The 131,526-nt window shown below is 46.7% G+C and overlaps 5 protein-coding genes and 1 long non-coding RNA gene across 10 annotated transcripts; 2 read left to right on the top strand and 4 right to left on the bottom strand.

Moving 5' to 3' along the window:
- Positions 1–1,525: 1,525 nt before the first annotated feature.
- On the bottom strand, positions 1,526–7,956 carry LOC103891643 (uncharacterized). The gene is made up of 5 exons (XR_655893.4): positions 7,758–7,956; positions 7,398–7,584; positions 7,134–7,203; positions 4,050–4,784; positions 1,526–2,933 (listed from the first exon to the last, which is right to left on the bottom strand). It is a non-coding gene; the product is annotated as an uncharacterized LOC103891643 (long non-coding RNA).
- A 17,957-nt stretch (positions 7,957–25,913) lies between these two features.
- Positions 25,914–58,455, top strand: LRIT1 (leucine rich repeat, Ig-like and transmembrane domains 1). 2 transcript variants are annotated; one of them, XM_054522342.2, is made up of 5 exons: positions 25,914–25,946; positions 41,999–42,103; positions 52,277–52,746; positions 55,604–55,909; positions 57,075–58,382. In XM_054522342.2, exons 3-5 carry the CDS (start codon positions 52,305–52,307, stop codon positions 58,049–58,051), a joined length of 1,725 nt encoding a protein of 574 aa, XP_054378317.1. In that variant the 5' UTR covers positions 25,914–25,946; positions 41,999–42,103; positions 52,277–52,304; the 3' UTR covers positions 58,052–58,382. The 2 variants fall into 2 exon arrangements, with proteins under 2 accessions (XP_054378317.1, XP_002820790.4); XM_002820744.6 differs by lacking the exons at positions 25,914–25,946; positions 41,999–42,103 and adding an exon at positions 48,495–48,631 and having other exon boundaries at positions 52,280–52,746; positions 57,075–58,455.
- Positions 30,935–44,972, bottom strand: RGR (retinal G protein coupled receptor). The gene is made up of 7 exons (XM_002820742.5): positions 44,783–44,972; positions 42,202–42,358; positions 41,003–41,124; positions 37,053–37,206; positions 35,621–35,738; positions 32,116–32,229; positions 30,935–31,614 (listed from the first exon to the last, which is right to left on the bottom strand). Exons 1-7 carry the CDS (start codon positions 44,859–44,861, stop codon positions 31,483–31,485), a joined length of 876 nt encoding a protein of 291 aa, XP_002820788.1. The 5' UTR covers positions 44,862–44,972; the 3' UTR covers positions 30,935–31,482.
- Positions 58,456–64,446: 5,991 nt separating the features above from the next.
- LRIT2 (leucine rich repeat, Ig-like and transmembrane domains 2) lies at positions 64,447–68,078 on the top strand. 2 transcript variants are annotated; one of them, XM_009245404.4, is made up of 4 exons: positions 64,471–64,580; positions 64,877–65,658; positions 67,143–67,172; positions 67,318–68,078. In XM_009245404.4, the coding sequence occupies exons 1-4, from the start codon at positions 64,471–64,473 to the stop codon at positions 68,076–68,078; spliced, it is 1,683 nt and encodes a 560-aa protein (XP_009243679.4). The 2 variants fall into 2 exon arrangements, with proteins under 2 accessions (XP_002820791.4, XP_009243679.4); XM_002820745.5 differs by lacking the exon at positions 67,143–67,172 and having other exon boundaries at positions 64,447–64,580.
- Positions 68,079–72,589: 4,511 nt separating this feature from the next.
- CDHR1 (cadherin related family member 1) lies at positions 72,590–95,444 on the bottom strand. 2 transcript variants are annotated; one of them, XM_002820741.5, is made up of 17 exons: positions 95,166–95,444; positions 94,421–94,516; positions 93,364–93,509; positions 92,185–92,235; positions 90,901–90,990; positions 89,333–89,419; positions 88,101–88,214; positions 86,899–87,042; positions 85,420–85,498; positions 84,089–84,189; positions 81,653–81,856; positions 81,149–81,301; positions 78,869–79,033; positions 78,320–78,387; positions 77,628–77,856; positions 76,688–76,945; positions 72,590–75,958 (listed from the first exon to the last, which is right to left on the bottom strand). In XM_002820741.5, exons 1-17 carry the CDS (start codon positions 95,218–95,220, stop codon positions 75,419–75,421), a joined length of 2,580 nt encoding a protein of 859 aa, XP_002820787.4. In that variant the 5' UTR covers positions 95,221–95,444; the 3' UTR covers positions 72,590–75,418. The 2 variants fall into 2 exon arrangements, with proteins under 2 accessions (XP_002820787.4, XP_063583660.1); XM_063727590.1 differs by lacking the exon at positions 95,166–95,444 and having other exon boundaries at positions 94,421–95,157.
- Positions 95,445–104,627: 9,183 nt separating this feature from the next.
- On the bottom strand, positions 104,628–114,526 carry GPR15LG (G protein-coupled receptor 15 ligand). 2 transcript variants are annotated; one of them, XM_024253932.2, is made up of 3 exons: positions 114,406–114,526; positions 111,785–111,874; positions 104,628–105,241 (listed from the first exon to the last, which is right to left on the bottom strand). In XM_024253932.2, the coding sequence occupies exons 1-3, from the start codon at positions 114,473–114,475 to the stop codon at positions 105,156–105,158; spliced, it is 246 nt and encodes an 81-aa protein (XP_024109700.1). In that variant the 5' UTR covers positions 114,476–114,526; the 3' UTR covers positions 104,628–105,155. The 2 variants fall into 2 exon arrangements, 1 of the variants encoding a protein (XP_024109700.1); XR_008510895.2 differs by lacking the exons at positions 111,785–111,874; positions 114,406–114,526 and adding an exon at positions 107,680–107,805 and having other exon boundaries at positions 104,638–105,241.
- Positions 114,527–131,526: the final 17,000 nt, after the last annotated feature.

The raw sequence follows: 131,526 nt of genomic DNA on the forward strand, positions 1-131,526 counted from the left end.
TGAGTATGAGGTCTGGGGGCTAATCCTTTCTTGTTCACATGTACAGATTAACAATGCAATGCCCGTATCGGTGTTCACAGCATTTTTGCCAAACCCCCAGCATCTCTGGGACAGAGACCTTCCTATTTGGTTCAGGTGACTACTTTCTTCACTCCTCGGTGATGTACCTGCATGAAATGTCCCCAGTCATCATTGCTCGGCAGTCAGAAACTGAGGAAGGTGGATGTTCTCAGTCCAGTGGGACATCAGTTGTCCACTTGAGGTACAGGAACAAATCTTTTTTTTGTTTGTTTTAATTTTTTGTTTTTTGTTGCTCTTGTTGCCCAGGCTGGAGCGCAGAGACACAATCTTGGCTCACTGCAACCTCCGCCTCCCGGGTTCAAGCGATTCTCCTGCCTCAGCCTCCTGAGTAGCTGGGATTACAGGTGCCAGCCACCACACCTGGCTAATTTTTGTGTTATTAGTAGAGATGGGGTTTTGCCATGTTGGCCAGGCTGGTCTCGAGCTTCTGACCTGGTGATCCACCCACCTCGGCCTCCCAAAGTGCTAGGATTACAGGTGCGAGCCACCACACCCAGCCCAGGAACAAATCTTTCTTACCTCATTTTTATCTCTAGGTTATGGAAAGGGGTGATGGGGGTCGAGGAGGATCCTCTGCATTGTCTTCCCTAAAAAATAGGATCAACTGGGGAGACTTGTGAGCATCCCTTGGAAGTGAAGGTAGACTGAACATACCTGTCTGGGTGTCTACATACTCTCTTCAGACCCTGTGATGGCTAATTTTTCTTGTCAACTTGGCTAGGCGATTGGGGCCAGTTGTTTGGTCAACTAGTCTGGATGTTGTTAGGAAGGTATTTTGTAGATGTGATTAATATTTACAACTGGCAGACTTTAAGTAAAGCAGATTACCCTCCATGATGTGGGTGGGCCTCATCCAATCAGATGAAGGCCTTAGGAGCAAAAGCTAAGGTGTCTGGGGAAGAAGGCATTCTGCCTCAAAACTGACATAGAAATCCTGTCTAAATTTCCAGCCCACTGGTCTGCCCTGCAGACTTTGGGTCCAAGATTACAATTTCAACTCTTGTCTGAATTTCTATCCAAAGGGCCTGCCCTAGATTTCAGCATCCACAATTGCATGACTCAATCCCTTAAAATAAATCTCAATCTTTCTCTTTCTTATTGTTTCTGTTTCTCTGAAGAACCCTGACTGAAACTGACAAAGCCTTTCTCATTGACCACGCTCTGAACCTTCTTCTCAATTAGGCCTCCTCCATGGCCTGCTGAGCCCAGTTTTAGCAAAAAATTCTGCTGAGGCAGTTTATTGGGAATCCCCCCTGCCCTTGATATCTAATTAGGTCTCTCTCCCCTACCCCAAGTTCCCCATAGTAATTCTCTGTCCTCTCCCTCAGGGGGCCCACTGGCTATAAATCTCCACTTGTCCCTGTTTGTATTTGAAGTTGAGTTCCATCTCTCTCCCTGTTTCTGTCTGTTTGGGCTGCTGTAACAAAATATCATCAACCGGAAGGCTTATAAACAACAGAAATTTATCTCTCACAGTTCAGAAGGCTCAGAAGTCCATGGTCAGGACATCAGCAGATTCAGTGTCTGGTAAGGGCCAATTTTCTGGTTCACGGATGATGCTTCCTGGCTGTGTCCTCATATGATGGAAAGGGTGAGGGGTCTCTCCCAATGCCTCTTTTAGAAGGGCACTGATCTCGTTCATGAGGGCTGTGGCCTATGACATAATCATCCCTTAAAGTGCCCACCTCCTAATTCCTTCATCTTGGAAGTGAAGTTACAACTTATGAATTTGAGGGAGACACAAACATTGAGACCATAGCACTTACCTATTGCAATACTCTTAAATAAACGTCTTGCCATTTTTAACAAGTGTTTGGTGAATAATTTCTCTTTAATAATACAGACCCTATACCTAAGGCCAGTAACTATAAGGACTTTATAATACTCCAGAGTCAAACTCAGTTTCTCATCTGGCTGCTGCCTCCTGTGTTCCTACAGCAATCTGAAGTACTGAAGTCAAAAACAGCACACGGGCCTTGCAGCATCTGGGGTGCAGCAAGCAGGGTGAAGGGGGAGACTGCCTTAGGATGGAGGGTGGCAGCTCCAAGGAATGGGAAAGCTTCTCAATCCCTTTGGTCTAAGTGGGAAAACAAAAGAGCTGGCAGCAATCTGGGGTGAGTTAGGGCCCAGGAGCTAAAGAGCAGGCCGGTTTCATGATAACGAGCTTCTTTTTTGTGTAGGATGACTGTAGCAAGTTTATCTGCAAGACCCACAGGGACCTCAGCAATGACACATTGTGGGGTAGATTGGGAAGCCAGATTAGGTAATCACAGAGCTGGAGCACCTCTCTAAGAACCAGCTGGGGCTCTGCAGGGGTGTGACAAGTGCTCATCCGGATGAGGGACTCACAGAGACAACTGGCACATTAAACAGATTGCACCGTCATCTTCCTGACAGCACGCCCACAAAGGACCATGCTCAGCTGTCATCTTCAAGTGTGGGAGCAGCTTCCCTCCAAGCCCTGGGCAAGAGGCCACAAGATCCAGGTGGGGACCCAGCCTCAGACAAGTGCCCAGTAGTGGAAACTAGTAGGAAACCAGGACAGATGGGCAGGGACAACAGGGCAGAGAAGGTGAGGCCTGAGGCTTGGTGGGTACCCCAAAAGAGGTTTGGCTTGGTACAGATCATGAGTTGAGGCCACGATATCCTCCTGTCTGGTAAGGAATGGTTCCAGACATGGCTGGGGCTGCTGCTTCTGAGGAGTGAAGACTGCTACAGGGAAGGCTTGGGGCTGTGAGGCCAAGTCCGTCATGTCATTCCAGCTCCCCTTCAGGGAATATGGAGATACACTAAAGGAATGTCTCTCTTTTATTGTTGAAAATGTGCACCTTTTCCTTCAGTGGCCTGCATCACTGCACAGCAATAATAATGATAATAATAAAACTACCTGAAGTTTATTGAATAATTTCCTTAGGGAAAGCACATGACATACATAATTGCATGTAAACAACCTCATAGTTCCCATTTTAAAGCTACAAAACCTGCTGGGCACAGTGGCTCATGCCTGTAATCCCAGCACTTTAGGAGGCCGAGGCAGGTATATCATGAGGTCAGGAGTTCAAGACCAGCCTGGCCAACATGGTGAAACCCCATCTCTACTAAAAATACAAAAATTAGACAGGCATGGTGGTGGGCGCCTGTAATCCCAGCTACTCGGGAGGCTGAGGCAGAGAATTGCTTGAACCTGGGAGGCCGAGTTTGCAGTGAGCCGAGATCGCGCCACTGCACTCCAGCCTGGGCAACAGAGCGAGACTCCATCTCAAAACAAAAACAAAAACAAAAACAGAAACAAAAACCTGAGGCTTATGGAGTCAGTGCCCCCAAATAACACAGCTGAAAACTTAAGTTTAGCACAGTGAAAACTTAATGCGAATGTAGACAACCTGAGTCAATACTTCACCACCATGTTATTATCTTAGCATAAAAGTTCATTCTAAAGTATGCTGACCTGACTACATCTCAGGCATACTGAGATTACTGACAATAGCTTTAGGACCAAATGACCAGGAGCCTAAATTTGCCTCTGCTATTTCCTGGCTGAGTGACCTCAACATGCACTGCTTATTGGCAATAAGAGTCAGATTCTTCATCTATAAAATGAGGATGGCAATATATGTAGTATGTAGTAATCATACAATATGATTACCTTCTGGTTTGAAACCCATCTTGAAGCCAGGCCTGAGATGTGGTCAGGTGAGGGCCCCATTCTTTTCACTGGGGACCTTACCACACACAAGGGGATCTCTAGGTTGGCATAGTCATTTCCTCAGGACATTACCAGCCTAAGTCCTCATCTTCTGGAACAGTCTCACTTTCTCCCACTGAGTAGGAATGTAGCTCTTTGTATTCTCTTTCTAGAAGCAAGAGGACCTCCTCTGAAGGGTGAAGAGGAGGTATGAAGACATCAGTATCACCTGGATTCAAAGAAGAGAACCGATCATAATAAACTAGAAAACAATTTGTATTACCTGCTTCAAATACTCTTTAGTTTTTAGACAGGTTGATAGTCCAAAGTGTTGTTGACTTTTTGGAAATAGTAGCATCCAAAGTGTAAGGAGCTGGGCTTTAGAATGAAAGATCTAGAATTAAATTCTTTTCCCACTGCTGATTACCTGGGCGGCTTTCAGCGAGTTGCTTAAATTCTCCATGCCTCAGGTTCTTTGTCAGTAAGGAAAATGCTGCATGGGGTTGTGACTAAAAACAAAATGATGTTTATAAAGCAACTATCCTGGTGATGAACACAGAATGCAAGTTCTATCAACGTCCATTCTTTTCTTCTTCATTGTTAAAAAGGTATATGTGTGTAAAGACAACTCACATCAGGCTAGAAAGCCTTGGTTGATTGAAATTTCATTTCATTTTAAGAGAGTTCTTGTTCCTGGGGATCTCTAACTCTGCTAGAAAGCTTATGAGTCCACATGCTGCTGGTGGGCTGAAGTCAGAGCCCTTCTGAGGACACCAGTGGGATCATTCAGCACCAAGACTAGGACAGCACTGGCTCTCTGGGTTTCCCTGTTCCAATTCTGTGGCACAACTTCTGGCCATGGTGCTGAAAGACACTTTCTTGATTTTCTAACTACTTTCCCTTCTCTCCACTTCATTCAGTCACAGGGTGGCTCATGGTCTTGTGGGCAGCCTGGGCTGGCCCCTGGTGAGTCCCCATAGATAAGCTTCACAGCTCTTCACTGGAGCCTTTTGCCCAACTTAGGAAGACGAAGAATTGAGGTTGGAAAATAGGAGACAGGTCAGTTCCAACAATTTCTGATTCAGTGTTCATTCTAATGAACAGCTCGCTGCTCAGAAATGTAATAACAACGCTGATAATTAGCATTCATTTAGTCCCTACTGCTTTGCCTGTATTATTAAATTAAGTAATGATATCTTATAAGCAACTCTGGCCTGATATATAGTAAGTACTTATAACTGTTGTTTTTGCTATTGTTATTTTCATTTAATTCTCTCAAACCTCTGATGAGCAGAAATTGCCATCCTCATTTTACAGACGAAGAATCTGACACTTATTGCCAATAAGCAGTACCTATTGAGGTCACTCAGCCAGAAAACAGCAGAGGCAAAATTAGGCTCCTGGTCATTTGGTCCTAAAGCTATTGTCAAAACATTACACTACCTCTGAAGATCCTTCTGGTCAAATAGGCAGAGGTCAGTATGATTACTTGACCCAGTCTATTTCTTCTGAGTTCAATTCAGTGGTGCTTTGGGGCTCATATGAGCTTGCAAGAACCAATTGTGTGCATTTCTTCCCAACTCTGTGTTGGTAGCATGATGTCAACCAGTGGGAATATTTGCACCACACAACTAGGTAAACACTGCAAATTAGGGCTTTCTAAATTTTTCTAGAGATATGGATTAGCAGTACTTAACTAGCCAGGATTACTAAAATAAGACATGGGTAATGTCAAGGACTATCATATATGCCTGTGGATTTTAGTCTATGGTTTTCTGACTACATATATACCATGAGAGAGAAATGGGATTCAACACAATTGGTGTTACTTATTTCTGCATAACAAATTACTCTGAAATTCAGTGGCTTAAATAACAATAAATATGTATTATCTCTCAGAGTTTCTTCGGGCCAGGAATTTGGAAGAGACTTAGTTGGCTCTGTTGGATGGTTCTGGCCTGGAGTCTCTTATGAAATAGCAGGCAAAATGCCAGCTGGGCCTCCAGTCACCTGAACGAAGTTGTGCCACTCACATGTTGGCAAATTCATGGTGGCTATTGTCAGGAAGCCTCAAGTCCTGATCACATGGACTTCACAGAGGGCCACTTAAATGTTTTCACAATGTGCCAGCAGCCTTCTCCAGGGTGAACAATCTGAGAGAGAAGGTAAAAGCTGCAATGTCTTTTATGAACATCAAATTCTGCCATTTCCACAATATACTACTGGTCACACATCAGCCCTATTCTGTGCAAGAGATAACTACACAAGGGCATGAATATCAGGAGATGAGAATCACTGGAGGAAACTTGAAAGCTGACTACCATGATTGTACAGAGAAATTGTGATTCCTTCATCCTTCAGGGCTGACAGCAAATAATTTTCTCCTAAATCCCATGCCACTTGCCTGACAGCTGTAGCACAAAGTTTTTTTCTAAGCAATGAAGAATGATGGCTATTGGATAAGAAAACAAATGACAGTGTCTACCCCAACATTATACACTCTCCAGATAAGAAACTCTTCTTATACTCACGATACAATTAGCCTCTACATGTTTGCTCTCAGCTTATTAACCAGAATAAATTCCTCTTGTGTCTTTTTTGCTTGGTTTGCACAAGCCATCTTTGTGTCTCTCTGATTGAATAGACATCCTTTTCATGGGGTGGGGCTGAAACCAAGAATTAATCTCTGGGCATTGAGTAAAGGGGAAAATGAAGCTGATACAGAAAATGAAGTTAGTTTCTTTGGCTCTGAGAAGATAAGGGCAGATGATGCCTCTATCCCAACTGGCCTGATCATAGGTGCATTATTCTGAAGCCGCTGCTTGCTGAGTTAGTGTCCAGGCTGAAGGAGAAAGTGTATGACTGGTCTAAAGGCAGTTGTCTTTGGAAGTATTTGAAACGTTTTAGTACAGTGTACAGTGAAGGAAAGAGAGGGGAAAGCAGTTTTACAACACAAAGTGTTTATGATTATTAACATTTGATTTCTTCATAATTTAAATGGTGCAGTAAGTTCAAAAAAAGAAAAATATTGTTGCCTTGACTTAGCAGATTGTGTTTTTCACTCAAAACTTTAGTATGAAGAGCTCAAAATAGTAACTAGTTAACACATTTTCACCTTGTAAAAAGGTTTGGATAAAGCAGACACTACGAACTCTCATCCTTATTCCTTTTAACCTCCAAATTGAATGTGCATAAATCCAAGGGTTCTCAAATAGAAAACATATTTTTCTTATAACTGAGATAGCTGAGTCTGGGATAAAATGCTTTGAATGTAGCATTTCTTATTAATTAGATTAATTGTCAGGTCCACCTATAATCTGTGTTTTGTGTAGAAAATCACACCAAGCCCAAGGCATGCCGGACTTACCTGAACCATTTGTGATGGAATCACCAAATAAGCAGATAAAAGAGCTACTCAGACTGCGGTATCTGGACTTCTGAAAGATACACGATGAATGCCTTATTACCACTAGGACAATAGTGAGGAATGGGGGCTGGATAGCAATATTTTAGAGAGAGTCATATAATTGGTTGCCTTGAAGGGGTCCCAAATGACAATCTCTATTGACCTGAAGTGAGTTTCCCTTTCTTCCTCCTAGAAGAATTAATATATTCTTGTCAAAATTCTTACCTGTAGTAGTCAGGGTTCAATTAGAGAAGCAAACCACTGGGATATTACATATACTAGTGATTTGTTAGTAGGATTCGACCTTACATAGGCTGGTAAGATATTTAACCACCTTAGAAGCTGGTTAAATAGACCCTATAGGGCTGTCATCTTCATATCTGATGCTGAACCATGAAGTCCTCAGGGCAGGCTGGGAAGGGAAGGGAAGATGATTGCAAAATGGTAGAGAGCAAGGACAAGCTGGAGATGACAAGCATGAGCTGAAATGAACACAGAAGGACTGGAACTCATGTTAGTATTGCACTGCCTCCAATTTTAAATATACGGTGTCTTGTAAGAAAAGCAGATAAACACATATCTTACCCATGAGTGGAGAAGCTGAAGTACAAATTCAGGGGAGGATGGAGCAGCTTCAAGCCTGGCTGGCATCCCATGCCAACAAGGTGACCCAGTAGATAAGTGGCAAGGTGCATGAGCTGCCTGGTGCTCTTGCATAGACTTTTCAAGTGTTAGAAAAATGTCTCCATGCCTTGCAATTTGTCTCTTGTGGCCAAGCCTAACTGGAAACAAACAGGAAAGGGATTCTAGGAAAACTGCTTCCACCTAGCCAAGCTGACATGTTACTAAGCCACCACACCACTTCACAGGCTAAAGCATTAGGTTCCTGGTGCAAGGTCCTGCTCTTCACTCTATCAGCTGTCCATAAATCTGATGACTTCAGCATCCAATACCTGCGACTCTTGTTTCCTTGACCTCCTTATTACCAGTGAACTCCTTGTCCACTCCACCTCACCCATGACTTGCATAGTCATCCTTGATCTTGTGTCCCCTCCAAGATGGTCCATCTTCATAGTCTAATTAAAATTTCATTCTCTCTGACTGCTCCTTTCCAACCAGCTTGCATGCTCACTTACCCCACTCTGTGTTTTTACTTCATTAGGATTTCTAGTCTGTTGACTCTTTTGCTTTCATCCAAAGCATCACCTCTTTCTCTTCATTATCCTCCTCAGTCCGACTAGATTCTCAAAACTGTCACTTTAATGGCCCTAAACCTTATTTTTCTTTTTTTTTTTCTCATGGTCATCAACAAAACCCCACCTCTGGATGACCCCAAATAATTTCCTCTCAAGGCCTTACCTGAGCAGCCAAGATGTGCTAGAGGAACTTAAACAACAGGACTATAATCACTTATCTCAAATGGTCGTGGTTACTGTCCCGAGCTTCTCCTACTACACTCTCCAGTCAACTTATATTTTTATATGAAAAAATATATAATTTTATTAATTTATATGTGGAAAAACAATTATAGATTCAAATGCAGCTGTAAGAAGTAACACAGAGATCCAGGTAGGGCGCAGTGGCTCATGTCTGTAATCCCAGCACTTTGGGAGGCTGAGGTGGGCGAATCACTTGAAGTCAGGAGTTCGAGACCAGCCTGGCCAACGTGGTGAAACCCCATGTGCACTAAAAATACAAAAATTAGCTGAATGTGGTGGTGCATGCCTGTAGTCCCAGCTACTTGGGAGGCTGAGGCAGGAGAATGGCCTGAATCCAGGAGGCGGAGGTTGCAGTGGGCCGAGATCGCACCATTGAACTCCAGCCTGGGTGACAGAGCAAATCTGTGTCTCAAAAAAAAAAAAAGAAAGAAAAATAATACAGAGATCCTTTCATAGTTTTCCCAGTTTCCTCTAATATTTTCTGTAATATTTTGCAGAATTATAGCATAATATGACAACAAGAATACTAACATGGATATAACTCACTGATCTTATGCAGATTTCCATTTTACTTGTCCTCATTTGTGTGTGTGTGTGTGTGTGTGTAAATTCTATACAATTTTATCACCTGTGTAGGTTCATGTATTCGTTATCATAACAAAGACACTAAACAACTGTAACAGCACAAGGATTCATTATGTATTCTTTTACAGTCATCCCCACCTTCCTCCCACCCCTACTCCATCCCTAACTCCAGAAAAATCCTTATCTGTCTTCCATTTCTAAAATTTTATCATTTCACAAATGTTATATAAATGGACTCATTCAGTATGTAACCTTTTGTTACAGGGATTTTTTTCTCAGTATAAGTTTCTGGAGATTCATCCAGGTTGCTGTGTATATCAATAGTTCATTCTTTTTGATTACTGAATAGTATTTCAGGTACGTACATACTACAGTTTGTTTAATCATTTACCTTTTGAAGGACAGCTATGTTTATTCCACTGTGGGGCAAAAAGGCTGTTATCAGCATTTGTGTATAGGTCTTTTTGTGTGAACAGAAGGCTTCATTTCTCTGGAATAAATGCCCGGAGGTATACTAGGTGGTATGGTAGTTGCACTTTCATTTTTAAGAAAACTATCAAGCTATCTTTCAGAGTGGCTGTACCATTTTACATGCCCACCAGCAACGTGTCAGTGGTGAATTTTCCGCATGTTCTCGCTGGCATTAGATGTTGCCTCTGTTTGTATTTAATTAATTAATTAATTAATTAATTAATAATGACTGGGTCTTACTATGTTTCCCAGGCTGGTCTCAAACTCTTGTGCTCAAACCATCCTCCTGCCTCAGCCTCCTAAAATTTTGGGATTACAGGCATAAGCCAACATGTGTGGCCTGTTTTTAATTCCAGTCATTTTGATAGCTATGTGAGGTTATCTCACTCTGGTTTTAATTTGCATTTTCTTGGTGGCTAATAAGATTGAACATCTTTTCATGTGCTTATTTGCCATCTGTATATTCTCTTCAGTACAATATCTCTGCATATATTTGCCCATTTTTAGTTGCATTATTTTTTAACTGTTGAGCCTTGAGGTTCTTTATATACTCTAGACACTAGCACTTTGTCAGACATATTGTTTCCAAATATTTTCTTCCATTCTGAAGCTTTTCTTTTCGTCCTCATAACAGAGTCCTTTTGCAGATCAAACGTTTTTAATTTGATGAAGAGCAATTTATCAGGTTTTCCTTTTATGACTTACCCTGTTGGTATCAATTCTAAGAACACTCTTCCTGGCCCTCTATTCTGTAGATTTTCTCCCAAGTTTTTTACTAAAAGTTGTATAGTTTTACATTTTATATCTATATCCATGATCTATTTTGAGTTAATTTTTGTATAAGATGTAGGACATAGGTCAAGGTTTATTTTTGTTTGTTGTTTATTTATTTTTGCCTGTGGATGTCCAGTTGCACCATTTGTTGGAAAGATTACCCTTCCATTGAATCGCTTCTGCACCATTGTCAAAAACAGTTGGGCATGTTGGTATGTGTTTGTTTCTGGGTTCTCTGTGCTGTTCCACCGACCTGTGTGACTATCCTTCTGCCAAATTACACAGTCTTGGTTACTGTAGCTCTGTGTCTTAAAATCGAATACACAGATTTCTCCTTCTTTATTTTTCTTTTCCAAAAACTTTAAAGTAATCTTGCTTTTTTGCCTTTCTTATGAATTTGAAAATAATCTATAGCTACAAACATTTTGCTAGGATTTTAATAGTCATTGCTTTCTACCTGTATATCAATTTGGGGAGAATTAATATTTAACAGTGTTGAATAATCCAGTTCATGAACATGATGTGTCTTTCTGTATTCGGATCTTCTTTGATTTCTTTCATTGGCATTGCATAGTTTTCAGTATACAAATCCTGCATATGCTATTTTATATTTGCACCTGAGTATTTAATTTTCTTTGAGCAATTATAAGTGATATTGTATTCTAATTTCAGTTTCCATGTGTTGCTAGTATACAGAAAAAATTTGCTTTTTATATGTTTATCCTGCAGCCTGCATTGATGGTGACTCAATTCTGGGAGCTTATTTGTAAGATGCTTTGGGATTTTCTATGCAGACAATCATGACATCTGCAAAGTGAGGCAGTTCAATTTCTTCCTTTCTAACCTGTATGCATTTTATTTCCTTTTCTTGCCTTAATTGCACTAGCTAGAAATTCTAGCACTATGTTGAATAAGATTGGTGAGAGCAGACAGCTTGCTTTGCTCCTGATCTCAGGAGGAAAGAATTCAGTTTTTCACCATTAAGTATGTTAGCTATAAGTTTTTGTAGATTGTGTATCAAGTTAAAGAAGCTCTCCTCTATTCTTATATTTCTGAGTTTTTGCTATGAACAGGTGTTGAATTTTGTCAAGTACCTTTTCTATATCTATTGATATGATCATGGGATTTTAAATTCTTTAGTATGTTAGTATGATCGGTTATAATGATTAATTTTCCCATATGAAAATTAGCTGTGTATCCCTTGGAATAAACCCTGTTTGATCATGGTATATAATCCTTTTTGTATGTTGTTAATTTCTATTTGATAATATTCTGTTAAGGGTTTTTGCATCTATATTCATGAGAGGTATTGTTCGGTAGTTTTATTTTCTTGTCATATCTGGTTTGGGTATCAGGTTAATACTAACTTCATAAAATGAATTGAGAAGTGTTTCCTCCGCTTCCATTTTCTAGACAATATTGCATAGAATGGGTATTCGTTCTTCTTTAAACATTTGATGGAATTCACTAATAAAATCATCTGGGTGGAATTTCTTTTTTAAGAGTTTTGAAATTATAAATTCAATTTACTTAATAGTTGTTGGGTTAGTTACTTTGTTTTTATTTTTTGTTTTTTTGAGATGGAATCTCGCTCTGTCACCCATGCTGGAGTGTAGTGGCATGATCTCAGCTCACTGCAACCTCCGCCTCCCAAGTTCAAACAATTCTTATGCCTCAACCTCCCTAGTAGTTGGGATTACAGGCAAGCGCCATCACACTGGGCTAAAGGGCTATTTAAATTATCTATTTCATATTGGGTGAACTGTAGTAGTTTGTGCTTTTTTGAGGGATTGATCCATTTCATCTAGGCTTGGATATTTATGAGTGTAGATTGTAGTATTTCCGTATTATCCTTTTGCTGTCTGCAGGATCTGTAGAGATAGCCCAGTTTTATTCTTGATATTTGAGATTTTTGTCTTCTCTCTTTTATTCTTTGTTGTCTTACAAGAGTTTTGTGAATTTACCTTTTCCCAAAAAAAAGGTCTTTGTTTTGTTGATTTTCTGTAGATTTGTGTTTTTGATTTTAGTGATTTTGCTGTTATTTATTTATTTATTTTTGAGATGCAGTTTCACTCTTGTTGCCCAGGCTGGAGTGCAATGGCACAATCTTGGTTCACTGCAACCTCCGCCTCCTGGGTTCAAGTGATTCTCCTGCCTTAGCCTCTGGAGTAGCTGAGATTACAGGTGTGCGCCACCACGCCTGGCTAAATTTTCTTGTATTATTATTTGAGATGGGGTTTCACCATGTTGGCCAGGCTGGTCTCGAACTCCTATCCTCAGGTCATTCACCCGCCTTGGTCTCCCAAAGTGCTGGGATTACAGGCGTGAGCCACCGTGTCCAGCCAGTTTCGTTGTTATCTTTATTATTTGCTTTATTCTGCTTGCTTTGGGTTTATTTTGCTCTTCTTTTATAGATTCTTGAAGTGGGAGCTTAGATAATTGAGTTGAAATCTTTTCTCTTTTCTAATGAATGTATTTAGTGCTATTAATTTCCCTCTCAGCACTAATGCAGCTGTGTCTCATGCATTTTCATATGTTTTATTTTTTAATTTTCATTCAGTTAAATGCATTTTTAAAATTTCCCTTGATGCTTTCCCTTTCACTTATGAATCATTTAAAAGCATTTTGTTTAGTTTGCAAATGTTGGAAGATTTTCCTGTTATCTTTCTGTTGTTGATTTCTATTTTGGTTCATTATGATTAGAGAACATACTCTATATCATTACAGTTATTTTAAATTTGTTGGCCAGGTGTGGTGGCTCACACCTGTAATCCCAACACTTTGGAAGGCCAAGACCAGCCTGGCCAACCTGCTGAAACCCTGCCTCTACTAAAAATACAAAAATTAGCTGGGCGTGGTGGCACATGCCTGTAATTCCAGCTACTAGGGAGGCGGAGGCATGAGATTTGCTTGAACTTGGGAGGCAGAGGTTGCAGTGAGCTGAGGTCATGCCACTATACTCCGTGACACAAAATATTACCTATCATGATATATGTTCTATGGGCATTTGAAAAGTATGTGTATTTTGCTGCTGGTGAGTGGAACATTCTATAAATGTTGATTAGATACCATTCCTTGATGGTGTGTTCAGTTCTTGTACATCCTGGCTTATTTTCTGCCTAGTTGTTCTTACAATTATTGAGAAGGAGTTGTTGAAGTTTCCATTGCTTAATTCTGCTTTCAATTCCATCAGTTTTTGCTTCACATATTTTTCAGCTCTGGCATTTGGTGCATACACTTTCAGAATTATTAAGTCTTCTTGGAAGATTTACACTTTATCATATACAGGGTTCTTCTCTCTCTTTGGCAATTTTCTTTGCTCTGACATCTACTTTATCTGACATTAGTGTAGCTGCTCCTGCTTTATTTTGTTTAATATTTCTTCTCTCCCCTCCATTCTGCTGTTGAGCCCATTCAGAGTTTTTTCTTTATATAATCTGTTTCCTAGATGAGTTTTTCTAATTCTTTTCACTTGTTTCATGCATGTTCCAAATTGTTTGTTAAAATATTGGCCGGGTGCGCTGGCTTACGCCTGTAATCCCAACACTTTGGGAGGCTGAGGCAGGCAAACTGCTTGAGGCCAGGAGTTTGAGACCAGCCTGGCCAACATGGTGAAACCCCATCTCTACTAAAATACAAAAAACTATCCCAGCATGGTGGTGCATGCCTGTAATCACAGCTACTCAGAAGGCTGAGGCTTGAGAATTGCCTGAACCCAGGAGGTAGAGGCTGCAGTGAGCCGAGATTGGGCCAATGTACTCCAGCCTGGGCAACAGAGCGAGACTCTGTCTCAAAACACACACACAAACACACACACACACACACACACACACACACACACTATATACATATATATATGAGCTACTTTAAAGTCTTTGTCAGATAATCCTAATCATCTCTTTCTCATCTTAGTGTTGGCATCTGTAATTGTTTGTTTTTCATCTAGTCTGAGATCTTCCTGGTTCTGTATGATGAGTAATTTTCACTTGCAATCTGGATATTTTCCTATAATATGAGCCTGTGGATCTTATTTAAACTTTCTGTTTGAGCTGGGATTCCCTGGCAATTTTCTGGCAAGGGAAGGAGGGGTCGCCTCTTTGTTACTTCCAGGTAGAAGTCGAAGTCCAGGTTCTCCACCTGGCCTCTGTTGACATCTGAGGTTGGGGGAGGGCCCCTCATTACTGCCAGATAGAAGTGGAAGTCCAGGCGGATCATGTGGTCTCCACTGACAATTTGGGGTGGGCTCATTACTGATTGTTGAGCGTAAAAGTCCCAGTTCCCTACTTGGACTTACCTGACACCATCTCAAAAGGGGTCTTTGTTGCCTTTTTACAGCTCTGACAGAGTAGAAGTCTAGGCTCCCCATTCAACATTTGCTGGGCTGGTGGGGATGGGGGCCACGGTCTTTTCCATGGAATTTTGCTGGAGTGGGACAGCTATTGCCTAAAGGCTGCCCTTTTCCCATTTATTTGGCTAAACACATCAGGCCTTTATTGGGGCTGTATTTTTTATTATTTATTTATTTTTTGCTGCATTAATTATCTTGACTGAGCTACTGGTTGACTGAGCTACTGGTTTCTTCTTTAGTTTCAAATGTGGGATAAATGAGGCAAAAAGAAAACCCAGAGAACTCACCACCGTGTCATTCTTCCATCTTGAGATCTCTAGGCAGCTTTTCCTTCTCTGCGTCTTTCAGTCTCCTGTGTTTGTTTTATACATAAAACGTCAAGAGTGTTTAGTGGCACTTAGCAGGAGGAATAGGGAAGGGTTCCTCTATTTCGTTTTCCTGGAAGCAGTTCTCTCATTGTGGTTTTAGTTTGCATTTCTCTAATGCCAAATGATGTTGAACATCTCTTCTTGTGCTTATGTGGCATCTGCAATTCTCTTCCGTGAAATTCAACTATTATCTTAAGCTCTTATTCTCTCAACCTTCTGACCATCTTATTTCTTGCTTTGTTAACAGCAGATTTTCTTCTTCTCAAAGAAAACTGAAGTCATCAAATGGGAATTTCCTCAAATTTCTAACACCGGTCCCACAAATGAATCAAAATTTGCCCCCTTCAGCCTTTCTCTCCCGCTGCCTGGGGTCCTACCCCCTTCCTCTTTTCAGAACCCTATGCCATTAATTATTGCTTATCTTTCCCATATATTCAATTACTTCTCAATCAACCTTTCCCAAGAACATTTAAACCTGCTCAAGCTTCACTTTGTTACACAAAAGCACACAGGACCTCCCCTCCCTTGTGTTATTTTGCTTCTCTCTTCTATCTCAGTCAAAATTTCTCAAAACGAACACTTCATTTCTATGAAATTTTTTTTTTTTAAATACAGGCAGTGTCTTACTATGTTGCTTAGGCTGGTCTCAAACTCCTGGCCTCCAATGACCCTCCCGCCTCAGCCCAAAGTGCTGGAATTACAGGTGTGTGCCTCCATGCCTGGCAAAACAAGCACTTTCTGGCTTCTATTCTCTTCCCCTTACTGAAAGCTCTTGCTCAGGTCAATGAAGGCCACCAAGTCACCAAATCCAGTGGGCATTCATCCACCGTTACTTTACTTGACCATTTTTTTTTCTTGAAATGCCCTCTTCCTTATACTTTGGGAAACTCTCACTCCAGGCTTTCTTCCTGGTGCTCTGGATACTCATTCTGGTCCCCCTTGCAGACTCTTCCTCCCCACCAGGCTATTCAGTATAGTGGATTCCTCAAGGCTCAGTCAGGCTCTTTTCTCTCTTCCATTTAAAACCTCTCCCTGGGAAACCTCATCCACCACCAACGCTTCAGTTACCAACTCCATAGCAAAGACTTGCACATCTATATCCCCACCCAGACTTCTCTGAGCTGCAAACTCTCATATTCAATCGCCTTCTCTAAATCTCCACTTGGCTGTCACAAAGACACATCACCATAACAATGCCAGACAGAACTCATGGCCTTCACCCATAAGCCCAGTCACCTTCTGTTGCTCTTTTCTCCATTTCCACTGCCACCACTACTGTCCAAGCTATCACCATCTTTCACCTGGATGTCCATAAATAGCCTCAACTGGACTCCCTGCATCCCCTCCACCTGGATGGATGGATGGTTCTTTGTACCACAATGCCAAAATATAAATTGGATTATATCAGCTTCTGCTTAAACCCTTTTAATACCTCCAATTACACTGAGCATCAAGCCCCAAATCCTTTTTATCAAGCCCCAAATCCTTTTTTTTTTCTGAGACAAGCTCTCCCTCCATCACTCAGGCTGGAGTGCAGTGGCACAATAACAGCTTACTACGGCCTGGAACTCCTGGGCTTAAGCAATCCATCTGCCTTGGCCTCTTAAAGTGCTGACGCTACAGGTGTGCACCACCATGCCCAGCTAATTTTTAAAATTTTTTATTTGTAGATACAGAGTCTTGCTATGTTTCCCAAGCTAGTCTCGAACTCCTGGGCTCAAGGGATCCTCCTGCCTTGCCCTCCCAAAGTGCTGGGATTACAGGCTCATGTCACTGCACCCGGTCAGCCCCAAATCCTCAACCTGGCCTGTAAGGGTTTCTGTGTTCTGGACCCTGTCTCTTGTCTAGTCTCATGTCATATCATTCCTTCCCTTTCATTTATCACTTAAGCTCCAATGGCCTTCAATCAGTGCCTTTACCCTCATCTCAAAAACACCCCAACTAAAAGGGTATTATTTTCTCAAACCTCAGCAATATGAAGGTCCAGAAAGCCAGAGGGGAAGCCACCTCCTGTTCTAAATGTGAACATTCTCTGCTTCAGGACCTCGAGTTACGACTCCGTTCCTCCCAGCACTGCCCATTTCCAAATCTGTCATTTATCCATCCACCTGGAGGCTTCCACCACTGCCTGTGGATTGTTTCTGTCTTCTGCCTCCTATTCAGATCAATACACTCCTAATGGATCCTGGCATTGGGACATGACATCCTTACCAGCATTGCTTCTGTGGCTCTGTTATGCTGAAGCATAGTGCTTCGTCACTATGCTTCCACGCTACAAGTCACGGAATAATGCCCTTTACACCTTGACATTCAGCCTCTAGTAGCCCCCTTCCCTTACATCCCCATAAGCGACCTTTCCCACCCAGCTCTGAACTTGAACATGGGGAAAATATGAGAATTTTTGTGCAAGAAGTCTGTTAGAAATTGATTTAAAAATGACAATAAAAATGTATTTAGGTGTAGAAGAAGCTTCTACTGAAAATAGGTGAACAGATGGGGCTGGGGGATTTTGTGATTATTATGTAAAGCCTGTATAGAGGAGAGGAAGGCACTGGGAAGGAGTATCAGGATGTGAAGTAGGACCTTTCTGCTCTGCTGAGGCATTAGTTTTGACAATAATTGTGCATGTACTATGCTTCAGGGCCTTGAGAATTAAGAAGGGGAGAACTTGTGTCACTTCCTCAGGGAAGCCTTTCTGGATCCCTCCTGTTACTTTTGAGTTTCATCTTTTCTGAGTTCCCATTGCACTTTCCATTAATTCATTAAATTAATTAATTATCATTTTTTATTAAGATATAATTTATATACCATAAAATTCATTCTTTTAAAATGTATAATTTAGTGGTTTTCAGTACATTCAAAAAGTAATAAAATCATCACCACTATTTAATTTCAGAACGTTTTCAATATCCCCAAAATAAGCCTCATACCTAGTAGCAATCACCTCTCAAACTCCTGTCCTCCCAGCCCCTGGCAACCACTAACTTACTTTCTGTCTCTATAAATTTTCCTATTCTGGACAGTTCGTATAAATGAAACAATTCGACGTGTGATCTTTTGTGTCTGGCTTGTTTCAATGTTTGTTCGTATTGCAGCATGCATCAATACTTCATTTTTATGGCTGAATATTTCCTTGTATGGATAAATTACATTTTACTTATCCATTCATCAGTTGACTGACATTTGGGTTGTTTCCACATTTTGTCTATTGCAAATAATGTTGCTATGAATACTGGTATACAAGATTTTGTGTAGAAGTATGTTTTCAATTATCTTGGGCATGTACCTAGAAGTAGAATTGCTGAGCACATGATAACTGTATTTTTAACTTTTTGAGGAACTTCCAAATTGTTTTCCAAAATGCTGTACCATTTAACATTCTTACTAGCAATGTATAAAGTCTCCAGTGCCTTCACATCCTTGCCAACACTTGTTATTATTGACCTTTTTGATTTCAGCCATTCTAATAGATATGAAATGACATCTCATTATGGTTTTGATTTGCATTTCTCTAATAACTAATGAAGTTGAGCATTTTTCATGGGCTTATTGGCCACTTGTGTAACTCTTTGGAGAAATATCTATACAAATGCTTTGGCCATTAAAAAATTGGTTATTTGTCCTTTTACTGTTGAACTATAAGAGTTTTAAAATATATTCTGAATATTTGTGACTTATAAGATATATAATTTGCAAATGTTTTCCCCAGTCTATGGGCTGTATTTTCATGTTCTTGTGCATTTTTTGAAGCACAAATGTTCTTAATTTTGGAAAAGTACAGTTTAACCATTTTTATTATTGTTTGGCTTGTGCTTTTGCTACTGTATGTAAGCAACCACTACCTAATCTAAGCCTGTTAATATTTATGCCTGTGTTTTCTTCTAGAGTTTCATAAATTTAGCCTCAGTTTTCTCACATAGGCAAGATAATAAAACTTAAGATCATAATATTGTAATCTTAGTATTGTTCAGAGGCTTGGATATGTTGACACATGGAAAGCCCATAATAAAGGGTTAGACTCTGCTGTTTCATAATTACGAGTATTTATTCTTCTTACCTTCCTAACTTCAAGGAGTCCTTCAATCACTTCCTGTTTAACTTGAGAAGAGTTGGCAAATACACCTGCTAACAGCAACTGATAAACAATGTTATCTGTAGCTTTCTAATGCCTGAGCTTCTACAAAGGCCTTCTTTAAACCCAGGTAGGCTGAACAACAAGGTACTCTATCCATTGGGCTCATGCACTAACATCACCGTGAACAGAGAACAACACCTTCTGTCTGTGGCACTGGCCAGGTGTGAAGAGAGGGACTATGAGGCCATTTTCCTGGAGTAGCTGGGGCATTAGAACTGGGGGAATGCAGGCAATCTCCGAACTTACCTAAAAAGAGATGCAACCCACAGACTCCTAGAAAGCAAAGCAGAGTGGACTGCAGATTTCTAAGGTGGTAGTCATGGGGGAGGAGGCTTATCCCCATTCACCATCTTAAACATTTGATAGGAGCAGTTATGCTGGGATTTCTTTAATTTATTTATATTTCCTGGTGTGTGTGTTTTTTTGTCTCAAAGAAAATGCTTCAGTTTTTTTTTTTGTGTGTGGGGGCAGTGGTGGGGGGAGATGAAGTCTTGCTCTGTCATCCAGGCTGTAGTGCAGTGGCACAATCTCGGCTCACTGCAACCTTCACCTCCCAGGTTCAAGCGATTCTCCTGCCTCAGCCTCCCAAGTAACTGGGATTACAGGCACACGCCACCATTCCTGGCTAATTTTTGTATTTTTAATGGATATGGTTTTTATCATGTTGGCTAGGTTGGTCTTGAACTCCTAACCTCAAGTGATCCACCTGCCTCGGCTTCCCAAAGTGCTGGGATTACAGGCGTGAGCCACCATGCCCAGCCAAAGTGTAAGTCACCTACTTCCAGCAGGAATTGAACCAGTGACCTAAGGATTGCTTTAGTTTTTTTAAAAAAGTTTGAAAACAACTGATGTAATCCAACCCATCATAAATGAAAATGCAGCCCACAAAAATTCAGTGACTCACCCAAAGTCACACAGGAAGGCAGTAGCAAAGCTGGAACTCCAAAGTAGGTGTCTGTTCTGACCAGGAGACCAAGATTCTTTCTATGTCACCTGCTGCCTCCCTGTTAAGTCACCTCCCACAGCATCTGAAAAATTCTTAGCATGTGCTGACTTGAGTCATAGAATATCTTTGGTCATAGATATATTGTCCCCAAGAATAAATTTATCCGATCATAGATGTTTGGATCTGCAGGGCATGGGGACTAGATTTGGGATCAAGAGGATGGATTCCAAACTCAGGTTCTGGTGGATTTGGGGTGCCATTTAACCTGTGCACATCTCAGCTTTTTCATCTGAAAAATGGGATTCTAAATTCTCTTCCTGCTACCTTTCTTTCATTGTTCTGAGGATCGCTCAAACAAAAGACATGAAAAAGATGTGTAATTGTAATGTATTCATTTAGATCTTCATTTATTCCTTTAGTAGCAGAATATTGATGCTCATGGCTTTATTTGGTTTAGAGAATCACTAGTTCTAACCTTCTCATCACAGGGTTTTTCTTCTGATTCCCGAGCTGTCAGGGAGAGGCTGTGCTAAGCGGCTGAAAGTTTGTCACTCTGTCCCACACCTAGAGGATGCCATGTGATGTGGGTGACTCCACCCAGGACAACTCCCTTCAGCTCTTGCTCATATTTCCAGATGCTCACTAGACCCAAATACCTGAGTATCTAAGAGGCATCTGTATTTACTCTCCCCCAAGCTTGGTTTGTCTTCCTCATCTTGGTATATGGCACCTCCAAAACCCTAGGTACCATCCTTATGTACTCCCATGTCCTCGATTCTCACCTCATTTACAAATGGAAATGGAAATTTTATCTTCAGCATCCATTCTGCCCTCTCCCACTACTCAGCAACTATGTCATTTGTGTAGGTCTGACTACACCCGTACCTTTATTGGTCCAAGAAAATTAAAATAATTTCACCCCCTTACCTATGGTGATGGTTTCCAGTAAATCCCATCTAAGCTAAGCTAATCAGTCCATTGGCAGCTGGGGATTAATGGGAGTATTAAGCCAACTATCATGTTAATTCTCCTGGAAACAGGGATTTGTTTAGAAGTGGTCCAATCAAGCCCCAACTCAAGATTTTTGTTTTATGGTTATTGGGAATGATGCTTGCTTCCTCCTATATGTGAACAGAACTAACTCACAATCATGTACGTATATTGTTCTCGGAGCCATTTTGGAGTTATTAATACAGTTAGCATAAGAATAAATGGACACATAGAGAGTGGGAGAGAGAAAGGGCAGGCCTGAGAATCACAGAAAAATAAACCTGGAGACCTGATCAAACCTTGCCTGAAGCCTCCACTCTTCCACTTTTCATTTGTGTGAATCTGTAAGTTGCACTTCGTTTTCAGACTGTTAATATTTACATTTTCTGTTACCTGAAATCAAAAGCACCCAAACTGATTAACTTACTTAAACTACTAGCAAGTCATGTAATATCTGTTTCCAAAACTGTGAACCAAATCTGTCCATATCTCACTGTTATCGTCACCACCACCTAGTTCAAGGCAGCAGCATCTTTGGTCTGGACTATTGTAACAATCCCTACTTCAATTTTCAGCCTCTACTGTTCAATGTAGCCCCCAAACAGCAGCCAGAGAGATCAGTTAAAAATGGAAACCAGACCTGGTTACTTTCTTGATGAAAACCTTTCAAAGATTTTCATTTGCTCTTAAAATAAAACTCACTGTTCCCCTTCCCCATCCCAGCCAGCCCTACTGGACGGACATGGCCCCTGCGTCTCCTGTTGCTTCTCTTTGGGCTTTCTGCCCCAGCCTCATGCCTCTCCTCGAACAGCCACTCCCTTTCCCACTTGCTGTTTCCTCTGCCTGAAATATTTTCCTTTTGCTCTCACCTGACAGCCTTATTATTATCCTTTAAGTCACAGCTCGAATATCACCTCTTCAGAGAGGTCTTTCCCAACCACCTCTCCCAGCTTCCCCATCTGTTCCCTAGTTTATGTCTTCCAAAGTGCTTATCAAAATTTGTAACGATTTCTTTTATACATTTACTTGTTTATTGTCAGTACAATGTAAGCCCCTCATGAGGACCTTGTCTGTCTTGTTTAAACTTTGTCCTTGACTTACAGTTAGGCTCAATAAATATTTGTTGAATTGTTGTTGAATGGTGAACACCCAACAGCTGCGCTGCAACAGGAAATGCCATAGGGAGGTGCATCAGAGCGCCATCTAGTGGCATTTTAGGCCTGGCATGGAGGTTTTCAGAGATCAGTCCAATGACACAACTGGAAACATTGATCTGAATCATCTGGCAGGTGAGAGACAATGAACACCCAGTCGGAGGCTGGGAAGTGATGGAGGGGCAGCTAGGATCATAATCGGTTGCTTTGGCTGAACACACTGCAACTTCAGTAACATTGGTTTACTTGGGAGTTTGTTAAAAATGCACCCTTGGTCCCTACCCAGGCCTACTGAATCAGAGTCTGCATTTAACAAGATCCCAGGTGATTTGTGTGCACCGAAGAGTTTGAGAAGTGCTGCTCCACAGCACCTTGGATGTGCACTGCCTGCACTGATATCCAAAAATCCCTGTGCCAGGAGGCACAAAGCAAGCTTTCTCATTTACTGTACGACCTTAAGTAGTATTATTAACCTCTTATTCTTTAGTGCGTCCGCTAAAAGCCCTGGCCCTGTTATCTTGTGGATGATATCATGATAATAAAATAAAAAGCCTTGGGCTGAGGCTCTCCCGTTGGCCTATGGTCTTTGGAATGTGGGGGAATCAGTAAGAGAAAGATGACAGCAAGCCATAGAACAAGAGCAAGTGAAGAAGAATGAACACCTAGAGAGAAATATATATTAACAGCAAACAATGGCCTCAGAGATAACTCAGAGTAAATCTCAGTTAAATCACTCTTCATGAAACAGAACTGTTCATACCACTCCCCAAAAGTGGTGGTTCTCACTTATGGCTGCATATTAGAATCACCTGGGAGCTTAAAAAGCCCAAGCCAGTCAGCCCTTTAAACCCACCACATCAGAATCTGTGCCAGGGACCTAGACAGCTATAATCTGTAAGGCTCTCTGGTGCTTCTCAAGTTTTAAGGTGCACACAAACCAACTCTGGGGGGTTGTTAAAATGAAGATTTGGATTAAGGAGTTCTGAGCTGGGCCCTGAGACTTGAGGGCCTGAGACATTTCTTTTTAAAAAATTTTTATTTTATGTATGTATGTATGTATGTATGTATGTATGTATGTATGTGTGTATGTATGTATTTACAGAGACAAGGTCCCGCTATGTTGCCCTGGCTGGTGTCCAGCTCTTGGACTCAAGTGATCCTCCCATCTCAGCCTCCCAAAGTGCTGGGATTACAGGCATGAGCCACCACGCCCAACCCTGAGACATTTCGAACAAGCTCCCAAATGAGGTTGGGGCTTCCGGTGTAGGGATAACACGTTGAGTCACCAGGCCCCAGGTGATTCAAATGTGCAAACAAAGTTGAGAACTGTGCTTGTGAGGATGTTGTGGGGATTAAATGAGGGAGTAGTTGGGACACCTGTGGTGTGTAATCGCCAGTCAATTATCATAATTCTTCTACACACCCTTTTCTTGAGTGACAGCAAAGAGTAGATGATTGAAGTCCCTGATGGAACATACCTAATATCTATTGAGCACCTACTATGTACCATGTGCTTTAAAGTATGTCACCCAAATGAGTCCATTTTTGTGGATGTGGAACAAACTCAGAGATAAAAGATTTGCTCGAACTTGTTTAAACATTTGTTAAAAAATACTATTCAGTGACACTTGTGAAAGCATTGTAAAGACTTTATTCAGGACCATCGCTATAGGTGTAGGGACAGCTGCAGTGGAATGTTGCGATGGGTGAGAGAGATGGACAAGTGGGAAATGATAGCTCAGGAGCAGGGTGTGGTTTGCTGGATGGAAAATTACTAAGATGAAACATCAAGAATAAAGGGGATTCTGGCTAAACCTATCGAACAAGATTCTTGCTGAAGACAGGCCAGGGTGATCAGAAATCACCTGGGGGATGGTGCAGGCTGAGGAACCTGATCAGATATCGAGGGCTGATGGTTCTTGCTAAACTAACTTAATAGGGTTCTTTGCTAGAACTGGGTGTTACAAGGAAGTTCAGAGATGGGCCTAGAAGAAGGTTCAAGAGCCTGACTCAAGTTTGGTGAAGCAGAGAATCTTTGTCACATTGAATAAATGGTAAATCCTGGATTCATGCCCAGGGATTTCCAACACCCAAAGCTGAGCCCTTTCCAATCTGCCAAGCTGGCTGTGATCTAGAAGGCGAAGGCAGTGCATGTGTTGGACAGCTGCAGAGGGCAGGGCAGCTGAGCTGAGGATGCTGTGCAGGGGACAATGGAGGCCATTGTGAGAGCTGCCAGGTGGACGGAGGGAAGAGCAGGTGTGTGATGTTGGGGCCAAGGAGCAGCTTAAGAGGGGAGCAGCAAGTTACCTCAACCGAGAACAGAGGGAAGACTTAAGGATTATATCTCTGGCCTTCACCCAGGGCTTTCCCAGCCCTCGTTACCTTAGAAACATTGCCCGCATTTGCCAAATGTCATTTATTGTGCCTCTGCCTGAGGTGTGGGGTGCTTCTCTGAACCCTCCTGCCCCACACCCCATAGTTTGCAGTGTGCTTCCACCTATGATCACAGCATGAGGGGTAATCACCACTACTTTTCAGATGAACAATCCCAGGTCAGAGAAATCCAGGGACTGCCCTGACTTATCAGTCAGACAAAGACAAAACCCAGGCCCAGACCTCTTATCAAAATGCTGTGGTGTGCGGGGCTTTGGAGGCCTCCATTTGGCTAGACATTCAATGGCTGTTCTATAGGCAGAGAAAAGGGACTGATTCCATGGGGCCATCAAAGACTCTTCTGGCCAATGTGCATGACACTGTGTTTCCTTTAAGAAAGAGAGAGATGTGGAATCATGTCATCATTTGAGGTAGAAACAGCTAAGCGTCAGGCTTCTTCTGTACCACGAGCAGGCAAAGGAAAACGTGTTGGAAATCCTGCAGGAATCAATAACCCACCCACGCGGCCTCGCCAGGAGACCCCCAGGCTCTGCGGAGAGGCACTACCATCAGTGCTGGCAGCTCAGGATGCACTGATCATTGAGAGGGCACTGCCACCTTGTGGTGTCTACTGAGCACTGAGCCACCGTCACATTCTGCCCAGTGCGAGTATTTATGCATGTCGGATCTCTGCTTTTCCCTTCTTCTCTCTTCATTTACCTTAGATGATGGGACATATAATAGTGATATTTACATACACAGGGAACACAAGAAGGGAGACAGTTGTTGTGGGAAGCAGAGTGAGCTTGTATTTGAGAGAATTGGACCAGGAGTATCTCTGACAGGGAGAATAGCAGAAATTCTATTAATTATGTGGCGAAAAGAAAGATATGAATAAATTAGGCCAACTTCTTTGCCAATGAATTTATTTATCTATATAGAAAATTTGCAGGATCCCTTTTCCCTTTAACAGGGAATATAGATACTGTATAGTTCAGGCAGTATCTAGTTGGTATCTACTTTCTTGCTAGACAATCAAATGCACAGCCCTTTCCCTCCCCAGGAAAATTGTGCCAGTGAAGGTCTCCGGAAGGGGCCAATCCTTTACCTTGGTTACAACTTTCTACTTTATTTGTGATGTCACGTCCATTTGGCAATAGGCAGAGCCATCTTTCCCAGCAAGAGGATGAGGTGGGTGATAATATTCTACTGTACTTACATTTCTTCATGAAAGAACTCAAATACATTCTACAATCAATGGATCTTAGAGTGGGAGGGGATCTTAGAAGGCAAATTTTATAACTTTTAAATGGGATTTTTACAATCCCTGGGTTATGCAGAATTGGCACTGGGTATTCCGGGGCTGGGGGCACCAGCTGGGCTGTTGGTCCCCTCCATTATCATCTGTTTCAATGATGAGCTTTGATGTAACATTGTATTAGTTTGTTAAAGCTGCTGTAACAAAATACATAGACTGGGTGGCTCAAGCAACACAAATTTATTTTGCACATTTCTGGAGGCTGGAAGTCGGAGATCAAGGTGCCGGCAGTGTTGGTGTCTGCTAAGGGCTCTCTCCTTGGGCTGGGCCAACTTTTCACAGTGAACTCACATGGTCTTTCCTGGACATATGCGTGGAGTAGGAGAAGAGGGAGCCCCGGCTCTCCGGTGTCTCTTCTCATAAGGACACAATCCTATGGGATCAGGGCTCCACTCTTACGACCTCATTTAACTGTACTGGGTTTCAACATAGGTATTTCAGGGGACACAAACATTCAGTCCACCACAAACATCTAGTTTGGAGAAAAAAAATTCGACAGTGTTTGAGAATCTTCTGCCTGTGTCAGAGCCCCGGGGGACTGAGATGATGGAGGGGATGGGCCAGAGGGGGTCTTGACTCCCAAGGTTACCCAGCAAGGGGATGGCAAAGCCTGGTCACACTACAGGAGTGCATGTTATGGGGTCTTCCTCTGTGGATGCCAATTTAGGGAAAACTGTTCTTAGAAATAATGGTGGTTTTCTTACATAGGACTATGTGGTTTTAAAAAAATAGAGAGAGAAAGAAAGAAAACAAAAAAATGGGGATTTCCAAGTCAAACAGAAAACTTTAAAAATCCAGAATGGGGCTAAAATCGGCTACACATTGAAATTCAGTGGGTGATAATTCTCTTGAAATACAATCAAACCAAGTACACAATGAAGCATAGAGTGCACGCTTAATTTATCTAGAGCCAGGGATAACTGTTTAGTTTTGTGATAAGGACTTGCGGAGATTCTGAAGGAAATTTCTGGGCTATCTTGATAACCCTACTATTATACCTGATTTCACTTACTTGGACATGGGCTGTACCGTAATTTCTATCTTTGATTTCCTAGCTATTGTTAACACCTGTATTTTACTCACAAATGTAACGAAGAGACAAAGAGAAGTGGACATTTTCTGGCAGTATCTGGAAAGGATCTTGGTATTGCGTCGTCACATCGAGCACGTGTCTGACACATAGCAGCTGTTCAGTAGATATGTATTGGATGGATAGGTGAATATGTCAGAACTAAGTGACACAGACAGGGATTCAGGGGGTCAAATGCGTGCTGGCTTAAAAATGAGGAAGTGATTGCTGAAGGTGGCATTTTCTGGTGCTTGGTGCTTGCTGGTTCTGGACGTCCACCTCCTGGTGGCCTCTTCCAAGTCCAGTCTGTGTGTCTGCGTATCAGTGTGGTCTTTGGTGTAGAGTGTGGCTAGACGCCAGGGCAGGGGAAGTTAGGCTGGTTCCCTGGGCCTCCAGTGAAGATGCCCTGAGCCCTCGAGCTCTGCAGATGAGGCTCTAGCACAGTCTCTGCTATTTTCACCCTTCTTTCTTCCTTCCTGACTTCTCCAGACTCGGTCTTCTCATCTTGCTCTTGTTCCCCTTTCCACAATGTGGCCCCAGTTCTCCAGGGCTGCACGGAACTTGGAGAGAGCACTGTGGTGCTAGTGATGACTAACACGGGTGGGGGGACCCTGTTGGTGTGTCCCCCTAAAATTCATTGTGTCTGCAGGGGGTGGCATTAAGGGGACACAAGTGAATGGAGAAAAAAGACCTAGGGGTGCCCAGGAAAGGGTGAGCAGTTGCTCCAGAGGAGCCTAGCAGGGAGGCAGGAGAGGAAGACTGGTGGGGAATGACGTTCAGCAAACTCAGACTGATGGGGTTTATCTATTCCTCCTCTCCGCTCTGTGGGACGGAGCTTGCTTTCTCCCGCCTCCACGGTCCTGGGTCAGCTGCGCCTTCATCATCAGACTTCCTCAGTCACCTTGCCCACCATCTCCATTTCCCTGCAGGGCCCCGGGTCTCACCAGATATACAGATATACATTCAGGGATGGGGACTCCTACATTAGTGTCACAAACCCGGAGGCCCACAGGCTTTGCAGGGAACATACAACTACAGCCAGGGATAAAACACTTGAAGGAGGTAGAAGTAATATTTTTCTTTACATGTTTTTGTGATTGCAAAAGTGGTACATATTCATTGTAGAAAATCAGCAGAGAGCTTGAGGACAGTGAATCCATCACCCTAGGGGTTGGACAAAGCAAAGTGAGCCTGAGAAGGATTTAGGCCTTTGAGAGCTGTGGTCTAACTTCTACCAGGCCAAGTGCCAGGGATGGGCGGATTTTGATTCCTATCCCAGCTCAGGGACTGTGCCAAGGGCCCACAGGGAGGTGGACTTCAGACAGGATTCAGCCACTTCCTTTGTCCTCTTCCCCCAGAGGCAGTTGAGCTGCTTAAAAGAAGGCAGGGGTGCAGGGGAGGTTGTGGGGCCAGTGGGAAGGAGTGCAGAGGAGAAGCCCTGCATGCAGTGTCACAGGGGACAAAGATCCTAAAAGTGCTTGGGAACATGGACAGGAGGGCCCGAAGGTGATGAGTCTCCCCAAGCCCACTCCATGAGTGGGAATTGGGGGGTGTGGGCCGACATGGGGCTTCTGAAGTGAGTAGCTTCAGGCGAGACTGTGGTCATTCCTCACCAGGTGCTGCTTCAGCCCTTCCCATCTCCTGCCAACCCAGGCCAGGGTGGCCATTCCCAAGCCCTCCTTTGCCTCCTGCAGGAAGCCTTGGGGATGCAGGGCTTAAGCTTAAGCCATCCCTGAAAGCAGCCTGACCAAACCACCTTCCTCCCTGCCTCTCCTCTGAGCACGGATGAGGACACTGACGTGTTTGGCCTTGTCTCCTTCTCTTGGGGACCCGGGATGGCTCTTGTCACAAACCCAGAGGCCCACAGGATCCACAGGGGACACAGGCACTGTGGTTGACAGAAGGGCATGTGTCCTGGGCAAAGGGCTGAGCTGCCCTGAGCTCTACAAACTGTAACCATGTAGGAAGGCAGCCTGGTAAAGCCTCATCTTCTGACATCTGGATTTAAATAAATTGTCCTGATTTTTAAATGTTGGCAACGAACCTCAAAACATTTTAAAGCAATGTGCAGGCCAAGCCCCGTATTACCAGAGGCTGTCTTTGACTGGCATGTACTGGTGGCTGATACTCCATGAGCACTTACCATGCCAGGGAATGTTCTGGTCCTTTCTGTGCAGTCAAGTTGCCACTTCCATCATCTCACCTCCCAACTTGGGAAACGATGCACAGGCAGAGGAAGTGACAGGCAGCAGATCATGATTTAATACGCAGTGTTTGAATGCTGGCAGCCTGGCTTGAGCTCCCATAAGCAAACCCCGGGGCTTTTACCCCTTTCTATGTAAGACTGAGTCCCTGCAGGGCATGGCCAAGACTTAACGAACAGCTCTGTTTTAATGAGTATTTCCTATGTGCTTAGTGAGTACATGTTATCTTCAAGCCTCACAACAACCCTGTGATGTCCATATTAACATCCTTATGTTAAGGGTTAGAAGATTTAGAAGGAGTGATGTCAGGACACCCTTTTCAATAAATGGTGCTGGGAAAATTAAATTGCCATATGCAGAAGAATGAAACTGGACCCATATCTCTTACTATATATAAAAATCAACTCAAGGATAGACACAGTGGCTCATGCCTGTAATCCCAGCACTTTGGGAGGCCGAGGTGGGTGGATCACCCGAGATCAGGAATTTGAGAACAGCCTGTTCAACATGGTGAAACCCTGTCTCTACTAAAAACCCAAAAAATTAGCCAGACATAGTGGCGCATGCCTGTAATCCCAGCTACTCAGGAGGTTGAGGCATGAGAACTGGTTGAACCTGGGAGGCAAAGGTTGCAGTGAGCTATGATGGCGCTACTGTACTTCAGCCTGGGCGACAGAGCAGGACTCCGTCTTAAAAAAAAAAAAAATCAACTCAAGATGGATTAAAGACTTAAGTGTAAGAACTGACACTATAAAAATCTTAGAAGAAAATCTAGGAAAAACTCTTCTGGGCATTGGTCTAAGCAAAGAATTCATGACAGAAACCTCAAAAGCACAAGCAACAAAACCAAAAATAGACAAATGGGACTTAATTAAACTAAAAAAGTTTCTGCACAGCAAAATAAACCATCAACAGAATGAACAACCTGCAGAACAGGAGAAAATATTTGCAAACTATGTATCCAATAGGGGACTATTATCCAGAATATATAAGAAACTCAAACAACACACACAAAAAAATCCAAATAATGCCATTAAAAAGTCGGCAAAAGACATGAATAGACATTTTTTCAAAAAGAATACATACAGGTGGCTAAGAAGCATATGAAAAAATGCTGAATATCAAAAGTCATCAGAGAAATGGAAACTAAAACCACAATGAGATCTTATCCCACACAAGTGAGAATGGCTATCATTAAAAAGTCAAAAAATAACAGATATTGGTAGGGATGCAGAGAAAAGGGAACACCTATACACTGTTGGTGGGACTGTAAATTAGTACAACCCCTGTGGAAAACAGTATGGTGATTTCTCCATACTGTCTTAAAAATAGAGCTACCATTTGATCCAGCAGTCCTACTACTGGTATCTACCCAAAGGAAAAGAAATCAGTATATCAAAAAGAAACCTGCACTTCTATGCTTATCACAGCTCTGTTTACAGTAGCAAAGATATGGAATCAATCTATCAACAGATGATTGGATAAACAAAACGTTATATATATATATATATATATATATATATATATATATGGAATGGAATACTACACTGCCATAAAAAAGAATGAGATCATATCTTTTGCAGCAACATGGATGAAACTGGAGGTCATTATTTTAAGTGAAATAACTCAAAAACAGAAAGTCAAATACCACGTGTTCTCACTTGTAAGTGGGAGCTAAATAATGTGTACACCTGGACATGGAGTGTGGAATAATAGACATTGGAGACTCAAAAGGGTGACAAGGTGGGAGGGGGTGAGGGATGAGAAATAACTTAATGGGTACAATGTATATTATTAGGGTGACGGTTACACTAAAAGCCCAGACTTCACCACTAGGCAGTCTATCCATGTAACAAAACTGCACTGTACCCCCTTACATTTATTATTATTTTTAAAAAGGAGTGACTTTCCTGAGGCCTCTCAGCCTTGAGTGTAGAGGGCTATAACCGACACTCAGGTCCATATGGCTCTTTCTGTGCAGCCTGGTGTCTTTCTGAATCCTTGTGTCCAGTCTAGGGCCAGGCTCCACGGGGCCACTGGGGAAGGTGGGTGAGTATCTGGGCTTGGCCGCTGAGGCTGCTGGGCAGGACTCCTGGAACAGCCTCCTGGCCTGGGGCTCAGTCCAGGGTGGCAGGCTTACTTGGTTCGGTCCTTCTCGCTCTTCTGCGGTGAGAGGCACTGCCAGATTCCCCTGCAGACCATCTCATTGCCCAGGGCATAGTTGATGGCATTGATCGTGGGCACCATTTTGGCAATGAGAGCAGGCACCTGTTGTGGCAGAAAAGTCCAGAAAAGAAGCTTCAAAGCCACTGATCCTCTCTCTGGTCCCACCTGGCGACCCCAGTCACCCTCCACCTACAACTGCCAATCATTTAGTTCTGCAGTCTTGGGGCCTTCCCTGACTAGTTGGTGGAGATGCATGGCTCACGGAGTCCATGGAGCCATACTCTTGTCCAGACCCACCTGCTCCCAGCCTGGGGACTAATCTCAACCCCTAGTCACAGAGTCTTTATCTGCACCATCTGGCTGGCTGTCCCTGTCATCTCACATGAGGTTTGGGCAATGTCAAGCAGCAGCCTGGTATGACTCAAGGACGAGGTGAGGGATTAGGGGGGCAAACTAATGCTCTATGCATTGTGAGTATCCAAAGGAAGAAACAAACAGAGGAAGAGACTGACACAGAGGCCATAAATCCAGAAAGTGAGATGAGGTGAGACAGAGAACAAAGATGGAGAGGGGTCTAGTTTTAGGTACTAGAAGTATCTGTACCATCTGCAGTTTGGGGGAGATGGAAGTCACGTCTGCGATGACTGCGTATAGATACAGGACGGCATAGGGGCCCCAGCCGAGCAGCAGCGTCCTTGCTGGCAGAGTGGTGTTTACCTGCGGAGAAATTGTCACAGGAGATGTCAGCTTGCTCCAGGTGGCCCACAGCCCTATGTGGCCAAGAAGACCAGGTCAGCACTCAGCAGGGCTGGGCAGCATGGACCAGGCTTCAGGAGGGGTCTGAGTCTGCAGGGGAACTTGGGACCAGATGGGCCTCTCTGTTGTTTAAGACTGTGTGACCTTAAGCCTTTTATTTAAACTTGCCTGACCTCAGCTGCTGTGTTTGTAAAATGGCCTGACAATACCTGACGTGGCTGGAGGCCGAGACTGGGTGGATAATGAGCTTCCTCCTGGGTCTGTACTCTTTGTTTGTCAAATACAGAAGGGGTCTCACTATGTTTCCTAGGCTGGTGTCGAACTCCTGGGCTCAAGGGATCCTCCTGCCTCGGCCTCCCAACGTGCTGGGATTACAGGCATGAGCCACTGTGCCTGGCCCCGGTCTGTGCTCTTTAAGAGGAATCCTGGGCTCTGTGACTGCGTGCTTAAGGGGCCCCAGGTTGAGCTGCCCTCAGGCCTCAGTCCTAGAGCCAACTCGTCATCCACAGCTACAGCCACCTGGAGAGACCACCCTGTCTGGGCTCTCAATGTGAAATACAATCAGCGGGGAAGGGGCTTGTCCGGAGCCCGGGAGATGCTGGGGTGACGCCTGGGGCCATGAGGGGGCGCAAGACTCGCGCTTTAATTTCAGCGGGAGCTGCCAGGTTCCAGCCCCGCACAGACACGCGGACGTGCAAATTCTGACGCTAAAGTTCTTGCCTGTTTTCTCCCTGACCTGACTTTCTTTAACAAAGAGGGTGATTAAGCTGGAAGAGAACATATTTTCTTCCATCTTGGATTATTAAAATATGTTGACCAAGAGACTTTTTTTTCCTTTTAATTGTCCCTTATTTGGGGGAAAAAAACCACACAAACAACGGAGCTCAGCACTACGCGGCCCTCCCGGGAGCCCAGGCCTTAAGACGTGGAATCCCCTTGGGAGGCTGCGCGGTCTCGGGAAGCCGCTCAGTTTGGGATGAGGTCCCTGGACCCCTGCGTTGTGACCTTGGCGATGCCCACCAGAAACAATGGTTTAAAGTCAACCCAGAAAAATGAGGAGATCACGGTGGCAGCCTTGTCTCCCGGCTGCCTGAGCTTCCAATAAATGTGAACTTTGCGCCTCCAGACAGGGCTTGGGACCGGCATCGCGGAGGACAGCCTAGAGGCGGCGCCTATGCCAACGGCCAGCTGGGAGCCCCGGGACTGGATTCTGGTCCCAGCAAAGCCCTTTCTTTCCTTCTGACCTCGAGGGAGCATCGGGGCTCTAGCTAAAATAGATTTGCACAGTCCTTTTCCAATTTACAATAAATAAATAACGTGGCAGATGAAGTGACTTAAAAAAAAGTTTCTTTCATGCACTGTGATTGACCACATGGGTGCTGGAGTCCCAGACCTAGGTTTGAATCCAGGTGTGTGGTTTTTGGTGAGTTGCTTAGTTTAACCCCCATCTCAGCCTCAATTTTTTAGTCCGCGACACAGGGAAAAGAAAACCTCCTTCTGGCCGGCGCGATGGCTCAAACCTGTAATCCCAGCACTTTGGGAGGCTGAGGTGGGTGGATCACCTGAGGTCAGGAGTTCAAGACCAGCCTGGCCAACAGATACAAAAGATACAAAAATCAGCCAGGCGTGGTGGCAGGTGCCTATAATCCCAGCTACTAGGGACGCTGAGGCAGGAGAATCGCTTGAACCCGGGAGTCGGAGGTTGCAGTGAGTCGCGATTGCCATTGCAATCTTTTTTTTTTGTCTCAAAAAAAAAAGAAAGAAAGAAAAAAAAAGGCTGGGCATGGCGGCTCACGCCTATAATCCCAACAATTTAGGAGGCGGAGTCGGGCGGATCACCTGACATCAGGAGTTCGAAACCAGCCTGACCAACATGGAGAAACCCCGTCTCTACCAAAAATACAAAATTAGCTTGGTGTGGTGGTGCATGCCTATAATCCCAGGTACTCGGGAAGCTGAGTCAGGAGAATCGCTTGAACCCGGGAGGCGGAGGTTGCGGTGAGCCGAGATCGAGCCATTGCGCTCCAGCCTGGGCAACAAGAGTGAAACTCTGTCTCAAAAAAAAAAAGAAAAAAAAAAGAAAACCTCTTTCCTCATAGAGTGGTTGCAAAGATGAGATAATATTAAGATCTGAATTTGTTCTAATCTTTGTTGCTTGTTACGACTCCTTTGCTAGAGGTCATCCAGGTGACCAAGTTAAAATAAAACAGTGGCAAGGGAATAGTAATGCAGAAACTAAAAAATGGCCAGGACGGCTTATTTTGAAGTATTGTATTTCTTGGACAAATGTGCCTATAGGTTTGATTTTTATCTTTTGGGCACCACCCTGTGACTGTGATTAAATTAAACATCTCAAAGCAGTTTAAAAGTAGCATTTAAAAAGCCTGTAACTTTGTGCCAAACCTCAGATCCTTGGCAAGAGTTAAGTGGAACAGCACGGATGTGTCCAGTAGGGAGCCCTGGTCCCCAGAGTTACGAGGTCTGGGTGAGTCTGAGCAGTCCTGATCCTTGCTCCCCAGGCCTTGGCGATCTGAGCAAAGGGAGGGTGGTTTCCAGTTCTAACATCCTATGCTGTGCACAAGCTGGATTTTCTCTTGATCATTGAAAACACAGAAAACCCCTGGTTGCTGTCTGTCACATTGTTCATATTCCCTGGTGTCCCTGAGAGGAACCAAGAAATTTCTGCTGCTCTTGAGGCAGGAGAATAGCAGAGGGAATTGGAGGTTAAAGGGCGGAATGAGTAGAAGCAGAAGCAAGGTGAAGAGGCGGTGAGCAAGAAGCAAGATAAGAAACAGAAGTTGAGCAACCAAAACACAAATAAGATTAAAAAGTGAGTAAGAAGCTCCCATGGCCAACTAGATCTGGACCAAACCTGTCAGGGGCAGCTCCTCAGAGATGGGCATGTGCATTAGAGAGAAAAATTATCCTTAAAATGACCCCGTATGATAATAAGCTTATTAAAGCTGATGCATATGAACTGCATATCATGCATGTACTTAAGATTATGGGATGGAGGTGACAGGCAAGCACACAAGGGCCAAAGTAACTAAGCAACCCACCTATCAATCAAAAGGCAGATGCTGGCTAGAGATTAGGCAGCCTTGGGAAGAGAAGAAAAATAAACATATAAAGAACCCACAATACACCAAATTGGTGCTGATCTCACTTCGCAGAGATCGGTCCACCCTCCCCTCTCTGAGAGTGTAATACTGTGCTGAATAAGCTTTTGCTGCAAAAGCAATGACTATTTGCTTTGCTATTTGTTTGTGTCACATCCAATTCTTCGTTCGGGACACCAAGAGCCTGGAGCTGCGCTGCACCATCAGATAACACTCCGGGAGGGGGTCCTTACCTGGAGATGGCCACTCTTCCCCAGTTTCTGCTCCATGAGACTGTAGGACGTGATCGTGATGAAGAGGGGCATGGCGAAGTTGAAGAAGGACATGGTGAAGAGGAAGCTGGTGAAGTTTCTACATGGAGAGTGGGTGGAGGATTGGGGTTAGCTCTCAGGGATGGCCAGCTGCCCTCAAGGACCCACCAGCTCTGCTCTAGATGATCGGATGTGGGGAAATGCCCCATTCAGACAATCACTCAGTGTGGTTGCTCCCGGGTCCCAAGTGAACTCCCTTTAGGAGCCAGGGAGCTACGAGGAGGAAGAGGCCTCTTTCTTGTTCAAGTGCTCAGCCCTGCTTTCCTGTTTGTCCCCCAAGCATGAAGAATGGGAAATTTTAGTTTGGGAAACATGTTCACCCAATGGTGGGGATGTCAGTGGACCAAGAGGAAGGTACATTCAAGGAGCATTCTAGGCCCAAAGGTTTTAAAAGGAGACTAGATAACAAGAAGATTGGATACTGTGTCACCGAAGAAATGGCTGAAGAGACCACAGAAGAACCTGGGTTCCCAGGTAGTGGTCATGGGGAGGTGAAGGGAATAGTGGGAGTCCCAGGGAGACAGATTCCCATTTTCTGAAGGGAAGACTATGTCACCTTGGAGCTGTCCACCAGGGAAGGGCAGCTGGAAGGACTGGACCCTGGCTGGGGAGTGCCATGGAGGGACACTTGGACCGGGCCTGGCGTTCTCAAGAATGTATCACCTGGAAAGCCTGTCATCCAGGGCAGATGCCTCATGATTAAACACCATGGGTAAAGCAGATGAATGCAACTTGGCTCTGGTGGAAGCAAGAGGGGCTGGAGCCCATGTGACCATGCCTCAAGGCAGTTCCTAAAGGATCCCCCTAAGCCCTTGTCTCCCTAGAGCCTCCTGATGGGGCAGTACCAGAACACGAGCCCCATGAGGGTGGGGACCCTTATGCATTCAGTCCTATTTCTCCCGGGATTGCCTCATAGCGTACGCTCAGGGCATTCCTTCCCAATGCAAGGACCTTAATGTTCTTTGAATCTGTTGTACAAGGGCATGGCTCCCTCTAGAAACTGATGAGGTCAGAGCCATGATGGCCAACTGTGCTGAAGATGGCAAAGAGGTGGTGCGGCTTGGTGACTGTTATCACTGGCACAAGCCAATGGCTCCCTGTATGATGTCTCTTTTTGGGTTCAACTCTGGGTCCCAATTTTCACAGCATTCCCATCACCTGGCCAGTTTTCGGAGCAGGCTTTTTCCAGTCCCACTGTCCACCTGCAGGTGGGTATCATGACTAAGGAGATGAGATTGTCTGGCAAACGTTGACATTTCCCCATTTGGATTTTCAGCTGGGGCACCCTTGTCATAGCAGTTCAAAGCCAAGATTCCCATGGGTAGGAGCCTCGAAGCTGCTCCTCTCGCCTCACCTGTCCCCCTTGGAGTAGTCCAAGGTGCAGCATGTCCCAAGTGGCTCATAGTCATAGTGGCCCCAACCCAGGAGGGGCAGGGCTGCCCAGAATGCAGAAGACAGCCACACGAAGAGCACCAGAGAGATGGCTGAGTTCCAGGCCAGCTGGCTGCCTGCACAGGACAGAGGAAGAAGAGGAGGTTGTAAGGAGGAGATGGCCTGATAGAGTGAGAAAGAATGGACTTCCCGATCTGAAGAGTGTCCCTTCGACTGATCCACCCGCCTCAGTCTCCCAAAGTGCTGGGATTACAGGATTGAGCCACTACATCCTGCCAGAAGGAGGTTTTCTTATCCCTGTGTCACAGTCTAAAAAATTGAGGCTGAGAGAGGGGTTAACTAAGCAACTCACCAAAATGAGAACCCCAGCTCTGATGCTTAATAACTTAGGGCCTCAGGAAAGTGAAGAGCTTCTCTGAGCCCCAGTATTCTCGCCCACAATGGGAATGATAATCCTTGCCTCAGAGGTTTGTTATGAAGAATGAAATAGACAATGGATGGTGAAGATCTCCAAATAGACACACTATACCATCTTCTTCAGAGGACAGAGACAAGGAGGGAGTGGCAAAGAGACAGATATGTTTTCAGAGACAAAGTTCAGGAAGAAGCATAGGCAGGGGTTCAGGTGAGGGTCATAGGGGATGGAGGCAGAAGTCTGGACTTACCACCATCCTCAGCACTTGCCCAGAATCAGGCCACTGCCCCTGTTTCCAGGACACCCTCTGAGAATGCTTGACTCGGGGGTTGGGGCTCAATCTCAGTGCCAATGGCAGAGGTTGGGTACCAGCAGCATCTTTTGATGTGAACCAGCCATGCTGATTTGACCTCCTCTAGTCCCTTCCCTGAAGCCCCCCTCTCTGCTGCAGTGTCATTGGGTCCTTCCCATCCAGTGGTTCCTCCTGGATCTGGCTTCAGGATGCACTTCCCAGGTGCCCTCCTCTGTCTACTGTTTATTTGTCATACTCCTTTGTATATAAGATACCAGGGCAGAGGGCAATTCTCCAGATGGGTTTTGATTGGGAGAGAAGAGCATGTCTACAACCTCCCTCATCTGACACTTTGCTTCTACTGATACGGCTCCAGATGGAATTTGCTTGGATGTGACCTTCTGATATGAACTGAATCTTTGTGTCCCCTCAAATTTATATGTTGAAGCCCTAATCCCCAATGTGATGACATTTGGAGGTGGGGCCTTTGGGAGATAACTAGGCCGTAAGGTTGGAGCCCCCATAATGTGATTACTGCCCTTATAAGAAGGGACACAATTAGCTGGACGTGCTGCATGTGCCAGTAGTCCCAGCTACTCAGGAGGCTGAGGTAGAGAATTGCTTGAACCCAGAAGGCAGAGGCTGCAGTGTACTGAGATGGTGCCACTACATTCTAGCCTGGGCAACAGAGTGAGACTCTGTTTCAAAAAAATGAAAGAAGGAACACAAGAGTGACAATCTCTCTCTTTTTATGTGAGGACATGGCAAGAAGGTGAACATCTATAAACCAAGAAGCAAGCCCTCACTGAACCTGACCATGCTGACACCTTGCATTTGGACTTCCCAGCCTGAATAACTGAGAAATAAATTTCCATTTTTCAAGCCACCCAGTCAATGTCATTCTATTATAGGAGCCTGGGCAGACTAAGACACCTCCCATCCCAACTGTGGGCATGATAATTATGTGCATGGATAGGAAGACTCAATATAGTTAAGATGTCAGTTCTTCCTATCTTTTTTTTAAAAAAATTTTGAGACAGAGTCTTGCTGTGTCACTCAGGCTGGAGTGCAGTGGCGTGATCTCGGCTCACTGCAACTTCTGCCTCCCAGGTTCAAGCGATTCTCCTTCCTCAGCCTCTCAAGTAGCTGGGATTACAAGCTCATGCCACCATGCCCAGCTAATTTTTGTATTTTTAGTAGAGATGGGGTTTCACCATGTTGGCCAGGCTGGTCTTGAACTCCTGACCGCAAGTGATCTGCCCACCTCAGCCTCCCAAAGTGTTGGGATTACAGGCATGAGCCACCGTGCCTGGCCTTTTCTTTTCTTCCTCTTCTTCTTCTTTTTTTTTTTATTCAGGCGGAGTCTCATTCTGTTGCCCAGGCTGGAGTGCAGTGGTGCCATCTCGGCTCACTGCAACCTTTGCCTTCCAGGTTCAAGCAATTCTCTGTGAGCACAATAATTAATACCTACCTGGACCCTTGTGCTGCCTCAGACTTTCAGCTTTAGAAACGGCCAAGGTGGCATGCCTACAACCACCCAGGGATGGAGTAGATGAATTCAGACCTCCTCATTCCCCTTTGCCTGCCTTCACACTGCTCTGCCATGCTCTCAGTATAGAAGAGGCTTTGATCTAAGGCCTCTGGCACAGGGATTAACTGTCCTATATTGAGGCAGAGAAGCCTGTTGCTGTCTGAGAAGGTGGTGTGTGTGTGTGTGTGTGTGTGTGTGTGTGTGTGTGTATGTAAGATGGTCCAAGGGAGCATTAGGGGCGGGGGCTGGGATATAAGTAGTGGGAGAAGCGCTCCGAGGCCAGGTGGACAGGAGGGCTAACCTATCGCCACTCAAAATGATGAGACCGATGGCAGCATTTTGGCCTGGAGAGAGGCATATGACAGGAGAGACCCATGAGGGGCAGTGACTTTGCAGGGAAGGGGGCTGTACATGTGACTATGGCAAGGGAAGTTCTGTGGATTCCAAAGAGGTCATGCCATGGTTTGAGGCTGTGCTGGCCATAGACCTCACAGCAGCCTCTGTGCTGGGCAAATTCATAGCTCAGGACTTGGAGGTACCAGGTAATGCCCAGTGCTGGCTCTGCCCTTAGTAGCGAGGCAAGCTGCTTAACTTCTCTGTGCCTCCGCTTCCGAGGCTGTGAACTGAAGGTTTGCTAGGAGGGTTAGCTGAGCCACAGCTCCCCGAAACATGTTTATGTACCCCGGTGGTAAACAGGGTTCTAGATGGTCTCTGGTGAACAGGTTTTTATTTTAATTGTATTAAAATTGTAAGAACATTAAACCTGTGATTTCCCAGATGTTGTTTAGAATGAGCTTGTAGCACGTGTTTACATTTTAAAAAATGAGTCACTTTTAAGAAAAAAAAGTCAAGGAAAAATGGAGCAGTTCGTACACTGATATGGTCAATTATGAAGATGGTATTTGACAGTGCAGCTTGGGAAATCTAGAGCTGGACAGTTTTCATGAAGCCTCATGGAAGTGTGGGGTGCCAGGGCACATGCCCAGCTACACACACATACACACAGCCTCTCTGCGCCTCAGTAGTGCCTGTCTGCAAGGGCATTTTCTGTATCCCTGATCTCATTTGATTTTCAGAATAAAACTGAGATTGGTTATTAAAATCATCTCAGCCGGGTGCGGTGGCTCACGCCTGTAATCCCAGCACTTTGGGAGGAAGAGGTGGGTAGATCACGAGGTCAGGAGTTCGAGACCAGCGTGGCCAATATGGTGAAACCCCATCTCTACTAAAAATACAAAAATTAGCCAGGCGTGGTGGCACGTGCCTGTAGTCCCAGCTACTCAGGAGGCTGAGGCAAAAGAATCGCTTGAAACCAGGAGGCCGAGGTTGCAGTGAGCCGAGATCGTACCACTGCACTCCAGCCTGGGCAATAGAGCGATTACGTCTCAAAAAGAAAAAAAATCATTTCGCAGAGGAGGAGACTCAGGTTCAGAGAGGATCTCTGACTTGCCCAAGGTTGCAGCAATGGCAAGAGAGGCCCAACAGCTCTCCTGCACACTCTCCCACCCTCCCTCCTTTCCTGAAATGAGTGCCTATGCATGCACACTCATACCTACCCACACTTCCCTGTACTGGGAAACATGGAGCAGTAGCTAGTTCTGACTGCCCCTCCCTGCCTCTTATCCTCTCCACACTCCATCGGTGTCCCTCCACTCGAGGAGCCCAGATACATACGGGTGCAGTAGTGGTGATAGCGCCCCCACGCGATGGCTGCACTGCTGCAGATGCTGGCCAACGCTGTCACAAAGCCCTGGAAACCGTGAGCCTGGCAGCCGTCCGAGCCGTAGGGCCAGCGCCTGTGGGAGACACTGGGCACCAGTGACCTCTCTCCTCCGACCCTTTCCACCTCCCACACCTGCCAAGTGCAGGTTGGAGTGTGTGTTCCTGAATGCTGCCCTGCTTCTCCGAAGAGGGGCTTAATATCGGTGTCTTTCCTATGAAGCGTTAGAGCTCAAGTAACTGGGCTGAAGGGGTGGAGCCCAATGCACACTCTCCAGGCTGGGTGACTTTGACAGCACCACAGTTGGGCCATAGGCTCTCTCTGCGTGATCAGATCCCTCTGTCACAGGAGAGCTCATGCCTGTATTTGATAGGTGGGGAAACTGACATTCAAAGAGGCAAAGATACTGAAGCCAAGGTCACACAGAAGATGAAGGCAAAGTCAGAGGGGAGATCCCAGGCCTCCCCAGCCTAAAAGGGCAAGCAAAGGTGGAAACTTCAATTCTCTGTGGGAGGAAGAATCCTCACTGATGCAGACTCCCCAGGCTGGTCAGCACTGAGCATGCACATCCAGGGGGGCTCCAGCCTCCGTCTGCAGTGTCCAAAACCAGAATGCGAATGTCCAGTCTGCTTCAGAAAACAATTTTATAAACACCTTCTGAAGCTGTGATGGAAGACCCTGGTTTGTGTATAAGGAGGTATTAGACACTAGCCAAAACCCTGTTTGCGTTCACAAACACTTATGTAGAGTCCTAGGTATCAAGCATTATTTTAAGTTATTTACACATAATAGAAGTAAATACTTCCAACCACCTATATGAGTTAGGAAATAATATCCGATTTATGGAAGAAGCCCAGAACTAGAAATGCTGAAGCCAGAATGCAAACCCAGGTTGCTTGGTTCCAGAACCCACACCATTGATCTCTACAGCCTACCATCTCTTTCATCAGGTTTCAGCAATCCCTGTCTTCCAGAAATCAGCTGTCGTTCTTCAGAATCAATCTGGAATTCAGCCCATTTTAGCCTGCCCACCCTCTGCCCTTGGCCAATTTTCTGTAAGTAGTAAAAATGCCCTTGGCCTGACTGCCCAGGGCCCAGAGGTCAGGCCCCAGGCAGGACTCCAGAGCCTGTGGACTGGGGAGGGGGCTGGTACCGGAGAAGGCTGGATGTGGCTGCAACGAGGGCATTCAGGCTGATCCCACTGTCCGCAAGAGCCAAGCTCAGCACCAGCAGGTGGCAGGGAGTCCGCAGCTCCGGGGTCTTGCAGAAAGAGAAGATGGTCAGGGTATTGAGGCTGAGACCGGAGAGAGCTGAAAGGAAGGGTGGGGGCTGGCATTGGGGCTGCTGAGGCCCAGCTGGGGTCAGAACAGGGTGCGTGGGGTGGATGGAGCATCAGCAACCTCCCGGACAGACAAGGAACACAGTCAATATAGGGTAGCATGCTTCATGGTATAACAATCATAGTCACTGACACCTGCCAGGCACTTAGCACACACCAGACACCAGGATAAGCACTTTATATGAGTCATCTCATTCAATCTTTACTTGGATACTCTCTTCTCCATTTATAGCTGGAAACTGAGGCTCAGAGACACTAGCTAACTTGCCGTAAGTACACAGCTAGTAAGCGGTGGAGCTGGAACTTGAATTCAGGCCTTTTGGATTTCAAAATGCCTTCTCCAAGGACTGTAGAGCAAAGTCAGAGAGGCTCCAAGGAGAAGAGTCAATGTTAGAACTGGGAGCTGCCCAGGACACCAGGCATGGAAGTGAACATGAACGGGGCGTACTCTGGCAGCAGAGAGACCCGACCTTGAATTCTGGCTTGGTTGCCTCACTTGCTGCTCCTTAAACTCTCTGAACCTCAGCTTCCCCTGTCTAAAGTGAGGAACAGGAAAAAATCCTGCCTTCAAAACTATGAGAAGCACTTACCTGCGGGACAGTGCATGGAAGAGCATTCCAGGAGGGAATAGCATGTGCAAAGACATGCTATGGTACAATGAGATACCACCTTACTCCTACAAGAATGACCATCATTAAAAAGTCAAAAAACAATAGATCAATGACATGGATGTGGTAAAAAGGGAATGCTTATACACTGCTGGTGGAAATGTAAATTAATACAACCTCTGTGGAAAACAGTATAGAGATTCCTTAAATAACTAAAAGTAGATCTGCCATTTAATCCAGCCAAAAACACACATGCACATCTATGTTTATTGTGGCACAATTCACAATTGCAAAGATACGAAATCAATGTAAGTGCCCACTGACCAATGAATGGACAAAGAAAATGTGGTATATATACATCATGGAATAATACTCAGCCATAAAAAGGAATGAAATAATGTCTTATTACAGCAAGTTGGATGGAGCTGGAGGCCATTATTCTAAGTGAAGTAACTCAGGAATGGAAAACCAAATAGTGTTTGTTCTCAGTTACAAGTGGGAGCTAAACTGTTAGTAAGCAAAGGCATTCAGAGGATATAATGGACTCTGGAGAGTCAGAAGGGGAAGGGTGGGAGAGGGGGTGGGATTAAAAAAGCCTACATATTAGGTACAATGTACACTACTCGGGTGACGGGTGCACTAAAATCCCAGAATTTGAGACGATGTAATTCATCTATGTAAACAAAAATCACTTGTACCCCCAAAGCTACTGAAATTTTAAAAATATTTTAAAAATAAAATAAAAACCAAAGCATTGTATATATAATGACATTTGTAATCATCAAACATGAAATAAAAATGTAAATTTAAACCCCTTCCAAAAAATAAAGTGGTAAAATTTTATGGCATGTTTGAGGACCTGGAAGGATGCTAGATTGTAGGGTTCTCAGGAAAGGGAGACACGGGCTGGGGCCACCAGACAGTCATGTCCAGAGCCTTCAGGACCAATCTAATGACTGTCACTTCCTCTCCATTGTCAGTTCTCATTAGGTGAGAAAACGTGCTGATGATTTTTCTGGGTCTGCTTTGAACCAAAGCTGCATTCTCCATCAACTTAGCTTAGGCTGGCCCAGATTCAGGATTGACACTGTCTCTAGCTCTGGCCTCAGCAAGCATCTTAGGGATTCTAGGTTGAGGTAGGTACCTCACGGACCCAGGTTGCCTCCAGAGGGGAAGTGCTTAGGCTCATAGGAGTAGACCCAGTGAAAACAGTGGTGGGGCTGGAGAGGATGGGAGTGAATGAACTTATATACCCTAGAGTCTATTTAGGCTAGCACTTTATACCCATAATCCCACTCAATCTTTACAATCACCCATTTGGAATGTCAAGGCATTGAGGGCAGAGAGCTGAAGGGACTTGGTTCCAGCCACACAAGAGCAGGTGGCAGAGCTGTCTGTCCGCAGAGCCTTTTGGGGGACTGATCTTATGTGGGATTCTTAGCAGGATTTCCAAGGAGTGGATTAAATTTTCTCCCAGCTGGGGGGACATGAAAAGTCCTAAAGCCTGGCTCTTGATCATCTCCTGAGCAGATGTCCCCTCTCAAAGTCCCTCCCTCCCTGACCCTTGCCTGGCTTCCTCTCTGCTCCCAGCGAGCAGTGTGCTGCACCTCACAGGTTCAACTGTCAGAACACCCCCCGAGTCCAGGCACAGAGGGGAAGGCAGCCAAGGGGACCCGACACCCAGCTGGGTTTGGGGACCTCTCCTCTCCTTGCCAGCTCCATACTGGTGGCCTGGGTCCTCAGAACCCACTGGGCCCCCGCTGCACCCCAGGTTCTGCCTGGCTCACCTTCCACCAGCAGCACCATCCCCACAGCCAGCACCTCGAGCTCCCCGAAGCCGGTGGGCAGGGCACTGGTCTCTGCCATCCTCACTCTCCCTCACTGCCAGTGGCCCAGCTGTCTCTGGCTTCCCACAGCCAGGCCCTCCCTTTTAAAGGGCCATCCCATGTGCATGGAGGCACATGCAGGTTATTATGCTGGACCTTGGGCTGTTTCTGGATGCCTCCCCGCTGCAAATGGTCCTCTTGGCCCAAGCAGAAGGAACCCATTCACGAGTTGGACAATGCAGCCTTTGTGAAGCCAGAATGGAGCCCTGTCTCATTCATTTCAGCCCCATTGCACAGGATTAAGGTCGGGGAATCCAAATGGTGTGTGGCTGAGAGCCTAATTGGAAAAGAGTTGCATAACCAAGGGAGGGGAGCAGGAGGAGGGATTTGAGCTGCAGCTGTTCCCGACAAGCCCGGTGCCTGTGTGTGTGTGTCCTCAGGCTCACATGAGTATACTCCAAAGCGCTGGGGAAAGGATGAGGCTTGGGAAGTCGCCTGCTGTCAGAGGAAGAACCCCAACTGGGACCAGAAAATGGGGTTCTGGTTCTGAATCTGCCACTAACTAATTATATGCCTTGGAGTGGGACCACTGGACTCTTCCGTTTACTTTTCTGCAATGTCAGTGTCTTTTGTCTGTGGCCTTTGTATAAGTCCTGGTTAGATATCGTGAATATAAACCTCGGGCCTCATTTCCTGTCTCCCATAGAGCACTTGAGCATAAAAAATGTCCTAGGACACTGTCTTAGAACAGAGGGGCTGCCATCTTGTCAGTCTCCGACCCCGAACCCGCCCAGCCTTGCCGGCCCCACTAAGAGCTTTGGCTGCTACAAACGACTTGTTGGTACACTGGCTCTTTATGCACTGTTATGCTCTGGCTCATGATAAAATTTACACCAGGAAACACTGATCTTAGGACAACTTAATTCATTTTCAGATAAAGAAACCAAGCTCCAGAGCACTATCAGCAACATAGCTAATATTGAGTGAGGTCAGGCACTGTGCTAGGGGATCTTCTGATGAGTCCTACAAACAACTCCATGAATTAGATACCATAATCCTTTCCATTTCAGATGAGAAACTGTGCCTAAAAGCAATTAAGAATCTGCCTGAGGCCATGCAGTAATTTATGTATGGAGCTGGAACAAAAGCTGATCTCCTATTCCTCAGGCTCAGGCACTTTTCAATGGCATCTTCTGACTCACCTGGTAGAGCAACCCACTCTGTTCCAGGAACGCCCACTTCCCAGGCCTTTCCTCTCAGGAGTCCTCACTTACATCCAAGCCTAATCCCTCTGCAGGGCTGAGCTTATGTTTGCGCCCTCCAGAACATGCCCTGGTCTTTCTCAATTTCTTTTTTTTTTGTTTGTTTTTGGGATGGAGTCTCGCTCTGTCGCCCAGGCTGGAGTGCAATGGTGCAATCTTGGCTCACCGCAACCTCCGCCTCCCCGGTTCAAGCCATTCTCCTGCCTCAGCCTCCCAAGTAGCTGGGATTACAGGCATGTGCCACCATGCTCAGCTAATTTTGTATTTTTATTAGAGACAGAGTTTCTCCATGTTGTTCAGACTGGTCTTTAACTCTCGACCTCAGGTGATCCGCCGGCCTTGGCCTCCCAAAGTGCTGGGATAACAGGCATGAGCCACCACGCCTGGCCTTCTTTCTCAATTTCTACCTTATGGTGTTGGTTAATACATATGTCAGTCCTTTTTTCATGCCTTCAAGATCACAGAAGCCTTCATGAGAGAAGATAAAGCAGGGCAAGGCCAAGATTAAAGGGTAAAGTTCATTTGGGCAAAAGACACAAGGAGGAAGAAGCAGAGATGTGGTGGGAACAGGCAAGCTGGCGGCTGGGTTTGGGGAGAAGGAGGTATAGCTGGGAAGCACTGAGAAAATCCTACCGGCTGCATTGAAGGAAGGAAAGAATGAGAAGCCAGTATTGTTGAAACAGACCTGGCACTGAGCTAGGCATTTTATGTGTGCACTGGGGCCCCAGATATCTTTGCAGGTCATACCCCACTGGTCTAGGCCTGCCTGGAGTCACAGGCATGAAGGACTGGGGAACCTTCTAGAAAAACCAAACAACATAGGTAGGGCATGCTGGACCAGAGAACAGCGCCTCAGGGTCAAATGTGAAGAATGAATGAACGAGTCGACTGAGTGTCTACTACTGGGAATCATCCCTGGTCAGTCCCCACTGGCATCTTGAGTAGATATGGTGGGGCGAGATAGGGTTAGGAGAGAATAAGTAAAAATTGAAATTAGTCTGGGTGCAGTGGCTCAGGCCTGTAATCCCAGCACTTTGGGAGACTGAGGCAGGAGGATCTTTTGAGGCCAGGAGTCTGAGACCATCCTGGGCAACATGGCAAGACCCTGACTCTGCAAAAAAATAATTTTTTAAAAATAGCCAAACATGGTGGTGGTTGACTGCAGTTCCAGCTACTTGCGAGGCTGAGGCAGGAGGATGGCTTGAGCTCAGGAGTTCGGGGCTACAGTGAGCTATGATTACACCATTGCACTCCAGTCTGAGTGACAGAGCAACCCTGTCACTATAAAGCAAAACAAAGCTTTATGGATGGAGAATTTCCAAAGGCCCTTATTAGAGGTTGGGGTTCTGTCTCCAAAACAACCTGAAAGTGCCTTCTCTAAGAACTCTCTGAGCTACCTCTCTGGGGCCCTCCTTGGAGTACAGTCCGTTGAGGAGAGGGGTGCCCTTGTCCCTTATGTGGAGACATCTCCACCTTTGGCATTTGTAGTAATGCCCAGAAGGGCTCAGCTGAAATAGCAGTGTGTTGAGTCCATACCCATGGGGCACTCAAAGCAGGCAGCTGTTTGCCTGGCAGCCTGGGACAGTTTATGGGCTCATGAGAGACACCTCTGATGTCTCCCCAAAATATCTGAATCTGTCCAGTTCTTCTGTAAGCAGGGTCTTATAAGTACCAGTGAAATTGGGCACTTACAACTTGTGAGAGAGCTTCTGTTCCCACAGGATGCCAAGGCCTTGGAATTTTGAGCTTAATTTTCACAAACACCCTGCATGGAGTAACTTTATTTCTCTTTGTCAGATAAGGACACAGAGGCCAAGAGATAATGTGACTCACACAAGGTCACAGCCCATTAATGGAGCAGATGGGATTTGACCCCAGGGAGCCTGGGTCCAGAGCTTAGCCTCCTTCCAATGCCTTTAGCACCATCAGGAAGAGTTGCTTCATTTCACTGCTTTTTTGCTATGAGACAGTGTCACAGGAAAGAATTTCCAGAGGCCCTTACTGAGGCAGGGGTTCTTTCTCCATCTTCCCTGGCACTCCAGTGGGGTCTGTGTTGTCCGTGGCCTTGTTGGGATGGGATGCTTTGCAGATGACAGTCCCATGGCTGCTTGCCTCTGGAAAGCTGCCTACTTGTCTTGCTTTGCTGTGCCCTGGCCTCTCTGGGACTGTGGCTATTGCTATGGAAGGGGGTCCCCCGCCCCCACCCTCAGGACTGAGTGATTCAGAAAGCAATAAGCCGCTGAGTGCTGCTGCTGGGACTCCCCTCCTTAATCCCCAGCCTGTCAGTGTTTATCCGATGGCCTCAGGAGGGGGTGTAAGGGACTGGAGCAAGTGGGCAGCTGCTGGGCTTGCTGGGCTTGCTGGGCTGGTGGGACGGAGTGGTCCAGGGACAGGCCCCTGCCCTGGCCAGAGAGGAGCCAGGAGCCATGAGGGTGGCATTAGGCATGCTCTGGCTCTTGGCCCTTGGGTGGCCCCCCCAGGCCCAGGGCTTCTGCCCCTCTCAATGCAGCTGCAGCCTCCATATCATGGGTGATGGCAGCAAGGCCAGGTATGGTACCGGGTGCGTGGGATGGGCAGCCCAGCCTCCATTGCTTTGCCAGATAGGCTGGGTTGGGAGGAGTTAGAGCTGGGGCCCTGGGTGAGATCTTCATCTCCCTTGGCCCTTGAGGACCAGGGATCCTATGGGGTGGTCTGTGCTGCATTGTTTTCCAGCAAGCAAGGGGGTGACTCTGTCCGAGAGGTACCAGGTATCTATACACATGGGCCCGAGGGTGAGGCACAAGTATGTCAGTTCTAGGAAGTCCTTCCTAAGTCCTCCACCAGGCTCCTGGTGAAGAGCCCTCCTTAAAGGTCCAGGAAATCTCCTCCCTTACTGCTTTTTCTTCTCCTTTATTTTTTCTATTCCCTCTTCTTTTCTATATTTCCCCAACCCCTTCTTTACCAGGCCACTTGCACTCTCTTGCCTGACCTCTCTACAATGTTCAATCATATCCCAGGCATTTCCTACAACCCCACCCATGATGGGACCACTTGCCTCTCATTCTCTTCCTCCTCTCCATCTTCGCTGGCCAGATCCCAGGAGCCTCAGCCTCAATCCCTTTTTATGAGTGCTCCAAAAAGCCAGGAGTGCCCATCCCATGACAAGCATGCTTCCTTCCATCCCCAGCCTTTTCCTTGACTTTCCCCACCCTCTGTCTGATCCCTCAGAGCACCTCCATTCTCTCCTCCTCTCCTTCCATAGGACATTTCCATGCCACTGTGGCTTGTGGACCCTTACTCTTCCACTGCTGCTCATTTTCTTCTTTTCTTCAGCAACTTTTAAATCATCTTTTCTCCAACTTCTTTAGCTTATCCATTAACAACCTCTGCATGGTTTCTGAGCCACTGATGGTTTCTGATCCTGGGAACAATGTTATCGGAGCTACCCTTTTAATAATCTTGGCAATGAATGTCGAGTTGATTGGGGGATGAGAGGAGACAGAGAATGGAGAAGAACCACTAAGAAAAGACACCTCAAATGATCTGAGAACCAGAATGAGCTCCATTGTAGCCCAAGTGTCCAATGCATCAACTCACATGGAGGGTAAGGATCCTGTCCCCAAGAGAAGCCAGGCTGAGCCCTGAACAGGCTGCTGTTTCCAGCCTGGACAGTGTCACTGGAGTGACAAAAAGCCTCCCACCACCCGTAGAAGGCATAGGGCTGAAAGCCACACAGCATCATTGATGAAACCGGTCCTGGAACTCAGGCATTCTGATTCAGTTTTCAGAACACTTATCTGGTGATGCTGCCATGGGCAGGGACCAGTGATAAGTTCCAGGCAGCAGAGTTAGCCTTAAGATGGAAAATGAGTTTCTAGGACCACTAATGTAAGTCAGTGGGCATTCCCTCCTCTGAAGCCAGAGCTCTTGGTTCTACCTGCCTGACCATGCACCAGCCCATCTGCATGGAGGGTCCTATGAGGCCATGAAAGGTGGTAGCAGGCCCTGAGGTCCCCTGTGGCTATGGGCACAGACTGTGCAGTTAGACCAAAGCTCCTTCTGCATCTCAGAAGCCTTCCTCAGATCCCTCTCTAATCTGGGCCTCTCAGAGAGCCCAGCCTTTATGTCTGAGTTGTTGTATCGTGAAGTGTGTGCCTGTGGGCACTGGGGTTGCCTGGGAGGAGCTGGGCTGTGCACCTGAATGGATTTGTGCCCATGCTGTTTGTCCCAGTTTGCCTCTGGTTTTAACCCCACCAGGAGTTGTGCTGGAGGTTTGAGTTGTGCTGTAGGTTTGAGCTGTGATGTAGGCTTGCATTGGGTTCTTATGGTTTCCTTTAAATCCCCCTTTTACCGTTTTCTCTCCCGTCCAAGATAAGTTTTCCAATCACCTGTCTTTCTCTCACCTACATCCAGACCTTCCTCCTTGCAATACCCAAACCTGTATTACTTTTTTTGAGACAGGGTGTTGCTCTGTTGCCCAGGCTGGAGTGCAGTGGTACAATCATAGCTCACTGTAGCTTCCAACTCCTAGGCTCAAGCCACCTTCCCATCTCAGCCTTCTGAGTAGCTGGGACTATAAGCATGAGCTATCACACCTGCCCAAACCTATTTTAGTATCTGGAAATATCATTGCTGTAAATGCTCTTTCTTCCTGAGCTAGATTACACACTGTATGGAGACAGGGGCTATGAGGCTGATTCTCTTCTGAATTGCCCATCACTTAGTAGGAGTTCCATGTATATTTGCTCAAAAGGAGTAAGAATATCCGTGCTGTTTGTGGACACTGTTTACAAGAAAAAACAAGCCCAGCCCAGCTGCCTTTAAGTGGAGTATATGAGTTATGCTGAGGGATGCTGGTGATATGTGTGTGCACCTCCAGGAAAGCCTGATATGACCAGTAGGTTATGCTATTACAAGAGAACAACCTCCCTTAGACGGGCCTGTTCAGTGGTTGGGGGGCTTAGGATTTTATTTTTGGTTTACGTAGTATAAAACATAGCCCTGAAACGTAGGCTCCTTGAGGGCAGGGACTGCCTCCTATTATCTCTCTATCCTCTGCTTTAGTCTCAAACTTAATAGAATAAGATTTAAGAAGTCGTGGTTTGGGTAGAAGAGCTGATAAGACTGACCCGATCTACTTGCAGTGCTGAGATGCAAACATTGATGACAGTGATCCATACCCTTGGGCTCATGCAGGGTGGCAGGCAATGTGCTGGGCTTCTACATGCATTACCTCATTTAAACCCCATAACCATCTTGTGGAGTCTATTTGATGGCAAAACTGAGGAAAAGAGAGGTTACCTAATGTACTCAAGGACACACAGCCAGCAATCAAAGAGGCCAGGTGTGAATCCAGCTTTGGGGCTGCCAAATCCTAGCTCTTAAACACCTTGATCATTGCATGGCTCCCCAGAGGTGGGAGAGACTTGAGGTGCTTTCATTTTTGATGTCCTTGGTATATTTTTTGTTAAATGATAAACCAAAACAGTTACAAAAATTCAGGTATAATTTAACAAACGAACACTTTTTTTTTCTTTTTTTTTTTTTTGAGACAGAGTCTTGCTCTGTCACCCAGGATGGAGTGCAGTGGGGTGATCTCGGCTCACTGCAACCTCTGCCTCCCAGGTTCAAGCGATTGTCCCGCCTCAGCCTCCCGAGTAGCTGGGACTACAGGCGTGCACCACCATGTCTGGCTAACTTTTGTATTTTTTAGTAGAGACAAGGTTTCACCATATTGGTCAGGCTAGTCTTGAACTCCTGACCTCAGGTGATCCACCGGCCTCCACCTCCAAAAGTGCTGGGATTACAGGCGTGAGCCACTGTGCCCGGCCAAACGAACACTTTTAACACATATTTGCCAAGCAACAGTGCACAACGTGATCATGGGGTTTATTAATGCTGTTCATTCTTAGTGCACTGTGGGTGCTGCGGGCTGTTATGGGTCGTAACAGTGTAAGGGTGGGGTCTTGCAGGACCGTGAAGACCAAATCACCTCCCTGGGACCCTCGTGAAAGGCTCTGAGAGCAAGACCTCTGCAAAGGGAAAAGTGGGGCTGCTTGCTCCGGGCCCCTCTCCAGGTCCTCGTCATGGCTTGGACTCTGGTGTTGGGTGTCCGGTGATAACAGGCAGAACTGGAGGCCTCGCGAAGGCAGGTAGCAGTGGGAGATCCCAGACCCGGCAGGATCCTTGCTCAACTATCCCTCATTTCTGCCAGCAGGACAGTAGCGTGCAACGACCCCGACATGACCCTGCCCCCGGCGTCCATCCCCCCGGACACCTCCAGACTGCGCCTGGAACGGACGGCCATACGCAGGGTTCCTGGCGAGGCCTTCAGGCCCCTGGGCCGCCTGGAGCAGCTGTGGCTGCCTTACAACGCCCTCAGCGAGCTCAACGCCCTCATGCTGCGGGGCCTGCGACGCCTGCGGGAGCTGCGGCTGCCCGGGAACCGCCTGGCCGCCTTCCCCTGGGCCGCGCTCAGGGACGCCCCCCAGCTGCGGCTGCTGGACCTGCAGGCCAACCGCCTCTCGGCTGTGCCCCCTGAGGCCGCGCGCTTCCTGGAGAACCTCACCTTCCTTGACTTCTCCAGCAACCAGCTGATGAGGCTCCCGCAGGAGCTGATCGTCTCCTGGGCTCACCTGAAGACCGGTATCTTTCCTCCCGGCCACCACCCCAGGCTGGTCCTAGGTAAGAGGCGGCAATCTTCACCTGGGGTCTTAGGCAAGTTACCACGCTTCCCTGAGTTTCGATTCTTTATTTGGAAAATTGAAATCATACCTTTCTTCCAGGTTTGAGCAAAGACAGTGGGATCCACAAGAGCGGCGGGTTTAGGAGCTCAATCCACAAGCCAGACTGTGGCAGTTCATATCCCAGTCATAAGAGAGGTCTTTCCAGGTCAGACAACCAGGAGAAGGCCCTTGAGACTCAATTTCCCAACTCAGAGCTGAATGGGTTTGTACACTACACCAGCTGGACCTGCTATTTCTTCGGTTCCTTCCTGTTCTTAACAAACCAACAGCTTACCATGTGAACTAGATCTCCTTTCCTGCCCAAGGCAACTGCCTGGTCCTGAGAATGACGGAAGGGGCATAATTCATTCTGGAAAATTGATTTGAATTATACAACTCATACATGAATAAATACAAATGTTTAAAATATTGCAGAAGAGGTTAAAGACCCTCTGTCCTCTCTCCCTATTCCAACCCCTTCCCCAAAGTAGTTACTATTATCATATTTATATGCAAGCCCCCTATCTGTTCAGATACATTTCATGTGCATATGTGTATACATATATACACGTACATACATGGATTCAGAAAAGTTATGTCTGTGTTTTACATAAAATTTTGTCATACATACTAACCAACGCTAACTTTTTGACCCAACACTATATCTTGTAGATCTTTCTAAATTACTACAAATGGATCAAGTTTATTTTTAAAACTACTGCACAATATTCTGTAGTATACTATATCTGCACTATGTTATAAACATATTTATACCATAGTTTATTTAGCCATTCCCCCTTTAACGGACTTTTACATTGTTTCCATTATTTTGTTAACACCTATGATGCAACAGAGAACATTCTTGGCAATACATTCTTTTTTTTCTTTTTTTTTTTTTTTGAGACGGAGTCTCGCTCTGTCGCCCAGGATGGAGTCCAGTGGCGCGATCTTGGCTCACTGCAAGCTCCGCCTCCCGGGTTCACACCATTCTCCTGCCTCAACCTCCCGAGTAGCTGGGACTACAGGCGCCCGCCACCACGCCTGGCTAATGTTTGGTATATTTAGTAGAGACGGGGTTTCACTATGTTAGCCAGGATGGTATCGATCTCCTGCCCTTGTGATCCGCCCGCCTCAGCCTCCCAAAGTGCTGGGATTACAGGCGTGAGCCACCGCACCCGGCCGGCAATACATTCTTGTGTACATCAATGTTTCTCTAGGATAGGAACTGAGAAGTGGAGTTATTAGGTCACAGAGTGTGCGTATTAGACATTTAAAAACCCATCTGGGCCAGGTAAGGGGGCTAACACCTGTAATCCCAGCACTTTGAGAGGCCGAGATGGGTGGATCACTTGCGGTCAGGAGTTTGAGACCAGCCTGGCCAATATGGTGAAACTCTGTCTCTACTAAAAATACAAAAATTAGCTGGATGTGGTGGTGGGCACCTGTAATCCCACTTACTTGGGAGGCTGAGGCAGGAGAATCACTTGAACCCAGAAGGCGGAGGTTGCAGTGAGCCGAGGTTGCTCCACTGCATTCCAGCCTGGGCAATGAGTGAGACTCCATATTTCTGAATGCCTTCCAATTCTAGGTGCTGGGAATACAGTAGAGAACAAAAGAGATGAAAACGTATACACTCATGGAACTAACAATTAAAATAGTCAAAATGTTTAACTTTTGCCAGTCTGGCAAGTGAAAGTTTCACTGTTGTTTAACTTTGCCTTTTACATTCATTCTTTCTGGCCCTATTGTGATAAAACGAAAGCCAGGTAGCTCACCACTGGAGCCAGGCATTGATGAATCTTGGGTTGCAGATGTATCATTAAGTGCATTTAACCAATGATGCAAGGCAGCAACCACTGGTGAGATGGGGTGAGGGGGAGGTGGGAAAAGGAACTGGCACCCGTGGGTTGTGCTCAAAGAGACCTGAGAGACATGAGTATACAGTCAGATCTGAATGCACCCACCCCAACCCTTTGACACATGTATTAAATATATCTATGTGAATGTATAAGATATCATTGATTATTAGATATACTATTAAATTCAATAAGTCTTTGGGGACTAAAAGGACATCATATCAAGTGCATTTATCTTGCATTTCAGTAATGTAACCCTATAAGAAGGAATTGTGCCTTAGAATTGAGGACACATAGTACCCCTCATTTATATGCACATGGTACCCCTCCATCTCTACAATGTTCTTTGACAGAGTGGGTACAGTGATCTGCTTTCGGCTCTGTAAGAACGTTCAGTTTTAGAGTAAAGACAGTAGGGGACATAGCCTAGGATTTGATTTTCTGGCCCTTTCACCCTGCCGTTTACGCCCACTTGAGCCTATGTCAAAGGGACCATGGCTCAGAGCAGCCACCTTCATTGCCAGTATGATGCTGAAAATACCATTTATACTGGGAGAACTGGCATCAAGGATCAGGGGTCACTGATGCATTTCTAGAAATGGATTTTGTCATATTGCAATTATTGTGGAAATACTGCCTGGCCAGTGGCCTAAAAAGATCAGTCCGAGAATGGCAACAGTAATTGCCGGTTTTGTCAGTATGCTGTATATCTACCCAGTACTTAATATGATTTTTTTTAATTATGTTTAAAGCAACCCTGAAAAGAAAGTAATGCTATTATTTAACACAAAAAAATCAAATTTCGGGTCGTACTACTAGCAAGGCAAGGAGCTGGGTCCAGAGGCGAGTTCTGCTGACTCTGAATGAGGACCTGCCTGTCCTTCCAGAGGGGAAGGGGTGCTGGGTCTGAGGACCTTGAATATCTATCTGAATATCTTGTCTTCTTTTTTACCCCTGCAGGGCTACAGGACAACCCCTGGGCATGTGACTGCCGACTCTATGACCTGGTTCATCTTTTGGATGGCTGGGCCCCAAACTTGGCCTTCATTGAGACCGAACTGAGATGTGCCAGCCCACGTAGCCTGGCCGGAGTGGCCTTCAGCCAGCTTGAACTGAGGAAGTGCCAGGGCCCAGAGCTCCATCCAGGAGTGGCCAGCATCAGGTCCCTTTTGGGTGGCACAGCATTGCTACGCTGTGGAGCTACTGGAGTCCCTGGGCCCGAGATGAGCTGGAGGAGGGCCAATGGCAGGCCCCTTAATGGTACAGGTATGTGAGCTACAGGGATGCTGCACTGAGACCCCAGACTGAGGAGGGCAAAGCAGTGCCCTGAATGGGGATTTGGCAGGGCCAGAGGGAAGTTGTCTAAGCAAAGCTGGGCTTCCATCTGTCTGAGTTGAGTTTGACGGGGGCTTCTCAGAGGCAAGTCACTGTGACAGCAGATTCAACAATGACAGTGGCTTTTGACCTGTCCTATCATATCCCATCAGACACTCTATAGAGACTGGGGGCCCACCCTGAGAGAACAAAAAAGCTGACTTTTTGGTGGAAGATCCTCTTTTAGTGTATTAATATTTATAATAAGTTTCCCAGTTGTTAATATTAAACCAGAATTACCTGGAGTAATTAATGATGTGAGCTACCATCTATCGAGCTCTTCATGTGGGTCTAGCACAGTGCTAAGTGTATTATGCACATAACGACATTGAACTTCAAAGAGCAACCCAATTTTCCTTCTTATTTTGCATATAAGTAAACTGAGGCTCTGAGAGGCTAAATGCTACATTACACAGCTCATACATGGAGAAGCTGGGGTTCCAGCACAATCTAGCTGATCACCTTTGCAAAATTCCAGGGCCCTTAAGAACATAGTGGGTTGGCTGGGGGCTCACACCCAATCCTAGCACTTTGGGAGGCTGAGGCAGGAGGATTGCTGGAGTCTAGGAGTTACCAGCATGGGCACCATAGTGAGATCTTGTCTTAAAAAAAAAAAAAAAAAAAAATTGCTGGGCATGGTGGCATGTGCCTGTGGTCCCAGCTACTCAGGAGCTGAGGTAGGAGGATCACTTGAGCCTGGGGGTTCCAGGCTGGAGTGAGCCATGGTCACACCGCTGTACTCCAGCCTGGGTGACAGAGCAAGACACTGTCTGAAAAAAGCAAACAACAACAAAAAAACCCATAGTGTGAACTTGTCAGATTTAGAAGGCATCGTTCTTAGGCTTTGCCTCAGCCTGGGGCTCCAGAGGCTCCCCACATTTGAGCCCAAGGTAATGTTGATCCCCTTGGCTAGTCTAAGAAAAGTTGAATGACTGCCAGTGTTTTCTTACGATGACACCTGAGTGTGCACCACCTGGGGCTGTGAACTTGGCCCTGAAAGGCAGCTTGGGGCAGATGGGCCCATTCGTTCTCCCACATATGCCTGTTTTCCTCCTAGTGCACCAGGAAGTCTCCAGTGATGGCACGAGCTGGACTCTGCTGGGCCTGCCTGCAGTGTCCCACCTTGACTCCGGAGACTACATCTGCCAAGCCAAGAACTTCCTGGGAGCCTCTGAAACTGTTATCTCCCTGATTGTCACTGAGCCGCTGACTTCCACAGAACACAGTGGGAGCCCAGGGGAACTATGGGCAAGGACAGGTGGTGGAGGGGAAGCTGCTGCTTACAACAACAAGCTGGTGGCCAGGCATGTCCCCCAGATTCCCAAACCCGCTGTCCTGGCCACTGGACCCTCTGCGCCCAGCACAAAGGAGGAGCTGACCCTCGAGCCCTTCCAGATGGATGCCCTGGGAGAGCTCTCTGATGGGCGGGCGGGACCCTCAGAGGCACGAATGGTGAGGTCTGTGAAGGTGGTGGGGGACACTTACCACAGCGTGTCCTTGGTGTGGAAGGCACCCCAGGCTAAGAACACAACTGCCTTCAGTGTCCTCTATGCGGTCTTTGGGCAGCACAGCATGCGGCGGGTGATTGTGCAGCCTGGGAAGACCAGAGTGACCATCACTGGGCTGTTGCCCAAGACCAAGTATGTGGCGTGTGTCTGCGTGCAGGGCCTGGTGCCCCGGAAGGAGCAGTGTGTTATCTTCTCCACCAACGAAGTGGTGGATGCTGAGAACACTCAGCAGCTCATCAATGTGGTGGTGATCAGTGTGGCCATCGTCATTGCCCTGCCTCTCACACTGCTTGTCTGCTGTGGTGCTCTTCAGAAGCGCTGCCGAAAGTGCTTCAACAGGGACTGCACTGAGGCCACAGTTACCTACGTCAACCTAGAGAGACTGGGCCACAGTGAGGACCGCTTGGAGGAGCTGTCCCGGCACAGTGTCAGCGAGGCTGACAGGCTTCTCTCAGCTCGTTCCAGTGTGGACTTTCAGGCCTTTGGAGTCAAAGGGGGCAGGAGAATCAATGAGTACTTCTGCTGAGGGACGTGCCTCCACAACTCACACACCTGCCTGCCCACTCTCCTTCTTTAACTCTGACACCTGAGTACATGATCACCCACTCTTACCTGCTCGGGTACCTGCTTACTTAGATACTTACACACAACAACAGCAGCAGCAGCTACTGCAACAACTGCTAACACTTGTTAAGCACTTACTACAGGCTAGAAAGTGTTCTAAGTGCTAAATTCTTGTAACAATCATTTGCAGCAGGCACCACTATTCTCTCCATTTCCCTGGGGTGGGGGGTTAAGAAACTTGCCTGTATCAGTCAGCTTTTGCTGTATAACAAATGAAAGCAAAATCTTAGTGATGTATAGCAGTGAACACTTATTTTCGCACTGACAGGCCTGTGGGTTGATTAGGGTGGCTCTGCTCTGTGTGTTTCATTTGGAGCCTGGGCTGGAGAGTAGCAGTGGGTACCTGGGGCAGGTTTCTCTCACGGTGAGGTTGAATGATAATAGAGGAATGATTGTTCATGCAATGCCTGTTAAGTTCTTAGTTCAGAATTGGCATACTGCCACTTCTGTCCATATTCTATCTGCCAAAGCAAGTCTCATGGCCAAACCCAAGTTTAACGGGGCAAGTAAGGACATTTCTCCCCTGGAGGTGATGGTAGAGCAAGGAATATGCACTGAACAGTGATTTAATCTGCATTGCCCAGGATTACACAGCTAGGCAAATTTAGGTAGCTCTGAGATTTGGACCGCACAGTTGGGATTCACGGTTAAAAGTCCTTACCATCCTCCTATACTGCACCTTGATTCCATTTATGCTAATTCATAGGCACTCACACACACCATCTCTCTATGCATTAGCCATATTGGTAGTTACCCATCCTCACTAACACATACACTACACTCATAACCCACTGTGCCCTCACTGAATTCTAATATTTATTCTCTGGGTGCTATTCTGCCTAGAGGCAATCATTTGATTTTTCGATAAATGCTAGAGTTTGAGACAACGCCCAAGAGAATATTGCTCATTTGCTTTCAGAATGTCAGGCTGGAGGGATCCAAGAGACCTCATTACACTCTTTGCTGTCTGGCACATTCACCTCTGCCCCATGCAGCAGCCTTTGTGATTCTTACCAAAACCTACCTGGGTTCTTGAGGGTGTCTCGGAGCCTTCCTCGTTGCTCATCAAGTTACTTCAAAGGAAAATTGCTGTTCGCTTTTTCTTGGAGCTAGGAGACCACTGAGATTTTGTCTCTGTACATTCGGGAAAGTGAATGTTCCCAGCAGAAGGCTCAATTTGTTCCTTATTTATAGAGCTGATCTCTGGCATGAGGAGCATCCAGCGTACCTGTGCCAAGTCCTTTGGGTAACAACTGAAGAAATTTTGGGACAGCAAGTGATCCAAGAAAATTGTTTTGCTAGTATTATGCAAGAGACTCCAAGTATTTGCAAGTATTATGTCATGTGATTAATTAGATATAAACCAGTGTAATGCAGTGCTTCCTAAAGTTACTGTACTCCCCTCACATTTACAGAAGACCTTACAACATATTTCACTCAGTTTTCTCACATTTGATACTTATGACAACCCACTATGGAGTCTGGGCTGTTTGAATTTACAGACGAGGACCAAAGAGGTGAATGATTTATACAAGGAAGTGATGAATTCTCTTTCGGAATCCAGTTCTTTGACAACTTTCTCATCAGGCTGAGGGTCTTTATTCAGTATCCATCCCTGCAATGTGGTCCACAGCAGGTTCACTATAGAAATTAACTTTTTAAAAATCACTGAAACCTGGGATCAGAACCATGAGAGCACCCATGCACGTGAGCATGGAATTTCCATTCTTGGATATCTTCTGCCACCACCTGGAGGGTGCACCTGACTATAACTTGTGGACCATAGGCATTGGTAGGAGAGGCTGTTTTGTTGAAAGGTGACAAAACACTGTGTAAATTGGGAGCCAGCAAACTTTTTTCCTGTAAAGAAAAGCAAATAGTAAATATTTTAGGCTCTGTTGCTACTACTTAACTCTGCTGATGGGATGCAAAAGCAGCCATAGACAATATGTAAATTAGTGGGTATGGATGTCTTCCAATAAGACACTTTTTACAGAAACAGGCGACAGGTTGGGGTTTGACCCTGAGATTGTAGTTTGTTTACCCCTTATGAAAATTTAGAAAGGTATTTCTGGTGAGTTTTGGAGACCCAAGGCTCAATTCTGACTCTTTGATAAATGAGAGTGATAGACACCCCCAAAATTAGGACAAATGTAAACGCAGTAGATGAAAGCAGTCATCCGTTGAAGTGATCAGGATGTTGCCTTTAAATGATTGTCTGAACCAATCATGATGGGACAGTTATTGACCTAAAGACAAGTAACATTTAGCCAGTTTTATTGAGTCTTGTTTGAAGAAAAATCAGGAATTTAAAAGCAAGAAATCTGTAGTATTTATCTGATGTTAACAGAGACAGAAAGAGAGAGAGAGAGAGAGAATTCAATCTTGCCAATGATCCAGTGGTTTATTGGGACCTATTTTCATGGTCTGGATGGAAAGGCCTCTGATATGGTTTGACTGTGTCCCCACCCAAATCTCACCTTGAATGGTAATAATCCCCACAAATCAAGGGTGGGGCCAGGTGGAGATCATTGAATCATGGGGGCAGTTTCCCCCATATTGTTCTTGTGGTAATGAATAAGTCTCATGAGATTTGATGGTTTTATAAATGGAAGTACCCCTGCACAGGTCCTTTTGCCTGATGCCATGTAAGACATGCCTTTGCTCCTCCTTGCCTTCTGCCATGATTGTGAGGTCTCCCTAGCCATGTGGAACTGTGAGTCCACTAAACCTCTTTTTCTTTATAAATTACCCAGTCTTGGGTATGTCTTTACCAGCAGTGTGAAAATGGACTAATACAGCCTCCAAGATGATAAGCCTCCCGAAACTCATCTGTCAACCTTCCTTTGTGTATCCTGTCTTCCCTGGTTTGCTCTTGTAGAGAAGAATCATCCTGGATTATGCTCATGAATATTCAAATCATGGGAAGAAACACATTCTTATTGTAAAAAATAAAATGATGTCTGGCTTACCTTAGTCTTTTAGTATGTGAGTCTGATGACTATGAGTTAGTCCCTGAAAATTGAATGCCCTCTGAGTATCCTGGCAAAAGACTTTCTGGCCTCCCAATGCTGAAGACCAATTTGGGCCATGGTGAGGTTGCAGCATAGCTGGCCTTGGAAGCCTGGTTTGGAGGTTGGTTGGAATCATAGCATCTTCATGATGTCTTTTTATGACTGCAACATGGTTATATTCCTCATGATTAAGCAGAGAATATGTCCAAGGTCACTTGCCCGTTGAAGTTGCTGGGTACAAAAAGGCAAATACAGAAATTGTGCTCTGGAAAGTGGATGTGAGCTATCAAACCTAGGCTATCAATCAAGGGATTCAGTGAGCAGTTTGGCTAGAGGACAAGAGCTGGAAATTTTTGTCTTAATTATCATGTAATCTAACAAAGGCAAAAATCAACATACAAGTACCTGAGCATGTTTATTCACAAGGGCATTGTAGTTAGGGTAGGTTAGATTTATGCTTAGGCAACCATTCCCAAATTTCCATGGCTTAACACAGAAAAGTGTATTCCTGTTCCACAGACTCTACTTAAGTTTGGGAAATACAGAAGGAGGGAGGGCTCTGCTTCACTTATTTACTCAAGGACATGGCTGGGAAGACTCCACCATTTGGAATGTCAGTGGTTGCCACAACAAGGAAAAAGATAAATTGGAAGATCATGTTAGGGCTTTTCAAACCTCATTTCTTGTAACATTTCTTTAGCCAGATCAAGAGTCTTGTAGCCCACCTATTTCAAGGAGGCTTGGAAAGGTCTTTTGTGTGTCTGCCACAGGCATACCTCAGAGCGTGGGTAGCTGAGGCAGCATCTCAGACATGCTGGCAGCAGAGGATGGGGGTGGGAATGAGTCCTAGCTTTAGAGAAATGGAGTACAGCGTTTCTGCTCCCTGATAGGATGCCCCGTTCTCTGTCTGAGGTATCCCAGTGTTTTACTAATATTGGGAAGGTGAGTGGCATTTTCCAATTGAATAGATAGGACACTCTCCTATTAAGATTCTATTAAGACAAGCCAGGGAGCTGCCTCCCTGCAGCCATTTATATCTAAGTATCTCACAAGCACAGAGTAATTCCTCCCCCATGACTCTGTCTCTATGGAGAATTTTAAAAGCCTAGTTCTGAAAAGCATCCTGCAGGAGGGAAGATGGGTTGTAATATTCCCAGACCCTCTTGACATTGTTGTTAGGGTCTCTTGAGTTTAGGGACTACACTTAACCACAGGTTGTTTAACATAAATAACTTGACCCATGCTAAATTCAATTGTCCTGGTCTCCTGCCTCAATTCCCAAGAGAGCCACTCCCTCTGTTCATATGTCAGATAAGGAAACCAGAGAATGAGGGGGTCAGGAAAGGAGTGGGGGCCAGTAGAGAAGTGCCCTAGATGATTTTAGAGATAGCATGCCAATGGGTGTGCTTCACAAGCTTCCCGCAAACTTCTGAAAATTTGGATGGAGCTGGATTCATTTGAAAAGGCTGGCATGAGATGGACAGAGAGGAAATTGTGGGGGAATGGAGGACTGTTAAGATATTTATCCTTTGGGGTAAGGGGAGAGAAAGGAATCCACTAATGGTTTGGAATAGTCATGAATTAAATCACATATTTCCATGAAACAAGCCTGACAAAGCCTTAGCAAAGCTGGTAGGAGACTCTGGAGTGATAATTGCTCATCAGAGTTTTCCCCCATCAGGGCAAACTGGCCAGGCCCTCACCACCCTCAGTCACTGAATGTGGGATATGGCTGCCCTGGGAAGGACATGACCTCATGCAAGCACTCCTCACAGCTGAGCATCCACTTATCCCTTGAAGGGGGATCTAGGCAGCACATCGCCATATGTATGATAAACTTTGTGCCGATGGCTCTCTCTTTGTTTTGGATTTTTACCTTCAGACAAACCCAGTGGTCCCCCCAGGTTTTAGAGTTAGACTGTTTGGAAACTCCTGCAAATATATCTGGCTTGGATGGAAAGCCTGGAGTGTAATCAGCTTAGCTGGTGACCCATTTCCCCCCTCACTGGTTAGCTAAGCGGATTTTCTTTGCTGAGGCCTTTTGTAGGGTACAATGTATATCATGAGTCTTAAAGGAACTCATGGAATTTCAATATTCAACTGGAAGTGCCCTAGTTAATAGGGATGTAGACTTTTCAGATCTTAAAGAGTTTGTTAGTGGGAGGAGGATTAATGGGCACCAACTGTGTGCTAGGTGTTGTATTTAACATAATCTCAATCTTTTCTAAAAATACGGCTGGATGCAATGGCTTGCACCTGTAATCCCAGTTACTTGGGAGGCTGAGAAGTTTGAGACCAGCCTGGGCAACAGAGTGAGACCCTGTCTCTGAAAAAATACAAAAATTAAAAAATAATGAGAAATAAATTCCTGGAAACACTATGAGGTATTTGTTAATATTCTCACTATGCAGAGAAGACTCACAGAGATTAAATTACATTCCAAAGATATCAAGAGTCAGAAGCACAAACAAGAGAGAAGACTCCTTGGGACAGGTCTATAACAGGTTTGCCCTCAACCCTGTTCCTTTCATTGAGAAAGAATATAGCTTAAAGCAAATGACCAGTAAATATTTGTGGAATAACTGAAGAGCGAAAGAGCAAGCATATAAAATTGTATATATCTCTTTTTAAAATGTAGGTTGCCCATTTTGATGAAGTGAAATACACAGTATTAAGGAAAGGTTGTGAAGTCCAAGAAAACAATCTTTTGGTTTAATCAGAAAATACCATCTTGTATTTGAAACTGGTGACCCAAGCTGCAGAAGCAGCTGTCTTGATGCAGTAGGTGCATGACTATACCACCCATGGTGTTGGGAAGAGAACAAATGATGGGAATGAACACAGAATTACTTTGTTACTCATCATCTATTTTCACTTTGAGGAAATGATTGGAAATTCTAGGTTTCAGGAATCAACTGCAAATGATGAAGCATTAGATGGATTCTGGCCACATCCCCTGAACAGTGGTGCTCAGAATAGCACTGCCTGCTTGTTTCTCAGACTTCTTTTTAAGACACTAAGAAATGTAGAATCTGTATGGAATTGGACATTTGACTTGGAGTCTGCTTTTCAGACTCAAGAATTACACAAATGTTGAATTTCCTGACCCTAGTTAGGAGACATTGATCCCCCTTCCTCTGTTCTGACTGAACCTGTGGTCTGGGCTGTAACGGACCTCAGAGCTCCCATGGGCTTTCCTGCTGCTGTACGACTTACATCACCATGGATTACCAATAATAGGATTTGCCACTCGGAAGCTGGGGCGATACTTATTCAAAACTCACAACGTATTTTCTTACAGAGAAATATGGCTTCAGTTTTTCATTACTTCCTGTTAGTTCTGGTCTTTCTGGATACACACGCAGCTCAGCCTTTCTGTCTGCCAGGATGCACTTGCTCAGAGGAGAGTTTTGGCAGGTGCGCTCTGCTGGCCAGATGTTAGAGGGTTATGGGGAATGGGTTTTCTTTGGGGATGATGTGGAGTGGAAGCAGGCTTAGAATTGGCAGGAAATCAGCAAATCTCTATGAGACTCATTCTAGTTGGGACTGAACTTTGCTGAATTGTGCATTTTTACCAAAATGAGTCTAACTCTTTTATTTCAATGAATAATAATATTTTTACTCTGATTCACATGTCTAATGCCAGGATCAGCCTGACCCCACTTTCCAGTCCCCTGCTGTTTATCTTAAAGCTGTTCTGGTTTCTTGTACAGGACTCTGCAGTGCACATCTATCTCCTTGGGAAAGATCCCTGGGAAACTTCCTGAAGAGTTCAAGCAAGTGAGAATTGAAAACTCACCCTTATTTGAGATGCCCCAAGGGTCTTTCATCAACATGAGCACCTTGGAATACCTTTGGCTCAATTTTAACAATATCAGTGTGATCCATCTAGGAGCCCTGGAACACCTGCCAGAACTGAGGGAGCTGAGATTGGAGGGGAACAAGCTCTGCTCAGTACCATGGACAGCGTTCCGTGCCACCCCTCTCCTGAGGGTCTTGGATCTCAGACGCAACAAGATTGATGCACTCCCTGAGCTGGCTCTTCAATTCTTGGTCAACCTGACCTACCTTGACCTATCCTCTAATAGGCTTACAGTTGTATCCAAGAGTGTCTTCCTGAACTGGCCAGCCTACCAGAAACGCCGGCAGCCTGACTGTGGGGCTGAGATTCTCTCCAGCCTGGTGGTGGCCCTGCATGACAACCCCTGGGTATGTGACTGTCGCCTAAGGGGGCTTGTCCAGTTTGTCAAGTCCATTACCCTCCCAGTCATCCTGGTGAATACCTACCTGATATGCCGGGGCCCTCTGTCCAAGGCAGGGCAGCTTTTTCATGAAACTGAGCTTAGCGCTTGCATGAAGCCACAGATCTCAACCCCCAGTGCCAATGTCACCATCCGGGTGGGACAGAATGTGACTCTGCGATGCTTGGCACAGGCCAGCCCCTCACCATCCATTGCATGGACTTATCCCCTGATTATGTGGAGAGAATTTGATGGTAAGCCACATGCACCCTCTCAGTGTATCTGGAGGGAATGGAGAGGTCTGTAGCAAACCCATCCTCATTAGAGAGGTTCAAAGCTGGGTCAATCATGAAGGGTGGGTGCAAGTAAGATTGGGATAGCCTTGAATTGTGCTCACTAGAACAGAAAAGATTCCAAGGTAGTGTTCCACTATTGGCATTATTTTAGATGTTTGCATACAGATCTCTTTGCATACAGAACATATACACATATATAAATACATATTTCAGGGCTCGTTTAATATCTTATGTAAATATTATAAAATTTTATATAAGCAGATATAGTCTTTGGGAATCTTCTAGATGCAAAACACTGGACTATGTATTTTAGAATTCTAGAATTTTTGACTAGGATTGATTCTAGAGATGATCTATTACTTATTTCCTTAACTTGCCTGAGCAGAATCACCTGGGGTGCTTGTTTGAAATAACATTGACATAAAATTGTTCAGACCTTATTGGCTTGAATTTGTAATACTGGGACCCAGGCAAAGGAAGTGACCTCTGTGGGCCCTGGGGCTGGAATTCAAACCTGCCTCTTCCTTCCTGGAACCCTCTGCTCTGTTTTCATACCTCAGCTGGGATTACCTTTAATGCTACTCTGTAGGATTGGGCATATGACAAAGCCGGAGATGGCCTCCCTGGGGGTATCCCAAAGTTGAAAAGAAAAAACTTTGTACATTCCTCGTGTCCTGTCTTCTGTTGTCTGTCTAGAAGACAACTAGGAATAGCTGGGTAAAACTTGGGAAATATAGTCATTTGCCCAGGTATTTGTTATACATTATGACAAAACTCTCGATGGTTTAAAAAATACCCAATTAACTGAATTTTCACATTTTATATTGTTTTGATAATACCTTATTGTCTTGGCATTCAATATCGATGAAAGAAAAATATAGGATTTATTGTTGTAGCCTCTTTGAAAACCAAGAAATGCATCCAGGTGTTGTCTTTCGTGGTGTTCTATAATCACTGTTTGGCAACGTGTTATATAATCTCTCAGTAAAAATATAAGCTAAGACTTACTGAACACTTACTTTCAAACTAATGAGGTAGGTGATTGCTTATCATCCCATTTTATTGATAAGAAAATTGTCAAGAGAATTTAAGCAACTTGCCCAGGACCACACTGGATAGGAGCTCCATTAACGATAGGAGCCCAGGCATGTGGCTCCAGGCTCTGAGGAACTGTTCATCTGGAAGGTAAGAAGGCACTTCCTGAAGCTCATAATATCGCACAATCACATAGTTGCAGGAACTCTCCTGAAAGCCGTGGCTCAGCAAGGCGAAGGTGGTTTGGTGGGTGCAGTTAGTGAAGTTGAAAGAGTATGGTCTTCATAGATTGAAAAGCCGAGTCCCCTATCAATTGTTGCTTCTGAACAACTCTCACTATGGGCAAGTTGATGGATTGCTCCAATCCTCAATATCCTGTGTGTAAAAATCAATTACTTATCTTACACGATTGCTGGGAGACAAACACCTGACACCAGGTATGAGGTTCATAAGAGGTTACCACCATCTTTTAACAACAACAATAACAAAAAACAAGCAAAACAAAACAAAACTGGCATTGCTAGACACTTTCCAGCAGTCTATCAGATAAATGCACAGCTGTTTTGTTTTCTTTCCACCCAGTGTTGACATCTTCTACTGGAGAAGACACTGCTCTGTCGGAGCTGGCCATACCTGCTGCCCACCTGGTAGACAGCGGTAATTACACCTGCATGGCCTCCAACTCCATTGGCAAGAGCACCCTTGTAATCTCTCTCCATGTCCAGCCTGCCCAGGCCCTACATGCACCTGATTCTCTTTCCATCCCCTCGGAGGGCAATGCCTACGTTGACCTGCGGGTTGTCAAGCAGACAGTGCATGGGATTTTGCTGGAGTGGCTTGCAGTGGCTGACACCTCTAAGGAGGAGTGGTTCACCCTCTACATTGCATCGGATGAAGCCTTCAGGAAGGAGGTGGTTCACATTGGCCCTGGAATCAATACTTATGCTGTGGATGACCTGCTTCCTGGCACAAAATATGAGGCCTGCCTCAGCCTAGAGGGCCAGCCTCCACACCAGGGCCAATGTGTAGCTTTTGTAACAGGCAGAGATGCTGGTGGGCTAGAGGCACGTGAGCGCCTCCTGCATGTCACAGTGGTCCTGTGTGTGGTGCTGCTTGCAGTGCCTGTGGGCGCCTATGCCTGGGCAGCCCAGGGCCCCTGCAGCTGCAGCAAGTGGGTCCTGCGCTGCTGTCTTCATCGCAGGAAAGACCCCAGCTGCCCCCCTGCAGCCCCGCAGTGCAGGGATGGCTCCTTTAGAGAACATCCAGCTGTCTGTGATGATGGTGAAGGGCACATAGACACTGAGGGGGACAAGGAGAAAGAAGGAACAGAAGACAACAGCTGAACAACCCAGGCCATGGGGTGAAAACAGCTTGGGCTTCAAGCCTCTGAAACCAACCCTCTGCAGTAGCTCCATCCATTTATCCAACAAGTATATATTGAGCACCCACTGTGTTCCAAGCACTGAACTTGACACAGGGGGTTCAAGAGTAAAAAGGGAAACAGAGTCTTTATCTTCATGATAAAGGGGACATAGTCATTATCTTCATAAAGTTAAAGTCAGTGAAGATTTGTCCTATCAAATTAATCACTTTATTATACATGGTGATTAGAAATCACTAAATATTAGTCTCTGCATATACTTAGCCTATAACATTTACATGTTTATACATAACATCTATGTATAACATTTTACATATATTATCCTGTAAATGAAGGTAGACTTCTACCCACTTTTTATAGGTGAAGAAACTGCAGCCTGGACAGTTCAATGATACACCCAAAGTCCACATCTGGCAGGAGGCAGAAGCCCCATTCAAAAAAGGTTCCAGTTCCATCGTTTCCTTGAATGTCTGTTTTGCAGTATTCTTGTGTCTTTCATTGTTTATAAAGTACGACCCTCTCTCTTCATGACAAACTGCCAATGAGATCACATAAATATGATGTTCCAAAGAGCTGCCCATCAGGGTGATGAGAGCTGTTGGGTAATGTGAGTGTCTTTTTGTGGGTGTCTGTTACCCTGTGAGCACAGCCCTTGGTGCTGCTGGGCAGGCTGGAGCCATCAGCACTGAGGAAGAGCAGGAGATTGGCTGCAGCCCTGGGTCTGGCAGAGAGCAGACTCTGCAGGGCCATACCCAGAAGGAAGAGCACCCATATGTACGCTGCTTTCCCCTAGTCAATGTCTCAAGCCCTCCTATGAAATCCATGAGAGGTGGTCGTTTCCTCCTAGCCGGACCCATGTGGAATGGAGGGGCCCCAAGAATCCCAGCATCAGCTCATCGTCCTTCTGAACAGCCCTTCTAGGGGAGACCATTCCCAGGATTTAATCCACATCTGTCTCCCTGAACTTTCCCTCACTGGCCACATGGAAACCTTTCGAAGACTGTAAACATGAACTAGTCTCGTTGTGACATCTCCACACGTTTCCTCCTTCCCACCTTTTTTACCCATTCCTAATCAACCTTTTAGGCCTCTCTCAAGTGTGTACATTACGTCTTCCACAGAGCTTTCCTTGACTTCACACTTCTGGGGAAAAGGACAGTATGCATGGTGTGTCCATTGGTTGTGAGACATTTGCAGGCAAAGACTGACCTTCCTCACTGTGGCCACTGCATTCGTCTAATACCTGGATTGTGTTCATAATCAATGTTAGTTAACAATAAATTTTAAAAAATTGAAGACGGCTCTCATTTTCAGACTAATTGTCCACTCATTTTTTCAGGTTCTACTCATTTGTTTTCTTCTGGGCATTAGAAAAAAAAAAAACCTCTAAACTAAAAAAAAATTTGGGACAGGGTCTCACTATGTTGCATGGGCTGGACCCAAACTCCTGGCCTCAATCTATCCTCCAATCTCAGTCTCCCAAGTACTGGGATTACACCTGGCAAAAATAACTTTTATATGAAAATTTTTAGTCATGCCAAAAGTAGAGAGAATCTCATTCCTCCTCTTCAGTCACCTTCAGCATGTTTTAACATTTTCCAAGCTTATTTCATCTTGTCCTTGCCCTCAACACTTTTTTTTAACTGGAGTGTTTTAAAACAAATGCAAAGCTTCACACCAGTTTACCTGTAAATGTTTTAGTTTGAGGTCTAACAGATGAAGTTTTAAAAAACATAACCACAATGTTATTATCACTCCTAAGAACATATATTTTAAAATTATATGGACATATATATATACATATTTAGATATGCACATGTGTACAACACACACATACATGTAATGTAGTAGATAATTTATTTATGTGGAATTTCCTATGATAAATTTTTGAAGAAAAGTGGTTGGGGCAAGAAAAGAACTTGTACTTCTCGTGGCCTCTGTGTACTTCCTTCCATAGCATCAAGGGGGGTTGATATGGTTTGGCTGTGTCCCCGCCCAAATCTCATCTTCAATTGTAGTTTCCATAATCCCCACATGTCATGGGAGGGACCCAATAGGAGGTAATTGAATCATGGGGGTAGTTTCCCCCATGCCATTCTCATGATAGTAAGTTCTCACAAGGTTTGATGGTTTTATAAAGGGCTTCCCCCTTCGATCAGCTCTCATTCTTCTCTCTCCTGCTGCCATGTGAAGAAGGACATGTTTGCTTCCCCTTCCACCATGATTGTAACTTTCCCGAGTCCTCCCCAGTCATGCTGAACTGTGAGTCAATTAAACATGTTTCCTCTATAAATTACACAGTCTCAGGTATGTCTTTATTAGCAGCATGAGAATGAACTAATACAGTGATCTACGGATCTTGAGGGTGCTGCCATCATGAAATAGCCTGGGCTACCATGAAGGTGAGAGTGGATGTTCAGGCCTTCACACCAAGCAAAGGAAGCTTGGTGGTGCACATGAGACAGAGGGGTCAGGGGGAGGGAAGGGCTGTGGAAGAGGGGCAAGCAGTGCAGGGGGAGAGCCAGGAGCATGTTGATGGGCAGGGCAGTATTCAGCTGCTTCTGTAAACATAGAAATTTAGGGAGAGGGAAAATGGTCTAGGGAGGATTTCTGAGAATCTGATACTTTTTAAGATGCTTGGGCTGCCCCTTGAAAAACCCTAGAGTAAAGATTCACGTTACTCAGATTGAATAAGGCAATTTCACAGTGGGGATGCAAGAATAGACCCTGGCTGGAATGTGGTTTCTTGGGCTTAAATTTTGGTTTTCTTACTGGCCTTGTTGTACCAGGGAAGTTACTCTCTTTTCATGTACCTTAGTCTTCTCACCTATAAAATAGAGTAATAATAGTACCTTAGTTTTCTCACCTGTAAAATGGGGATTATAACAGTCCTTACCTCATAGGGTTATTCTGATAATTATACGAGGCTTTTTTTTTTTAACATGTAAAGTTCTCAGAACAATACCTGGCACATAGTAAACCCTCAGTAAATGTCACAAAAATAAATGTTACCATCATTTCAGGCACCTACGTCAGTTTGTGCTTTCTTTGAATGTGACTCAGCACATAGACAGGGCCATTTGGAATATCAGATCTTATTAGGACTACATATATGTGTATACTTATAAATATATATATGTAATAACATGATATCTAGGCTAATATCCTTCATATGTTCTGTTTAATTCATGTTGAAAAGATGCTACAGTTTCAGATATAGTTGTCATGCCCTTGAGAAGCTTATTTATTTAGAGTTTAGACCGTACAAGTTTAAGGCAAATGCCTTTGATTGAGGAGACATTTGTAAGCAGGGCTACTTGCTTTTAAAATGAAGACTCCCTAGGCCCAGGCAATGAACAATTTAAGAGAGGAATGTTGTTCTTTTTCTTTTCTTCTTTCCTTCTATCTTGTTAGAGACATACACCTAACACCTAGAAGAGAGCCTGGCATAGACGATATACTCCAAACTTGTCACCCTAGGAATGGCTGAGTAAATTATTGAGAAATGAATAAATAACTGAACCTCATTCAGGCCTCAAAAGGGGTACAGGTACATGTGCACGATTTTATAACATCAAACCAATGTCCCCAACATCAGCCTGTTGCTACTCTGCTTTATTGATCAAATGATGGTAGCTTAAGCCATGACCACCTCATTCTGGAAACTAGGCCCTTCAGAGAACCCCTCCCCAGGTTGTTTGTGAGTTTCCTAAGGGGTCCTCCATGTGGCACATGCCAGTCTCCTGCCTCATTCATCATGTGGCATCTTCTCCATTCTCCCTCTCCATCCCTTGGTGGCCAAGGCCCTTGAAGACTGTCAGGATGTGCCACTGCCCATCAACAGATGCCAACACCCCTGGCAGGTGGACTGGCCTTGGATTCCCTCAATGCCTTCAGTCCCTAAAAATAGAATCACCAAAATCCTTAGAGAAGCAGAGCATGGTGGCTCCTTCGCAGCTCTGAACACACTTTTCCAGCTGGATTCTGAGGGACAGCTGCTTGAGGACAGAGTTCCACAAATTCTTAGGGACATCTCATTGTTCCTAACTCCCCTGGAATGTCGATGCCCGAATGCAGGCTGCCAGCTGCACAGGCCACAGATGCTGTGGCATCTGCCCTGTCCTCCACTTCCTTCCGGATCTACTCTCTTCTCTTCTCCTAGCATGAAGCAAAAGCTTCTGGACCTACAGGTGGGTGGAAACATCCCGGGGGGTGAGGATGCGTGGAGGGGGTCCTCTCTTTCAGGGCATGGTGTTCTAGTATGTGGACCACAGTCACGGCAAGTGTCTACTGAGCTTGTGTAAGTAGATACAAAACCGGTGCTAGGCACCCTACATAGCTTAGCTCTTTTCGTCCTCTCTGCAACCATACTTTGCACCCTGTGTTAATGAGGAAACTGAGGCCCAGAGAGACTTGACCCCTTGTCCAAAGTCACAATTAATGGCAGAACCAGAATGCAGACCTAGGGCTGTCAAACTGTAAAGCACTTTGTTATTTCATGTGATTGGAAGATCTGAGCTCAGCCGCGGGAGGAAAGTGACCCTGCAGAGTCCTTGGAGTCACATCCGTTTATTGTCCATGAGGCTACAGCTCCATTCTTAGGACCAGGAATGGGCAAGCCTGCCCCGTGTGCCATTCCTGCCTCCCAGCTCTTTCCCTGGAGGCCAACCATGGTGCCAGCCTGGAGCTCTACCTGTCCTACTGGGACTGAGCAGGCAGCCCCTTGGCCCAGCGTTCATAACACAGGGACTTGGCTGGCCTCACCCCACTGGCAGGGTCTCCTCCAGTGCTGACCACACTTGCCAGTGCCTTAAGTTTGGCTGCACCCTCCTCCTCTTTCCTATTGTGGCTCATGCTGGCTACTGGGCACTTCCCCATCCATGGCCAGTTTGCAAGATTGGCTCTGCCTTGGTTCAAGTTCCTGGGGTTGTCCAAGAGACCACCCTCGGTCCTGGATCCACTTGCAGGCCAGAGCTTCCAGCCCAGAGGTCTTTATGGCCCCTGTCTGAGAGACAACAGTGCTTCCCAAGATTTCATGCCCACCCTAGGCTTCCCAATTCCTGCCCTTGCCAGGCTGCACTGGTAGGATGGGGGAGTGGGCAATTAATTAGCTCCAGGTTCCATTCCCCTCCATGCAGCCCTGCCTGGGCTTGTCCTGTTTGGGAGAAAAGTCCAGTAGACAAGGTCTACAAACGTCCTGCTGTTCAAGATATATGCATGGCAATTTGGACAAAATTTTTCAGCCTTCTTTAGAGTCAGATCTGGGGGTCAAAGAATGGATCCACCCCCTGAAGGAGCCAGGAGGCAAGTTAAGCTTGGCTGTGTGTCAGAAAGACTGGTCTCCACAGGTCAGCAAACACAAATGAAAGCAGGGAGCAGGGGATCAGCATGGCCTTTGGGTAACAGACTTTATTTTCCATTTACAAAAGAGGTCGATTGCATGCAAGCTGTAAGGATGCTGTATTCCCTGTGGAGGGCAAGCACGGTCCAGCACAGTCCTCTCCTGAAACACAGGCTGGAAAGTACTTGTTTGCTCAGTCTGGGCTCCTGGATTGCTCAAGTCCACCTCTTGCTTAATGCTGTTCAAGTTGGGGACTGTAGAAACCCCAGCACGGATTCTGCACACTGGCACATCTCAGTAACACCTCCAAACACAGACTCAGAAATCAGGAAAGCCACATGTGCATACAATCTCTTTAAATAAAATCACCATTGTATTCTAGAAGGGTTATTAGTGAGTAGAGTCAAATGCAAAGAACTGTTCTACTTTTCTCTCTCTGTGCACACATCTAGATTTCCTGATAGCAGCTTCCTTAAAGGAGGGCACAACCTATTTGTATTAACTCCAGAGGCCTTGTATGACTTCTCTCCTGGGGAAGGTTGTCACAAGCTGATGAGGTCTGCCCTGGCTAGACCAGATCCTTGCTACCAACCTGCTGTGTGGCCTCAGGCAAAGCATTCCTGTTTCTGGGAACTCATTTTCTTCATCTTGGCAAATTGGAGACCTGGAGCTCTGGTTCTCTCTGATGGTAGCTGGCCAGGACCGCAGTGGGGATGGGGTGAGGGAAGAATGGAAGGAGAGGTGTGTGAGTTACGGCAGTGCCATCATCCAGTGGTAGCCCCTAAACCCAGCACAGTGCCTGCTGGGGTGCCTGGCAGAGTAGCTGTGAGGCTCCTAATACTTTCTGGAAGAGCTGCACCCAGAGAACTGGGCTGCAGAGAAATATTTTGCATTCATGTTGCTTTGCACTTGGTTAAAGCGCTCATCACCACTATTTTCTTCAATCCTCACCCTACACCTGCAAGTGAGGCAGACAGGGCTTACTTTCATTTACAGATGAGGAAGAGGATGATCAGTGACTTTAAACAGCTTTCCCAAGGTTACGCGATGTGAGCAGAAGAGCTGGATAAAAATGGAAGTCTCCCCGCATCTCAGCCCTGATATTCATCAACTGCCCTGAATTGTCTCTTCAAGGATGGCTGGTGGGGCAGCTCCTCAGAGAGTGGCCCTGATGGTCTTCTAGATGCCTTTAGGGCTACCTCTATAGCTCCAGCTTTGACATTTTTGGGCTCAGGGCAGTCCTGGCTGGAGACATCTGCCCTCACTCTTGGCAAGGCCCATCTTCCACCTGTGTCCCTGGTCCCACGTGGGCATTCCAGGGTCCACAGTCTCTGCCCAGACAGAATGCTCTATCTTTCCAAATGCATCCCGGCACAGTCCCGCAGTCAGTGTGTTTTCTGTGCATCTTTGCTCTCCCCTTACCTATATTTGCTTTCCTACAGCCCACGAGGTTCGCTGACCTCCAGCCTGAGACAGTGCTGAGCCTCCTTTTCCTGCTCCTGCTCTCAGCTGCAGGCGTCAGGGTCCAGATTCTAGTCAGTGCTGCTCCACGTGGCCAGGGCCCTGCTGCTTGACTAAGGATGATGATGAGATCCCAGTAGAACCTGAGGGACTGTGAGGTCTGGGATGGGTGAGTAGAAGACACATAGAGCTGGCTTCTCGTCAATTCCCAGCCCTGAAGAATGGAGGGCATTGTAGTAGTGCCAAGGATTTGAGTAACGGGGAAGTGTTTGCCAATTGCATCCTATAGCCCAATGTCTTGCCCAAGGCCCTGACTAGAGCGCTGTCAGAGCGCAACTTCTTGTTACGCCAGAAGGTGGCGGTAGAGATGAGGACAGTGGGGATTATACCATTGTACAAAACAGGGGTGACCTTAAGGAGCAGAGGAAGGGGAACATAGTCCGAGCAGCAGGGTGGTGGGGTCAGGGGTGGAGGAAAGATGGGGGGTCATAGGGCACACACTAGAAGTAAGCCTTGTTGTGCACACTCTTTTTCTCAAACTTTTGCTTGAGCTCAGAGATCAGAGTTGACTGGACGGGGCTTCCCATAGTTTTGGGTTTTGGTGGGAGTTGGGTCGGCTGCGGAGTGAGAGAGCCAGAGACAGTAGGCACGGTCCACTGGGCTGCGCCAGTGCTGGGCGCCACGCTGGGTGGTGGAGGGAGAGCCGGAGCTCTCGGGAGCAAGGAGCTTTCTGGGCTGTTGTTGTTGCAGTTCTCATTGGGAGGTTTCTCTTTGATCATGAACTTGGTAGCGGCTTTGGCGCTCTTGGACTTGAGCCACTCAATGCGGATGGTGCGGGGCGCAGGACTGGGCCGCTTGCGGAGCACGCGCCGCACTGGCAGGACCTTGTTAGACTTCTTGTTGCGCCAGAAGGTGGCGGTGGAGATGAGGACAGTGATGGCCACGACGGTGGCCATGGTGCCAGCCAGCACACCCACGGCCTTCATGGGGTTGTCCTTGGTCTGTATCAGGAAGGCAGCCATGGGGCTCCGGGAGAGGGTCTGAAAGAGAAAGCCACTCCCTGCACTCAGCTGTTCCCACCTGGTCCCTGGAGTACAGAGTAGGCATGTGCTTCCTTAAGCCTAATGGTTTTTAAAGTTTCTGGAGTCAGGAGTCCCTTTGAGAATCTGATAGGCACTATGGGTTTTTGTCCAGGAAAATGCACAGAGAGCATGATGCATGCAGCTCTCCAGAAAAATGCACGCAGACCCAGCATGGTGCAGACCACTCTCTAGTACAATATGCTCAGGCAGAACGCGATACGAACAACCTCTTTTGGATTCAGAACTCCTGCTTTAGCTGGAGTCTGTCCTTGAGATGGTAGGAGATCACTTGCCTTTGATTGTGGCAAGTGGGGGTGGGGGTCCATCTGCCCAAATGTATCAGGAATCTCTTAAGTGACTACTTTTCTGCCAGACACTGAGCTGAGAGCTACATATAATGACTTCACTCTGCTTTTCAACACCCGTGTGAAGGAGGCATCCTTATCTTCATCTTACAGGAAAGGTAACAGAGGCCTAGCAAACCCAAAGTCACACCATTAATAAGTATTGAACTAGAAACTCAACCCGCTTCCAAAGCCTGTGTGTTTGATGGCATAGGCTGCCTTTGATAACGTTGAGTGTCTTTTGGAGGAAGCCTGGAGATGGTCCTTCTCGCTCTGTCCACGTTGCAGAGAGGTCTGAGCTGGCCTGCTGACCCCTTTTTCCTGACCATGGCTTTGTACTCACCTCAGCATCTGTGATGTCGATCTTGAGTAAGGCTGTGGTGCTGAAGGATGGGGAGCCCCGGTCCTTGGCCTGCACCTCTAGGGACCATAGGCAGTCCCTTCCAGGTGTGATGTTGTGCAGGGCATCCAGGGAGCGGATGGAATTCTTGAGCCAGATCTCCCCCGTGTGGGAATTGATGTCGAACACGTTGGCGGGCTCTGCATGGGTGATGGAATAGTCCACCAGGTTGTTGGGTTCCTCTGCATCCTCGTCTATGGCCTGTGCACAGGGAGAGACAGACAGAACTGGGCTTTGGGGACCATCATTGTGTACACTGGCTAAATCAGCATGTCGTAGGGGGCTTGCTGGGTTGATGGGAAATGGTCCTGATCCTATTTTGAGAAGATTGAGTTGGGAAAGGAGTAGAATGCATGCCCTCCTATAAGCCAGGGTCTACGTAGGCCTTACACATGGGCTACCCGGTTCCATTCTCAGAACAAGTCTAGGAAGCAAATATTGGTGAATCCATATTACAGATGCAGAAACGAAAGCTTAGATGCAAAGTGGCTTTCCCATGGATGCAGAGGTATAAGAAAGGGAATCAGGATTCAAAGTCAAGTCTGCTGGGTTTCAGAGTTCATCCTTTTTGCCACATTGGCAAAATGACAAAGTGCAGTGAGAAAACCACTCTTTCGAAAGCAGGCAGACCAGCTATGTGAAGGCAAGCCGAACACTTACTCCACCTGGCCTCTTTTTTTCATTTGTTGAATAGCAATGTCTTCTTTCTCAGAGTTTAATTCTCTGTTGAGGTGGGGATGAGGATACACAGAATGTCTTAAAGTCCTTTGTCCATGGTGGGAAGCCAAAAAATTTTATCTTCAATGAAATTCTTATGCCCCAGTATCTCTTGCAGCTGCTGGACCCAGGCTTTTAGGGGAGCTCAGCTGCCTCCAAAACTCACCTCAATTTTCACTGGGGTCCCTAGCACCATCGTCTTCTTCTGAACGCTCTTTCCAAACTGAGGGGGGTGGTCATTGACATCCAGCAGTGTGATAAACACCTCAGCTATGCTGTACTTGCCCTCCATGTCCTCTGCCTTCACATAGAAGTTGTACCTGGCAGTGGCCTCAGCGTCCAGGCTAGCCCAGGGCTGGGTGTAGATAATCCCAGTGGATAGGTGGATCAGGAAGCTGCCAGGCAGAGCAGATAGGCATGGGTGTGCACGCATGCACACGTATGTGCATGCACACACATGCCTGCAATAATGAGCTGCCTCCTGAAGCAGCAGTGAGGTGTCATGCAGCTCCTCCGAAGTGTCCCACCTGCTCCCTCCTATCCTTGCAGTCTAAGTGAGGTAGATCCACACGTGGACTCACCCATCTGTCACTATCCAGCTTAGCAACTCCAGTTATAGTCTTTCTGTCTTCCTATGGCCTGCCCCCTCCCCAGCCAGCCCTGCTTGCCTGGCTCCTGAGGTCCTGGGCCCTGAACTTCCTCACCCTCTGCCTCAGCTTTCCACTGCCTCTCTCCACTCCTCTTCACCCAGGCTCCTGTCCCTCCCAGGCCCCTCCTGCGTCTGCCACAGACCTCCTCTACCCTCAGTCTTCCAATCCCCTTGCCCAAGGCCCTGTCCTGGATTCTGGATCTACTTACAGGTCTGCCCCAGTCCCATAGATGGAATATTTCACTTCGCCCCAGGGTCCTGTGTCTGGATCCACAGCCTGGAAGATAAAGAGCCCTGGGTGGCATGTGCCTCTTTGTCAGGGTATGTTGGCAGCTCCCATGCCCTGAGGGTTGCTTTCAACCACAAAGCAAGGGGATTTGGGGTTTGCCCAACTGGGGAGAAATTGGTGGACAGACCTGCCCGGGATCCCTAGTTTTCCTCCAAGAAGTTTTAAGTATTGAAACAGCCAAGAGATTTATATCTGGAAAACATTCATCCCTCTTTTATAAATGAGGAAGAAGGGATGGGTCCCGTGCCCTGTGATTGATGTTTACACATATATCCTCATTACAGTCCTGTGAGGTGTTGTAATACCCATCATATGGATGAAGAAACTGAGGCTAAGAGAGGGCAAGTAGCTTGTCCAAGGACAGCTAATGAGTGTGGGCTCTGCCACTCAAACTGAATGACCTTCCAGATTTGTCTGGCTTCACAACGCCTCCTATCCCACCCAGTCCCTGGGCCAGTCCCCAACCCACTGTGACAGCCACCACGCTGGAGCCCCCTGGGGCGTTCTCAGGAATCCTGGCAACGTAGTAGAGGGAGTCGAACTTGGGGACATTGTCGTTGGTGTCCAGAAGCTGGATCACAACATCCGCTGTGGAACTGAACTTCTCCGGGGTGTTCACTTCAACAGCCAGGAGCTGGGAAGGGGGGAAAATGGAGACTTGTCTGGGTGGGCACTCACCCTGCGGAGAGCCTTCCCACCTCATCTCCCCAGGACTGATCTAGCATCCATCTGCCATGTCTCCCAATCTTCCTCGCAGCTGCCAACCAGCTATTCCTGTAAGGGTCACCTCTAAGGCCTGGCATCTTCCCCTACCCTGTCAATTGGCTTGTAATGCCAGCTTTCTTATCATTCTCATCTGTATTGGGGTCAGTTTATTTTGTTCCACTGAGCTGCATATCCTTTCCAGTTCCAATTGTCTTAACTATTCTTATAAGTTTATTAGCCCATATAAAAACCAGTTTAATTTTGTCAAGCCTTGTTGCCACCTGTCCAAAGGACATTCTAGGGAAGAGTTAATTGGGGGCATTAAGTTCTTTTTTTAAAAAAATAAAAACAAACAAACAAAAAAATGGGTCAGGCACAGTGGCTCACGCCTGTAATCCTAACACTCTGGGAGGCCAAGGCGGGTGGATCACCTGAGGTCGGGAGTTCGAGACCAGCCTGGCCAACATGGTGAAACCCCATCTCTACTAAAAATACAAAAATTAGCCAGGTGTGATGGTGTGTGTCTGTAATCCCAGCTACTCGGGAGGCTGAGGCACAAGAATTACTTGAACCTGGGAGGCGGAGTTTGTAGTGAGCCAATATTGCGCCACTGCACTCCAACCTGGGGGAAAGAGTGAGACTCTTGTCTCAAAACAAACAAACGAACAAAACCAAAAAACAAAAAAAACAAAAACAAAAACAAAAAAACAAAATAAACGAGTCCTGGCTCTATTGCCCAGGCTGGAGTGCAGTGGTACTATCTCAGCTCACTGCAACCTGTGCCTCCCAGGCTCAAGCCATCCTTCCATCTCAGCCTTCCAAGTAGCTGAGACTACAGGCGTGCGCCAAAATGCCTGGCTAATTTTTGTAGTTTTTGTAAAGATGGGCTTTTGCTGTGTTGCCCAGGCTGATCTCAAACTCTTGGGCTCAAGCGATCTGTTCCCCTCGGCCTCCCAAAGTGCTGGGATTACAGGTGTGAGCCACCATGCCCAACCAAATTCTTTATTAACTTAAGGAGAGTTTGAACTTTTTAAACAAGGTATGCCTTTACATCTCTTTCTTTATGCCTCTTTGTAAAATTTAGCATTTTTCATCATTTGCATGATCCATATTTCTCATGGTAATTCCTACAAATTTTATGTGTTGGTTGTTATTGTAAAAGATAATTTTTATCCCATGTTTTCTTATTATTTTTTGTATGTAGGAAAACTACTGGATTTTGCGCATTACCTTTGTAATCAGCCATGTTGGCAATTTTGCTGAGTTTCTAAGAGTTTTTTTTTTTTTTTTTGTCTTTTCTCTCAGATTCTCTAAGCAAACAATCATCACCTGCAAATAATGACTGTCTTTTCTCCTCTCTAAAGTTTGAACTTCTTATTTCCTTTCCTTATCCAGGAACAATGTTATTTCAGGAATTGTGTTAAATAATAGTGGTGATAGCAGGCAATCATGCTTTGTTCCTAATTTCATGGATTGCTTTTATAATAGTATTTCACTTTTAAGCATGATGCAGGCTATAGGAGAGTATGTGTATATGTGTATAATTATAAATAAGATAATTTTAATAGTGTCAATGAAGTATTTACTTTTCCTATTAACATATTATATATGTTCATATATGATATGCATTTTATAATACATTTATGATTTTACATAATTACAAATGATATCACAGAAGTTTTTTTCCTCTTCAGCTGAGATTCTTATCAGAAGAGATGACAAATGTCAAGGCATATGATAAAACATCTATCTTGATAATAAAATAGTTTATTCAATCTATTAACATGGCAAATTATATTGGTAGTTTTCCTTTGATCCCACACCACCACCTGCATTCCTGGGGCTGGTTGTGGTGTGGAAGCCAGGAAGCTCAGTGAGGCTGGATCTGTGAGCAATCTGCAGGAGGGGCAGAGGGTTGGAGAAGAAAAGAGTAGGGCCAAGAAGGGCAGAGAGTGACAAGAGACCCCTCAGGATTGAACCAAGATGCTGGTATGAATTCCTGGGAACCTCCCATTCAAGGCAGTGAATTCAGGGCACCACCTACCTTGAAGGTTAATACTTTAGACTTTTCAAAGTCAATGGCAGCTGAGTTCTCCACAATGATCGTGACTTGGGCTTCATTCAGGACTGTCTGTGGAACCACTCGGAAGATGCCCCTGGGTCCCACCAGCTGCAAGTTGAATTTGGCATTGGCTCCCTAGAGAATTTGGAGAGTGGAAACAAGGAAGATGAATGATGATAGAAATTCATATTCATACTATATAGAAGTCTTCATGTGCCCTTAATCCTGGGAGATATTACTAAGAGAGTTTCTGCATCTGACTTTTCCTTGTGAATGGACTGTGAGTGCCTTTAGGCTAAGCAGATAGTCTTTGATTGGTTACTCTCCCTCCTCTCCCCCTTGGTTACAACTTCTTGTTTCATTCATTTTGTGGTCCACCTGGCCCCGGCTACATACGCAGAGCAGGTTGATGCAGACCCACTTAGCTTTGGGACCTTGGCTCCATACCGTTTGTGAGAAGGAAGAGTGGAGGGCAGGACCACACACCTGGTCGGAGTCATTGACGGTGATCTTGAGGTCCCGCAGGATCTCTCCCTGGGGTGGGTGCTCATTCATGGACAGCTCAAACCTGTTTTGGGGTCCACTCTCTCCATAGAATGTTGGCGGGTGGTTGTTGAGGTCCACAATCCTGATGGTGACTGGGACCGTGGCCTGGGCAGCTGGGCTCCCCGGAGGGCTCATTTCAGTCACCTGGGATGGGGACAAGTGGCTATGGCTGTGTGGCAGGTGGACCCTTCATATGGTCCAGCTCCTACCTCCCCTGTAGAATGTATAATCCCCTCCGTCTGAGTGTGTCCTGACTTAGCAACTTGGTTCTAACTGATAATATATGGCAAAGATGGCAAGCTATCACCTCATGATTACATGACAAGAGATTTTAACATCTGTCTTGTCAACTCTCTCTCTTGCTGATTTTGATGAAGCAGGCAGATACAGTTGACAGAGACTAATGGTGACCTCTAGCCAACAGCCAGCAAGGAGCTAAACCTCTTAGTCCAACAGCCCACAGAGAATTGAGTCTTGCCAATAATTGGGTGGGCATGGAAACCAATCCTTTCCCAGTCAAGCCTGCAGATGAGACCCCAGTCCTGGCTGACAGTCTGATTGCAACCATGCGAGGGACCTGGAGACCAAAGACCCAGCCAAGCTGAGCCTGGAGTCCTGAACCACATAAACTATGAGATATGAATGTGTATTGTTTTAAGCCACTAAGTTTGGGGTAATTAGTTACGCAGCTGATAACTAATACAGCCTACAAAGCCAGGGCAAAGAGCCCATAGGCACCTTGCGAACCATGTAGCAGATATCCTACGAACCGCTTCAAGACTACCTTTCCCTTGTTCTGTAAGCATGCTCTGGTCTTATGTATCCTAAAATAACCCTACCTGGACTCCACTCCTTCACACTTTCACTGCTATCCCTCTACCCCTCATTCAGATACTTCACCCTGACTTCCACACTATATCTGGCACTGCTACTCTTTCTCCTTCCCAAGTGCTCTATTCCCATGGCAATGTGACTCTCCTCTCTACATCTTCTCCTCAACCTCTCTGACCCTTCCTGGGTTTCCTTTACCTGCCCCTCTCCTCCTCCTCACTCTCAGCCTCTTCACACAGCTCCCGCAGCTGTGCTTGGTCAATTGTCCTTTCTCTTCTTCTTCCTCTGGGTGCCTTTATTCCCTCCCATGCCTTCCACAGCTACCTGTAGGTTGACATTCTCTCCCACAATTCCAGACCTGTATGCCAAAGTTTCGATGTTTGAACTTGCATGTCCCTCAAGCCTTCAAATGCATCCTTCCTCACCTACTTCACTTGCCTGCTGTCCTGTACTCCTGATGGCACGGGACCACCTGGGCTTCGTCTATCCCTCTCCCATCCCTTTCCCTCAAGATCAGCCAATTTCCTCATTCTGTGCATTCTGCCTCATGCATGCTTTTCAATTTGTCCCTTTCTTCCATCCCACCTACCCTCAGCCCCACAGGCTCTGTTCCTCTGTTACTTTGGCCAATGGCTCTACCTCTCATCTAGTTCCCTCTGAACCCAAGTTGAGATCAGAGTTCTCAAATTCTGGCTGGGACTGGTACCAGAATTACCTGGGTGCTTAAAATACGCAGATTCCTGGGTTTGCCCCAAACACACTGAATTCCTATGCCTGGGAGTGGATCCTAAAAATCTTGGCTGGCCCAACTCTCCAAATTTGGGAACTCCACTGGTCTGGTGAGCAGCCAGGTGAACTTTTCAAGTGGCAGTAATCCTGCTGAAAACCTTCCAATGGCTCCTTATTGCTCTTGGGTAGGACCAGCTACATAATTTGCAGGCCCAGTGAAAAATAAAAATATGGGATCCCTTGGTGAAATTATTAAGAATTCCAAGACAGCAAACAGCGAGCATTAAGCTTAGAGTGGGATCCTCCTAAGTATAGTCCTTGTGTGACTTCACAGGTCACATGCCCAGCTCTAGCAACAGATCCATACCTCCCATTCAGGACCTTTGCTCCTCTGGCCCCAGCCTGGGAGTCCACCTTTCCTCCTTCTCCAGGCTGCCCATCTTTCTCTGCTCTGGCCTCACCTGACTTCTTGTTGTTCCCCCAATATATCAGTTCTCTACCCTCCAGCCTGGGCTTGCTGCACTTTCCTGGCTTGGAATGCTTTCACTCCACCCCCACCCACCCAATGCCCGCCTCTGGCAGCATGCACCTGCAGGATCCCACCCATGCTCAGGCATTGCTGCTTCAGTCGCACCTCCTCCTGCCTTTCTGTGACTCCCTGTTTGTGAGTTCATGTCTGGTGCAGGTGCTCTTTAGAGCAACATCTAGCCCCCTCCCCAGACTATGGGCCCTAGGAAAGAGGGCCTGGGTCTCATCACCTTTATAGGCTTCCAGGGCCAAAGGTGGGCAGGGAAGACAAAGCTAGAGGGAGGGTACCTGTACATGCAGCTCATACACCTCTCTCTGGAGCTGGGCTGGGCTCTGAGTGATGGAGATGGCTCCAGATGTCTCATTAATTTCAAAGGCTCCATCGCTCCCTGTCAGAGAGATGCACCCTAAAGTTCTGCACAGGACCACAGGGAGGCGCAGGGGAGTCGTGCCGCAGGCTCCTCCTGCATTGCCTAGGGAAGTCTTCATAGAATGGAATCCTGTCATCTGTGTCTTGTCAACACGGAAACAGTCTCAGAGGGGCTGAGTAACTTGTCTAAGGCTACACAGTTAGTGCAGATCTGGGACTTGAACTCACTTCTATCCAGCTCCCACGTTCCATACCATGTCCCTTTTCTTATGCATAATACTATATGTGCATATGTGCATGTGTGCATGTGTGTGTGTGTGTGTGTGTGTGTGTGTGCGTGAAGAAAAGAGAAAGGAAGCGGGAGGACGTACAGTGAGAGAGGGACATGGAAAGGGAGGGGGGAAAGAAGGAACAGGAGGGAGGGAATAAAGAGAGGAGAGGTAGGGTGTGGAGTGGGACAGGCAGGAGATGGGATGGGTGCTCAGGGACTGGGTAAAGGTTTGCAGTGGTGATGGGAGGGAAGGCAGCTGAGGTCCTGTGAGGCTGGGGAAAGGAGGCTGGCAGCCCATATGTGAGCTGCTGGAAAGTGAGTATGCACAGACATGTCCTAGAGAAAGGCTGGGGCATATAGACATGCACACGTCTGGTACCAGGCACCAGATGTGATGCCCTGGCCTAGCCCAGGGACAGCTCATCTGGCTCAGTTGCTGCCCAGCTGTGGGAAGGGCACAGACTGTGGAGCTAGCAGGCTCAGGTTCAAATACAATGATGGAAACTTGGGATGCCTACTTAGCTTCTCTGAACTTCAGTTTTCTTGTCCACATATAGGGCTAGCACTAGGGAGATGCCATATCACCACTGCATTTGATTCATTTAATTCAGCTATATGCTGTGGTATAACAATTAAAAAGAATGAGGAAAATACATAGCCACTTAAAAAGTGTGAGAAATGTTGCCACGCATTCCCATCAAGGAGCAAATACCCAGGGGGAGAGAAGCATGGGTTAACACCTCCGTGTTGCTCTCAGCGCCCCTGCCTCATGCTCTCTTGGCTGTTGGATATCATGACAGGCAGGGGCCGAAGCACACAACCCAGAGACTTGCTTGTCTTGGGCACAGCCCTTCCTCTCCATACATCTTGTAATCCTGGTCCTACAGGTGAGGGAGCTGGGATCTAGAGAGGTTGGGGAACCTTGCTCTGGTCGCCTAGAGAGTCAAAGCTGCAGCCCCCAAAGCTGCTCACACTCACCATTCACAAGGCTGTAGAGAATTCGATTGGGTTTGCCCCGGTCTCCATCCATGGCGACCACCTTCAGTACCTCCGAGCCCTTGGGGAAACAGGAACAGCCGCTGCCTGATGGGCAATATGGGGGCCTTCCCCTCCCCAAACAATGTCCCCATGGTGAAAAGGAGGTGCTACCCCCACCTAGGAAAGGGTCAGGCCTCTATGTGGCCGTGGAGCATGCCCCTGCTCTCGTCTGCAGGGGGCTCGAAGCACCCGCTGGCCTCCAGGGCTGGAGGGATAGCCTGAGCCCCTGCTTCTTCCTCGCCGGTAGGGGTCAGTACCTGAGCTGCCCAGGGATTCTCAGGCCTCTCGCGCCAACTTCTGGCCCACACACCACACTCAGCCCTTGCCTCTACTGCTCCCTACCCTCTAGTCTTACTTTCACTGCCCTCTCCATCTTTTGCTTTCATCCCACCCCAGAGGTGCACGAAGGGAGAGGTGAGAGAGAGGCCAGGCCTCAGATGCGAGGTCCCAGAATTAAGATTTTATCCTGTGGGCCTTTGGTGCTGCTGGAAGGGTTTGGGGGTACGGCTTCCCCAACTGTATGTCTTGCTTGACTTCTGCCTGTTGTCCCCTCTTAAGCCCCCCTACACAGGCCCTTCTTTCTGGTCAACTCTAGGTTACTTCTTAACCCAGCCCAGGTGCTGCCTCCTCCCTTGGAGCCTACCCTGAGCCCTGTCCCTCAACACCACCTCCTCCCTTTAGCTCCTCAGTGGGATGGCCTGGGCCTAACCCTGGCCCACTCTGCAGCCCCCATCCAGAGCAGTCCAGCATCTCTCTCCCTCACTGTGAGCCCGTCTCCACCACTGGGTCCTCAAAAAGTGTTTCTTTTTGCTTTATAAAGTCAATAATAGGCTGGGCGCGGTGGCTCACACCTGTAATCTCAGCACTTTCGGAGGCCAAGGTGGGTGGGTCACCTGAGGTCAGGAGTTCCAGACCAGCCTGGCCAACATGGTGAAACCCCTTCTCTACTAAAAATACAAAAAATTAGCTGGGCATGGTGGTGTGCACCTGTAGTCCCAACTACTCAGGAGGCTGAGGCAGGAGAATTGCTTGAACCCAGGAGGTAGAAGTTGCAGTGAGCCCAGATCGCACCATTGCACTCCAGCCTGGCGACAGAGCGAGACTCCGTTTCCAAAAAAAAAAGTCAAGAATAATCAGACAAACGCAAATTGAGAAAGCAATTCAGTTGCACAGAATTCTTAAGCTGTGGCCTAGCGAGGCCTGGCTCCAGCCTGGTCTCTGCCCACGGGGAGCTCATGGTCTAGTTGGGGGCAAAAGGGCCAGTTCATGGCCTGAGGCTGGGTGAGTCCAGAGCTGGCCTCTGTGTGAGGAGGCCAACCGGGGCCAGCCCAGCCATCTCCAGCAGGGGGTCCCTAAAATCACCAGGGTCAGGGCAGGAGGCATTTGGAGGGGACGCTGGCTGGGGGGACAGCCACCCACCGGAAGGGTGTCCTCATACACATAGCCATAGTAGGGTGTGCCCACGAAGACAGGGGCCGTGTCCTGAACATCCTCCACCTTGACCGTGACCGTGGTGGTGGCTGAGAACACCACATCAGCCCCATGAAGCCTCCCACCGCCATCCTGCAGAAGAATCGGGGGCCACAGAAGGAGAGCGAAGACAAGTTGGGATGTAGAATTGGACAGAATCCGTGAGAACCTGGCTTCTGCCCCCTTATGGCTGTGAGGCCAGCTGTCCTCTCCAAGTTTCTGTTTGCTTCTGTGTCACCCGGAGATAATTCTCCTCTCACAGGAGTGTTGGGAATCTTAAAGTGCCACCATTCCTTTGCAAGTGGGGTTAGTTCTCTCTCCAGGGAAATCACATCAGATGAGTGGCAGGGGAGGGGGCATTCAGAGCTAAATTCCCCCTCCCAGCCAGAAACCAAGCCTCAAGCACCTCCTGAGGATCTAGTCTGTGCCTGTGCTGAGTGTCAGGGACCCACAACAGCACGACTTGGGCCCAGCACTGAGCATCATAATGGAGATGTGCATCCAGCCCAGTCCGCGCAGCTATGGGCAGGCGAGGCTGACTCGGGCCTCCTGGTACAGGCTGCAGTGGGATGGCCTGTAAGCCAGGCTGTGACCAGCAGGGGCTTGCCTGCAAAAGAAAGTGCTGGGCCTAGAGGGACTGCTGGGGTTTTGCGCTCTTTGAGGGGGAAGAAGCTTTGGTGGGCACCTGCTGGTTTCCAATGTTTCCCACATCACACACTTCAGAAATATGAGGAACTTAGTTGAGCTTCAGGGGTGGGCAGATGAGGAAACTGAGGCTCAGAAGGGGTGATTGGGCACACAGAGAGGAGGAGGTGGGTGAGAAAGCCTGGCCAGCGAGAGGGAGGTGCCCGGAGGCCATGCTGTTGAGGATCTGAGGGGCACGCCATTCTCTTGGCCATCCCACCTGGTCTTACCTAGGGGATCCTGGCCCATTAGTTTCGAGGAGGCATATGCCCTCCCACAGCCCACAGACCCCAGCCTCCCTGGAGAATATGTCCAGGCAGGAAAGATTCCAAGCAGCTGCTCCCTACTTCCCCACGCCCATCATGTCTCCTGCTCTCCAAACTGCCCCCACTCCCCTGTAGAACCTAACTTGGTTCCAACCCAAGGGCTGAGGAGAGACTGGATGCTCCCCTGTCCTGCTGTGTTACCTTGGCAACCACAGTGATGTAGTGCGTCCGGGACCTCTCGTAGTCCAGAGTGGCCCCAGCCTGGAGGCGCAGCACACCGCTGTGGCGGTCCACGGCAAATGGGGAGTGCAGGTTCTATAAGAATTAGGGGGCAGCTGGACCTCAGCAAGAATGCAGGCCAGCCCCAGGAATGCCTGCTCTGCTTTCTGAAGGGGGTCCTCACTGCCCCTCATCACAGGGCCTCAGGGCTGAGGTTCCTGCTTCAGAGCACTCAGCTTTTCTGGTCCCAGGTTCTCCTTCATAGGACATGGGGCTTTCCCTCCCACACCCTCAGTGAAAAACACAAGGTTCCCTTTTGGGCCTTTGTTTTTCCTCCTGCTCAGCTGGAAAGCAAATTTTCTTGGGCTCAGCTTTGGGCTAAGCTCTGGCCTGGAGGGTCCAGCAGATGGCAATGTCTGCAGAGTAATCTAAACCAGAGGGAGCCAGGGGTTAAAAGTCACAGTGAAGGAGAGAAACGTTGGGACCTTCAAACCCTACACCAAGCAAGTGACTGCGGGCCAGTCCCAGGCAGCCTGGCATCAGGGGAGAGGGTGTGCAGCCTGAAGGAGGCAGGCAGGGAGCACCGGCCTCTGGTAGGGTCCCTGAGGGCCCTTCTGGCTGGGTAGTGTCAGGCCCTTGTGCCAGGTGCTGTTATTGGGGACTTTACACATATGTAGTTTTCACAACAATGCAACAAGGATGTGTTTTTATCACTCCCATGTGATACATGAGGAAACTGAGCTGGGAAAGTTAGATAACGCGCTGAAGGTCACTGGAGTGGTGAGGGGTGGGGTTTCTCCAGCACCCGTGCAGTCCAGGAGACTTCTGGGCCTGTGTTGTTGGGGGCATCAGAGCTCTGCTTCTTTTGAGTGTTGTCTCTTCTGCTCTTTTTTCTATTGACCATTCTGGGCCTACACAGGGTTCTTCACCCATGTGGCAGCCCCTGGGGAAAGGGCTGGGGACGTGAAGGGCTGAGGGCCCTGGGGACGTGGGAAGAGGGAGGGGACAGGCTGACTTAGAGGACGCCAGGATGGGCCCATCAGGGGAAGAAGGCTTCTGTCCCTCTCACATCCCCTCCTGCCCATCCCATCCCTTCATGTACTTCTCGGGAATCATAGAGGCACCGACCTACGGGCCTGGGCGATGGAGGTAGGGGTCATCTAGGTGTCCCCTCCGGCCCAGCCCCAGGTTAGGTCCTGTGTGTCCCGCCTTACCTGCAGGAAGTAGGTGACACTCCCTCCAGAGCCCGTGTCCCTGTCCACCGCATGGACCTTAAAGATGATGCTCCCAGCAGGTATGTCCTGAGGGGGTCACAGCCACAGGGGAGGGTCAGAGACAGTAACAGCATTCTCAGGGGGACAGAGGCATAGGGGCATGCAGCAGTGGGGTCGGGGAGTGAAGTGTCAAAAAGAGGTGAACAATTGAGGATAAAATGTGTGAGCACCCAGTGGGGGCTGGGCTCAGAGAGGGAGCAGGAAAGAGGGAGAGGGAAATTGGAGCAAAAAGATGTGGTGAGGGGCTGGGGGATGTGCTCAAGCAGAGAGGGAGAAGAAAAAAACAAGACCCCCAAACAGATAAAGGGTCTACCTATGAAACAGCAATTCAAAAAGGAGGAGATGGTTCATAACCACAGACATATTTAGGATCACCAGGGACCATATACCTACATTTTAGAGCAAGAATGAGACATCTTTCTCCTAGTGACTTAGCAGACTTTTTTTTTTTTTTTTTTTTTTTTTTGAGACAGAGCTTCACTCTTGTTACCCAGATTGGAGTGCAGTGGTGTGATCTTGGCTCACTGCAACCTCTGCCTCCTGGGTTCAAGCGATTCTCCTGCCTCAGCCTCCCGAGTAGCAGCTGCCCGCCACCATGCCAGGCTAATTTTGTATTTTTAGTAGAGACGGTTTCACCATGTTGGTCAGGCTGGTCTCGAACTCCTGACCTCAGGTGATCTGTCCATCTTGGCCTCCCAAAGTGCTGGGATTACAGGTGTGAGCCACCGTGTCCAGCCTGAATTAGCAAACATTTTAAACTTTGAGAATTCAGTGTTGTCAAGGGGCAGAGGAGAAAAACCCTCCCGTTACAGGGAGGGAGCAAACAGGTGCCTTCTGGAAAAGCAATCTGGCAACACCCTGTGGGCATGTGTGCTTTTGATGCAGTAATTTCAAATCCTGAACTGTATCTTAAGGAAAGAATCCTAATTAATGAAAAACAAATTGATGCTCAGAAGTTGATGTGTCTCATGACAGCAAAATTTAGAGCACCTTAAATATCCAAACATCAGGGAACGATTCTGTAAATGATAGACTGTTCACTTGATGGAAGCTATTAAAGCGATAGTTACCCAAACTTTACAATTAATGAGGAAAATGCTTATGTTATAACTTAAGTGCAAATAGGATATAGAAAACATATGTTTAGTATAATCACAACTATGCCAAACAAACAGAAAAAAACAAAACAAAACTCTATAATGACAAAAAGGACTAGAAGGAAATACACCAAAATTTAACAATGTCTCAAGTTGGAGAGACTGAAGGTGATTTTGAAAACTCTAATTTCTCTTACTTTTCTACACATTTCACAATTCTACACTGAACATGTATAATGGAAAAAAGCAAATGAACATTCCTTTGGAATAAAAGCGAATGTGGGAGGGAGCAGGTGGTGACAGAGAGGTTCTCCACAGGGCAGTGAGCCATGGCCAGGCCACAGGGCAGCCTCAGGGGTAGGCTATGGGCCTGGGTGGGACAATCAGCCCCACTAGCGGCTCCTCACTCACCTCGGGAACCAGGGCAACATAAGGCTCCTGGATGAACCTGGGCGCCTCATCATTGGCATCGGTCACCAGGATCACGACTTTTTCGGCCACCTGAGAAGGGGCAGAGGGGTCAAGAGCCAGTGCAATGAGACCTTCTGAGGGATGAATGGATAGCGACCTCTATCACTCCAAGGTACACGTCACTGCCTATCCCTCCTCTCTCTCTCTCCCTCTGTTCCTTCTTTTATTCATTAATGCAATAAACATTAAGCAGCCTCTTAGTGCCAAACATTGTGTTTCATCCTGGAGGAAGAAGACTGTCTGATGGTGTGTTATTTTGCAGTAGTCATGGTGGCTGGGATATCAGGGCAAAGATCAGCATATTAAAAAACACTTTATGATCTCCTCAAGGTGATAGCAGCAGTATGCCAGGCACTGAGGGCGGGGCCCCTGCACTGCACCAGCGCACACACATGGCCTGTGTAAATGCATCTGATGGGGTTGAGAGTTCCTGGGCTGTGGTGGTGGAGAGCAGGTGGGCTTCTTAGAGGAGTGAGAATTAATCCATTAGGCAGGTTTGCCAGAAGGAAAGAGGTAGAAAGGTGTGCCAGGAAGAAGGGGTTGCACGTGCAAAGGCAAAGAGGAGTGAAATGCATGGTGAGCTGAGGATGGAAGTAGATTTATGGCTAGATTATGGCCTGGGTGGAGTGGATGTTAGAGAAAAGGCAGCGAGGCAGGTGGTGCCCAACGAGGAGTCCTGGAACACCAGACAGAAGCTTAGTTTTCATCCCGCCAGTGGCGGAGGCCAGCTGTTAGTGCTTTCTGAGCCTCAGAATGGGCAGATCTGACTCTGTTCCATAGTGACAACTTCAGAGGCAATTGGGGTCGGGGAGCCTGGAGGCCAGTGAGCCCCTGGGGTTTGTTGAGTTATCCAGGGAGCACTGATGATCCCTGAGAGAAAGTGGTTGCTGTGGGGTGTTCAGCTCAGGTGACTGAGCAGGAGGCCAAGACCTGGGTGGGGGAAGCAGATGGGGAGGGCAAGTTTGAGGAGATGCTGTGGAATGTGGGTTAGACCCATTAGAAGCTCAGCTCAGAGAGCCTGATCTCTCCATTCCTTCTTTTCCTTCCTTCCCCCTGGCCTTGCTGCAGCCCTCTCCTGTGGGCACTTTGGGCAGGTCTTGCTGGGCCCTGGCTTAAACTTGCAGAAAAGCCCCTGTGAAGGCTTGGGGAAGAATCGTGCCAGCCTTACCCTTCTCAGGCCCAAATACTGCAGGCTGCCAGGGACTGCCTTGGGCGTGCACTCACCAGATTCAGACCGTCAGAGATGCTGATGATGGCTTCAATCTCATCTTCCCTCTGTGAAGCACAGGGACTGAGTGAGTGTCCAGGAGTCTGACACGCCATAGGACCCCCGTGGCTGGGTGGAGCTCTCCCTGCCCCACACACCCATCAGAGGAGGCCTGGGTGTGCCAACAGATCCCTGGAGTAGGGTGCATGCCTGGCAGAGTAGAAGGCTGCCTCCCCCCATGCTTGAGACCTTATTTTGGGACTTTTGTGTCCGGGGTTCTTATAAACTCAGAGACCCAGAGGGTCTGTTGGGGCTCCAACAGAAAATACTCTCCTGCCACAGTGAGGTGAGATGTCGACCTTAGTGTGCTCAAGGTCCCATAAAGACTTTTCTTCTTTCTTTTCCCTTCTCTCCCCTTCTCTCTCCACACCTCTCCACATTCCAGGGCTCTGCAGAGGCTCACATCCATGGTGTCTCAGTGCTCCCAGGACATGGTGAGACCTCAATAGGGTGGGGTATCGGATGTTGCCAGATCCCGCGGGTGCCAGGGAGTGGGGTACTGGCAGCACAGTCAGGCTCCACTGCTGTGTCCCCACAGCAGTCCCTGAGACCTCCCTTTCCTTTCTCTACCCTGTCCTGCAGGTAGTGGAAGCTGTCACCAGAGCTGGCAGCATCCCCACAGCTGAGGTCCAGTTAGCCACACACCAGGCTGCTGTGTGGTCTGAAAAAGCCCATGCCCTGTTGCCTGCAAGTTCTGAAGTGTGTACAGCGGAGGAGCCCTGCCAAACTCAGACTCACTCCCAACCACCCTTTCCAGCCTTGACCTGCTCTGAGTTCCTGTGCCTCTCCCAGGGCAGGCTTGAAAAATCACTTTGTGAGGTTTCTGAAATAAACGGATTCTGAAAGTGCAAACGGATTTATTTTTAATGGAACATGCTTAAAAGATTAGCAGGGCTGGCAGGTGCTCGTTAAAGGAGCCCACTCTTCGCTCTGTGTGAACGAGGAGCATGAAAGTAAAGCCCACTCTGCTGACGGGAAGTGGCCCAGAGATCTCACAGAGTGGATGTGCCTGGGGTGTGCCCCCTCATCCCCTACTCTGTGGAGAGGTTCTAAGAAACGTGCTCTAGGGGAACTTCAGCCCACCGAGGTATGTCTACAGGCAGTGGCCCCGCAGCACTCCCCACACCTCCCCATACCTCTCTGTCCAGCTCTTCAACCAGGGTTATGTTTCCAAAAGTGGGGTCAACAGAAAAGACGCTTCTAGCGCTGGGGTCAAAGCTGATGTGGTAGGAGATGGGGTCTCCCTCAGGGTCTGTCCCATTCAGGGTGTATACATGAGAGCCTGGAAGGAAACACAGTGGAGAGACATAGAATCTGAGACCCAACTTTTCCTAAAAGTGGCAGCTGCTCAGGACCAACGATTCAGCTGTTTATAAAGTGACTATTCAACTCAGTGCCAAAGGTACCACCCTGAACTTGGTGCTCATTGCTGGCCTCACCCCTGCTGGCTGCTTCCCTCTTTGTATGTTTATTCTTCACAGTGGGTGGATGTGATGATCAGCCACTTCCCAGATTGTAATCTATAACACGGGTTACAGAGCAGGTGCAGGTCTGCTGTGCCTAACTATAGTGCCTGTGTTCTGCTCAGCCTGGTAATAACTCCTTTCTCAGGATCCAAGATTGAGGGGCTCCTGGGTACAGGGAAGGGGAAATGGGAGCAGCCATTAAGGCAGGAGGGGTGACCCACAGTGCACCACTGTCCCCGATGCCTGGACTTGGTTCTGCAAGGATTTCTGAGCCAGGTGCCTGCTTTGCTCTGCTCTCCCTTTTCCCGGGGTTCCCAATGCCCACAAAGTGAGGGAGAGGGAGTGTGAAATTTCCCCTTTCTCCTCCCTCTCTCTGCATATCTCAGCAAGTTGGATGTTCTTAGGCCGTTTTAAAGCCTGGAGACCTGGGGCTCAGGGAGGTAAATACATTTGTTCAAGGTCACACAGCCATAAGGGGCCGCTGTAGCTGCCTGCCTCGCGGGGCGACCCTGTCTGTGGGCGGGAGCCCTGGTCTCCAGGACTGGCCAGACTTAAGTCGCCATGGCAGCAATGACCTTTCCTGCCATTGCCCAGGGGAATTCGGAGAGCAAACAAGGAGCCCCCGGGCGCGCGCAGCAACTTGGGTAGTGCCTGGGGCACTTTGTGTTCTCAGTCTGCCTGCACCCCTCAGGGAGACCTATCGGGAGCCGGTGCCAGGGCTACTCACCTACAGGGGTGTCCTCTGGGAGGCTGAACAGAGCCATGTTTCCGTTGGTGCTGCCGACCCCGTTGTCGAAGAAGTGCGGGGCGAAGTTGGCCTGAGCTGGGAAAAGAACACAGAACAGAGGGACACCCAGACAACGGACACCCAGACACCAGGACGGAGCTTCGCACCAGCGCGGTCCCGCGTCAGGCCCAGCTACTGGGCAGGAGGGCGCTCCGCCTCCCCAACCCAAGGGCACCGAGGGACCCCCCTGGGGCGCCGCCCAGAGGATGCCCCTGACCCCCATTCCACCCCCGTTGGGCTCGGGCTTGTCAGGGACACGTAGCATGTGGGCGCTTAGAACCCAGGTAGCAATCCAACCCCTCCTTCATCAACTGGCAGATTGCACCCGCGCTCAGAGAGGGGCAGTGCCCCAGCCAAGGTCACGCCGCGAGTCGGGGCACTATCCCCTGCCCCACGCAGCATCGGAGCTGCCACCAAGCCTACAGCTCTGCTTCCCAGCAAGCGGAGAGCAGCGGGGATCCGGACGCCAAACCCTGGGGCTCTAGGATGCCAGCTCTGGAGAAGCGCCCCGGAGCTCCCCACTACTCCGCTACCCCACTCCCCACTACCGAATGGGCCAGGAAGCTGGAAGGACTTCTCCGCTCCTGTCCACCAGCCCGAGTCCCACTCTGGAAGTGGTCCAGGGTGACGCCGGCGCCCACCTCCCTCGCCATCCACGCGGCCAGCGCGGCGAGCTGCCACTCACCCAGGCAGAGGCGCAGCAGCCCCACGGCCAGGGCGGCCCACCGGCCGCGCCTCATGTCTCCGCCGGCGCGGAGTGTCGCCTGCCTCCGCCGAGACCCGGCGCAGGGGGACGGAGCATGCCCTGGGCCCGCGGGGAGAGCAGAGACCACAATGGGGATAGCGGCGACTGCAGCCGCGGCGGGAGGGGGCACGGGGCGGGAGCGGCGGGTGGCGTGAGGGCGCTAAGAGGATGACACGGCTCGGATCTGCTCCTGTAGGCCGCCTGACGAGACCAATTAGCGGCGCAGAGCGGAGCTACAGGCTCCCAGCCGCGGGCGGGGGCAGGAGGGCGTGACAAGAGGACTCCCCGCCCACCACGCCCCCTTTGCCGGCGGCCCCGGGTCCTGGACAGGACACCTCGGGGGACAGCAGTCTTTCCCCCAAGTTGTCCTGAGGCTTTCCCAGTGTACCTAAGTCCTGGTGGGGCTTGGGCTTCGCAGGAGTTTTCTTTTCTCATCAACTTCCTCTGTGACTTTCAGGGGCTTAGCTGTCTTCTCTGAGCTAAGCATTCCAGAAGAAAAGTTAGTGGAGCGGCCAGGAGGGCCTTGCCTTAGCAGTCTAAGCAGGTTCTATGAGCCGCGTGAGAGCAAAGGCAAAGAGAAAGGGTGATGGATGGGCAGCAGATGGTAAGGGGTTATCAGGACCCCCTCTCTGTGATCTCAACCCATTCCTGCCCTGTTCCCCAGGCTGGACCACCTCTCCCAAAGGGTCTGATCTGTGTGGTGGGCAGCAGGGAGGACCCTCAGGTCTCCACCAGGGTGAGAGGCAGTTCTGCTCCCCATCCCCAGTCAGTGCCCAGTCTGGGACCATGAAGGGGCAGCTGACCCACTCTTCAAACCTTCCAAGGAAGAGTGAAGGGCCTGAAGGCAGAGTTAAGCCCCATCTTAGGACAGACTTGCACAGAGCTGGCCAAGATAGATCTGAACTGCCCGAAAGGCATGAGATCTCATCCCTAAAGGGTATTTACACAAAACAAGGCACTGCTATTGGGGTCCTGGATGCTGATAACTTGAAGACACAGGTAAGCCCAGGAACCTTTTTGGCTGCTGGTAAAGCTCCCTGGGCTTCCTCGTTCTCCTGCTCTGACACTGGAGGGTGCTTGGAAATGCAGCTTGTTTTCCTTCTCCTGGTTAGGCCATTTATGGGGGCACAGGGTGGTCACTTCAAGCCCAAGCCAGGCCACTTCCCAGGATGCCCCTGGGTGGATGTGTTCTCAGATAGAGGAGATCCCTCCTCTGTGTGCTCCTGGGAGAGGTCTCCACAGCTGAGGACTCAGCATTCCCCCCTCCCCCTGCCAGGGGCCTTTGAGGGAACAGAGCACCACCCATCCCTTGGTCTAGCCCTACATGATCTACTGTGAGCAAGGGTCAGGGATTTGCAGAGAAGAAGGAAGATGAATCAATGGTCTTAGAATGTGCAGCAGTTTTCAGGCCTAATTGGCCGAAACCCTTGTTGAGTCTCCTTAGGCTTGGCTCTTTTGCTGAAAAGACATACTTTAAATTGCACAGACATTTCTGAATCTGCTTCACAAAGTGCTGGGACAAAGCTAAGGCAAGCATTCTGCAAGTCCCATATAGGGATGTGGAGACTGAGTCTTGCTGTGGATTTGCCAGGAGCCAGAGGCAGAGCCAAGGTTTCCTGGAGCAGATGTCTTGGTGTGCAGAGAAGAGCCAGCTCTCCCTGGGTCCTGTTAGCCCTGCTCCTCACCAATCTAGGGCTGTTGATTTCTCTCTCCTCAGTTCCCTCAGTCAACAGCCATGCACTGGAGAGGGAAGGGGAAGGAGTAGCCTACATGCCCGTGCTGTATGTGCGCCTATGCATATTCGCCCACATTATCTTATTTGACCTGCACTGCTCTCCCAATGTGATTTTCTCTGCTTTATAGAGGAAGGAGATTTCCTCATTGGCTGTGTACGACCAAGCAAGTGACTTATCCTCTCTGAGGTGCAGAGCTTGGATTCACATACAGTTTGGGTTGGCTCCAAACAAGGTTCAAACTCTTTTTTTTTTTTTTGATTTGGAGTCTCATTCAGTCACCCAGGCTGGAGTGCAATGGTGGATCTCAGCTCACTGCAACCTCCATCTCCTGGGTTCAAGTGATTCTCCTGCCTCAGCCTCTCAAGTAGTTGGCATTACAGGTGCACGCCACCATGCCCAGCAAATTTTTTTTCTTTTTTTTTGGTAGAGACGGGGTTTCACCATGTTGGCCAGGCTGGTCTTGAACTCCTGACCTCAGGTGATCCACCCACCTTGGCCTCCCAAAGTGCTGGGATTACAGGCATGAGCCACTGTGCCCGCTTGGTTCAAACCCTTTTCATGGCAGAAGTAGATGATCTTGAAGCTACTGAAGCTTCAGCTTCTAGGCCTCTCACTCACACATCACACATTCCTTCCAGAGCCCCAGTTTTGTATTTTACTTTGTATTTTCTTCTTCTTTCTCTTTAGAGATAGGGTGTTATTATGTTGTCCAGGCTGGCCCTGAACTCTAGGGATCAAAAGACTCTCCTGCCTCAGCCTCCTGAGCAGCTGAGAATACAGGCAGTACCATTACATCTGACTTCTATTCTTTTTCTGAGAAAGACCCTCCACACCCCGCACTCCAACTCCTGCTGCTTCCTTCAGCTGTACCAGGTTCAGATCTGCTAGTGTAACCAGCTGCCCAAGTTTGCCTGGGACTGAGGGGTTTCCCTCTGGAAAACCCTTTCAATGCAGGACTTTCAATGCTAAAACCAGCAAAGCCTAGGGTAACCTGGTATTTGGTGATCACCCTAGATACAACCCTGTCCTCAAATCACCTAAGGACCTGGGAAAACAGCAGCTCTTTATGGTGGTTTTCACCATAGACCCTGATCTTGACCTTGCAGTATGGAGAGTCTTGGCTTGTCAAGGCTCAGTAGGACTCATCTGCCATGAGACATGAGACTTGGCCCTCACCTCCAGAGCCTGGGCAGCCTCAGGCACACCAGTCACACTGTCTTCCAAATGCCCATCACCCCTGAAAGGAGGTGAGCTCCCTGTCTTCTGGGGCCTCCCCGCCATGGTACCTGCAGTGCAGTACCACATAGTGTCATCTTAAAATCAGCTTCTGACAGCCCTTCATCTGGTGGATTATGCAGCTGCTCCAGCTATTGATAAGCGAGAATTCGCGTGTCAGCTGTTAGCCTCGGCATACATGTGTTGTAATATGCCAACACAGGCTCACGTGCACATCCATGTCTTTGCCATTATCTGATCTACCTGAGTGTGCCAACCCACAATCCCTTGCCCATGTGCATAGACACAAATTCACACAGCTGCCCACAAACATACATAAGAGTTATAGTCCCATTTGTACACACATACACACATATCCAACAATGTGTGAATCCACTCACATCTTATCTCCACACATAGACACACGTGCATACCTGCACTGATAGCAGTTGGGCCAGGTGCCTTCCAGGCTCCATCTGGTACTGAGGATGTGGTGAGCAGCAGGTGCCTGCGATTCAGGCTCATTTCCTGACAATATGAGGGGGGAGCCAAGTCGGGTAGACAGTCGCAATAGGTTTCTAGTGCCCTGCTTCTGCCCCAGCAGTCTGAGACAATGAGGGTGAGACCATTTGACAGACTGACCTTTGTCCTGGTGTGTTGGCATCCTGAGCTGCTCTGTCCAAAGTTTCAACAAAATGGTTGCTCATGATAGGAAAGTCCTGGCCTAAGGCAGAGTTTGGTAATGAGCCTGACGGAATAAGGTCAGGGGATCTGAATAGGCCTGGATGTATCAACTGTGTACTGGACATACCCTCTCTGGATACAATTCCGTCAGGTACTGTCCCAGTCCAGGTAAGGTCCTGAAGACTCTCCTCTGCAGGTCTGGGCCAGGATGTCTTCCCGTGGCTGGAAATTGGGAGTCCCACCCCATGCAGTGGGCTCTGAGGTTAGTAGTTCAGCTGTGGGCTCAGTGTGCCTGGGGAGCCTGGATACCCATCTACTGTGACATGTGGCTTCCCCTGCCCCCTTGCTGTGCCCAGGCCGGGTATAGAGTGGCTATCTCATTTTCCTCTGACATGAGGATGGGGTCCCTTTCCTATCTGTCTGAGATCTTCCCTATCTCTTTAACTAAGGGACTCTGTGGTGCCACCTGTTTCCTTGTACCCGTCTAATAGGTTAGTGGCTCCAGTAACCATTTTGCCCACTCACTCTGACTCCTGGCTTGTATGGGCATTCAAACTGGTGGGCAGAGCCTCCTCTAACCCTGACTTTGCCTACAGTAGTCTCCTTTGCTTTCTCAGCCTGCCACATGGTTGAGACTGAATAGAGGAACACATCAAAGGATCTCTCTCTTCCCAGAAGGTTCTTTTTCCCAGCATACCTCTGCCTCCAAGCAGAACTGCTCCCTATTTGGAACCTCAACAGAGCCTTTAAAAGACTTTAGTAGGCCTGACTCGGTGGCTCATGACTATAATCCCAACACTTTAGGAGGCCGAGGTGGGCAGATCACTTGAGCCCAGGAGTTTAAGACCAGCCTGGGAAACACCGTGAAAACCTGCCTCTACAAAAAAAAAAAAAAAATTCGCTGGGTGTGATGGCATACACCTGTAGTCCCAGCTACTTGGGAGGCTGAGGTGAGAGGATTGCTTGAATCTGAGAGGTTGAGGCTGCAGTGAGCCATGATTGCACCACTGCACTCCAGAGTGAGCGCAGTGAGACCTTGTCTAAAAAAAAAAAAAAAAAAAGTCTTTTGTGCAGTCTGCTTGTGTGTCTCCCCTAGAAGGCTGTGCACCAGGGAAGAGGCTGTGTTTCATTCACAGTTTGCTTCAGCATTAGCATAAGGTCTGGCACAAAATAGGTCCTCAATGGGTAATTATTGACTGGCTGAACGAATAGAGGAATATATATATATATTTTTGTTTGTTTGTTTGTTTGTTTGTTTTGAGACGAAGTCTGGCTCTGCATCCAGGCAGGAGTGCAGTGGCATGATCTCTGCTCACTGCAACCTCTGCCTCCCAAGTTCAAGTGATTCTCCTGCCTGTGCCTCCTGAGTAACCGTGTGCCACCATGCCGGGCTAATTTTTTTGTATTTTTAGTAGAGATGGGGTTTTGCCATGTTGGCCAGGCTGGTCTTGAGCTCCTGACCTCAGGTGATCTGCCCGTCTCAGCCTTCCAAAGTGCTGAGATTAAATGGGTGAGCCATTGTGCCCGGCCAAATAGAGGAATATTGAATGAATGAATGAAGAGGCATCTGACAATGTCATAAGCCTTGGTTCCTGGTCATGGCCTTTGTCATGCTCCTTATCCATCCATCCATAAATTGGCAGAGTGGAGAAGCCAGGGGTATACACTGAAAATCCATGCTGAACCAGGCAGGAAATGGAAATGTGTGAAATGGCTGGGTGAAAGGCAATAGGGAGTGGTGGAGACTATGGCACATATATAAATGTTTACATTCACAGCATATTTAAACATTGAGTGGAAATTCTTGCATTTAATGTGGAAAGGGATTTCTCAGAGTGGACATCTTATAATTTGACACCCTCCCCCACATTCTGGTTGATACTTTGCATGTCCTGAGGGGCAGTGTAGTTTAACTGAGGTTAAAAAGCAGATGAGTGCCAAAGACCTCTTCCTGAGATGGAGCTGTTGATAGCCTGAGTCTGCTTATTGCTTCTAGAGCCACCTACATGTTGCCAGTCTCCTAGTAAATGGGCAAGGTCCAGCCACCACTGGGGAGATCAGACTTGAGCCCTGGACACACCTATGCTCCCAAAGCAGGGAAAATGCTGCAGAGTCGGTAAGGGGAGTCACTGTGTGAGCATTAACTGGCCAGGGTATGGCCCCTGCAGGGCTCCAGAAGGTGGTTTACCATGGGCTATTTGTCCAGAGATGAGCTGGGAGGTGTGATGATAGGCAGTTTCAGCCTCATTTTACAGACGGGGAGAAGTTCTGAGAGGTTATCTGACCTCCCCAATGTCACAAAGTGGGTGTATGACACAGCCATCATGTGAGCCCAAATCTGATTTTGAAGCTCATGCTCTATCAATTACAGCGGTGTCCCACTCTTTCAGGGAGTATTGACCCCTTTAGTTGCCATGGAGACTGTACACTTCCTCTATTGATGCTACTGTAATCTGCAAACTGGTCTAGATTCTTCAAGACTCAATTAGGGCAACATAAGAATTCCAGTTTTATTATTTTAAAGTCACTTCCAGATGTTTGGGTTTTCTCCCCAAACTGGAAAAGTGTTATTCACAAGAGTTTCCCTTTAGTTTCAACCTCCCTTTGAGAGCGAATTTCTTCCACTGCTGAAAAAGTTATTTATTTATTTATTTTGAGACGGAGTCTTGCTCTGTTGCCCAGGCTGGAGTGCAATGGTGTGATCTCAGCTCACTGCAACCTCCGCCTCCCCAGTTCAAGCGATTGCTGAGAAAGTTTAAAAGTGCATGTTGCAAGTTTTGAAGGCGGTCAGTGAGAGTGGGAAGGAAAGTTTTTGGTATCTCTGAGGGAAGCAGCACCTGCTCCCAAGGAGCCACAGACCTCTAGCTTTGTGTGAGTGTCTCTGTTGGCCTGGGAACCCGCCACAGGCTTTCCCTCCCTCCTCAGAAGGACAGATAGGACAGGCTGGGGCGGAGCAAGTGCAGGGTCCTCCGCTCCTTTTATATTCCCATCTTTGACCTAGGCTGTTTTGAGGGGCTGGTGTCCCTTGAGGGCCTCGTGTCCTCACAGCTGTGGCTCACAGCTGTGACCCTGCAATCCTGGCCCTCAGAGAAGGTGCTCCTTCTTTCCCACAGGCCAGGCTGTGTCTTCCTCTTATTTGTGTGTATTAAATATCTGGTCTTCCTCACTTACACCCCTCACAGAAGCTGAGGCTTCCAGAACTCTTGCTCCCCTTCCTCTCCATGGTTCCCAGAAGGAAGTCAGCTTATCAGTGGGGCACATGGCCTTTGAGTCTTCCTTTTGGTTGACTCTTCAGCACACATGTTTAATTTTTGTGTGTGTGTGGCTTTTTTCTTTACCTTTTTTGGGGCTTGGGGTGGAGAAGAGACAAGGGAGAGGAGAAGGACACAGAAATGGCCAGCTCTTGCATTGCTGCTAGGTGATTCACTTTGCCAAAGGAGTTCCTGGTGAGGGTCTGACACAGCACGGAGCCGCCACTGTGGACGTGTTAGCCCCGCAGCTAACACATCTCCAAAGCCTCTCCACTGCTGTTCTGAATGCCCCAACCCTGGCCCTTGGTGCCGCACTTGCCACTCCTGCCTCAGCTCCCTTCCTTCTGTCTCTTAATGGCCCTCTCTCATGGCATTCTCTCCTGCTTACTGAATCTCTGGTTCTTCATTGCTCTCAAGATAAACCCCAAACACTGAGGACTTTCCAGGCCCTTCCATAGGCCCCGGCTGAACCCTCTGCTTCCCTTTTGTCCTGATGCTGCTGTCCAGTTGCTGACTTCTCCTTCAACACTCATGCTTCCTGCCTGGCCCTTGCTGCATCCTTACTTCACCCCGACACACACACACACACACACACACACACACACACACACACACCCCACACACCCCTCACCACACACTCCAACATACACACACAATCACACAGACACCACACACACAAACCACACACCACACAAATGCATCACACACACAACCACATACCACATATCACGCATCACACCACACACTGCACATAACACACCACACACCACATTACACACATACACCACACACACCACACATCACATATGCCACACACACACCATACATACCACAAACAATATCCACAAACCACACATCCACCATATACCACACATACACCACACACACACCACACACACACACACAAACCACATGCCCCAACACACACATACATCACACACCACACACCCTACACACACACACAAATACCACACACCCAAACCACACACCATACAAATGCATCAGTCACACCACACACCATACACGTCACACACACCACACATACAACCACACACCACATATCACACACAACACACACAACATAACACATACCACATTACACACATACACCACACATCACACATGCCACACACACACCATACACACCACAAACCACACATCCACCATCCACCACACATCCACAACACACATCACACACACTGTATAAACTACACACACACTACAGACATACATATGGCACACACACCACAGACAAAGTCCATATCCTCACACACACACCACACATCACACACACATCACATATACACATGCACAAATCCTGTACCCTCACATACACATCACACACACACATTACACACCATACACACACACCATTCACCACATACACCACATAACCCCCCCCAGCACCTCCCACGTCCTCCACACCCCTCTGCACACCACACACACATACACATACACATCCTGCGCCTCTTCTCTGGCTGGCCTCTTCTGCTGAGTTTGAGCAGTCTTTTCATTCCCTCCTCATCTTCCACTCCTCTCCTGCAATCCCAGCTCTCTGTTCTTACCTGGGTGCCCACAGCTTTGTGGAGAAATGATTGCCTCTCAGACATCAGGGGACCATATTTGTTCATCTCTGAGCCTCAGAACGCAGCTCAGGGCCTGACAATTACTACCCCGGGATAGATGAACATGGAGATTAAAGGACCTGCTCAGAAGGCAAGTAGGCAGGTGTGAAGTGCAGCAAAGGGCCTGGTGCACAGACGGGCTGGGTTCAGGGAAGTCCCCGCCTCCCCTGCCCCAGTCTGAAGGGGTATTTATGCCCGCAGTGAACAGAGCACTGCAGAGCCTGGGAACGAGTGAGTGAGTGAGTGAGCCTGGGAGTGGAACATATGGAAGAGATGTGAAAAGTCTGGCCTGTGACAAGACAAAGACTCTGACTTGCCCTGGGCACCACTGTCCCCAGAGCCCTGGGCCAGGGAATCTCTGCCTGTCAGCCCAGAGGGGGCCTGGCGTTCTACGCAGCTATGGAGGGTGCAGCGGTGGGACTTCTCACCTTGCTATGAGAATCGGATTAGAAGGGAGCTTTGTTGAGAGATAAGCTGCTCAGACTTGAGCCATCTGTGCCCTCTGAGCCTCAGCCCTGCAGCACTGTGTTCACTGTGGGCATAAACACCCTCCCCCAGGATGGGGAAGGAGAGGCAAGGATTTCCCTGAACCAAGTCCCTCTGTGTGCCAGGCCCTTTGTGGGCACTTCACACCTGGCTATTTGCCCTCTGAGTAGGTCCTGTAATCTCAGTTTTCTAGAAGAGATCCAACATGCCCAGCTCACACAGAACACTCTTAGCAGGGCAGGGCTTCGAGCCCTGGTGTGCCAGACCCAGGGCCTCTGTTCCTGCTCCTCACAAAGTTACATTGTGTTGTGACAAAGAGTGGCCTGCAGGGAAGGCTTTAGGGACAGGTTTCTTCTAGCAGAAAGTTGTGCCTCAGGCTCTATCACTGACCTTGTCAAACAAGGATGTGTCTGCATTGAGTTGATTTATTTATTTATTACTTGTTTGTTTGGGTGTTCTTTCCAGCAGACTCATGTCAGGAGGCTATGAAGGGATTCCTTGGGGACCACTGGATGCTGGTAGTTAAATGCCAGGAGGCTGAATGGACCTGAAGATGGAGGAAACTCTGCAGTCTTGGTCAGCCACCCTTGGGTGCTTGCCACCTTGCACCCTAGCAGGATTAATAGTCTCTGGATTTGTAGCTGTGACCAGTCATGGTGGAATGCTCGGTGGTTTGCACTGGAGAGGCCCACATGGTGGCGACTGAGGCCCTGTGGGCTGAGGTTGGCTCATGATAGCTCTGAAAGTTGATGGCACAATTGAGACAAGGACGTGGAGTTCTGGAACTTTCCCAGGGTCCTTGCAGCCCGAGATGAAGCCCTCCAACATTGCAGCTCACTGCTGTGAAGGCTGAAAGGGGAGACAGGAGGCTGCTGGGTACCTCAGGTGCCAGGCATGAGGTTCTCCGCTGTCTGGAGTCTTGCTTTGGGAGTGCTACACCTGTGGGAGTGCCCCAGGCACCACCCAAGGGCGGGGCTGTGGCTCAAGCTTGCATGGTTTGCAGAGCCTCACATGATGTCCTGGGAGGAGCAATGAGTAGACAAGAGGGACAAGGACAGGAAGGTGGCGAGGTCAGAGCCAGGTTGCGGGGAGAGAGAGGAAAACACAATTAAGTTGCATTTTCAAACACATTTAAAAAAAATTAAAAGCAAGAATTAGATTTTATCCTTTTCCCTGGAGCCCCAGAAGGGACTTTTCATGGCAAACAAGACCAGCCCGGATTATTTCAGTCCCATCAGAGGGAACCTAATTGATTGGTAGAAGAGGACGAGAAGGTGGCTGATCCTAAGTGGAGCCCACCTAAGCTGCCTCGGGTCTGGGAGGCCTGTTTCTAATGACTCTGGTAGGAGGGTCTGCACATGGATGTGTGCCCTTGGGCCCTCTGACTCTCTCCTTCTAGATGGCACATGCCAGGCAATGTGTCCCAAAACTACATTTGCATCTTTTGACAAACCAGTCCCATTTATGGGAGGAATCATCCATAAGAAAGAAAAAGCTGCATGCATTAAACTATTCTTTATAGTTTTTTTTTTTTTTTAAGAGAGATGGGAGTCTCGTTATGTTGCCTAGGCTAGTCATGAACTCCTGGCCTCAAGCTAGCCTCCTGCCTCAGCCTCCCAAAGTACTGGGATTACAGGCATGAGCCATCATGCCTGGCCCATAGTTTTGTTTTTAATTGCAGAAAAAAAAAGTGTCTGGAAACAATCTGAATATCCTATAATAGAGAAATTGTTAATTAGTAATGATAATTTGGCCAGGTACAGTGACTCACACCTATAATCCTAGCGCTTTGGGAGGCTAAGACAGGCGGATCACTTAAGCCCAGGGGTTCAAGAACAGCCTGCGCAACATGATGAAATGCCGTCTCTACCAAAAATACAAAAATTTGCCGGGCATGGTGGCACATGCCTGTGGTCCTAGCTACTCAGGAGGCTGAGGTGGGAAGATCACCTGAGCCTGGGAGGTGAGGCTGTGGTGAGCCATGATTGAGCCACTGCACTCCAGCCTGGGTGACAAAGTGAAACCTTGTCTCAGAAAATAATAATAATAAATAATAAAATAAAAAATTAATGATAATTCATGATGATGGAAATGTTTCATGGGGACAAAACCCTGTGGTTATGACCACTGTGTAGCAACAAGAAGAAAAATGCTTCTGACTTAAGTTTAAAAATTAAAAAATGAGATATAATTAATTAAAAATAAAACCAGATAAACATGTTTGTACGAAAAACAAAGGACACACAAATGAATGAGAAGGGTTACTAAGTTATGCTCATGAGATGATACTTTCTCCTTCTGTTTTTAGATTATTACTATATGAAATGTGGTGTGGTAACTAAGATCATGAAATCTGGAGTGAGCCAGATTATTTGAATTCAAAGCCTGAATCTATCACTTACTTAGTAGCTGTGGGACCTTCAACAAGTTACTTAACCTTTCTGTGCTTGGTGCCTCATTTGTAGAAGTGAGAATAGTAATAGTATCTAACTTTTAGGATTATTGTAAGGATCAAATGAGTTAGCAGATGTAAGTGCCACCCACACCTAGTAATTGCTATATGAACACTAGCTATACAAAGAAATAAATTTAATTATAATTAATCCATCCACTCATGTCTTAACCACAAATAAGTGATAATATTGGTGTGTTTTTCTGTTTTTTATTTTTTTCTGTTGGTAAGTGCTTTGATCTTCCTATAGTGATAATCCTAGTAATATATAGCGTAACTTACTCTTTTCCATTAATACCAATTCATGAGCATTTTCCACCAGCATTTCTGGTGGAGACACATGATTTCCTGACCCCGATCCTCCTCCACCTCCTTTCCTCGCCTCAGATCCCAAGACTATCTTCTCTGGCTCCTACAATAAATTTTGGGGTTGACTGGTTGCAAATATGATTGCAATTCTCCATCTCTCCTTTGCAGTTTCTCCCATCATGATATGGAGTCTATTTGCCTGCTCCTAAAATCTGGACTGGCCTTGCAACTTGTTTTGGCCAGAATGAATGTGGTAGAGATGAAGGCGGGAAGTTCAGAGCCTGTACCTCAAGAGGCCTTACGTGTTTCCATTTACATAAGTGGAACTCTGCAGACACCACGTGAACAGTCTGGGCTCACCTGCGGGGAGCATGAAAGACCACATGGAGGAGAGGCTAGTTGTTCCAACTGAGACCATTCTAGACTCACAGACACCAAAAATATGAGAGACCCCGCCAAGATCAGCAGAGCTGCCTACCCAAATCTTAGAAGAATGAGTCCAGCCAAGACTAGAAGAAATATCCAGCTGACCTGTAGACTCATTGAAAAAGAATAAACACTGCTTTGGGTCACTAAAATTGGGAGTGGGTTGTTCTTCAGCTATGGCTAACAGATATAATCACAAAGAGCAAGACCGTGGGTCTGAGGCCCCTCTGACTGAGCCACTGGGAAGGATGGGCTGCCCTCCCTCTTCACCTCCTCCTTTCCAGGGTCTATTTTCTGGGTCCTCATGTCCATCCTGGTATCGTTATTGCTGAAAACCTCGTATCCTCAATGGGTAACATTTGTCCATGCAGTCCGATCCCCTTCCTGAAGGCAGAGACAACCGTATGGCGAGGGAGGAATCTCTCTGTGCCCCCTCCAGCCTGAGTCTCCCACTATGAGCTCAGCCATTTTGCTGGGTTTCAAAAACAGGGAGGTGGCAAGGAGCTCTCAGGACCTGGGCAGCCTCTCAGGCTCAGACTTTCCACAGGACCTCCCCAGTCTTCCCAGATGGCTTCCTCACAGTGGCCCCAGGATGCATAGAAGGAAGGTGGCCTGAATGAAGCTTCAGGACCACAGTACTTCCTGGCTGGTGGGGCCTTCACAGCCATCAGTCTGACCCCAGCTTAAGCCTGGGCAGCCCCTGGGCTTGGGAATAGTGCTTGACGCCCGTAAAGAGCCAATAGAGTCAGCACATTGAAACTTCCTTTAAAAAAACTGGGCCAGATGCAGTGGCTCATGCCTGTAATCCCAGCACTTTAGCACTTTGGGAGGCCAAGGCAGGAGGGTTGTTTGAGGCCAGGAGTTCGAGACCAGCCTGGGCATCATAGTAAGACCCTGTCTTTACAAAAATAGAAAAGTTAGCTTTCTAAATACTCTTTTAGGCTGGGCGTGGTGGCTCACGCCTGTAACCCCAGCACTTTGGGAGGCTGAGGTGGGCGGATCATGAGGTCAGGAGATAGAGACCAATCTGGTCAACATGGTGAAACGTTGCCTCTACTAAAAAAAAAATAATAATTTTTTAAAAAAGCCTTTTTAAAGCAAATTGGTAAATGTAATAAATTCAGCAAATCAGCCATTTAGCATGTTGATTTTTGAAGATGGTTTTGTCACATTGACCCAGAGTCCTGGGCCTTCCACATATTGTCATCCCCATGGGCCTACCACAGTGCTGAGATATAAAGCAGTACTCAAGAAAGACACCATAGAATGAGGAGCAGTCAGTATTCAGCAAGTGTGTGTCGTAGCTGGTGTTGGCTCAGGAACACCCTCTAGGCAACTCTGAGTTAATTTGTATTTCTACAGACAGATGCACGGGCTTTGTCGTACGTCAGTGAACTGGAGCACACGAGGCCAGATTTCTGGAGCCTGGCACACTCAGCAATCCTGCCGTTGCTGACACAACACCCTGGAAACACTGATTCATCTCCCTCCTTGCTGAATCCCAGCATCAGTCCATAAGACAGAAGGTGGAACCACCAAGCCTGGACAAGAATGTGCAGGCTTTGGTTGTCGGTGTTGGAGTTGCTCATCTCCTGTGCCAGCAGCCCTGGCAGGGCTGGGTCTGTCTCCATAGCAACAGCAGGACATATTTACAGGGCACCATGTGGCAGGCTTGATGCCAAGTCCTGTATAGACATGACCCCATCGACTGCTCATCATGGTCCAGTGAGGCAGATTCTATTATAACGCCCTCTTCACAGAGGGGGAGACTGAGGCTTAGCAGTGCTGGATGACTTGCTCCAGGGCACACAGCCAGCGGGGTGGTGGAGCTGAGATCCCAGCCCAGATGGCTGTTTCCTTCTGGGAAGTCAGCCGTCTGGCTTGCACGCGCATGTCTTCATACACAGGCTACAGAAAACTTTCTGTCTACAGGGGAAGCAGTTTGTTGTAGTGGAAAGAGGTGGAAAGATCTTGGTTTCTGACTCTGCCTCAGTTTCTTTCTCAGTCTCAGTTTCCCAATCTATGTAATGGTGACGAGACCTCCCCACAGTGGTCTCAAGGATTTAAATGAGATCACATGACAAGGACTCAATACATATGTTTGTTTTGCTCTTCTTGTTCTAAGTTGTTCATAAATTTCTACAATGGAATTTTAAAAATATAGACATAAAAAGAAATCCAGTCTCAGCACAGGAGCCACAGACCTAGATTTATTCTCCAGAAGTAACAAAACTGAAAAAACGGATACACGTGTACTTGCACAGGAGTTAACCTGGCCACATCTCCTATGCACTGTGTGTGCTTGGGTGTATATCTGTCCATCTGTGTGTGTAGTGTGTGTGTGCTGTGTGTAGCATAGGAGTGTAGTGTGTGTAGTTGTGTAGTGTGTGTGTGTAGTTGTTTGTCCATGTGTAGTGTCTGAGTGTATTGTGGTGTGTGTCTGTGTGTGCATGTATTTGTGTGTGTGTCTGTGTGTATAGTTGTGTAGTGTTATGTATTTGTGTGCGTGTATTTATGTGTGTTTGTGTGTATAGTTGTGTGGTATGTGTTTGTGTGTAGATGTATTTGTATATGTGTCTGTGTGTGGTATACGTGTGTGTGCTGTGTGCATGTGTCTATGTGTGTATGATTGTGTGTAGTGTGTATATGCATGTAGTGTGTTTGTGTGTATAGTGTGTGTCTGTTTGTGTAGTGTAGTGTGTATGTGTCCGTGTGTCTGTATGTATAGTGCGTGGTGTGTGTGTGTAGACTGCATGTAGTATGTGTCTGTGTGTGTAGTTGTGTGGTGTGTGTGCTGTGTATATGTGTCTAGGTGTGTATCACTACACTGTGTATTGTGTGTATATGCTGTGTGTCTGTGTGTAGTTGTGTAGTGTGTATGTGTCTGTGTGTCTGTAGTGTGTGGTGTGAGTCTGTGTGCATGTATTTGTATGTGTCTGTGTGTGTGGTTGTGTGGTGTGTATCTACTTATGTGTGTAGGTATTTGTGTTTGTGTGTTTTGGTTTGTTGTATGTGTGTCTGTGGTGGGGGCTCACACACCCCCTCAACTTCCTGCCTCTGAGCAGTCGGTGCAGGAGAAGGGAAGAGGAGGGGGAGGGTGTGAGCTCTTGGGGCTCGCCTCCACCTCTCTCTGGAAGGTTTTCACCTTCTTTCACAGAACCAGGGGCCTGGGGAGCAGAGCCACAGCCTGCGCTCACCCTGCATCCTGCCTAGGCTGGCACCTCACACTGGTTCAGCAAGAGGTGTGTGAGAGCTGGTTATTTTTATCCTTGCCGGCTGGGTGTGATGCCAGTTTGGAAGAAGGGGCTGTCAGCATCTCCGAGAGAAGGTCTGCGGCTGGAGTCATGCTGTCTTGCTTCCTCCCTCTATCCCTCTCCTGCATCACAGCTGAGCATCCCCTTGGTAGCTGGAAAAGGCATGGAGGCTCCAGCGCTGGTCATGGACCCCATGGGCCATGGCCGCAGAGGAGCAAGTGGGGCCGGGACCTCCCCAGCCTCTTGAGACAGGGCACTGGGGCTGCAGAGTCCAGGCAGGAGCCCCAGGTTGGTGTCAGGCTATCTGACTCAGGGTCCACAGTCTCCCCTTGGGGATCTACCTGCCCTATCCAAGCTCCAGCAGCCTGACCTTCCACCTGGGCTGCGCAACTCCAGTGAATATCTGCCCTGGGCCTGGAGCCTGTGTGCAGGGAACTGGGTGCCCGCAGCCCTCCTGAGCTTGGGCCTGTCTGCCACAGGCCTCCCAGCGTCCCCAGGCCTCAGGGAGAGGGCAGCCTTGCTCTTCTGGGCCTCGCCCTGGTCATGCAGCCTGATGCTGCCTGCTGGCATCTCTGGGGCTGCCTGATCTCCTGCCAAGCTGCGGCTCTCTGGACCCTCACGCCCACTCCCCTGCTGGTGACCTGCATGCTGGTCTGTGCCCCAGGTCCACAGGGTTCACAGGCAGCTTTGGTCCTTAGCTTCTGGGAGCACCTCTCAAGCCCTGCTGCCATCTGTCTTCCATACCCCACTCTTGCCCTTCACCCTTGCTGCCTCCTCTGCCTGCATCCCCTGCCTCCACAGTCCTCAGCCAGGCTCCTGGCCTTTCTTCAGGTCTCATAAATGTCACCTCCTCAGACACCTCCCACCTAAAGTAAGTGTGTTTCCACACAACATCTTCTAATTGCATCCTGCTTTTTTTCCATGGCAGAATGTATTCAGTTTAAAATGATGAATTTGTTGGCTTTTGGGGGGGAGTCAACAAATTAATCAACAAAACAAAGATGTCCTCCCAGCCAGAGCCTGATGCCAGCCATCGGTGGGGGCTGATCAGCATGTGTGGCTGGTCCCGTGGCCACTGCAGAACTTCTCCCCCACAGTCTGGACGAGGTGGGGGTACCTACCTTTCAGGTTTGTTGAGTTGGGGCTAGGGACTCGGTGGCAGCAGAGCCTGGTTCTCCTGCCTGACCAGGGCTTGGCAGGACGCCTCTTCCCTGAGGGTGGACACAAAGGAAGAGAGACTGTCCTTAGTGGGCTTGTCTATGAGTGAGCTTCCCCTTCCAAGGCACAGGGCTCAGGAATATTTATCCAGAGAAACTCAGGATGAGCCAGGCTATGAGAGGTCCCAGGGAAAGGGTGGGCCTTGTCGTGATTTACTTTTCAGAAATAACAATGTTGGGAGACACAATGGCCCCAAAACACATTCTTTTCAGATTCCTGTCCAATAAGTAGTTTCTTAGACATAATAATTCTTCCCTTGGCAATCTAGCCTAAGAAAATAAGCCTGAGCTGGGTGTGGTGGCTCATGCCTGTAATCCCAGCACTTTGGGAGGCTGAGGCGGGCAGATCACTTGAGGTCGAGTGTTCGAGACCAGCCTGACCAACATGGAGAAACCCCATCTCTACTAAAAATACAAAATCAGCCTGGCATGTTGGCGCATGCCTGTAATCCCAGCTACTCAGGAGGCTGAGGCAGGAGAATCACTTGAACCTGGGAAGCCGAGGTTGTAGTGAGCCAAGATCATGCCATTACACTCCAGCCTGGACAACAAGAGCAAAAACTTCGTCTCAAAAAAAAAAGAGAAAGAAAAAGAAAAAAAGAAAAAAAGCCTGAATAAAGGACATATTTTATGTACACATATACCTTTTACCACATAATTAAAATGTGCAAAGTAGGCCGGGTGTGGTGGCTCATGCCTGTAATTCTAGCACTCTGGGAGGCCAAGGTGGGAAGATGGCTTGAGTCCAGAAGTTCAAGACCAGCCTGGGCAACATAGACAGACCTTGTCTCTGCAAAAAATTTTAAAAATTAGCAGGGCATTGTGGTGTGCACCCGTTTTCCCAGCTACTGGAAAAGCTGAGGAGGGAGGATTGCTTGAGCCCTGGAAGTCAAGGCTGCATTGAGCCGTGGTCATGCCACTGCACTCCGACCTGGGCAACAGAGCAAAATCTTGCTTCAAAAAAAGAAAAGCACACAATTGTGAACTATCTAAATGTCTAAGCATGTAAATTCTTCACAGTACATTCACTTGATAGCAAGTTATACCTGAAAATATTAGTTGATTAATGCTACTTCAAGAGTCTACTACAGATAGTCCTAAATGGATAGGAAACTTTACGGGGGAAGATATCTTTCCTCATTTAATTGTCACTAGGGTATCACTGGCAACCTCCAGCATGTCCAAAAATAGAGGTCTGATAAATTGCATGTCATGGGCTGTGTTTATGAGGAATTCTAATCACTGTTTTCCTTATTATATATGTTGCACCTTTTCATTGCAGAAACTTTGTAAAACAAACACTTGTTATAATCCCACTACTCAGAGATGGCTGCTGCTGACACTGGGTTGTAAATGCTTCCAGAATATCTTCAATCATAAGCATTTTGGGTGATCATAACAATGTATATAGTGATAAATAAAAAAGATATAACCTTGAACATATAGAGGTACATCAATTAAGTTTTTAAAATTCTACACGCAAGGAAATAAACAAAATGTTGAACATGGCTACTCTTGAATCATGGAATTGAGTGTTTTTCTTCTCTTTACATATTTCTATAGCTCCAGCTCCCCCCACCCAAAAGTTTAAGTAACTATAACCACTAAAACAAAAAATAAATGTAGGCAGTTTCTAAAGGGTTAGACAAGAGAAAAATGGATTGAAACACTCAGCTATCTGAATCAAGAAAGGCAGCCAGGTGCAGTGGCTCACGCCTGTAATCCCAGCACTTTGGGAGGCCGAGGTGGGTGGATTACGAGGTCAGGAGTTCAAGACCAGCCTGGCCAAGATGGTGAAACCCTGTCTGTACTAAAAATACAAAAATTAGCTGGGCTTGGTGGTGGGCATCTGTAATCTCAGCTACTTGGGAGGCTGAGGCAGAGAACTGCTTGAACCCAGGAGGCAGAGATTGCAGTGAGCTGAGATAGTGCCACTGCACTCCAGCCTGGGCGACAGAGCAAAACTCCATCTCAAAAAAAAAAAAAAAAAGCAAGAGAGCTAAATATTCATATCTATAGAGGTGAAAAGATCGTGTCCCCTTCTTCTAAACATGCATAAACATACCCCACCTCCCCACCACACACACCTTCATTCCAGCTGCTCATGGATATTTTCTGGGCATGAAGTTTTGGGATGTTCAGACTTAGATGGTCTACTAATTAATGTATTCATTTGCCCAACACTAATTTACTGTGTTCCAAGCATGATACAAGCACAAGAGAGTGGCTCCAGAAATTCTAGGTAGGTAGGACTTAAGCACAGTAATCTAGCTAAAAAGTTGTATGTGTGTTTGCATAGTGAGCACACCACTTTACTTAGGCTGGGTATGTATTTGGGGGTGCAGGGGCTGTGAATGGAGCCCCCAAGCCACCTTCAGGCAGTCTTGAGCCCCAAACCTATAGGTTCAGGAGAAAAAGCCCGTCTTTCTAGGCCTGCCAAGGCCTGCCCTCCAACAAATCCTGATCAGAGTCTTCCCAGATGCTGAAATCCTGCTCAGGGACCTGCACCCTGGGGGCTGCCCTACCTTCTGTGGAGAAGATGGAGAAGCAGAGAAGCAGGATGCAGAGCAGGCTGGAAAGGACTAGAAGCCTCATGGTGAGAAGGCAGATTTTCACGTCCTGGGAAGGGAGCTGTGCTGCAGAAGTCCTCCCTTGGGGCCACCTTGGACATTTATAGAGTCGTAGAGAGGCGTTTCCCAGTGGGCAGGGCCCTAGTAGCCTTGCAATTCTCCTAAAGGGTAAAGTCAGCCTCTCCCAAAAGGAAAACCAGCCTTTCAAGATGCATTTAGTAACCTGTAACACAGAAAGCTGTAAATGCCCATCCCAGAGAGGTTTCAGCACTGGCTTCAGTGGTGAGAGCAGGAACCAACTGCCCAGGAAGAGCCACTGTCTAGAGTTGAACGTTAACTTTTAGTGTTAGTAATAATCCTATCAAATGCAGCTCTTCCTGCTCATTCCTCAGCTGTGTCTGGGAAAAGGATCATAAAACCCTCGCAGGTTCTTATCCAAGGATGAGTCTTGAATAACCAATGAGATGTAGGGAGCACAGGCCCTGGAGTCAGATGACCTGGGTTTGAGTCCTGGCTCTGCCACTTAGCAGTGTGACATCAAACTTGTCCTTGAATGTCTTTGAATCGGCTTCCCATCTGTGAAATGGGCACAGGACTATCTCTCTCACAAGCCTGTATTGAGGCACATATGAGAAGCCATCTGCACCAAGGTGCTCACACAGCTCTTAAAGGAGGTGGGGCCACAGGTGGACTTTGATGTTTAAGACAGTGATGAAATGAGAAGGCACTTCAAGCACCGGCTCACCCTGAACAAGGCCTGGAAGAGAGGAGCCTCTGCCCAGGGCAGGCATGGGGGAAAGTCTGACCACAGGTGCAGGAGGCTCAGATGCCACCCATTCACTGGACACGTGACCTGGGCTGAGCCATGCGCTTGGCTCCAGGGACACAGAAGACACTGTGCCTCGCCTCAAGGAGCCCCTGTTGGTGGAGGAAGCTGTGCAGACAAGTGACTGTCTCACAGCATTGTAAGTGCTGTCTATACTGAAGGAAGGGGAGGTAGGTTGCTCAGTCAGAAGGTGGGGGAGGGAGGGGACACACTGCAGAGATGGACTAAGATTGGGTCGGAGATGGCCTGGCATGGTAGGCCAGGTCATGGTGGGCTTCCTGGACAAGTAGAGGAATCAGACTGGCAAAAGGGAGGCCGGGGAATCCTTTAGCTGGGTAGAGACTGATGACAGGAATGCTTTGGGCTCCTTTTCCATCAGAGTGGGTCTGAGTTCCCTTTAATAATGGTGCATGGGTGCCTGAACACTTGCTAGGCTCTGGCCTCAGATGGTGTCAGAGGGTTCAGAGCCCCTGGGCCTATGAGAGATGGTGGATAGGAGGAATATTTTTCAGGAGAAATTAGGATGTTTCCCATGTACCCTGATGAGCCTCTGCCTGGGCTGCTCTCAAACTTCCACTCCCAAACTGAGGGAAGAGAGAGACCCTCTCAAATTGTTTTATATTGTTTTATACTCAGTACTTCTTTTAAGAAAAAACAACAAGGAAGTAAAACCAAAGACAGGCAGCCCAGCGCCAGGCCCAAAACCAGGCCTGGGCCTGCCTGGCCTAAACCCAGTAGTTAAAAATCAACTCATAACTTAAAAACCGATGTTATTCATAGATTCCAGACATTGTATAGAAGAACATTGTGAAACTCCCTGCCCTGTTCTGTTTCTCTCTGACCACCGGTGCATGCAGCCCCTGTCATGTACCGCCAGCTTGCTCAAATCAGTCATGACCCTCTCATGTGAAACCTTTAGTGTTGTGAGCCCTTAAAATGGACAGAAATTGAGTATTCAGGGAGCTTGGATTTTAAGGCAATAACTTGCCGATGCTCCCAGCTGAATAAAGCCCTTCCTTCTACAACTCAGTGTCTGAGAGGTTTTGTCTGTGGCTTGTCCTGCTACATTTCTTGGTTCCCTGACTGGGAAACGAGGTGACTGATGGATGGCCGAGGCAGCCCCTTAGGCGGCTTAGGCCTGCCCTGTGGTGCATCCCTGAGGGGGACTCCTGCCAGCCTGAGTGACGTGATCCAAAGAGCGCTCCTGGGTAGGCAATTGCTCCAGTGGAAGCCTCGCCAGAGCAGCGTGTAGCAGGCCCCCGTGGAGGACTAACACAGTGGCTGAACACCAGGAAGGAACTGGCACTTGGAGTCCGGACATCTAAAACTTGGTAAGACTAGTCTTTGGAACTTGCCCCACTCCATCTGAGTGGAAGCGTGGCCTGATCACCCATGGTGCGCCTGTATTGGCACTTTTGTTCTGGTTTTGAATTGGCTTGAGTTGGTAAGACTAGTCTTTGGAACTTGCCCCACTCCATCGGGGTGGAAGCGTGGCCTGATCACCCATGGCATGCCTGCATTGACACTTTTGTTCTGGTTTTGACTTGACTTAGATTGTGTGATACTTTGGTTTTGGTTTTGACCTGGCTTGGATTTCTGGATACTCTGATTTTGGTTTTGATTTTGGTTTGGTGTAAACTGCAAAAGTGTGTGTGTGCCCTTTTTACCTGTTTTTTGTTCTGTGGTGTGTGTGTGGTGTAAGCATGGTGTTTTGTCTCAAAGAAGCATGGGTCAGGCAAAAATAAGCCCACCCCACTAGGAACTATGTTAAAAAAAATAAAAATTTCAAGAAAGAATTTAAGGGAGATTACGATGTTACTGTGACTCCAGGAAAACTTAGAACTTTGTGTGAAATAGACTGGCCAGCATTAGAGGTGGGCTGGTCATCAGAAGGAAGCCTGGACAGGTCACTTGTTTCAAAGGTATAACACAGAGTAACCTGTAAGCCAAGGCACCCAGACCAGTTTCCATACATAGACAGTTACAGCTGGTTTTAGACCCCTTTCCCCTCCACAGTAGTTAAGAGAACAGCAGCATAAGCGGCTGGCAGAGGCAAGGAAAGACCAGCAGAGAAAAAAAAAAAAAGAGGCCATCTATACCAATTCTAAGTTAATTTAGACTAAACAAGGTCTTATTAATAGCAAAGGATAATTGAAATCCCAAACTTACAAGGTTTTCAACAAAAGTGAAGTTTGCTAAAAGTTAACAGTGTAACATGTATTATGGTAACTTCTAATCTTGTGGTCTTAGACAGTCTAGTCCAAAGACATAAAGAAAGTTCACTTTAAAAAAAGAAAGGGTTATCTTCAAAAAAAAGGAGGGGGGAGGAAGAATTTATGTAAAAAGAGTGTTATATGGTAAATTCTTGTCCCGAAATAAATTAACTGGATGTTTAAAGAAAAAAAAATATTTGTAATAAGTCAGAAAGTTGAGACATGTTGAAGAATTGTCGGCAAAAGTCGTGAAAGAAAAAATGTTATTAAAAAAATCTATGCAAAAAAGCCTCCTGAGTACTATTGAAGAAACCAGTTTGTGTGCAAGTTGTATAAAAATAGTAAAATATACCTTTGGTAAAAAGATTATAAGGAGGCATAAGAATGTGGATTTTTACCAACATTAAAAGGTTAAAAAATTATTGTTTTGAAAGTTTAAGCAAGTTTTAAAATGTTAATTGTAAAGAAAATTCTGTGTATAAACATATTAGCTAAAGTTAAAAAGGTATCATCCAGTTTTTCTGTGAATTGGACATTAAAGTAAAAATGCAACAGGTTTTTCTTAAAGCATCAACCTGCTCTTTAACAAAAATTATAAAAGGTTAAAAAGAGTCTATAAAATCTTACCTTATGGTCAAACATGAAAAATTGGATAAATGTGTCCACAAGGTTTTATTAAAATTAAGTTTAACATTAATAACACACTAATATAAAGGTAAAATTTAGCTTATCTGGTATAAAAATCATACAAGAAGCATTATTAAATATAAAATGGTGTTTAACTTTGTTTGGTCTAAAAACTAATAAAAATAGGTACTAAAGGAAACATTCCTTTTACTAGAGGATCATGGAAGTTAAAGACTTAAAACAAACTTTGGCAATTAAGACAGCATACCAAGATGCAAATGCCTAGTTGAAATAGATCAAATATTCCATCTGCACATTAAACAAAAGGAATTGTTATGCTTGTGCACATGGCAGGCCAGAGGCCCTGATTGTCCCCCTTCCACTAAGGTGGTCCTCCAGTTGACCAGGTGTGGGCTGCATGGTAGCTCTTTTCCAGGATTCTACAGCCTGGAGTAATAAGTCATGCCAGGCTCTCTCTGCTGTATCCTGAAGTCCCTGCGGGTCAGCCCCCAAAGGCCATCCAGCTTCCGTCTCCCAACAGTAAGTTCACTTCATGTCTCTCATGGCAGGGAGGAGACTTAGCATTCCTTGGAGACCTGAAGGGATGCAGTGAGCTTAAGAATTTTCAAGAGCTTATCAATCAGTCAGCCTTTGTTCATCCCCGAGCGGATGTGTGGTGGTATTGTGGTGGACCTTTACTGGGCACTCTGCTGAATAACTAGAGTGGCACTTGTGCTTTAGTCCATTTGGCTATCCCTTTCACCCCAGCATTTCATCAACCAGAGGAAGAAAAAAATAAAATAAAATAAGACATCATAAAGTGAGAGAAGCCCCTTATAGGTCTTTCAACTCTCACATCTATTTAGGTACAATTGAAGCCCCACAAGGAATACCAGATCAATTTAAAGCTTGAAATCAAATAGTTACAAGGTTTAAATCAATATCTTGGTAGATGACAGTCAATAAAAATGCAGATTAGATAAATTACATCTATTACAACCAACAGCAATGAGCTTTTCATGAGTTAAAAAGAAAAATTCGTGTTGGCCCCAGCCCTGAGGCTACCTGACCTGACAAAACTCTACACTCTATGTGTCAGAAAGGGAAAAAATGACAGTTGGAGTTTTAACCCAGACTGTAGGGCCCTGGCCAAGGCCAGTGGCCTATCTGTCAAAACAAGGGCCCTGGCAGCAATGGCCCTGTTAGCACAAGAAGCAAAGAAGCTAACTCTTAGGCAAAACCTAAAGTCCCCCTATGCTGTGGTGATTTTAATAAATACCAAAGGACACCATTAGCTAATGAATGCTAGACTAACTAGATACCAAAGCTTGCTCTGTGAAAATCCCTGCATAACCATTGAAATTTGCAACACCCTAAACCCCATCACCTTGCTCCCAGTATCAGAGAGCCCAGTTAAACGTAACTGTGTAGAAGTATTGGACTCAGTTTATTCTCATAGGCCCAACCACTGAGACCACCCTTAAACATCAGTAGACTGGGAGCTGTACGTGGATGGGAGCAGCTTCACCAACCCCTGCAAAGTGACTCTGAAGAAGACGACAAGCCCTGCTCCAGTCACACCCGGAAGCTGACTGGTTCACGCATGGCCGAAGCATGAGGAAACTCATGGCAGGAATCATTTTCCTTAAAATTTGGACTTGTACAGTAAGGACTTCAACTTACCTTCCTCAGACTGAGAACTGTTTCCAGTATACACATCAAGTCACTGAGGTAGGACAAAAGATTGCTACAGTCCTATTATTTTATGGTTATTGTAAGTGTACCAGGACTCTAAAAGAAATTTGTTTGTATAATGCTATTGTATCCAAGGTATGTAGCCCAGGAAATAACCAACCTGATGCATGTTATGACCCATTTTAAGCCTCCCGTGATCACAGTTTTTAAAATAAAATTAAGGACTAGTCCTTTTCTAGGTGACACAAGTTAAAGTAATAGCTAGAGCAGAAGAAAGAGGAGTCCCCAAAAATGTAACCTTAAAATTTGATGCCTGTGCTGCTATTAATAGTAAACAACATGGGATAGGATGTGGTTCTCTAGATTGGGAAAAAAGTTACACAGCAGAAAATAAGTACATCTGTCAAAAATCATATTTATGTGAGATGTGTCAATACTGGTCTTGTGTCATTTAGGCTACTTAAAAAGAAGATAAAAAAGATCCTGTTTGGCTCCAAAAAGGAAAAGTCAGCCCCTCCTGCATGAGTGGGAGCTGCAACCTTTTAAAATTGATAATTACAAATCCCTCAGACCCAAAGTGGAATAAAGAAAAATATGTAACATTAGGCATTGATGGAAAAGGACTAGATCCTAGTGTAAGCATCCTAATAAAAGAAGAGGTTCAAAAGCGCTCTCCAGAACCAATATTTCAGACTTTCTATGATGAACTAAATATGCAAGTACCTGAGATTCCAGGAAAAACTAAAAATTTGTTTTTGCAATTGGCCGAACATGTAGCCCAGTCTCTACAAGTCACCTCATGTTATGTTTGTGGAGAAACTGTAATAAGAGATCAATGGCCATAAGAAGCCCAAGAATTAGTGCCTACAGACCCAGTTCCTGATGAATTCTCAGCCCAAAAAAATCACCCTGATCATCTCTAGGTTTTAAAAGTCTCAATTATTGGACAGTATTGCGTAGCCGGAGAAGGAAAAGGATTAACTCATCCCATAAGGCGGCTTAGTTGTCTTAGGCAAAAGCTGTATAATGGTACCACAAAAACAGTTACATGGTGGAGTTCCAATTCCACAGAAAGAAATCCATTCAGTAAATTTCCAAAGTTGCAGACTGTTTGGGCCCACCCAGAATTCCACTGGGACTGGACGGCCCCCACCAGGTTATACTGGATGTGTGGACACAGAGCTTATGCTAAGCTGCCTGATCAGTGGACAGGTAGCTGTGTAATTGGACAGGTAGCTGTATAATTGGACAGGTAGCTGTGTAATTGGCACCATTAAGCCATCTTTCTTCTTACTGCCCATAAAAACAGGTGAACTTCTAGGCTTCCTAGTCTATGCTTCCCATGAAAAATGAAGCATAGCCATAGGTGATTAGAAAATAATGAATGGCCTCCTGAAAGAATCATACAATACTATAGACCCACCACTTAGGCACAAGATGGCTCATGAGCATATCAAACCCCCATCTACATGCTCAACTGAATCATACGGTTACAAGCAGTTTTAGAAATTATTACTAATAAAATCGGTCAAGCCTTGACTGTTCTTGCCCAGCAAGAGACTCTGATGAGAAATTTTATCTATCAAAATAGACTAGCACTTGACTACTTGCTAGCAGCTGAAGGAGAAGTTTGTAAGAAATTTAACCTTACTAATTGTTGTCTACACATAAATGTTCAAGGGCAAGTAGTTAAAAATATAGTTAAAGATATAACAAAACTGTCACATGTACCCGTGCAAGTGTGGCATGAACTCAATCCGGGAGCCATGTTTGGAAATTGGTTCCCAGCAATAAAAAAATTTAAAACTCTTATAATAAGAGTAATAATAGTAATAGAAACCTGCTTACTGCTCCTTTGTCTGATACCTGTATTTCTCCAAATGATAAAAAACTTTGTCATGACCTTAGTTCACCAAAATGCTTCAGCACAAGTATACTATATAAATCACTATCAATCTATTGCACAAAAAGACATAAGTAGCAAAAATAAGAGTCAGAACTCCCACTAATAAAAAGTGAGAGTCTCAAAGGGGGGAAATGAGGGAAGAGAGAGACCCTCTCATATTGTTTTATATTGTTTTATACTCAGTACCTCTTTTAAGAAAAAGTGACAAGGAAGTAAAACCAAAGACAGGCAGCCCGGTGCCAGGCCTGAAACCAGGCCTGGGCCTGTCTGGCCTAAACCCAGTAGTTAAAAATCAACTTGTAACTTAGAAACCGATGTTATTCATAGATTCCAGACATTGTATAGAAGGACATTGTATAGAAGAATGTTGTGAAGACAACATTGTATAGAAGACAGTTGTGAAACTGTCTGCCCTGTTCTGTTTCTCTCTGACCACCGGTGCATGCAGCCCCTGTCATGTACCGCCTGCTTGCTCAAATCAATCACGACCCTTTCATGTGAAATCTTTAGTGTTGTGAGCCCTTAAAAGGGACAGAAATTGAGTATTTGGGGAGCTTGGATTTTAAGGCAGTAGCTTGCTGATGCTCCCAGCTGAATAAAGCCCTTCCTTCTACAACTCGGTGTCTGAGAGGTTTTGTCTGCAGCTCATCCTGCTATACAACCAGCTCGGCTCATGCTTCCAGCCCCAGCTCAAGAATCTGCCTGCCTTGAAGCCTTCCCTGGCCCCTGGTACAGGTAGTGTTAATGCATGCTATGACCTTTACCTCAGACTGCTCTTTCCCACTGGATAGTGAGCTGCTGGAGACTCAAGACCTGAGCCCAGGGCAAATGATGGGCAGGATCCCTGTGGGTAGGGGCAGGCCATGTGGGCCTTTATGCCTTGTCGGGCCTCTCTGGTCAGCTGTGAGCAGTGCAAAGCTCTGCAATGTCTTGGGTGTGCTGAAGGTCCACTGTGACACCTGCCCACCTGGCCCCAGGAAGCTGTCATCTGGGAGGTCAGACTTGGGCAAGAGGAGGAAACCAAGCCCAATGCCTAGAGGATATAAGAATTGAGGTGCATGCAAATTCTCTTCCAGCAATGAGAATGCTAAGATGTGTGGGAGGTTGTTTCCAAGTTGTCGAGCATGGGTTGGAGATTGCCCCGGCTGAAGAAAAAATGTGAATTTTGGCTGGGTGCAGTGGCTCATGCTTGTAATACCAGCACTTTGGGAGGCTGAAGTGGGTGGATCACGAGGTCAGGAATTTGAGACCAGCCTGACCAACATGGTGAAACCCCATCTCTACTAAAAATACAAAAATTAGCCAGGCGTGGTGGCGCGTGCCTGTAATCCCAGCTACTTAGGAAGCTGAGGCAGGAGAATTGTTTGAACTTGGGAGGCAGAGTTTGCAGTGAGCCAAGATCATGCCACTGCACTCCAGCCTGGGTGACAGAGTGAGACTCCGTCTCAAAAAAAAAAAAAAAAAAAAGAAAAATGTGAATTTTGTGTCATGCACAGAACTGCATTTGCCCTTGCAATGTCATGCCCACTTGTCCTTTGCCTTAATAAGGATGAGCGTCTTTTGTTTTTTTTTTTTTGAGACGGAGTTTCACTCTTGTTACCCAGGCTAGAATGCAATGGCACGACTCCAGCTCACCACAACCTCCACACTCCGGGTTCAAGAGATTCTCCTGCCTCAGCCTCCTGAGTAGCTGGGATTACAGGCATGCACCACCATGCTTGGCTAATCTTGTATTTTTAGTAGAGACAGAGTTTCTCCATGTTGGTCAAGCTGGTCTTAAACTCCCAACCTCAGGTGATCTGCCCGCCTCGGCCTCCCAAAGTGCTGGGATTACAGGTGTGAGTCACAGCACCTGGCCTAAGGATGAACTTCTAACTAAAAAATCTGATGCTGGTTCCTAGCTTGAAGGACATATGGGAAGATGCCAGTACCTGGTTCAACACTTCAGGATCTCCCCGGTTCCTGGAAGCCAATTCAGACATTGCCCACTGCCAGATACTGGCCAATGGTGCACTTCATTGGCCTTCTATTTTTGTCACAGATTAGAGAAGCAATTTAGACCACGTGCTCAGCCTGCTCAGTAGGCAAATCAATGGCAGGAGACATTCTGATGGGCCACCCTCATGCTTTTATGCATTTGCAAAAACTAAAATTGATCCACATAAATAAACTGGTTTCTTTGAACTACACATCATGCTATGTCAGTTACCTGACTGGCCCCAGAGAGACTCTCTTTGCAGGCTATGCTCTGAGTCCTGATGTCTGTGCGAAGTGGACAGCAGCCACAGCAGAGGATAGGGGCAGGAAGACCCCAGGACTCTACCAGGGACAATTGCAGAGCTGGAGCCCAGGAGAGGCTTGAGGGCAAGGAAGAGGTGGGGTTCCTCTTGAGGCTGCATTGCTAGCTGGGACACTGCTCTTATTTGGAATGCCTGCTATGGGTTAATAAACTCAGCAACATTCCCTAACCATGCTTCCTAAGGTTAGAATTACATCCATGTTCCATATCAAGGATCAGCACCACGATTTTATTTTTCTCAGGGCTCATTTGAGGGTGTTGTCATGAGTTCTCTGGGCAGCATCACACCTTCAGCTGGCACTCACCTGTTACCTGTTTTTTGTTGAAATAGTTTCTCATTGCTTTTGGCACACCATCATCAGAGGGGAAAAGAACAAGCTAGCTGACAGAGTTTAGGGACTAGGCCAACTCTTAAAGCTCACTGTAATTGCTTAGCAGTGGTGCAGGAATTAGGGGCAGACTCTGAGGTTAGTGAAGAGAAAGACTCATCTGGATCCACTGATCAACCGAACCAGGTCTTTGGTCATTTTCTCAAGATCCCTCAACCACTCAGCCATGGAGTCAGAAAGACTTTAGGTTCCCAACACAGCTCTTCTTCTCACTGAAGAACAGAGACTAAGGGCAGTAGTCTCTGCTAAGTGCAGGAGAATTTCCTATCTCAGGGGCTCTCTTCCTTCCCTACTCACACATACAGTTCACAGATTTGCAGGTTTTCCTAGGACCATATATTTCTAAGGAAGAAAAGATTCAGATGTCAAAAAATTCTACCTGCTTTTAAAACACTTAAAGAAAAATGACTGAAGCAATCCATGCCACATTAATTTAAATAACACAGGGCATAAAGTGTAAGTTCTGTCTCAACTTTACTCCCCAGGGACAATCACTGTTCACAGATTTTCACCTGCTTTTAACATTTCAGAGAGCTGTCAAATTCTTGCTTTAAAAAAGGAAGAAACACCTTGGGCTCTTTAGAAAATTCAAAATCTCATGTTAAGCTGAGAAAGGTGAAAATGAGAGGCATTTTAATAGGAACGCGTGTTAGTTTTGAGCATAAGCAGTTTTGGTACAAAAAATACTCAAATTTGAGGCTTTAGATGATTTCCAAAGGTGATTTTGAAAACTTGCCTCCCTTCCTGAGAAGAAAAGTTCTCCAGAGACACATCTAACACACTGGGGAATTTGTAAGGAAGATTTTTTTTTTTTTCAATTTAATTTGTAATTTCTAAGACCAGTTAGGAAATTGCCTGGAGCATCTCCACCCTTTACTGGCAAACCACTCTGGGCGCGAGTCCCACACTTCACTCCCAGTCACCACGCTCTTCTTTCAAAAGTATTTTATAGACCCCAACATTGATCAGAAATGACTCTCCCACCTTATTTACTTAGCAAACTGCAGCTCAGCTTATAATGAAGGGAGGCACCAGGCCTAGGCACCATCCTTTGCGTGTCCCCTCATTTAATTATCTCCCCACCTCAGGGAGACAGGCATTTACTTGTTACCTTACTCAACAGGGAAAGGGAACCTTCCCTTCACTCCCTAAAAAAGGTTATGGGAATTTTTCAACTGGAACCAGATCTGTCTGACTCCAAAGTTTCTTTCCAGAGTTCCGTGAGAGCTCATGCACAATTGAGAATAACTCACAACATTGATGTTCAGTGTACACACACTCGCCACAACCTATACAAAAACCCAATAGTTTCCTCTATTTTTACAGTTAGTCTGAATTTCCTTGTAAGTCTCCAGCCTACTGCCTCTGGGCATCCTGCTGCTGAGGTCAAGGCTGGTATGTCTGTCTGGTATCTGTTCCCTCAACCCCCGATCCTTTTGAGGACACCCTTGGCTTTCGTGGGTGCTGTGAATTTTCCCACTGTTTATCAACAAAAAGGGTAAAACTCTGTATATTTGAAGAGATTTATTCTGAGCCAAATATGAGTGATCAACAGCACATGACATAGCCCCAGGAAATCCTGAGAACATGTGCCCAGGGTAATTGGGCTACAGCTTGGTTTTATACATTTTAGGGATGTAGCAGGAAGTGCCGTAGAAAAAACCCCTCAGACACCGAGTTAAAGAAGGAAGTGGTTTATTTGGCTGGGAGTATCAGCAAGACTCCTGTCTCAAGAGCCGAGCTCCCTGAGTAAACAATTCCTGTCCCTTTTAAGGGCTCACAGCTCTAAGGAGGTCCATGTGAGAGGGTCGTGATCGATTGAGTAAGCAGTGCGGACGTGACTGGGGGATGCAAACACAGGTAATTAGAATGGAACAGAACAGGACAGGGATCTCCACAGTGCTTTTTTATGCAAATAACCGATTAGGTCAGGGGTCGATCTTTAACTACCAGGCCCAGGGTGTGGTGCCATTCTTTATTCCTTTATTTTCTTAATAAACTTGCTTTCACTTTACTCTGTGGACTCACCTGGAATTCTTTCTTGCATGATGTCCAAGAACCCTCTCTTGGAGTCTGGATTGGGACCCCTTTCCAGTAATAGTTATGTACAGAAAGGTGGGACAATTTGAAAGGGTGGTGGTTCCAGGTCATAGGTGGAGACCTGGGATCAATCGAAAGGAATGTCTGGGTTAAGATACGAGGTTGTGGAGACCAAGGTTCTTATTATGCAGATGAAGTCTCTAGGTAGCTGGCTTCGGAGCTCTTGTCAGACCTACAAAGGCACCAGACTCTTAATTTTCTCCTGGATCAGGGAGAAGACCTGGAAAGGGTGGGGGATTCTCTACAGAATGTAGATTTTCCACACAAGAGACAGCTTTGCAGAACCATTTCAAAATACGTCAAAGAAGTATATGTTGGGGTAAAACATTTCAATTTCCTTCAGGGCTTATTATCTGTCATGTGATACTACACTAGAGTCAGGCTGGAATTTGGTATCTTATTGCTATAAAAAGTCTGTTTTATTAGTCTTAAGATCTCTGTTTTATTTTTTTATTTTATTTTATTTTATTTTATTTTTTTTTAAGAGGGAGTCTCACTCTGTCTCCCAGGCTGGAGTGCAGTGGCACGATCTCGGCTCACTGTAAGCTCCACCTCCTGGGTTCATGCCATTCTCCTGCCTCAGTCTCCTGAGTAGCTGGGGTTACAGGTGCCTGACACCACGCCCAGCTAATTTTTCTATTTTTAGTGGAGACGGGGTTTCACCGTGTTAGCCAGGATGGTCTCGATCTCCTGACCTTGTGATCTGCCCGCCTCGGCCTCCCAAAATGCTGGGATTTGTTTTAAGGTTAATATTGTTTAGTTGTGCCTGAATTCCAAAGGAGGAGAGTATAATGAGGCATATCCAACCTCCTTTTCTTATCATGGCCTGAACTAGTTTTTTCAGGTTTACTTTGGAATTCCCTTGGCCAAGAGGAAAGGAGTCCATCAGTCAGTTGAGGGGCTTATAATATTATTTGGGGTTTACATTGTTTATTGTCTCCCTATACCCTGGGTTGATCTGTCCACCATAGCATTGGTGGTAGGGCTACCCTGCCTCACTATGGCAGCAGCTAGCAGGCCTGCAGGCTCCTCTGCAGGGAATGTGCTGAAATGTCACGATCTCCACTATGCCACAAAGATGAGACTAGAAGGCAATGTCTTTCATTCTCCCATGGCCACTGTAGGTTGGTGTTGAAGCATGTGTGAAACCAGTCCCTGGGCTCTTGACAGGCATAACCCCTTCATGTTTGGCCTTGCTCTCTCTCTCTCTGGAGTTTCTGTCTTTTGCCCCCACCCCTTCATACCCAGCCCAAGTTTCAGCCTAAAGTGGGGGACTCAGGACCCTTGTTTCATGTGCGTCCGTGTGAAGAGACCACCCAACAGGCTTTGTGTGAGCAGCATGGCTGTTTATTTCACCTGGGTGCAGGCGGGCTGAGTCCAAAAAGAGAGTCAGCGAAGGGAGATGGGGTGGGGCCATATTATAGGATTTGGAAAGGTAATGGAAAATTACAGTCAAAGGGGGTCATTCTCTGGTGGGCAGGGGTGGATCTCACAAAGTACATTCTCAAGGGTGGGGAGAATTACAAAGAATCTTCTTAAGGGTGGGGGAGACTATAAAGTACATTGATCAGTTAGGGTGGGGCAGGAACAAATCACAATGGTGGAATGTCATCAGTTAAGGCTGTTTTTACTTCTTTTGTGGATCTTCAGTTACTTTAGGCCATCTGGATGTATACGTGCAAGTCACAGTGGATGCGATGGCCTGGCCTGGGCTCAGAGGCCTGACACCTTGTATTTGGTATCTTTCTACCTCCCCTACACTTGTTAAAAAAGCACAGGCTCTACAGCCACATGATCCATGGTCTAACCAGCGCTCTCCTATGTTTTAGCTGTGTGACCTGCACAAGTTGCTCAACTTCTCTGTGCCTTTGTTATTTTCGATGTAAAATAGTAGATGCAGCTGGAGAGGAACAGATTCACTGGATGAGAGTGTAATGTTAAAAGTGCCATGCAATATGAACATAATTTTTTATTATTTTAGGTGGCCAGTTTTCAGAAATGGGGTACATAGCTTTCCCTTTCTCAATTTTTCTTACCCCCCACGTTTATTATAATTGAGTATTACAATAGTTAAGGATAAAAGGCTTTTACTTTTTTGAGACAGGGTCTCCTCTGGCTATGCTGCTCATGCTGCAGTACTGTGCCTATTCACGGGTGCAATAATATTATGTCCCCTGCAGCCTCAAACTTGTAAACCAAAAGTAAATTCTAAGCCCCACCCCCAACAAATTGAGTGGACTCCTCCTCTGGGCCAAGGGCATTCTAAAGTAAACCTAAAACACTAGTTCAGGCATGATGGGAATGGGTGGGAAGACAGGCCTCATTACCCCCTTCTCCCTTTGGAATTCAGGCACAGCTGACCAGCATTAACGTTAAAATAGAGACCTGAAGACTGACAAAAGACTCTTTGTAGCAATATTACAGCTAGCAGGCCCTGAAAAAAATATGTATTTTACCTCCAAAATGTATTTCTTTGACATATTCTGAAATGGCCCTGCAAAGCTGTCTCGAGGGGAAAATCAACATTCTGTAGAGTTGATTTTCATCCTTTTCCTGGTCTTTTTCCAGATCCAGGAGAGAATTAACTAAGAGTCTAGTACCCAGTCTGATAAGAAGCATTTACAATTGATTCTGAAGCCTGCCACCTTGAGGCTTCATCTGCATAAGAAGAACCTTGGTCTCCACAACCTCTTATCTTAACCCACACAATCCCTTCAATTGATTCTAGTTCTTTAGATAAACTTTCAACCAATTGCTATTCAGAAAATCTTTGAATCCACCTATGATCTGGAAGCCTCCCAGCCCTCTGAGTTGTCCCACCTTTCCGTACTGAACCAATATACATCTTACCTGCATTCATTGAAGTCTTAGGTCTCCCTAAAATGTACAACACCAAGCTATAGCCCAACCACCTTGAGCACATGTTCTCACGATCTCCTGGGTTCTGTCATGGGCCATCATCATGCATAGTTGGCTTAGAATAAATCTCTTCAAGTATTTTACAGAGTTGGACTCTGTTCATCAACAAACTCTTGGGCTCAAGTGATCTTCCCACCTTAGCCTCCCAGGCAGCTGGAACTATAGGCACATGCCATCGTAACTAACTACAGATAAAAAGAGTTTAGAACACTCAACTAACAAGGCCATTCTGACCCTGAAATTCTAGTGAAATTGAACTTAACACTGATCCAAAATGTAATACTATTCCCCAGGAATTTTTTTTTTAAAACTTCTGGATCTTTTTTGGTTAACCTCATAACCACTGGCTTAGATTTCCAGTTTCTGCAGAATTCTCATTTTTAATTTATAATATGATAATGAAGTATATTTTAAAATTATTTTATTTTTTGATAAATTATAATAATATATTATTATGGCAGACACAGTGATGTTATATGTACACAGTATGGAATCATGGAATCAAACTAATTACCATATCCATCACCGTAAATACACATCATTTATAACATCTCCTCATTCCCCCCCACCCACCAGCCCCTGGTAACCACCACTCTACTTTCCACTTCTATGAGTTTGATTTAGATCCCACATGGAAATGAAAAAGTGCATTTTTTGTCTTTCTGTACCTGGTTTATTTCTCTTAACATAAGGTCCTCCAGGTTCATCCTTGCTGTTGCTAGTAACAGAATTTCATTCTTTTTAAAGGCATTTTTTGAGGGGCATTCCATTGTGTATATATAGCACATTTTCCTTATCTATTCATCTGTTAATGGACAGTTAGCCTGATTCCACATCTTGGCTATCATGAATAGTGCTGTGATAAACATAGGAGTACAGATATCTCTTCGAGATACTGATTTCATTCCCCTAGAATATATAGCCAGTAGTGGGATTGCTGATCTTCCTTCCTTTTCCGACAGCAATCTGTCTCCAAAAAATACCCAACCTCCCACTTGTGCTCAAGGATAGCTGATACTGCTTTAATGAGGAACGACTATTTTTCTTGCCACAATTTGAGGCAAAGGAAGCACACACACTGAAATTTAGGTCCAAATGACTGATCCTAGGCCCATATCCAAGTGCAGATTTTGACAGAGAAAGGTGAGAGGACAAACAGAGCAAGTGGGAGGAGGAACTCGGGCAGGAGGGAGGGAGGTTGTGTAGAAAGGAGGATTAGCAGTGCCAAAGCTTTCCTCTTTTGCCAGTGCTTAGAGCTGGAAAACTGCAGGTAGGGCTGGGATGGATCCTGTTTTTCAGCGTCTGTTCTTTACTTTGCAATCTGACAGCAGGCTTCCCAGCAGATATGTGTCACCTTGCCTCCGCATTTTCACCCCCACACCTAGCACCCCAGGAAAGGACAGGGATGTGTGAGGTGCAGCTAGGGCCATGTACTCCGGGGTAAACTTCAACCTCACAGAAGGAGCCAGGCTAGGAGGACCCTGAAGGCCCTGGGTTCAGTTCTGCAGGGCGGAGAGACTGCTTTCCTGGGCCATTCCACTAGTTCCAAGATCTGGAAAGCTCCTTGTAAAGTGTTTCCATAATTTTCATTTTCTCCCCATGTGTCCTTTGCCTTTTACAAAATTACTTAAGGGCAGCTATAATATACTAAAAAAGATGCCAAAAGCCCCATTTTCTTATCAAATGCCCATTTTTTTTTGCCACTCAGAATTAATAACAGTGAAAGTCTTGTCATAATTTCTCCAACTTCTTTTTAAATAACTGTTCTATTTAAATGAGGAAGGCAATCATGCTTGCATCTTCTGAGAAACAGTGTGGTTAAGGGTGGCGTCATTTGATTGTCACACAGTAGAGTCCTGAAGGACATTTTATAGCTTTTCAAGAATACCCACATTTTTGTCAGGGTCTTGCAGGCAGAGAAGGTTGGGTTCTCTGCAAAGGAGGTCAGGAACTCCCCATGATGCTACACATACGAGCCGGGCCAGACATTCCCCTTTCCACAAAGTACCAACCCTTCTGGGCTGGCGCGTTTGGACTCAAATGTCCCTATATGCACTCCTCATATTTGCCTCCTTCCTCTGAACTCCTGTGGCAATTAGTCT

This window comes from Pongo abelii, chromosome 8 (genome assembly GCF_028885655.2).
Source record: "Pongo abelii isolate AG06213 chromosome 8, NHGRI_mPonAbe1-v2.0_pri, whole genome shotgun sequence".
In the NCBI taxonomy this organism is placed as follows: Eukaryota; Metazoa; Chordata; class Mammalia; order Primates; family Hominidae; genus Pongo; species Pongo abelii.

Coding starts and splice junctions, on each gene's coding strand:
- RGR (XM_002820742.5), bottom strand. CDS start 44,861: ATGGCAGAGACCAGTGCCCTGCCCACCGGCTTCGGGGAGCTCGAGGTG. Junction 41,125..42,201: donor GCCACATCCAGCCTTCTCCG/GTACCAGCCCCC, acceptor TGTCTCCCACAG/GCGCTGGCCCTACGGCTCGG. Junction 35,739..37,052: donor GACTACTCCAAGGGGGACAG/GTGAGGCGAGAG, acceptor CTCTCCATGTAG/AAACTTCACCAGCTTCCTCT.
- CDHR1 (XM_063727590.1), bottom strand. CDS start 94,745: ATGCTACGTGTCCCTGACAAGCCCGAGCCCAACGGGGGTGGAATGGGG. Junction 85,499..86,898: donor TGTATGAGGACACCCTTCCG/GTGGGTGGCTGT, acceptor TGTTTCCCCAAG/GGCTCGGAGGTACTGAAGGT. Junction 81,857..84,088: donor TGTATGAGCTGCATGTACAG/GTACCCTCCCTC, acceptor TCCCCATCCCAG/GTGACTGAAATGAGCCCTCC.
- GPR15LG (XM_024253932.2), bottom strand. CDS start 114,475: ATGAGGCTTCTAGTCCTTTCCAGCCTGCTCTGCATCCTGCTTCTCTGC. Junction 111,875..114,405: donor CTCCATCTTCTCCACAGAAG/GTAGGGCAGCCC, acceptor GTCCACCCTCAG/GGAAGAGGCGTCCTGCCAAG. Junction 105,242..111,784: donor CAACTCAACAAACCTGAAAG/GTAGGTACCCCC, acceptor TGCTCCTCCCAG/GACATCATGTGAGGCTCTGC.
- LRIT2 (XM_009245404.4), top strand. CDS start 64,471: ATGGCTTCAGTTTTTCATTACTTCCTGTTAGTTCTGGTCTTTCTGGAT. Junction 65,659..67,142: donor TATGTGGAGAGAATTTGATG/GTAAGCCACATG, acceptor CTTATCTTACAC/GATTGCTGGGAGACAAACAC. Junction 67,173..67,317: donor AGACAAACACCTGACACCAG/GTATGAGGTTCA, acceptor CTTTCCACCCAG/TGTTGACATCTTCTACTGGA.
- LRIT1 (XM_002820744.6), top strand. CDS start 48,510: ATGAGGGTGGCATTAGGCATGCTCTGGCTCTTGGCCCTTGGGTGGCCC. Junction 52,747..55,603: donor CCACCCCAGGCTGGTCCTAG/GTAAGAGGCGGC, acceptor TTACCCCTGCAG/GGCTACAGGACAACCCCTGG. Junction 55,910..57,074: donor CAGGCCCCTTAATGGTACAG/GTATGTGAGCTA, acceptor TTTTCCTCCTAG/TGCACCAGGAAGTCTCCAGT.